Source organism: Lotus japonicus, chromosome 4 (genome assembly GCF_012489685.1).
Source record: "Lotus japonicus ecotype B-129 chromosome 4, LjGifu_v1.2".
Taxonomy (NCBI): domain Eukaryota; kingdom Viridiplantae; phylum Streptophyta; class Magnoliopsida; order Fabales; family Fabaceae; genus Lotus; species Lotus japonicus.
The window spans coordinates 74,352,957-74,491,804 of NC_080044.1; the positions used below are offsets into that span (position 1 = coordinate 74,352,957).

Consider the following 138,848-nt stretch of genomic DNA (forward strand, 5'->3'; position numbering starts at 1 on the left):
ACATTATTTTTGTTTCTTTCTAAACCAATAAAAAAATTTGGGAGATCAATTTATTTTTTACCACGCAAGACATTGGTAGATGGCGACTTTGCAGACAACTGAAACACAAATTTTTTTTCACTTAAAAATGTACTTTGTAAAAAGATAAGGTAATATTGCATAAAATAAACCAAGTTCAGACTGCATATGAGAGATTAGTTTAAAGCCAGGGGCGGGCCCACACTATAGTCAAGGGGTCCAGTCGAACCCCCTGGAAAAAAATTTCAACATACCACCTTGTATATAGGATTAGTTATTTTTTATGAACCCTCTGAAATTTCGATTTGGCATCTAGGCCCCCACATACTCTTCTCAGTCTTTATCTCTCACACGTACTCAAAGGTGTTCTCCCCCTCTTTATTCGCAGTCTGGAATGTACATACCTAGGTCAAGCGGCTAAGCACACATTGAACCCACGTACCACCATCCTTACCTATCCCGGTTTTGCAGTCAATGTCTCACTAACCTATTTCATACCAGTCTCTCTTATGCGATTCATGCCCTGGTTTTGAAATTCCCATGCTCTCTTATGTCCATAAAAACGGAATAATTTTCCAGAAAAAAGGAACCACGTCTGTATGATTCATTGATTTCTTACAGAATACAGAGCAATGATACATATACCCAAAATTTTGGGCCACCAAAAATCTACTTTTAGATTTAAATTGATAGTGATTGCAAATTGCTTTAAGTGTATGGATTAGAAAGTAACAATACAAGGTTTTTACCCATGATCCTACACGGTTTATAGCTAAGCGAAAGTAACAGGAAATCATACAAGAGATAGCAAATGGACTAACCGGATATGACGACCGAAGCGGAGGCGGAGCAAGCCGGAGAAGAGACGGTGATCGAATCAACACCAGACGTCGGACAGATCACAGAGCGGGTAGAACCAACGGATTCCATGATAGGAGCGACAGAAAATGGAATCTGGGTTTGAGAGTTAGAGAGAACGAGAGAAGAAGGTGATAGGAGAAGGTAAATCTGGGTGTGAGAGAAAGAGAGAGAAGTTGAAAAGATAATGGTTTGGATGAATGGATGAAGGGAGAAACATGGAGAATTGCGAATAATGAATACGGTTGGTGAGAATGGTGAATTCGGAAGGTTCTAGAGCAAAAAAATGAATAAATACGTGTGAGATACAAGGAATCGGTTTAGCCCAATATAAAAATAAAAAAATACAATCTTGACTTGTGAAGAGATGCTAGTGAATAATGTTCACAATTTTTTTTTGTAAATAATGAATACGGTGGGTGAATGGTGAATCTTATAAAATAAAAAACAATTCAAGCTTTATTTACACATTATTTAAATCCTGTCAATATATCAATTGTGTTAAGAAACTAGTGAAAATGAGAGGGGAGAACCGGAGAAGAGAGAATGATAGAGTGAGATAAGTAAAATGGTTTGGAATGAGGTGTGGCTGCTTGATGCAGCCTCCTTTATGTGTATGGTTAAAACTATGACAATTACATACTGAAGAGATACATAACTTAAGCCAATAAAAGAGATACATGACTCAAACCTATATGATAAACGTGGCTAAACATATATATATTTTTACATATAATCACGTTTTGATAAAAGTGTCCAATAATAAATAATAAATATTTTTACAAAGAACTCACGTTTAACACTCAGATACTGTATTTTTCATTTCCATTCTATTTGTTGTTTTAGCATTTGCACTAGTTTCAAAATGTATGTTGTTTCTCAAAACCAATGTATTTTTACTGTGGTTATTCCTTCTATACCTTTATTTAATATTAGGTCTCTCATTTATCATCTCTACTCTTCACCAAGCACAATTATCACTATCCACTAAGGCTATGTTTGACATGCATGTTTAGCAGATTAGCTTGGTTAAAGTTGAAAAACTAGCTAAAAGCTTATAAGATAGCTGAAAGCTGAAAGATACGTGATTTGAACAAAAGTTATGGTAAAACTAGTTGTTTAACAAGCTTAAATTGGAAAATGACTCAAAAGGACATACTTGTATAATTTTTTTTTTTTTTTTTTTTGATATTGTGGAGGGCTTAAAGCCCATGTATAATTATTTTTATATTTACCATTACTATATTTTCACATTAAAGTAAAATAAGATCTTAGAGTGAAATGTGCATGGAGACCTTATGAATGTCTTAAATTCTACGTGGCAGTCTGGGCCCACAAAAAGTGAGTTAAGTCCCAAAATAAGATCTCATCATTGGAGATGCTTTAAAGCTTGAAGGTATAAGCTATCTGAGGTAGCTTATAGCTAAAAGCTAATAGCTTATTCAATTTATTCTCATTTTTATCCTTAATATTTTATTCAAAGTCTACTATATATTTATATAATACAATTTCTACTCTTATATATTTATAAAAATATTAAACATATTTTCTCCTCCAACAACATGAAATATATTTGCTTTGGTTCGGAGTAATGATATATACCTATCTCATTTTCTAAACAATCAATTTTCACCTATTTTAATTCATATATCTTTCTTTTTATTAGCTATTTCATATAATACTTTTTTTCCCTTGCTTTTATTTTCTTGATAATTATCTCTTCCTTTCACCTCTCCACCTCATTTTTTAAATGCCAATCGAACATTATCCTCTGGTCCGTGCATTTCAAAATAGTATAATGGAAACAGGAAGTACACACAGGTTGATGGTGAGTTAAGAAGAGACATCAAGTAAAAGGTTTGATACGCAAGGAGCACGAATATGTCTTCGGATCAACTTTATGTCCCCTTTAAGTCACACATCAAAGGACTTCGCTCACGACCTCACGTCAACAGCTTTATGTCCCATAAGCTCCACTGACCCGTATACCTAGGTTTGTACTTAAAATTTTATCCTATTTGCCTTGCCAATATTAAATTCTTGGGAGAACCTAATATGCACTATTTTTAGGTGGTGTAATTTTACTGGGTATATAGCAGTTCAACACATTATTTTTTTAAAGAAAAAATGTCATTAAAAATTTGTCATATATTAAATTTATTTAAAAAAAGATGTGTTGACCTGTTAAAGCATGTTAAAAAAAGTGGTCTAGACCACTTTGCTATGTTTGGTTGGAGGGAGAGGAAAGGAAAGGGAAAGAAAACACGGAAATCGAGGAGTGAACATGAATTAAACATTAGTCCAAATTCATTCCTCGATTTCCGTGTTTTCTTTCCCTTTCTTTTCCCTTCCCTCCAACCAAAAAGTGGTCAACATTAGGGGTCACCTAAATTCTTATCAAATGTCTTTTCCTTTGGGAACGTCGGATTGTTTACTATTATTCTCGTTTTTAGACTATTTAGTTAGCGAATTTTTAATAACTTTTATTCTAATTGCAAATGTTGAACCAAATCTATTCGATCTCAATCTATTTGTAACACCCCGATTTCGGTGGCGTCACTTTAGTAACCAAAAGTAAACTTAATGCGGAAAAACGTGAAATATTTTTTTTTCGATAATAACTAAGACAAGACTGAATTAATTAAAACCCAAAAGCGAAAAGTAATAGAGCTAATATACAGTATATAAACAGCCCCCGTTGTAAGTAACAACCTCGTCACGAGTAACCTCCAGTGACGGAAAGAAAAGTGTAGCGCCCGAAGGCAAAATGTACAAACCAAATCTAAAGGTAAGTGTCCGCAACACTATCCCTCAAAACTGAGAATAAGCTGGCCCATCGGCCTGAAACAAGACCTCCTAAGTCCAACCAACTCTCTGTGATTCCCGTAAAGAAACCACACAAAAAGCTATAGGTGGGAAACTACCCTGTCCCGAATGAAACAAATAATGTTCAGAGCTAAGACTCTACTCCTACACTAATCCCATCTCGAGGAGCTCACACTAACACTCAATCCTGCATGCTGGCATGATCGTCGTCCGAATTCGAAATCCAGAACGACCTAGTCTATGTACACCATCCGTCCTCCGCTCGCTATCGCGATGCGCTCCTGTTCCAGCATCCCAACTCTAGTTTCCCCCGAAGGGTGAACCGTCGTGAACCAGTCCGCCAAAGACATCTGACAAAGGGCGTTTGTCCGCCAAAGCACACACAGAAGACGCGAGGGTCAACTCCAAAGAATTACATAAATAATAGCACCAATAGATATAGATAAGAGAATAGCCACTTAGGCTTATAGCTAGGGATAACATCCTAGGGTTGCATATTCCATAATGAACTTAACAGCAATAATAACAATTAACATGTTCCAAATAGGATTAACAAATAACAATCACACTCGACAACTAAATCAGTATGCATGAATGCAGGATGATTAGTCAAACAACGTCTCCGACTCTCACTCGACACGTCGCCACGTGTTCTAGATAAATTAAAGTCTCTAAAAGCTTACCCTAAGGTAAAGTCGATTTCTGCGACAAAAGACACTTCTTCACATCAACATAGTAACTCATGATGATCTCCGGATCATCCGACTCATCTCAATCCGACGGTCACAACTGCTCAACAAGCAAAGAGTATCACATACTCGGAAACTACCGGTTTCCCGGACTTATCCCCAGGATAGCCCAACAATTAGGCATGTCAAGTCGATCCAACCCCCTGGGTTGAACATACGGACTCGCACACGCAACTCCCACGATTAGGCATGTCGAGTCGATCCAACCCATCGGGATGAACATACGGACTCGCACACGCAACAAATGACAACGCCAAGTCGGTTCACTCAAAAGAGTCGAACATACGGACATTGCGCGTGTCCAATGACTATCGCTGAATCGATCCAATCCATCGGATTGAACATACGGATCCGCGCGAGTCGAAAGGTTATCGCTGAATCGATCCAATCCCTCGGATTGAACATACGGATTCACGCGAGGTAAAATGGCAATCGCTGAATCGATCCAATCCCTCGGATTGAACATACGGACTCACGCGTGCCTGAGTGACTACCGCTCACGATGACTCTTCGGGTCATCAATACTCTCACGAAGTCTCACGCTTCAGTGAAGTTTCATGCTCTCACAAGGTCTCACGCCTCAGTGGAGTTCCATGCTTTCCACAAGGTCTCACGCCTCAGTGGAGTATCCCGCATTCACAAGGTCTCACGCCTCAGTGAAGCTTCTCGGCTCATCCCTTGGATGACTAACAAACTGCTCAACGAGCGAAGGAGTACCAACATACTCAGAACTTACCAAACTCCTCAACACTTGGATCCGACGACACTCCTCGCTTTTCCAAAACTATGATTTGACTTCCAATGTCTTCCTTCGAGGTTATTACCATTACTTAAAGGTTTAGAGGTTGTTTAATGTCTTATGAGTTTTCTTTTCAAAATAATATCCTTTTTAGTCTTATCGAAATTCCTATAAGTTCTCGGGATCTCCTAATCCCCCAAATGACTCCAGAGAATGTCTCGATCCATAAATATCATAACAAGGCCCGAATCTCATTCGTCCTTTCAAGCTTCCTCAAAACTCTCAAAATAAAATCGGCATGACCTGCCCGCTTTTCTCACCGTTCAGAAACTCAGATTATAGTGCAAAAGCAGAATTAACTCATCATAATCAATCAACATGTCATATGCCAATATCTTAAGCCATAACCACATAGCACCTAGCATATAAGGCATGCACCACACATCCTAAATTACCCAATTAGCACTTAGCATGTCATTCACTCATCAAAAACATTCAGTAGATGCATCATCTACATTGTCAGCCGAAGCCTCAGAAAACATTTTCCATTCACACACAATTCCAGTGCATAAACAGTAAACAATGTCGAAACATCGACCCTAAGCATTAACTAGAGATTCAGTGAGAAGCCCTCACCTGCAGATTCTCCAGGATTATCTTCTAACTCTTCCTCACAAGCAAAGCGTTGCTCCTCAGGAAATTCCTCAAAAGTTCCTTTAAAGCAAAGTCACAGAAATATTATCAGAATCTATCGAAAACTAAGTTATCGATACTTACTAAGGTTACTCGAAGTAATCTATACTCTAAGGTACGATAATCTAGCGCGAAAGACAAGTTTTCGGAAAAGGAAATTTTCCTCCTCCTCCCCTATAGGGCTCGGCCACTTTTGGTAATTAGGAGACTCGATTTTTCTTCGATCAAACTTGGTTCCTATGCTTTCATAAGCCGTAACTAAGGGTATTCTGAACTCGGAAAAATTATCGGATCAAAAACTGTCGCAGGGGTATTTTGGTCATGATTTTTAACTTAGGATTTTCAAAACTGAAATCCCAAAAATAAAATTTTGCAGGGACGTCACCAACGACGTTTATGACAACTAATCCTACTAGCACTAAGCTAAGGCGATAGTTTTTAGCCTAAAGGTTGAAGCTTTACCTCAAAAACTCCAAAAATGGGTATTTTAGGTTCAAATTGATTCCGGCGGAATTCCGGCGACATAACGGAAAATCTAATCCGGCAGAAGTGATCTTGGGCACATATAGAAGAGGTTTAGAATCAGAAATGAAAGATTCAGGATAGTTTTGCAAAAACCCATAAACTATCCACTCAGAAAACTCTACAGAAAAGCTATGGAAAAAGCGATCAGAGGTAAGGATTAGCGACTATACCTCGAAGCCTTGAAGTAGCAACTGATTGATCAACGATCAAGCAAGAATTGAACAAAATCTTCTTCTCCTTCTTCCTTGATGAACTCGCGGCCTTGAGAGGGAAAATGGAGGAGTTTTGTGTTTTTTTCTCACTTGCTTGCTATATATAGAAAATGGTAATTCGCGGGAAAATGAAAGTTTCGCGAATCTGATTTTTCCGGCATCATTCTCCATGAATTCTAAGATAGGTTTTGGCAAAGGAATTCCTAAGCTAAGAAGATGTCTCCTTGTATTTTTGGCAACTAATGCAAAGTCGGTGCAAAGTCGGTGTAAAACTATTTTACCCGATAAGTTGCTTTTTGCATCGAATGTCGGAATGGAAAACTTCCTTCTGAAGAAAGATTGAAATCATCAAGAGAAATGGGTGTACGCGTGTAGAATATTCATTTGAAGCTCTGAATAGAAAAAGTCTTCATTGTTGAGAAATTCTAGGGTTTTCGAAATACCAAGGTTTCGGTTTCGGCAAACTTCCGATGATTGGAATCGGACGTTCGTTGATCCTAGAGTTTCGCCTCGAAACGATTGTGATATATGGAAGAAGAGAAGTTCTAACATTTCTCTGAATATTTTTGGAATTAACTTCCATCGTGCCTAAAAGTGAAAATTAGCTATATACTAGGGTTTCTGACCTAGGTTAAGCGTATAACGATCGTACTATAACTTTTATCGATCATGATGAAATCCTTTGACTTTTCCTGAACTTTCTCCTTCATAAATTTATTTCATTTGGTAAACTCTAGTTCAGGTTTCCCTTCTCAATACATCAACCCTAATCGTAAATGGAAATCTCTTCCACTGATCCTAAGCTTAAAATCTTGGGTCTTACATTATTGGTTCGTTTTAGTTCTGAAACAAAAATTTAGTAATTTCAATCCAGATCAATTGTTTGATTTGTTTAGACATTTAAGGACCTTAAATTCGACCAATCCGGTCTTATTACACCCATTAACTTAACTATAACGTGATCAACAATCATTTAATACAGTTGGATTTGTTTAGTGTTTACTAAGTCCATATTTGCACATTGAACATTAATACTATTTCACTGAATTAATGATAAATCAAAGTGCCTAATTTATCCCCAAGAATATTTTTCTGGACAAGTTTATCGAATACAAAAAATAAGAGACTATTATATGTTTTTGGCTCAATTATTTAATTTTAAATTAATTATATTTTTATTAAGTTTTCACCATAAGTAATCTATTATTTTTTCTATTAATATAAACCTAATTTTTTTAAGTCTGCCGCCTCAAAATCAAAATATATCTTCCTGGTAATGTATTTGGCCTCAATAAACTTAAACTATTGGAGATAACTCTAAACAATTTTTTTGGTAAAATAGATCTCAAAAATAACTCTATTATCACATTAAATTATTTTAATTTAATTTCACTTCATCATTGTTATTACTGTAATCACAGAAACAAAAATATCAAAACTACTTTAGTAATATTAGCAAAATTACATAAGAACTCCAGGTTAGTTGTCTGAAGGAAATAAACAAATAAATAATGACATTAATACATTATAGAGGCAAATTTGTGTGTTTTGTCGTCGTTATATATGACCATCAGCTTAAAGGCAGATTATATCTGTGATTAGCCTTCCTACTTCTTCCATTCGTATCCTCTCATAATCAAACCTCTGTCTCCTTGTTGCGAAATCGCAAAATGACTGCCTGGCAAGATGTGCTTTACCACGTGTTCCATAGATTACCTACATACATTGTATGTAGGTTTAAGTGCGTAGGAAAAAGAGTGGACTACACCAGGATCCCCAGATTTTGTGAGGAACAAGCAGACCATATGCTGTCAGTTGGCGATCTCCACATCTTCACTTCTCCGGTCTCTGACTATCACCAAGTTACAGGGTTGGGTCTACATAATTTATTAGAGGACGGGCCTGCGGCTGGTGTTCCGACAGACTTTTTCAATGCCGTTGCACGGTCGGGGAAGATTCTTTCGTCATGGAATGGCTTGATTGTTGTCCGTTTCAGGCGGAAAAAAGTGCTTCGTCTCTTGATTTGTAATCCTGTGACCAGTTCATGGGCTCCCCTCAGGACACGTTGTGGTGAGTTCGACGCGAATGCTAATGTCAATATCATCATCATCCCAGCTACAGCCCCGACCCGCAATGATTACCGATTGCTTTCGGTGACCCGACAAAATAAGATTTTCCCGCCTTATGTCTTAAAGGAGTACAACCAAATAGCGGACCAGTGGCAAGTTCTTAACCCAGACATGAATTTGGGTGACCGGAAATTGAATATTAGTAAACCTGCAATTGTGAATGAATGGATATATTTTATGTCTGACAATTATCATTACATGAACTTCATTGATGATGCTACCATCATGCCATACATAATGGCCTACTCTCTCACTGATCATACAAGCGTGCGGTTGGACCTTCCCAATAATGCTCTTGAATATCTCTTCCACGGGTCATATGGAGTTTTCACATGGGGCTGTAGATGGACATCTCAAGAGTCTCTTTGCCTAGTAAGGTTTATTAACTCTTCCTTCACTCTTTTCACTTGTGCAGCCCCTACTTCTCAAAATTCTTCGTGGGTTCAAATTCTTCATGTTACCATGGATGATCTAGTGCTTTCTGCAGCCTGTTCTTCACCCAACTCGATCTTTAGAGAGCCTATAAGATGGCCCTATACTGTTGTTAATGGAAACTGTTTAATCTTTGCAACCAGAGAAAAAATTTACGGGTACAACATAAATGGTCCACATCCCTGGAAATTGAGGCAGCTAGGGATCAATGATTCGAGGACAAATATTAACTTTATTCCTTACTCTAGTACGTTTCGACGATGTCGCTGTCCTCATCCATCTTCTTTTAAAAAGTTTCTTGCTAACAACTATTAAATGTTTAATGATTTAGTTACGTATCAATGTGTGACTTCAGGGTAGCAGTGTTGTTTTTTGTACCATATTTTTAATATCCGGATCCTAATGCGTTCAATTACGATTGAAATGTACAAAAGTTCAACCATGTCAATTCGGGGCCGTTTTGGTTTATATCAAATTTGTTCACAGTGGATGTTGTCCCGTTTTACTCTAATTTATTTTCCTGGTAGTGAACTTTTTTACTTGTCAATTTACTTTTCAGAATGCCATTGGCTTCTAATGTGGGCAAGAGGCAGCGATTTACGGTATGTTTTTTTTTAATTAATGTACGGTAGGTTATTTAACAGAAACTCATAGCTCTATGCGTGTATTGTTGTAACTTGTAACCCGGAAGATACATATTTCAAACTTTATACTTATTTTCTACGAAAAACCACAACCAAATAGTATCCGGGAAAAACTTGTAAACATAAATAAAGACTCCCTACCTCGTTCGCATTGAAGTAATGAAACATGGGTTTTCCTAAATTGCATATCTTGATATTTTCGAAGGTGCAAGATATCAGGTTACACCTTTTTCTATAGTCTTGCGTAACCAGATGATTTTTTTAAATTAACTCAAACTTCTAGAGAAGTTGGCTGATAATTTCTTTTTTAATATGAAACACACATTATCTCTCTCCTCACCCACTTCACTTTTTCATCATCATCTTCAGTTTATTAATTTTATTTTTAATCTGGAAAAACCCATCTCTTTATTATTCATTATAATCATTACTAAAATTATCTTATGTAAAAATGAAATATTCAAATTTTATTTATTCATTAAAAATTGAGTGATTTTTTTAAAATAATAATTATAATTGAAATTGACAATAATACATTGTTCATAACAATTAGTTTATATTATTTACTAATTTTGGATAATCATAAGTTGATAAATTTAGAACAAAAATAAAAAATAAAATTTATTAGTATTTTGACTTATTAAAAACATTTATCGATAAATAATATCAAATAAATAAATAGTTGAAAATTAAAAAATAATGTATAAGATACAATTATTTATAAAAAAAAGTCTCTTTAAATACAATTTTTGATCTATTATATAGAAGCAAAAATAACTTGAGGAAACATGACAGAAAAAATAATGACAACAAAAGTTGAATAAACTTAAATTTACTAAGGATCTAATTTTCAGATTTAAAGCATAAGGGACTATTTTTCCAAATGATTCAATCTTAGTAACATGAACATTCAATCTCAGCAAGAGGCACACATGTATTGATGCACAAAAAGATATTTAAACAACCTGTTATAGTGAAGCAAGGTGTGCAAGTGTAGTTGAAATCAAGTCAAAAATGAAACAACTTTCACAAAAATGCATGTCACAACACTGAAAAATATAAGCATTAAACCATAAAACCCAGATATGCAATTGGACACAACACATTGCATAAAATATATAAAAATAGTCAACATTGTCATCACAAATTAATCAAAGACCAGCAACACAGCAACACTGCAACACAGCAACAACTCCCCTAAGCTTCACCCCCAGCAACGTCCATTGATGCACCCTCATCCACCTGTTCACGAGCGATAAGGCCTTTCCACTGAAGGAACTCCTTTGTGATCACATCAGAATGCACTGGACAGAAATGGCTCCACCCTGGAAAGGGATGAGCCATCATGTCATTCAGGGCATGTGTGATAAGAAATCCATAAGGGATTGCATGAGTGTTGTTCCTGAACACGCGCTTGATATGATCAAAAACAAGGTGGACAAGATCTATACTCAGATCCTTGAGGGTGTGGTATATTATGAAGACATCCTTATCCAGGACGTAATCCTGGAACTTAAGCCTTGGGCAGTACACGTTGACAACCAGGGTGTGAATCATCCTTGCAGCAGGGGTCAGATTTTTCACTTCGGTGGCTTCTTCAGGGGAGATGTAATTTCTTCCATAAACAGCACGGTGGATGTCCCTGTTTCCGATCTCAAGGTTCCATGCCCGTTCATATTGTGCTCCTTGGCTTGGAGCACCCAGCAATTGAGCAATCCTAGCCATGTTCAAATTAACAGCAAAATCAAATATGTCTGCCACTATACCATCCTCTTCATTCAAAGTAGCAGAACCCCAAAACTCCTCAACAAGTTCAGGGTAAATTGGAGAAAATGATGCATTGTTGATGCACTGCAGTGGGGAGTTAAAAATTTGGTCTGCGCCAGGAACATTCCATTCAAATAAGTCCTCAGAATTGTAGGTCATGGGATTGCAGACAGTCCTAGAAGCCATTTCAGGTGTTCTTTGATTGGTCTACAAGAAACAATTCAGAAAATAAGTTAACAAAACTAAGAACATATGTAACTATATAGAGACAATAAAGGAGCAGTTACACAACATGGAGATAACTGATAATTAATGGGGGAAGTTAAACAACGTGTGAGTATGTGTAACTGATAGTTAAACAATTTGAAGAGTCTTACTTTTCTGTAACTACCTGAATTTACACGCTTCTTTTTGCAAGTTAGTGGCAAAGTGTAATCAAACAGAACAATCAAACACTTCTAAATCAGATAACGAAGGAAGTAAGAAGCGTATTTGAAATTGAAATTGAAAAAAACTGCCACGTTTCAATTAAGATAGGTAATGAACGAAAAAGCGCCAAAATCAAACAAACCCTAAATAGAAATTAAAATCCTAAATAGAAATTGAGGATAATCATGTTCAGATCAGACAAGTAATGAACGAAAAAAGCCCCAAACAAACCCTAAATTGAAATTAAGCAGGATATTGGTCAAATAAGAGAAGTAACGAACGAAAAAGCCCCAAAATCAAACAAACCCTAAATAGAAATAAAGCAGAATCACGGTCAAGTACTGAACGAAAAACCCCCAAAACAAACAAACCCAAAATAGAAATTAAGCAGAATCATGGTCAATTGAGAAGTACTGAGCGAAAAAGCCCAAAAACAAACAAACCCTAAATAGAAATTAAGCAGAAACATGGTCAGATAAGAGAAGTAATGAACGAAAAGCACCAAAATCAAGCAAACTCTAAATAGAAATGAAATTAAGCAGCGTGTAGGCGGAGATGAAGATTTTCTACAAAATCGAAAAGGGACTAACCTCTTGAGCTTCAGCGGATGGAAGTGTAAAGTTTTTGTAATGGGAACTGAGGGGTATTTAAATCGGGCTGAAGAGAGCACTCTTCCCATTGGCGATTCGATTTCTTGCACCGGTTGAGTGTCAGGAGTGGGTGTGTATTCAATGGTGATTGACGTTCGGATTCAATTCAATCAACTCAAATTTGTAGCATACCAAGGCCTACAATGATTATGCCTATGTCTCTCTTCCCTATATTGGGGCTTGATGAGACCGTATAGAGAAGAACTGAGAGTGGGTTCTCACAATGAAGATAGGTTGGGGAATAGTGTGCTACAGCTGGAAATATATTGCTTTATAATATTTGTATTAAAAGTTGAAAAAAATATACTAAATTGTCTCTTGGTTATTTGGGCAATAGCTCCATATCCTATCCCTCCATATACTCATATTTTTTTCCAACAATTTCTTAATTTTTAACATGTTTCTTGCGTTTTTTTTGTTATAAGCACATTCTTTATAATTATTTATGTTATTTAAATTATTTTCACAATTTATTAATTTTAAATATATGAATTTGAAATATTTTCCATATTTTACAACTAGTAATTAATATATTTTGGAGTTAAGGGATCTCGAGCCCTAGTATGATTGTAGTCACACGCGAGTTAGGTTCTCACACACGATTGACTAAAGTTCCTCTCGCTCCTCTCGTGTCAGAGTAAGTGATATCACGAACTTATATGATTGTAGTCACTCTTGAATTAGGGTTATCACGCACGATTGACTAAATACATACTTAAATTTAATAATTTATTTTCATAATTAGCATTGAATTATATTTTAATAACTCCTTTATTTTATAAATTAAATGCAAAAAACTCAAGTGTGATTTACATATATATAATATATATAGAAGATAGATAGATTTGATGAAACTATAATTAAATTTTTTTTCCATTTATATATATGCAGAGTGCTATGAATTACATCACCTTGACTTGTTCTAGTGGTTAAGAACTTGTCATTAAATTATTTTTTCGACCCGTTGTTACATTTATTTTTTTGATTAATTTCAGTGTTGCGTTTATTTTAAACATGATTAATGTATAAAAAACGGTGCAACTTTTGTTCAATATGACTCCTCATCGTAGTGGGATTTTATCTTGCTAAAGTACATGATGCAATGCCTTCAATCCCTTATTTTTCCATTTTTTTCTTACAATTTCTTAAATTTTAACATGCTTCTTACGTTTTTTTTTATAAGTACATTCTTTATAATTCTTTATGTTATTTAAAATACTTACACTATATATTATTAATATTTACATTTTAAGTATTAAATTTAACTTATAAATATATTTAAAATTGGACATGGTATTTAAAACAAAATTCAAACAAAATGCATTACATTATATGAATTAATTAAAAAAGTAATGACAATAAATTAAAAAATCATGGTACAAGAATGAATTTTTTTTTTCCTGGTATTGGGCCCAACGGTCACAAAAATGCCCAAAACGACAGCACCTCTATCTCACCCAAAGGCCAAAACGACAGCAGATTGCTATACGGTTCTCGAAGCTTCACTCCACCCTCTGAAATCCTCACCCTTTTCCTCTGAAACTCTCTCGAAGCCTTTTCCTCTGAAACCCTTTCCACCCTCTGAAACCCTTTTCCTCTGAAACTCTCTCAAAACCTCCTTTCCACCCTCTGAAACCTCCTTTCCTCTCGAAGCCACTCACAACCGCCCCGTCTCAGACCACAACCGCCGTCTCCACCCACTCTCTCCAAGCCTCCGCCTCTCTGAAACCCTCAAAACCCGCTTTCTTTCTTGCTCCCTCTCACTCAATCGAAGCCCAGATCACGCATGTGGCCATGTTATAGATCGGAGATCGGAGGACATGCAAGGTGGTTGTGTGAAAGAGAAGATTCCAGATCGGAGGACATGCAAGGTGGTTGTGTGAAAGAGAAGGTTCCAGATCGGAGATCAAAGGCTCAAAGGTTCAGAGCGAATGCAAAACTCCAGCCATTTTTGTGTAATTTTCTTGATTTGTTTCAAAAATGTGTATTTTAATTGTTTAATCTGTGTTCATCTCTGCTAATTACAAAATATCTCTCTGCTTGTTCATTGATCTGTTTATTTTATCTCTGTTTGTTGCTTCTGCTTCCATTGATCGGTTCTTCGGTTCTTCCCTCCCCTTTTAACGATTTTCTGTTGCTGAATGGAAAGAGAAAAATCAATTTTTAACTGCCTTCAGCAAGCTAAGGAGCGTTGCTTAGCTTTGAGCTCTAAGCAACGCCACCTCAGCAAGCTCCAATGGAGCAGAAAATTAAAGAACGTTCTTAATTTAACGCCAAGCTCTCCACAAGATAAGGAAACACAGCTCCAGAAAAGAGTACGCTAGTAAGCCACTTACACTGCTGGATCAACCAACAAAATGTACAAACCCCCCCCAAGGTACCTCATACAAAACCATCTCAAAAAATTTTTGTCTAAAGTAATCACACCATCCAGCAGCCAACTCACCTATAGACTCGGGCTTCTCTGAGTCTTCCGAGTCCGTAGAGGAAGTTGTACTGGCAACATTCTTGGAATACCAGGTTATACGCCATTGCGTAATATTCTCGTCAGGAAGGAGAACCTCTATCTCCGTAGGCAAGTGCTGGAAAGCTCTTTGTTGCACACTAATTGGAATGAGCTGCAAATAAAGATAACAAATCATTTAACATTTGAATTTAGTAAGATGAATATTAACATTGTGGCAATTTTTAAAGAAACATACGACCAACCATTGGTTGCTCGCCATAAATGTGTTTAATAGTTATATCAGCAGACCACATCAGATCACTGCCTCGGTACTGTTCCAGATAGTTGTAGTTCTTGTTCGGGGTGGAAGATTCCGCATCAACAGTAGATGAAATCATTTGATACCCAATCTTGTAGTCAACCTCTGAAGGCCATAACTTGTAAATGTTGATGGTAAATCTTGCTTGGCCACAGTAGACAAATTGAATATGCAGTGTTGATTCGATTTTGTGGAGAGATCGCAACTCCAAAATCCCATCGGATAGGCGAGCATCTCCTGGACCGTGAATATAACGAACTACGAAAATATTTCCAACGGGGTCTTTTAACTCAACCGTATCATTGATTTCATGGCCAAAACGGTGATCAAACCTTTCCGGGACAAAAACAAATGGCTGTATATTGAACAAATAGTAAAATGGAACAAATAGTTTAATTCAGTTGTGAAAAAATGGTTTACGAGCTTATGAAAAATCTGTAAAATTACCACTCCCGCGTATAGTGATTTAATGAAGACTCTTCCGTTGGAGTGAAGTGATCTCAACGAGATTGGATCCATTGCCACTGCACATTGGTAAAAAATACATAATAAGATGTTGCTAACATGTAAACTACCATTATATAGTTAATTAAGTTAAATTTTATGTTGGAAATAAAGGTACCTGTAAGTATAGCACTTGGAAGAACGAAAGAAAGCTTAAGTAAGAACTTGTTCAAATGTATTGAAAATGGAAAACAAATAAATGCATTGCTATAGGAAGTTTCAGAAAATAGTGGGTAGATAATTCAGAATGCAAAGATTTACAAGAGAATATGAAATAATGATAAAACGAGGGAGAAAAATGATATGCAAATGAACGCATGTGTGGTCAGAGTGACTCAAAAGTGTTAATGAAACCTGGCGAACGAAGAACAGCACCTATCCCTATTATGAAGGGGGAATGTCGTGCAAACCTGAGCTGGAGATATATAACTTGTTGACGGGATTAGTGGAGTCGGTACAGTCAGTGTTGTGGAGATGGATTTGTGAATGTGGGTGACAGAGTGAGAACGTTGAGGAGAGATGAGTGGCGGCTATTCTCCAAATCGGGAAAAAATTAGGTCAAGGAGTGAAAGATAAAAGGGGGGTAAATAAGGACGATGTCTTCGGTGGTACACTATGTTTAGTGACACACCGTGTACCTGTGGAAAAAAAATATGAAAGTCCAAAAATACCCTGTACTAATATTGATATTCCATATCTATCCTTTTGATTCCCTAACCTCTTCACCTTTCTCCTGGACGTTCTTGTTGAATTTTTTTCAGATTTTTTTTCTTCAGTTCCTCTTCTTCTACTTCATCTGGGTTCCTCGGTAACAATTGGGTTCCATTGAAGGTTTTTCTTCTAATTTTTGTTTAAAAATTTGAGTTTATGGAAAGTTGCTACTTCCTATCTGTCCTCAGACACAAAGTAAAGAATAACAGAACATAAATCATCAGTCCCATTTTGCTCCAAAAAACTAACAACACAAAAGTTAAAGTTCCAGTTCTTGTATTGGAGAACGGAAACATGTCCTCTTAGATCTCTCTATCTATGGTGTTTCTTGGTTCTTTTTCCGGAGCTATGAGGATCAGGACAGAGGGCTAGGGAGAGAAGAAGGAGGGGTCGGTCATGGTGGATAGAGAAGGCTGACGCGGTGGAGTGTGGTAACAGTAACACAGGGGAGAGCTGTTGAAGATAATGATGGATTGAAATTGGACAGAAAGATATTTTAGTATATTCAAATTTTAATCACAAATAATCTCAGCCATATAATTTTTAATTATTATATCTAACTGTTATGGTTAAACTGAACCACCGTGATACACTTTTCAAGTGTACCACGGAAGACAACATCGTAAATAAGAATTATTATATCTTAAGGTGTGGAGAGACTGAGAAAAAGAGATATAGGAAGAAAAAATATAGAAAGTAAAGATATGATAGACAATTTAATTGGTAGAGAATAGAGAAATAATTGAAAACGAAGATAGAAAAGAAGTATAGATGTATATATATGTCACAACTCAAGGAATAATTTTAGTAAACATCTCAAGGAAGTACATAGAGATCTCCCACAAAAAAAAAAATTTAAGATTAGATAGATATTCTTAATGATAAAAAATAAAGGAATATATAGAACATAAAAGTGATTTAAATGTGAAAAGGTGAGTATTGAAAAATATAAACATCTCGACGTTTTTCCACTCATTTTCTATCTATTTATATTTCTTTTATATATCAATTTATTTATTAAATCTTTATTTTCTCTATGACTTGTTCTTGTATATCTTATTCCATATCTAACTATTCGGTTTCGTGTTTGTGTGACAGAAAGCTTATGACATTAACTATGACATATGATGGCTGACATAAAGGAGACAGATGAAAATAGGGGATTTTAAGATTATTATAATTTAAAGACTGGAATTTTCAGGACAACTAGATTGATCTGACGGCCAAGAAAACTGCAGGAGGGGATTCTCTCCTTGGATGCACCATAAACAGTAGAGGAAAGGAAAAGAATTGGTGGGACCCATGCTCTGAAACTTTCGAAACGGGGTCGGGTTTGGATCCTCTCATGTGTAAAAAAACTTGAGAGTGTCAAGTTTCACCATCTCACCAAATGGGAAGAAAACTGATTGCGCTATCAAATTCTCTATATTGCCAGTGTACATACTAGAAAATGCATATTGTATTCACGTGTGTAGTTTTTAGTCCGTACGTTTCAATTTTCTTTTTTATTGATTTTTTATTTTTTATACGTTTAATATTAATAATAAATTTTCCAAATTTAAATATTACTATAGTTTTAGTATAAATGTAAATAATTATAATATTATTGAATATATAAATTTTATATTCTGTTACTCCTAAAAATTATAATAATTATAATATTTCATATATATATAAAAAATTATAATAATTATAATATTTCATATATATGAAATATATATATATATATATATTTCATATATATATATATATATTCTGTTACTCCTAAAAATTATAATAATTATAATATTTCATATATATATATATATATATATATATATTCATAAAGCATGCTCCTATCGAAAGGGTTAGTCAAGAATGCCCACGTGAACCGACTCAATGAGTCAAGTCAGGCACGTTATTTTGGTCGTAATGGCAAAGTCAGTAAATGGTCAAGTCAGTCGAAGAGAAAAGAAACATGTCATTTCAATTCATAAAGCTGCATAAAAAATAGCACGTGAACAGCAGGGGTAGCTTGCTCCTCTCTCTACTTGGTAACGTCAAACAGTAAGGCTATGTATCTTCTATTTTATCTTTATTGTTTTTTATCCAATGCATCGTGTAAGTTACATGTGTGGGTTGGTGATACCATATTAATCTTAATTTTTGTAGTATCTTGGGTCCAAATTTATTTTTGTACACTGAATGGGGCAGTGAGTTCCATTAAACGGCGCATTATTAGGCCTTTAGAGCGTTTGCAGGATTTAATGGACCATGTTACCAATCATAGTATTGGGCTTGCATTACCTTGGCCCATTCAAATTGTGGCAAGACTTGAAATGTTTTTGTTGTTTCCCATTAGCTTGTGCTTGTTAGTTTCAGCAATTACGAATGAGGTCGTGCATTTACCTGGCCCAATCTATGGTCCATAGAGCTAATATGTGGGCCATTATGCTGACCAAAAAAATAATGTGGTCCATTGTTCTCAGGCATGCACTCCGCCGTGGCCGCACAACTTCGTTTTCTCCGGCGTGGAAAATCTGGAAATTTTCCAGAGTTTTTCCATATTTTTAAAAATGTAACAAGAAATAGTTTGGGGGATCCCATCCTCTTATAGCCAAAACAACCGAAGGAATAGCACCTCTCCGCCCCGCTAAAACCGCTCCGATATGATATGCGTGGTTCCGTTTTCAAAGGCGGCCCAGATTCGTAGTGCACGAATCAGATCTGAGACGCTGACTGAACCCCAAAACGCGTCGCCTTGGTGCTAATACCTTTGACAAAGAAGTTTACTAGATCAAGATCTGCGGGGTAGTGATTTTAATGGAAGTTAAGTTTACCAGATCTACGAAACGGGGAGAAATATTGAACTCTGTAAGCTGAATTTACTGCCGGTTATATGTATGAGAACCAAAAACTAATCTTATAGAAGGGAAAAGAGCTATCCAAAGACTCAGAGAAGGCAAGCTTCCATGGTATCGTAGGAGAACGAGAGTATTGAAATTGCTTGGTTTTGGGTATATATAGTTAGGACTAGTTTCAAGATATTACAACTCAAAGGGTCTATACTGGAGTAGAGAAACCTTGCAGCCATTTACGTGGATAACGAAATGTAATAGGGCCAAAATTATACTTCGAATAGTCCATAGGGCCAAGCCATAATTATTTACCTCAACTGATCCGGACCATTCAATTAAAATATTATAAATCAATGGCTAAGACAGGGGAGGCACCCATGCCTCTTCAGAGAAGTGGCATATGGAAGCCTGTCCCTATAATAAAGGGATGCTTTATCCAAATTTTCTCAAGCTAAATTTTGTGCAAATTTTTGAGTGGCAGTGAAAATTTTCAATTTTTAGTCAAAATTCCTGAATTTTAAAGGTATTAGCCCTTGGAATAGGTGACGGAATTCAAAAAATTAAATTTTCCGTGTTTCATTATATGATAAAGGAGAGATTTAACTAAAATTTCTCCTCAAATTTTTTAGTATTGGTTGAAGTTTTCAAATTTTTGTCGAAATTCTTGTGTTTTAAAGATGTTAGCCCATCGATTTAGTTGCGAAGTCTAAAAAAATTAATTGTTTTGAGTTTCATGGTATATAGAAGAGAGGCTTTAACCAAGTGTTACTCAGGATTAATATTATGAATTTTTTGAGTATCACTGTTGTTTTTTTGTTTTTAGCCGTAATTCCTGCGTTTTAAATTTGTTAGCCCATGGAATGAGTGACGAAATTCGAAAAAAATTAAATTTCACACGTTTCAAAATATGATGAAGGAGAACTTTAACCAAAATTTCTCATGCTAAATTTGTGCAAATGTTAGAGTGTTGGTGGAAGTTTTCAATTCTTGTTCGAAATTCTTGAGTTTTAAAGCTAAATGCCCATGAAATAAGTGACTAATTCCAAAAAGATTGAATTTTACGAGTTTTATCATAAAATAAAGGGGTGCTTTAACCAAATTTTCTCAAGTTAAAATTTGTGCAAATTTCTGAGTGTCGGTGAAAATTTCTAATTTTTAGTTGAAATTCCTGAATTTTAAAGTATTAGCCCTTGTAATAGGTGACAGAATTCAAAAAAATTAATTTCTTTGTGTTTCATTATATGATGAAGGGTAGATTTAGCCAAAATTTCTCAAGCCAAAATTTATTCAAATTTTTGAGTGTTAGTTCAAATTATCAATTTTTATCGAAATTTTTGAATGTTAAATGTATTAACCCATGGAATGGGTGACAAAATTCAAAAGAATTAATTTTTCCGAGTTTCATTGTATGATTAAGGGGAGCTATAACCAAACTCTCTCAAAGTAAAATATGGGCAAGTTTTTTTGTGGTTGTGCAGATTTTCAATATTTTGTCAAAGTTCGTGACTTTTAAAGATGTTAGCCCATTGATTTAGTTGCAAAGTCTTAAAAAATTAATTTGTTTGATTTTCATGGTATATAGAAGGGAGGCTTTAACCAAGTTTTACTCAGGATTAATATTATGAATTTTTTGAGTATCGGTGTAGTTTTTTATTTTTAGCCGTAATTCCTGCGTTTTAAAGGTGTTAGCTTATGTAATGAGTGACGAAATTCGAAAAAAATTAAATTCCCCACATTTCAACATATGATGAAGGTGAACTTTAACCAAACTTTCTCATGCTAAATTTGTGCAAATGTTAGAGTGTTGGTGAAAATTTTCAATTTTTATTCGAAATTCTTGAGTTTTAAAGCTAAATGCCCATGGAATAAGTGACGAATCCCAAAAAAATTGAATTTAACGAGTTTCGTCATATAATAAAGGAGTGCTTTAACCAAATTTTCTCAAGCTAAAATTTTTGCAAATTTCTGAGTGTCGGTGAAAATTTCCAATTTTTAGTCGAAATTCCTGAATTTTAAAGGTATTAGCCCTTGGAATAGGTGGCAGAATTCAAAAAAAATAAAATTTTCCGTGTTTCATTATATGTTGAAGGGGAGATTTAACCAAAATTCTCTAGTCAAAAGTTGTTCAAAGTTTTGAGTGTTGGTTGAAATTTTTAATTTTTTGTCGAAACTCTTGAATTTTAAATGTATTAACCCTTGGAATGGGTGACAAAATTCAAAAAAAATTAATTTTCCGAGTTTCATCGTATGATTAAGGGGAGTCTTAACCAAACTTTGTCAACGTAAAATATGGTCAAGTTTTTTAGTGTTGTTGCATATTTTAAATTTTTTGTCGAAATTCGTGAGTTTTAAAGATGTTAGCCCAATTTAGTTTCGAAGTCTAAAAAAATTAATTTTTTTGAGTTTCATGGTATAAAGGAGGAGGCTTTAACCAAGTTTTACTTAGGATTAATATTATGAATTTTTTGAGTATCGGTGTAGTTTTTTTGTTTTTCGCTGTAATTCTTGCGTTTTAAATGTGTTAGCCCACGAAGAGAGTAACAAAATTCGAAAAAAATTAAATTGTCCACGTTTCATAATATGATGAAGGAGTACTTTAACCAAAATTTCTCAAGCTAAATTTGTGCAAATGTTAGAGTGTTGTTGGAAATTTTTAATTTTTGTTCGAAATTCTTGAGTTTTAAAGCTAAAATGCTCATGGAATAAGTGACAAATTCCAAAAAAAATTAAATTTTACGAGTTTTATTATATAATGAAGAAGTGTTTTAACCAAATTTTCTCAAGCTAAAATTTGTGCAAATTTCTGAGTGTCGGTGGAAATTTCCAATTTCTAATCGAAATGTCTGAATTTTTAAGGTATTACCTTTGTAAGTGATATATAGTTCCAGAGACATGCACTTTCCCGTAGTAGTGAGTAGAGTTGATCCCACTTAAACTTTCCTTCATGGGAAAAAAATTGTTAATGTTGGATGAGTTATTTTGAAAAGTGAGTCATATTGTACCATCAAATACTTTATAAAACTGCAAACTTGCTTTTTTGTCTTGTCACTCCTCCACCACGTGTGTCACCATCACCACCGCCTCGGGCACATCCTGATGCAATAATATAAATGCTTGAACATTATTGCTCCAATGCTGCTATGCTGGCATGCTGCCAATGCCATGCCAAGGTAATGCTAATGGAAGTGGGCAATAAGGTTGATGTTGATCCCATACAACAGGGGGCACCAGCTTCGGTTTTCATCCATCTCAACCAACGGCCCGTGTTTGACTTTATATGTCAGAAGGACCGCGACAGATCAGATGTGTCAATTAAGTGAGGCTACTCTTTTTGGTACAAGTTGGAACTCTGCTCCTAGTCACGCCTCATGGAGAAATAATGAAAGCTCATTTGAAGAGCCGTAAATGAAAAGATTTGCTAGGTGAAACGTTAGGGGTCAAAACTCTGACGAAAGAATTGATTTACTAATAACAACTAACATTTATTGGGTTCATTTAGTGTACACAAGTTTTTTCTTGTGTAAGGTTGCACAAACCTAGTTTTTACCTGCCCTTGTAGGTTCTCAGGTCATCTATATTTTTTATTTAAAAATTTATATGTTTATTTCCTCCTCCTCTCCACCACCTTCCTCCCCTCAGCCTCCATTCCATCCGCTGCCGCCACCATCAAATTTTTTTTTAGCAAACACCATCTTATATTTCTGTTTTGTTGTATCAGTAGAAAGTGATTTTCACGATACTCAAAAAAAAGAAAGTGATTTTCATTCCAAATTTTCTCACGTTTCTAGTTTACACCAAGCAAGTAGATTTCAAACTATCAAAACATGCATCTGAAAAACAGAAACAAAACAAAATAAGTATTGGTGATTAGGAACCATGTTGTGATCCATAACACTCTCTCAAGACCTGAATTACTGGACGAAACACAGCTGAGAGGAACAACAGAAGCAAGTCGTGTATTCTGCACATTGCCACTCACTGATTTGGAAAACGCCACAGTGAACATCTCTCCCTCCATAATCTAATTCACAGTGTTGGCAGAAAAAGGGTCTCCACCCTCCCCCACCACTAACCACCCCTTCCTTCCTCCACCACCGACCTCCCCCCCCCCCCTCTCTTCCTTGCCTTCATCCTTCCCCTATAATCCAACAACACCACCCCCACTCAACAGAACCACCACCACCCATAAACCCATCCTCCTCTGCCCATTCCTTTCCCCCAATTTCGCACCCAGCTACCACTATACCACCACAATTGAAAGGAACCCAATCTTGAAACAAACCTATCTCTGTCTACTTCATCCCCAAATTTAAACCTCTGAAATCCCCACCGCAAAACCATCTTGGGTAATTGCTATTTCACGGTGTTGTTGGAATGAAAGAAGGAAGAGGATCAAGATTGGATTCAGATTAAACCTGACAAACACCCATCTGATTTTGGCTGTGGAAACAACATAGGGTTGTCTCGGACCGCCGCAGATCTGATGCAGCACCACCACCACCGACCCATCCTCCACCTCTTCCTTCTTTTCTTTTTTAGCTCAAATCTATAGCACCGACCCATCCTCCACCTCTATGTGTGCGGCGCCTTGCATGTGGGCGGGATCGGCGACGGCGGAGAGTGTGCGTTTCTTAGCAGTTGGTGGTGGTTATTACAGTAGATGTCAGCGCGGCGGCGACGGCAGGATTCTGGGATGACGGCGGCGTTGGTAGAGGAGAACCAGAGGAAGAAAGTGACGAAGAGGAAGGAGGAGAACAACGAGGGTGGGAGGGTGGTGGAAGTTGTGGTTCTGATGGGTGGTTGTGGGAGGAGAATAAAAAAGATAAAATAAAAATAAAAAGTAAATAACCGGGAAAATAACCTGGAATAACAGGTAAAGCTAGGTTTGTGCAACCTTACACAAAGAAAAACTTGTGTACACTAAATAAACCCACATTTATTTATAAAAAAACACATGTAATATCTCATAAATTAGAATCATAATTTTCAATGCACATTCACTTAATGAAAGACAATTATTCAATTAATTAAGCGAACGTGAGCACATTCACACATCACAAATCCAAACAGAGTTCATTAAGGCAAATCCTTAAATATAAGCGGTGCAACGAATCTTTATTGCTCATCAAATATTCAGTCAGGGCTATCCTTAAATTTAAGCGGTTTCTGCCCATAAAATAGTTTATCCGACCAGACATAATTAATAAGCAACAAGTGACCATACCAAATTACCAATGCAATCTAAAGTCTAAACTGATCATATAGATATACTGTTGGGAATTCCACGACCAGTTACCCCTGGTCCAGACGTGGGAAGCAAAAGTTCATAGGGAGCCACACCTGCTCCACTTCTGTTTTTCAAGCGAGGGTCCTTATTTCTTGCCTTTATGATCTCCTCTATCTCCTCTAGTCTAGCAGAGAATTTACTAAACAGTTTCAATATTTCATGATCATGATGCAGAGGATTTACTTCACCCAAATACTCTTCATCAGGTGAATGAGTGGACAGTGTGTCCTGAACAGCCATTACTTTGGTTGCTTGAAGTTGTGTAGGCAGTGATGACAGGAAAACAAGCTCAGGATTCTCAATGAACTTTTCGTAATCATGATCATTCTCTTGAGGGATGAGTCTTCTCATGAGGGTAGGACGGTTTGGCACATACCCTCCAAAGGGGTATTGTCCAAAATTTATGGCAGCATGTTGGCCTGAAGCAACCCATATCATTGTGGTGAGTATGCCTGATAGGTCCTGTTTGGTTTCGAGTTTAGACCACCAGGGCTCATTGCTTTTGTCACGGTGACCTTTAAACTTGATCTCATTCCACCATGCTTGGAGCTCAACATCAGATGTGACTGAATTTGGATCGGAGTAGAAGTGTTCAACGTAGGATTCTACCCATTCTTTAATGGCAGACCAGATTAGTAGTCCATCCGCAGCATAAGGGTAGTCATCAATCACAAGTTTTAGGCCACAGGGCATTGAAGGGTCTTCCACTGCCATGCCCCTGAAAAGTGAAGAGTTTTAACAACAGACTACAAGTATATTATGTCCTTTTAAATGTTTGAATCAGTTTCTTTTTCCTCAAAATCGATTCTTACACCCAGAAGCTATTCAATGTGTGTTTGGATCAGGTTTGTCTTAATTCATTTTGGTAAAATTGATTGTAGTAAAAATGACTTGAAAGTTGAGTGATTTATCATTTATGTTTGGAACATTTATGTAAAAGTTATTTTTGCAAGGTAATGTTGTTATTATCTAGTTGTAAAATCTCACAATTGACTATGTTTTATACAGAAGCTACTCTATCTAGCTTATAGCAGAGTTAATTTCGGGTCTGAAATCAATCCTCCAAAATGACTCCCAAACATCAATATTTTCATTCAGAATTGATTTTACTCTACCAGAATTCATTATGAGGTCTTCCAACGGGAAACCAAACACATTTTATCTTCTAGCAGAATTGATTTAGATTGAAATCATTCTTCAAAGTCACTCTCAAACATGTATATTGTCATCTAGAATTGATTTTACTCTATCAAATTGATTCTGAGATTCCCCAACACAAAATATTCTCCTCAGAATTGATTCTGACTTTAGAACCAATTGTGAAAGAATTTCAAAATATGTACTACTAACTACTAAGGGCATAAAAAAGCAGCGATGGAAGATTTAAATGGGTTTTTGAAGCCTTAAATCAGTGTGTTACCTCCGAATAAGATCTGCAGGCAGTGACTCCATATCAAATCTCCACATGTTTTTGTAAGCTGCGGAACTCAGCTCCATGGCATACTTTCCTGGACTAAATGATGCCTCAATTATACCCCCTCCATTTATAAGATTTTGCCGAGCAATTGTATTAATCTCCAATGTATAGCGCATGTGAGGGTGTAGCAGCTTGTAAATGGGATGCATTGAGCTTAGTTGTCTATGACTAGCTATTATATACGGCTCCATGCACGCATGAGTCCTTAACCTGCGTAGTACATAATGCCAATGTGTCTTACTCAGCCTGGTCTAATAAATCAAGTGCACCCTTTCTTTCAAATAACATGTTTAGATCAGCTTCTCTTCCTAAGAATCAATTATGAGACTCATAATGTACCTAACAGAAGCTTCTCTCTTAATTGGATTTGCCTTTAAAATCATTTGTAAACCAGAATGCAGTTTGAATTTTCTCAAACTATGAAAATTGCCATTTTTGCTATAATTTGGAATTTGCATGATCAGTTTTTTTGTCTTACCAATGATTTACTAGTTGATGAACACCTGCATCATTTGAGCAAACATGAGCTTTTGCTAGCTTCCAAATCCAGTGTGTTGTGCCATCATGCCCATGTGTGTAAACTCTTTTACTTCGCGGGGAAGAAGGGCTTTCAGGAAGTGAAAGCTCAATAGCTATAGGACGCAGAATACCGGTCTTTGTATTGAAGAGAATTGTCCTGGAAGCGTAAGCTTTCCTCCCAGGTAAGGAGTTCATCTTCTTGATGAACGGCAGAAGCATGTCATGGTAATCAAGAATAAATAGTCTTTTTTCCTCTATGGCCTGCCAACATAAAAATAATTAGTGCATGTTTGGAAACCCTTCTATAATTGATTTAGAAGTCAAAATTAATTATGGGGAGAAAATTTTGTGAGCAGCTTCAGAGTTTCAAAATTGATTCCGATGAAAGAGAAGCTGATCCAAACATGATGTCAGTAGTAGTCAGATAAACAGGTCAAGCAACTAAAGAAAAATAGAGCAAACCTTTTCTAAGCTCATTCCACCAAGTTCTTGCTCTAGTAGTTCCTTTGTAATCGCTGATTCAGGAGGGCCATAGACAGCAGGATCTAGTTTGCTATTGATAGGAAATTCCTGTGAAAGACAGATAACTTGGTAAGGAGGCCAAAAATAAACTAATTGACACCTACATGCAACCGCCTAGTGCGTGTTTAGAGACTCAGTAAGTTTTCACGTTTAGGAAGGAAGTGTTCTTTGGAGAAGTTACTAGGAGTAGCGTTTGGGGATGCAAAAGTGATTCTGAAAGAATTAACTGAAATCCATTTTGTGCATGTTTTGTTTCACGTTGGGAAAAGTTAGAATTGATTCTACACTATCAGAATCAATTTTTGTATGTTTGGATGTTTCCTTTCACATTTGATTCCAAAATCAATTTTAGGATGAAGCTACAAATCCTAACTTCTGCAGTTGACAGAATCAATGGTGGGATTTTGCAAGTGGATTTCACAATATTACCCTCTATAGGAGTCATTTTTCAGATAAATGTATCAAAACAATGAATCATTTCACTTTCAACTAAATTTTACGATAATGAATTTTAACAAATCAATTCTGATAACATTAACCCAATCACGCACTAAAAATGGATCCAAACATGCTACTAAATTGATATGAAAACTACCTTCAACAGCTCAATATTCACTGGATTGAGCCCCGCTACGGTTTGCCTTGAAAATTCATTGTTCCTCAACCAAGAAAATCTATCTCCTGGGACAGTACAAAAGGAACTAGTGAAATGCATGTGGTTATGATCATCGAAATTCATAGAGTTGCATTAGCTTTACTAACTGTCTCAAGTCAATAAACTAAATAAAAGTAGAGCTAGAGCATACGTTTTATAATTGCAGGGATTTCATATTTCAACAATCGCTGTCCAGCACTGAGGACTTCTTTCATCATCCTGCCCACTAAGAGATTTTCCACTGCCCCTCTTTGCTCTTCACCTCTCAGACGAACACCATCAATGTAAAGCTTGTCAATCTCCGAGAAGCACTTGAAAGAAATGTCTGAACTCGACAAAGATGCTGCGAGTGAGGGTATAAGATTGTGGAACAGAGCTTTCAACCTTCCAGCAGAGAAAGTGTTCTGCTTTATTTCTTCAAAAGTTTCATCCCGGGGCACATAAATAGGATGAGGCTTCTCAATTCTACTCTCAGACAGTGGATCTAATTGCAACAATGCATTGCTCCATTAGACAATTTTGCTGTTTCATCCAAATCCCAAAATGGCACCAAAGTATATAATAAAATGAAGGAGAAAGATAGTGAACTCTACCGGAGCGGGTTGGGGGTCTGCCGGTTCTGCATCGGCGGGGATAAGGCCTCTCGTCACCCCCAAGGACTGGCCTAGCAAATCCTTCATCCTTATCAGGGTTTCCCAAGTCATTGTACATTGCATAATCATAGATTCTTTCATGTGGCTTTCTTAGGCTTTCTCTGTGGGGTTTGGTACCCCTTATGCTTAGCAAGTCCTCACGTCTAAGATCTTTGATACCAGCTGGTGTTTGTGATGGTAAGTATGCCTGTCCATGCATGCACAACACAAGTTAATAAGTCGGCTTGAAGAGGAAGAATACATAATGCTAGTAACTCAATGCTTTAATTTTGAAAGTTCTCTTTAGGTGTGTGTTTGGATTAGTATAGTGAGAATGGAATTGATAGTAAAAGTGACTCAACAGTGTAGTGATTTATGTGTATCAATGTCGTGAAATCCAGTTTTGAAATCTCACAATGAACTTTATTGCAAATTTTGAATTAGTAACTTCATCATATAGTTTATTTTGGAGTCAGAATCAGTTCTTAAACTACAAAATCAATTCTGATAGAATAAAAACAATCGTGGATAACAATATATAACATGTTTGGATTCACATTCAGATCTTCCAGAATCAATTCTATTACTACAAAAACAACTAGGAGTAGCTTCTTCCATAATCAATTCTCCGTCCAACATGCAAATCTACCGTGTATCCAAACATGCAGATAAATGTTGGAGAGTCATTTTACATACTTGATTTCAGTTCTAAAATTAATAATACAAGAAAATAAAGAGGCTAACTTCTGTGTTGAGCATAACCAATATTGGGATTTAACAACTGGATTTCGCAACATTAATTACAAAAATCACCATTTTCATAGATGTATCCAAACATAAATCACTTCACCTCAACTCACTTTTTTTTTCAATTTTACCAAAATCAAGTGTGCCAATGTTGATGCAAATGCAAGTTTCCACTCCAAATATAGATTTTAAAAGTGGTGAATGAATCAATGAATCAATTCTAATACTACCAATGTGAAAAGCAAAGATATTATTCTTGTGTAAGAGTGACTCACTTGATTCTTGAATATGATTCTACTTTCACGGTTAACATTCCTTGAATGGATCCATGTGTTTGCCGGGAAGAAAACGGGGCCGCCGGCGAAGCCATGAAGGATGATCTCCAGCAGGTAGAACTCCTTGCCATGGTGGTTGGTAATGAGAACAGCACCAGGGCTTCCAAAGTCACCTGGCACTGTGAAATCAGCAGTGTATTCCACAATGTATGGAACGTTTGAAGGCTTCGGTAGCCACCCTCTAACGTATGTTTGCGCGCTTTTTCCAGAATTTGTAACTGGGAAAGTTTAATAGAAAAAGAACAAAAATAAAGTAAGATTTACTCTAATAAAAAGTGGAGAATAATATAGTAATATATGAAATCAGCACAAATCACAACGACACAGCCTTTCTGGCTTCTACTAATGCAAATCAGAAAAAGACAAAGAAATGACTCCACAATATAAAATGTAGGAGTAAAATATTAAGCAGAAACAATTATCACTTTTTGTCTTGTATAAATAAAAAGTATGTACTCCTAATAAATTTCTTGCTTCGGTGGATATAAAAATGCTCTACCAAATCAGGAAAACTAGGCTATCATACCAAGCCTCATTACATTATTGGTCTCAATACATTGTACACCCTTCGGTCACTATTACAAGAAAAAAAACAAGTTTTTAAATGCATTTAATAAATGATGTATTTAGTCTATAATAATGACTAGATACATTTTTATTCAATGAATCTAAAATGTTGTTTTTTACTTATAATAGTGACCGGAGAGTGTATAACAGTAGTGACACATTTAATATTTTTTTTATTCTCTTCATATGTTTAGATATTTTTTAAAAAAAAGTGGAAGATCAATCTTTATTGTTAAATTATTGATGACCAAAAGTTGCTTCAGACCCAACAATTTTTTCCTCTAACAAACCTAGTTGCCTTTTCAAACAAAACAAAAACATGAGGCGTTAATAAGAAATAAAAAAATCACGTGTCTTAAATAAATAAAAATTATTTAAGATTACAATCGCATCAATTATTGATGTTTTGAAAGTTAAATTTTAACAATTAGTTTTTTAATTAACATTTACAAATCTACCTTCTTGCTTGAAATAATCCTATAGAATGATCAAAACAATTTTCATAAAAAAACCTTGTCAGAGGAAAATGTAATCACTGCATATTATTGCTAAATATAGTTAATACTCTTTTAAAATAGAAAAAAATTAAAAAATAAATAAAATGGAGTTATTAGCATCTCAAAAATCAATAAGTAAAATTTAGATGAGTTTGGCTTCGATCACCACCATGAGTTCGTGCAAGCCTTTGAGACTATCGGTGCTTATAGAGCTACTTGCAGATCATTCACCAATATAATTCTCATGTTGAGTGAGAATGGAACACACATATTCTCTCTAATCCTCATGCTAGCTAGGTTCTTTTAATTTTTCATAATCATAACCAAAATGGCTAAACTCCTCTTTAATTTTGAGCAAAGTGATGAAGAAAGAGAAAGAGAAGAGAGATCATAGTAGAAATATGAACAAGTTGGAACTAACCAGGGTCAATTTGGTCACTAACAAGTTGAATCTGAATCCCCTGACCAACTCCATTGAGCAAAGACTCCCACTGATCTTCAACCATTTCACCAAAATTCTCCTTCATCTTCTTCTTTATGGTCACCACCGCCCTCACTTCTATCACTCCACCTTCTTCTACCACTCGCAGTGAACCGTCGCTGTCCAACGACGTCGCAGCCTTGTCTCCGCTGCTGATCACAGCTCGAATCCGCCATCCAGATGTTGGGAAACAGATCCTCCGGCGACTGGCGTCTGTGCCTACGGCGGGGATCGGCGGCGATCGGCGGAGGGAGAAATTTGAGTTGAGAGGTTTCACAGCTAACATGGTGTTTTGGTGTTGACCATAAGTAGCAGCTAGAAGTGCGTGTGTGCTGTAACTGACCGGAGAGAAGAGTGATACACGGTCTTGTTTATACTTTCCAAACGGGAGTTGGGTTTGGCACCCCACCTACGGGGCTTGGCACCCCACTTTATCAAATACGGAATTTAAAGTTCCGTATTCTTCATATTGAATACGGAACTTAAAATTCCGTATTGTATTTAAACATGCGTGTCACATTTTCAACCACTCATTATATACTAAAATAGATACGGAATTTTATTTTCCGTATTGATACGGAACTTTAAATTCCGTATTTAATAAAGTGGGGTGCAAAGCGTAAGGGGTGGGGCTCCAAACCCAATTCCCTTTCCAAACTAGCCATCATCACGTAGAAGAAATAATAAATAAGTGGAGTCTTCATGATGAGTCGTCATTTTATAAAAAGATAAAACGCTTTGAAAAAGACACCTAATAGTATAAGCTACATTTAACATTGAGATCCGATTACATGTAATGTAAGGCATTAATGTTCTCACAACCATTTAAATATTCTATAGTATCATGCACTTTTAATTTACGGAATGTATTATTTGTGTTCTGCACTTATAAGTGTAGTGTATAATTGGTTCTTGCATGCGCATATGTACCGTAAATTTGGATGGTGAAAAAATATAAATGTGTGTTGACATTGAATTGAAACCAATTCCCTTATAGGTATATCATTCCATTAAGGGAGAAAAATACAACATATAAGTATACCATTACCATTCCATTAAGGGAAAAAATGTCTTGCAGTTAAGGGCTTAGTGGAACCCAATTTCTTCACTATTGTCTAGGGCTTTGCTTGGCATTGGGCTTTAGACCGCCCCAATTTGGAACCAAGTGGTTTCGTCCTTGAATACATAGGGCTCGTTTGGTACACCGTATTAGACATGATAGTATAAACTTATACAATACATTATGGGTTTATCCATTGTTTGGTGCTCACATTGTATTATATAAGCTTATATATCAATCTCCTCTTATACATCAAAATGATGGATTATTTAATCCACCCTATAGATGATGTATAAGGCATGATAAGAGTGCAATGTATAAACTACTTCAATATATTTAATCAACCGCCACCACAATCACCCTCCACCACCACCGCCTCCACCACTACCACCACCTCCACCACTACCACCACCACCACCGTCACTGCCGACACCACCGTCGCCGGCACCACCACCACCACCACCACCACTGTCTCTGCCACCACAACCACCCACCACCACCACCGTCGCCGCCACCACAACCACCCTCTACCACCACCGCCTGCACCACTATCACCGCCACCACCACGACCACCACTACAAAGGCTAAGATACAAAGTTTGCCTAAAAATCTTGACTGAATTATTACATCCTTGTACTTCTTACAGAATGTTTGGTTGGAGGATAATGGAGGGGAGGGGAGGGGAGGGGAGGGATTTTAAAAATCTGATTTTGTTTGGTTCAAATTTTAGGAGGGGAGGGGAGGGGAGGGAAATGGGGGGGAGCAAATTCCCTCCAACCTCAACTTTTTGTTCCCCCCAAAAGTGGGGGAATTTGGAGGGGAAATAAATTTCAGACAAAAATAACCCTGCACAAATTAAAAAATTCCAATTTATCCTATAGGGTTTCATGTGTATATCCCCTTCTTCATTTCACGTATAGGTCAGCTTCTTCATACCAACCACCTCTGGCCCCTTCTCTGGTCTCTCTCCACCGGTGCCCCCCACTCCGCCGCCGCCTCTTCTCGGCTGCGCCGGCCCCTGCATTCGCACCCCAACTGCAGCCCTTTCTTTGTCACCAATTGAATCAATCAGGTATGAGTTAGTAGCCCTCTTTCTGTTATGTTTATTCATGCTATCAATGTTATATTGTTTGGTTCAACATGTATATATTGTTTGGTTCATCATGGTGATGTTTATTCATGTTGTCATTGTTTGTACGACACTGTATCATCTGCAATTCCATTTCCAATTGCCCCAAATGTTCTTGCCCCAAATAATACATACTAATTAGGCACCATAAGATTTGGGAAGTAGAAAGAAAGAAACTGTGTCTTAGTGGAATTGCATAATGCATCAAAATGTTATGCAGCTAACACAGTAAGGACGGTTGAAGCACGCAAGGATGTGATCATGTATACGGTGTTTGGCTCCTCAAATCCACCTACCAATTGATGCCCTTGAGCATGTTTAGCATTTTTAATTCTCTGCACTTTTAATTCTATGCACTTGAGCATGTTTAGCTCTTTATGGCATTGTTTATGAAGTTTTTGAGACTTGAGTTTAATTAGTTCTTTGTGGTATTTTGGCATACAATATGTAGCTTTTTATGACATAGTTTATGGTGTTTGAGACTTGAGCTTGATTAGTATTTGTAATTATGTTGTTGGCTAGAGTTCTAATTTTATTACCCAATGTTGAAGAAAATTATAAAAGCTTTACTTTTCCAGGTTTTGCCTGTTTTGTATACATGTTACCTAACTTAGGGAAGCATGTGTGACTAATATTGAAACCATTTAGTATTAATTAGCATCAATGGTTCTGCAAATTTGGAGGCTATTTTAGAGCTGGTTAAGCGTGGTCATTGTGTGATGGTAATTTCTTTTCTAATGTTGAATGGGGTGCTGTTGCTGGATAATAGAATTGCAGTAAAGTTGGAGTTGGTTTGCTTTTGCCAGCTAATTCAATCCTTGCTTGTTTCGAGGCTTCTGTTGTGGGTGGGTGGCATGAAGGATTTTGCTTATAGTGCTACTGGAGAAGGGTCTTGAATGTTACTAGTGGTCTTGACTATTTTGCTGTTTTCCCTGGAAGTGTTCTCTAGTCTTTATAACTTGTGTATTAATTTTTGAGGCACTGTTTCAGGGATTTTTCCAGTTTTCTTTCTTATTTGTATTTTGCTTTTGCTCCGACTTGAATATTTTGTTGGAAGTGCAGATCCTGAAAAATTATGCAGAATATTTTGTTGTGGTGAAGGTTTAAAATTATGCAGAATAATTGTTGATGAAGAAGGATGTTATATTGTGTTGTTTAATTCAAGTAAATATATAAAAGGGTATAAAAGTAATTTTAATTATAAAATCACTCCACTCCCCTATTTAACCAGATAAAAATAAGTTATTTTCCCTCCCCTCCCCTCCTATGAACCAAACGTAATAAGTATTAAAATCCCTCCCCTCCCTTCCCCTCCCCTCCCCTCCCCTTCATTAAAATCCCTCCCCTCCCCTCCTTTGAACCAAACAGTATGTTAGTGAACATATCTTTTCACTTACTCCTTTTTTCACCACTCTTTTAGAGCTATTTCATCTCCTCTTAGCATGGTTTCTTTTTTCTTTTACTTATGCGTACGTCTTCATTGCGTCTTCCTTTTTCCTGTACGATTGCACCTTTTGTCCCAAGAATTCATGTTTCAAGTTACATACATGTTATGTAATATTAGGAATTTGTTCCTCTTTATTGTTTATCATCATTTATTGTCCCATGTGGCTCCCAACGACATTTACTTCATTGCTTCTTCCTTTCCCATTGGAAGATTTTGGGCTGCATAGGGAGGAAGTTTAAAAGTAGAAGCGAAAATGATAGAATTACGGAAAACACCTGGGAATTACTTTTGACTTTGAGACACACCTTCAACCTTGAAGACAACAATGGAAAAAGAAATAGCCTGAAGCAAACAATAGGGGGCATATCTATTTAAATACTTAAGTACAAAAGGCGCAATCGAACTGACTGCACAACACTATCACACAGGCAGGATTAAACTACACGTCTTGCCCAACCGGCGAGCATCACCATACAAAGAGACATGACCAAAGTTTGGGTGCCACCCTGCAATAGTGATCACCAATCAGCGATCAAAACGGCTGTTTTAAATGTTATTTTTCCCCCAAAAAGCTTAAATAGTGATTATAAAAATTAAAAATCAGTCATGTTGGGCTCTAAAGAAAATACGCAGGAATTAATAAGTGGTGTTTTTGTAACCACGATGGTTAATAACCATCCGTCAACAATGATTTTTTTAAGTGATATTTTGACTAGTATTCAACAGAAGCAACTCAAGCAAGGCAATTGCTTCGTGCCATTATCCAAAACATATATATTTGAACCTATAAAACTAATTAAACTTCTATTATCTAAATCTACCGCACAAGGTAAACTTTAAATAGGCTTCCTAGACCAGAATTTTTGAAAGGAGGTCATGCATTGAATATTGACCTACTACATCTAACCAACTGGCCAGACTATGCTTCATAAATCTCAACCCAATATATCTTCATCCCCAAGTTCCCAATCTTACCATTTTACTGGTTGGAACAGAAAGATCTTGTTAAGCAAAAATATTTGATTAAACATGATGAAAAATGCAAATTCTTAAGAAAGTTTGAAGTCTTACACACCAAAGGGAAGAATAGGTCATTGTTAGAAGGCGATCAGCATAGTCTTGAGGGGATTAGTCCCAATCATTTAATTGATCATCAGAGGCTGAACCAACACCTAATAGACAAAAGATTTGACTTGTTACACATAATATCTCAGCTTGGTAACTATGTCAATCTAAACAGGCACAATATCAAACAAAAATGAATTGAACTTCTAGGTGAAAGTGTCACTAAAAGGGCATTATCTCAATATTATTTCAGTAACCACAATTGCATTTCAAAACCCCTAAGGATTGTTTAACATTTACTCGTCAAGGGACTTGCTGATTAATCGCTCATTCTCATTTGTTCTATTTCCTTTGTCTTCTCTCTACACTACGAGTGCATTTCAATCACCAAGAGCATAAGCACAAAGTACATATACACTCACCAAAACCATAAGCATATAGTACATATACACTCAACAACTCAATCACCAACTCCACTCATTTAACTGTGCTCATTTATTGGCTTTTCGCGCAAGAAATCGCTCTCGAGCAGCTTGGATTCTACTTTCAGAGTCATTGACAGCACCAGCAACCTGGACATCTTTCTTGGGCAAATCTGGTAGACTCCTCTCAGATTCCTCCTCAGCATGATTAATACCACCACTGTTACAGACAAAATATACATCATTTGCAACACTAAATCACAAATTTTAAAGAGAAGTTTTCACAGATTATGATGCCAAGCAAGTTACCTTAATTTGTACACATCTAGGGTCTTAAGCTTGTTCATAACAGTTGTTGTCCACCTCATGTCAACACTACAGACGTTTCTCATAAACGGTTTTGGGGTAGCAACTAGCTCATGGTAGACAACATAGTCTGGGAACTTCCCCAGATCATCAGCAGTCAATACAGATGATGGATGCACCTAGCATAGAAAATTCAGGTATTTACAAACATAGCACTTACTTGAAAATTGAAATTGACAAATAGAAGCTACTTGCTTTTCACAATTTCCTAGAAGGCCTTCACTTTTCAGTACTAGCCCTTTTTATTACCTGAACTACTTGAGCTTGGAAATTTAGAGTTCGATAACCATTATGATGCATCTTTCTTTCAGCCAGCTGATTTGCATAGCCCACACATAAAGCCTTCCTCAAATTTCGATAATCCCGCCGGAACTCATCCCCATTCCCATGTGCCCTTATATCCAGTGGTCCTATTGCCAGTTTGAGAAAATATATGTGAATGGAATAGGAATTAGCATATGTAACATGATAAATAGCTAAAGGGTTCACTAATTTGAATGAAAAAATAAAAAAAGAAACAGAAAAGGAGAGAGTAATTATAATAGTGATTCAGCCTGCTATTCCATTTTTTTGGATACTGCTATCATAATTTCACCAGAAGATGTAAACTTGCAACTGCCTGATATAATTCAAATAATATAGCGGAAGCTAAAAGTTTTCCCACATCTTTATTAAAAAGTGGACAGCAATACTGGAAACAGCTAACTATGCTAGATTTTATTAAATAGTAAAATTTCTTTACCTTTTTACTAACATAGGCATGCACAATGAGTTGTAACCTTACAAGTTTTAACTCTATAACTGAAAATTATTTTATCAGTAGAGCTTGAAATTATAAAAGTCTACAACAAAAAAGAAATACAAGTTCTTCTCGTGGTGATGATGCTTTTATTTTCAAACCACATAATATGAATTGTATGATAATCTTCGCAAAATGACGTTGAGGCAAGTAAATTGACTATCATAACCCCCAAAAATAATCATCTATTAATAGTTAATAACAAATATACTTATCCAACCACAATTGATGAATATTATCAAACATAAAACAGATTACCCAAACAAGCTTTATATCAACACAAGAAAGATGAAGGGGTAGTAGAAGAACAGTACCAAATAAAATATGCCCCATTTTAATGTCACACTTAACTTATTCTACACAAGGATATTATGAATGCGTAGCCAAAATCAAGATGCTAGTTCTTTTAGCTAGCAACATTTACCACAGCATGAGAAAGAACACTGTTAAAACTTCAAAGTATAATATAAAATCATGCATGTCTGCTCTCAACAGCTTAAGTTTTGGAATGGTTGGTTTATGAGTTAACGACACAAATTATTCGCTTGATACATGTAAATTCTTAAAAAAATTGGAATACAAACCCTTTGCTATTTTCTGCATTATCTGAGATAACTGCTTACGGACATCTCTGACAAACAACATCCCCCGCACCTTCAATGAAAGCATGCATTCTCATCAGGAAATGACAGAATTCTTTGTCAATGACACATCAGATTTATTTATAAAGGATACAACTATCTGTTAGGATGTAAAGAGAAAGGAAAAATTGGTAAGGGGATTCTATAGTAATTAGGGCTGTTGTAGTAGTTAGTTAGTAGTTACTAGGAGGGGATTAGTTAGATTTGGGAAAACTGAGCATTGGCTCAGTTGTAAGGGAAAATCCTTGGAGGAGAGATCACTCTCCTAATCTTTTCATTCAATAATACTAGATTCTGTCAACTCTTACTTTTGGGTTACTAACACTATCTGAATCAAATGTGTGGAGACAAGTACTCCACAAGTTTATTACCAGCCTTCATTGCAGATTTCATAGAAAAATAAAAGTACCTGCAAGCCATTGTCTTTGCACCAACCAATGTCATAATCATTTCGATCCCAACACTCGTATATCTGCAGCAATTGAATGTGATCACCCAAGCCAGAACCATCAGGAAGGTTAGGCATTGGATGTTTCCTCTTTTTCTCAATCTTGCTGCACATCGAAAGAGGTAACAGCTCAGTGCTTGCCAATGTATAAACATCAAAAGACGAAAGATATATGGCATATGTCATCATATATTCCAGGTTAATTTTTTTATTTGGCTATATTCACTAGTATGGAAATAATGAAACATTTTATAAGAATGGAGTTTAACCAAAAATTCAATTCAGTATGGATAACGCATTTGATAAGAATGAGTGTTTTTATGATAAACTGGACAAGAAAGAATATATTTTTATTAAGAAAACTGAGCCTGCACCATTGTGGTCACAGCCATGAACAGGGCAGAATCCTCTGTACAAAAGAATAGCTGGATAATTCCAGAAGTCTAACACCTCTCCCAATTCCCTTACTTAGACAAGTAAATCCCAGCTCTACCACTCTCCCCTATTTGTTCACAATCACCCCAACTGATGACAATAATCTCCTATAGTTGGCAGCTATCTGTCACATCATAACAACTAATTAGTTGCACCTTTCAGGGGTTATGTTCCCCTACTGCATCTCTATTTTTCTTGACATAAACCCTCTTTATTGGGAGTCAATGCTTTCAGTTGACAGGGAATGCTAACCTCCGTCCCCTTGGCATGAAGGTTAGCATCAAAACTTTAATTGGACCCAGTAACAATACTCTTTCCTTTTAGGACTACAGAAGTTCTGTGGGTATTAAAGTCATTTCAAACAAAATCAATTGATATTAGATTTTTTTTTATTTCTTTTCTGATTCTTCCACATCAATAGAACATCCACACAAATACAAACGTCAGATGACCCAACCTCTGCCTCTGCCCTGGTAGCAATGCAGTTTCAGCTGATAACATGGCAGCAACAGTCAAAGCCTCAGTTATGCAACCATAATTGTTTGCCTCTATTAAAGTTCTTGATAGGGATGGTTCTAATGGAAGCTCTGCATAGAATAAAAAAACAACTCAGGTAATCTAGACAAGTACTCAACTCAAACATCAGATAGGATAACGAATGGGTAAAATATTGATGATGATAGAAAATATTATACTAGTCAAAAGCTTTTATCATGATCATGAAGATAACAAATGCGTAGTGCATTATTTTTACGTCCAAATATTTGACGTTCAACGCCAAAACATAAAGAAAATAAGTACCAGCCATTTTTCGTCCAATACTTGTAATTGCACCATTTTCATCAATAGCATCAATCAGATATAATTGCTTCAAGGCATCTTGTAAGGACTCAGCTGCAAAAGATGTGATTATTCAATCAGATTATAAATTAGAAGTCAAGGATTAACCCAGAATCTGACCAATGTAGAACAGATCTAGAAAGCAGAACAAGAAAGAAACAAGGGTTGCTAAGTAAGTACGAGAGTCTCATCCCTCTCCACAATTCCAAAAATACAAGGATATCCCAAAAAGTCTATCACTCTTTTTTTATTCGTCTACAATCTAACCCCTGTCCACAACTCCACCCGGATACCTAAACTAGTCTCTATCACTCTTTATTTATTCGTCTACAATCTAACTATTCGCTATAACTCCCTAACCAACTATTTTCAATTGGCTAGGTAGTTTTACAACAAAAATAACAGTTAGGGGCTGTGATCCCCTATAGCTCTCCTAAACCTCCTTTCAATTGACCTTCATGTCACAAGAATATTAAAAACCACAAGAACTAATCTACCAAAGAATCAATACTTCTGATATAACAAAAAATGCAACTTCCCAAGAACAACGAGAACTAGTTATTCCATACTGCTAGTCGAAAAAGTATACTGTAAACTGATCTTACATGAAGGAGGATCAAGAAAGTCAAATTTGAGAATGTCAATATCAGGGAGGTCCAATGACTTCAAGTAAAGCACACTGCCGGCGAGAGAAGATCTCTGAATTTCAGGTACTGTAACATCCAAAAACTCATCTTGGAAAAGTCGGGAAGGATATAGACGGTAGCATTTCCCTGGTCGTGTTCGTCCAGCTCGGCCTGCGCGCTGATTAGCTTGCACTCTGCAATGTCAGGAAATATCTTGAATCATCTTAAAGCTTATGAACTTGGTTACAAAAATTAAAACCGTCCTGATAATTTTTGATGCAACAAGAAACCTTTCAACCAATATATATTGTATCCTTTTTGTTCATTGTAATAAAGAAAAGACTAATGACGCATTTAGAGGCTGTTAGGTTTGTCTCCAAATGTACATTTGGAGCAAATCAAACATATGCTGCTGAAGGTATCCTCTCACATACTTTTCCACTTGGGAACTGGAAACTATAACCAAACAAATACTTAGTATGATCACTATAGTGAAGGGGCCCAAAAAAAACTTCATATATGATTTGCTTGTATGTATGTAAAACAGAAAACATTGCATCATGATCTAAGCTTCAAGACACAAAAAGATGTTAAAATATTAAATGCTTACTTGCTAATTTGAACAACATCAAGAGAATACATCCCACTGGATGGATTGTACTGCCTTTGCTTTACATACCCCGAGTCAATAACATATCTAAAATTCATAACATAAAAAAAAAAAATAGAAACTGTAAGTAGACAAGTTGGTGTGATTGATCAGAAGGAGAAAACCATTATCAAAATACCACAAATCGAACAAATAATGTAAACACTCCAATCACAATGGGCAAATTAAAATGGCAAGATGGACATGTTTGTTCTTGCATCTAAAAAAGTGCTACAAGAAATCAAGTCATTATATGTTCTAACTTAAAAGTTTGCTAAATTGCATAATGCATAGGAAAACTGCATATTTACATATCTTTAAACATATGCAATCTAAAGAATAAGCAACCACACATCCTGTGGCATGTAATTTTTTTAAATTACAGCAAAAATAAATAAAAAAGCATCGCCAGCTACAGTATATATGGAGAACTTATAGGTGCAACAGTTACGAATATCCACACTACTTTTACAGAAATGGTTTAATCATGCACTATCAGCTCATATTCAATAAATGGACTATAGAGGGTTTTGATTTTTCAAATATTATTAATCTTTTCTCTGGCTATTACAAAAATACATAGGCTATAGAAATAAGAAGCATTTAAATTATTATAATAAGTAACTGGATACAGTGTCCAATGTTACACATGGGTCTGTTTTAGAAAGAAAACATAAAAAAGGCAAAATCACAGTAAAAGGTTTGGGCAGGAAGCAATTCAACACAATATTGAAGTGTAATTAAACAGCAAAAATCTGGGAAAATTCTAATAGAAGTGTAGATACAGAAACAATAAATTTCGTCGTGAGGATATATAAATAGTAACTTGGGTAATGGGGATGCATATAGTAAGTGAAGTTATAATTGTAAAATAGTAAAATTTAACTTAGTATCAGTGCCCTTACACTACACCATCAACAGTCAGAGAAGTTTCAGCAATATTTGTTGCAACAATAATTCGTCTGCAATTTGGAGGTGGAGGACTAAAAACACGCACCTGTAAGAAGATTATAAAACATGCATGAGTTTCAAATATATAAAATAATATCATGCCTCAAACTTGGTTGTCGGATAGAATATATCAAACATCAATTGTTGTTTATTTACGATTTTTCTCCAAAAGAAAAGGTGCAACTATGCTCTTAAAAGTTCATTGCAAGCAAGGAAGTATGATTCTATGATATTACAAGATAAACCCACTCAAGGCAGTTTGACATTCTATAAGTTTGTGTGTAGACAAAACTAAAAAGAAGGGAATGTATCAAACATGCATCATTACATCCGTTTATAGAAGATTGATTGTATTTGGAAATTGGAACTCGGAGTGAGTAGCATTTACCAATGGTAAGCAGATTTCTTAATTACGAAGATTCTAGAAAAATGAAAAGTACTTGCCTGCAATTCAGGCGGCAACGAACCGTGTAGGGGGAAGATTATAGCATCCATGCAGGAACCTTCCTCGAGAGCCCGAACTTTATCTTCCAACTTAGATACCAACTTCTCTATGTCATCCTGGACAAAGGTCATGGAAACTTGTTCAACCATTACACCATATTTGAAACTATAGGATTAAAATTTACATTGCAAAATTAAGATTTACATCGTATTATAGTGCAAATACTATTTACAAAAATGCTCACCTGTCCAGTCATAAATATTAAAATATCCCCTTCTGGTTCGCGAGTATGTATATCTGCAAAACCAATTACCTCATCATCCACTGGATGTAAAAAAATAATATATATATAGAAGTGAATGTGACTTTATTAGCATCCACATGAATTCGTAGATTTCGCAGTTCATATTTCAAATGCATCACCCTTGTAGCAGCTTATTTACTTGTATGCATTTTTAGCAAGAACCACCCTTTTCATTGATACATGGCATATAGACATCTCATGCTCGAGTTTTGATCAAATTGTAATCGGATAGACAAACACTTACATTGTGACATAAATTTTTGTCTAACTAGATGATGGCAAGGCAAATTTCTTAACACACACATGCAAGCACATTATTTATCACAGCCTCACAGGTACTAATAAAACAAACTATCTAGCCATGAAGACGAGGTTAAAACTACAGGTCCTACCAAGAGCTGTTTTCAGACAAGACTCGAGATAGTTTGGGGGACGCTCCTTGCTATAAAGAATTTCAACCGGATACAATTTCCCCGGGATGCTCAACACAGGACAATCTGCAAAGAACTTTGATACCTTATCACCATCAAGAGTCGCCGACGTGATCAAAACTTTGAGATTGGAAGATCGAAGTTTAACCAAGCGCTTCATAAGGCCCATCAAAATATCCCTGGTGACAAATACCACAATCACACATTGCACATAAACGAACACACCAATAAATTTGGTCTTTTCTCATTTTCTTTATAACATATATAAAGCTCTGGTCGCGCATTTCTTACGTGTTCAAACTCCGTTCATGAGCTTCGTCTAATATGATCACATCATACTCATTAAGCTCCGGATTAGCTAGGCTTTCGCGAAGAAGAACCCCATCAGTGAGGTACCTAATCAAATCAAATCAAACACAATCAACACACCAAGCTGAGAAAATCAAGAGCAAAACAAAAAATCTAGAATCAATGGCAGCAGCATTACTTTATGCGCGTGGTGGGAGAAGTTCTATCCTCAAATCGAATGGCGTAACCTACTTCCTCACCGAGGCGAACATCAAGCTCTTGCGCAACTCGTCTGTGGAAGAAGATAAAACGACACCGTTAGTCATGAGGTGAGGAATTAAGAAAGCCCTAGTTGTAGTTGGTGTTTGATTTGGTTACCTGGCGACAGTGACGGCGGCGACTCGACGGGGTTGAGTGACGGCGATTTTGGAGAAACCGCGGCGGAGTAGCATCTGAGAGAGCTGGGTGCTCTTGCCGGAACCGGTTTCTCCGATGACGACGACGACGGGGTTCGCCTCAACGGTTTCGAGGATTTTTTCTTCGTATTGGACGATGGGAAGGGTCGCCATCGTCGCCGGAAACAAAACGACTACACGGTCACTTCACCTGACCACAGAACGCAGGGAAATGCTATTCTGGTGCTATTCTGCTCAAAGCCTCAAACATTGATCAACTTCACTTCCGCGGGTTCAAGTCAAATTGGTATGAATTCTTTGAAACTTTTGAATATTTTCACTCTCATTCTTGGGCCAATTTTATTTGTAAGTATAGGTATTCTCCCTATTGAAAAATCTTCTTGAGTTTTGGTGGATTAAAGGTCGAATGTCTCAACTCAAGAGTCAATACTACATTATTTGTTTATGATTCAAACGGTCATTTTTAACCACTACAACTACCGACATTCATTTAAGCAATTTTATCTTTATGTAGCATATACTTTAGGTTAAAAAATTGGATTACTGTGGCACCTTTTTGATAATAACGGGTTTTAAAGTCTTCGCTCCATTTTTAAGAATGTTAAGCTCCTAGCAGCTTCTTTTCAAGCTATAGATGTTGTGCGTGCTAAATGCAATGCGGACAATGTGGCTCACACTTTAACTTCACTAGTTGTTAGTTATCCCTCGAGGATTTGGTGGGATGGTTTTCCCCTGAATGTTGACCAGACTCTCATTGTAGACTCAGCTTTTGCTTCTTAATCAATATATGACGTATTGACCCTAAAAAATGACAAGGACTAATTTGTAAATATAAAAACTTATTATGAAGAATGTATTAATAAAATATGGCAAAAAAAATAGAAAAATATGTAACATTTGTCAAGGTGTGGCATCGGACTAGTTTATGAAATTAGAGACGATTTAAAGACCATGACTATAATATTCAGAGCTAGAAATCACATTTCTTGAAATTGTAATGATATGTACATGCTATATTTGATTAATAATACTAGTGGTCTGATATGGGCTTATTGATTAGTTGGGCTTATCAGCCTAATGTAAATATGGGTCACGCAACCCATGGTCCGGGCGGACCGAAACTGAATCTATAAATATCAGACACCACCCAAGCGGTGGGGGATCTAATTTTTCAGGCATTTTTCTAGTTTCGTTCATTCTCTATCGCTCTCAAACTGGTTAGCCCTTGCTTGATAGTTCCATACCGGAACATTGGCGCCCACCGTGGGGCAAGGTAAAACTTCCCCACTTCCCCAAATTCCATCCGTCACCGGATCATCATAAGCTTTTCTATAACCACCACTTTCATCCTTTTTCCACCGCCAATCCACTTCTCTGAATTTGCAATCGCCGACCATCATCCCATAGAAATCCTTCGTGTTCTTGTTGCTGTGTTGAGAAGGCACATCTAAAAATGAAGCAAAGAAATTGGAAAGGAAAGAGTGGGCGAGAGGAGTGAGTGAAGGGTAGAATCTGTTGATTATTACTCTCGTTGTCATTCAGGTCTCCGGGAAGCCACCTCTTTTTCGTCAGATGAGAAAGGGGGCGAGGGATCGAGAAAGAGAACCTTGGACGGAGAGATAGTTGAAGGAAGAAATTGCAAGTGCAGAGCAGTGTTGGTGCGTTTCGCAGACGAGAGGGTTTGCACACAATTCCGCATCCTATGACGGCAACATAGATGGCGAACGTGGTGTGGACTGTCAGCGAGGCTCCGTCGTCGAGACGTTGAAACTGCATAACCGCCACGTAGAAGATGAAGCCATCATTTTGGGTTGAAACGGCCCACTCAATTTCAACCGCCACGACCAGAATTTAAACGACCATTTTGTCTCAACTGCTACTTCGGAGTTTGCAACCGCTCATGCTTTCTCAACCGCCACTCTGGGTCGAAATCGTCCATGTTCGCCCATGAGTTCAATCAAACCAAATTGATTCAGGATCATTCAAACAGATCCTTGTTCCTTCGGAATTTTCTTCTACTTTCTGTTTCGGTTTTGTTTCCATTAGTTTTGTACTCTGATTACCAGTAGTTCGAAATTAATTTCGTTACTCTCTTTTGTGTCCATAAATCAGATGGAGAAACTGATCAGATCAAGAAGAAGTAGTGGAGAATCAGAATGGCACGCCAACTGTTCGATGAAATCGGTGAACGATTTCGGCACTTCAACTTTGCATATGAGGCAATCTCAACACGTTTCCTGCGGCGATGGAGTTATGGCGAACACGTTTGCTGCGGGGACGTTATTACGGCGAACAAGTTTTTGCTTTTGGCGGTTGAAGCTTGGCGAGCAAGGGTCGCCGACGTTGAAGTTCAGTGGCGAGCAAGTTGTCGCCGGTGTTCAAATTCGGCGAGCAAATGTCACCTATGGTTCAGATTGGCGAAAGGATCCTTTTGAACGTGAACCTAGTCCATGGCGGTGGCGAACAGGATGCGGGAAACCAAGAAAATTCAAGCATATTGTTCAGGATCGCCCAAAGAAGATTCTGGCTTTTTGGATTATTTCTTTGTGTTTTGTTTCCTACTCTCCTTTGATTGTTTTTGCTTTAAGACTGATATCTCCATTTTTCTCATGGCATATGGTGGACCATACTTGATGGAATGGAGGATGATGAAAATGCATCCTAGGAGAGGGTATGCCAACAAAAATGACTGGTCTTGAATAACACAGAATCTGGAACTGAGACAAAATCCTGGTTTGACAAATCTTTCTTTTAATTCTATTTAATATCCTATCTGCATAATCTGCATGCTGTCTGCACAAAGAATAGTGATTTTCTTTGATAATTATTCGAACTCCAGTGGAATATACCCTTGCATAGTTAATTCTTAATTTGTTTTGATGGTAAATCCTTAATTGATTATTTGAGAAACAGTCTCCTAGCTTTAATAAGAAGTACCTTTGGAAAGTGTCTAATTACAGTGGATGTTTTATATCACTATATGAATTTGAACTGTTTGAGCTATAAAATAATGAGCTTTAATTTTGATGAATGGATGCTCTTTACTTGAATTCAAAGTTGATTCTAAAGTTAATGCTTTCTATGTTATTAAGTATCAATTTGTCTTTGTTGTGAGTTGCTCTGCTATATTCTTGAATTGAACATGAAGAATTGGTCCTTCAAATTGAGATTTTGCCTGCTAATCCTGAAAGCTTGATTACTTGAACTTGTGATGCAAGAGATTGAAATTTATGTTGAAAATCAATCTATACTCGGTTACTTCCACATTGATGTTGGATCTGATTGCATTTTGGGGTCCATGAGTTTCAATTTGTACTTTGAAGAGATCTCCAAATGCCTACCATATATTTGATAAATTCTCTATGTGAGTTCAAAAGAAGTTCAAGAAAGTATAACGTTGCTGTTTGGAAAAAAGTTACCCTGAGTTCTTGACTTTGTGTTGGTTATCAAGTGTTTCTGATGCTATGCCTTATATTATTTGGCCAACTTTCATTTTAAACTGCCATTTTACTTAGAAAACCTTAGGTTTGGGTGTTGTGTGCTTGAGTTATCATAAGCTATAAAATTTCTCCTACAATTAAACGCTGTTTTGATGATAATTTGCTTGCTTACCAAACTATATGTATGTAATGATGTGGAACTTTAATCATACTATTTTCATAGAAAATAAGCATTTGGTTATTACATGATTCTTAAATGGAATTAAGGTTTTTCTTTTAAAGTCAGAGTGCAGTATGGTTAATAGGCTTGCATATACATTTTGGAAGAGTCTTCATCATATGTCTTGTGAAGTATCTATAACTATCAAATTTTATGTGCTTAATAGGTTCAAGGGTACCAGAAATTGAGTATTGGCTAACAAATATGATAAGATTTCACTTTTTTTTTTTGCCTCATTGTATCTATATAAGATTTCACTTTTTAGTTATCCTGTCATGATTTTTGCTTAAAGCAACATGGATTTTGGTTTTGGTTTTGTGAAGCTTGAAGCTTTGAACCTTGGATGAATGTTCATTGAATTGATGGTGGAATGATTCTGATTTAGATAAACTAGCTTAGGCTGATCATAAGAAGTGTTCCATTGTGTTTTTGCTGCTTAGTTTAGTAATTGAGAAGACTCATTCATAATACTGAGAAAACTCATTTCTTTAAGGTTTTGGATTTTGAATATTGTTCCTGTACAATTTGCATGTTTGTGCGCTTCTTACATATTTTGATATTGTCAATGTTATATTATATTTTATCTCATGCTAACAAGGTGATGAGTTAACAGGTGATGAGTTGACTAAAAACAGTCAAAGCATAAAACATTAAGTACAGAAAAAGAAAGGAGCAACAGGTATGCACTCTTTTCTCTACCCCAGGCGGGAGAGTTTTTAACGAGGCATAACCTTTTAAAAATGTTCAAGGGCGTATGCACTCTTTTCTCTACCCCAGGCGGGAGAGTTTTTAACGAGGCATAACCTTTTATAAAATGTTCAAGGGCGTAACATTTTATTTGTATGCACTGTTTTCTCTACCCCAGGCGGGAGAGTTTTTAACGAGGCATCAACTATAAATGAATAACATTTTATTTGTATGCACTCTTTTCTCTACCCCAGGCGGGAGAGTTTTTAACGAGGCATCAACTATAAATGAATAACAGGTATGCACTCTTTTCTCTACCCCAGGCGGGAGAGTTTTAACGAGGCATAACCTTTTTAAAGTGATCAAGGGCGTATCATTTTACTTATTTCTTTTACCCATAGCGGAAACTTATCAACTAAGGTCTATCAATTGGGCGACGTCAGACAATTGAGAAAAGAGTAAGTCTCTTAAAACAAGAGCATTCGACCACGAATTCATAAGCACAGTCTTAAATTGGATTTAAGCTTGTCCAAACTAAGCACAAGTCTCCACGCGAGCATACTAATGAAATCAAATATCGTGACTTTGATTTCCATTAATAACTATGTCAAAAATGAAAATTTGACTAAGTTATATACACGAAGGCCTTATGATTCCAAAGTAGTTGATTAAGTTTAAACTTTATAAAATTTTGAGATTCACTCAAGAGTATTTTACTATATACAGTAAAATAAGAAAGCGATGTGCTTGAATAATGATGAAGGCGGATCAATTCCGATGAAAAGTAAAGAAACACATAATGATTCTGATGGAAAGTTCATCTTACAAAGAATACACTACACTGAGCATAGATGAATGTGCAAGCGATATGAAGTAAGTGTGTTCCATGTTATTGATTTACATTTAAGTCTTCAACTTTTATTTTGTTCAAGTTTCAAATTATTGTGCATTATTACTTGTGGTATTATGAGAGCAGGTTGTAATCATGGTTTAGGGGAAGAGAAAATTATTCATGATAATGACAGTGAGGCTGTGATTGATGCGAAGAGGTGATTTTGGTCAACTTGCACACGCTACACAAAGATCAAGAAGTAACAGCAAAAGTTGAAATGACAAAGGAATGACTACTTAGCTTTTATGCCTTTTAAATTTTGATTTTGGAGCCTGTGTGCCCATTATTTCCTTTGCACATTTTGGGCGTGTCAATTACTTGTTAGTCTTTGTGTAGTGTTGGGTGAGTTAATTACTTGTGGGCTCGAAAAAAGACACACTTCGTCTTAAAGCTTTTAAGATACGGTGTCTTGTGGGCTTGTGGTCTGATATCGGCTTATTGATTAGTTGGGCTTATCAGCCTAATGTAAATATGGGTCACGCAACCCATGGTCTGGGCGGACCGAAACTGAATCTATAAATATCAGACACCACCCAAGCGGTGGGGGATCTAATTTTTCAGGCATTTTTCTAGTTTCGTTCATTCTCTATCGCTCTCAAACTGGTTAGCCCTTGCTTGATAGTTCCATACCGGAACAACTAGTAATTATGTTGTATATATAAATGCCATCTTTTAAATTTGATAATATTTTATGCGTAAATACAAATCTTGCGTTCTTCCTCCATTCTTAGCTGCCAGGAAATTGCCATCTGTTACGGGTCAAGTTGATTTTTTCGATGACACCTTTTATGTTGTTTGTTTTTCATATTTTTAGGTTGCAAGATCTATAAATTCTCTCAAGGGACAAGTTACCAGCATGCAGTTTTAATTTATGGACTCCTACCATCTTCACGAATAATATGCCACCCACCGTTTTCTTTTCCCAGGTAAGCTTGGAAATTTCATTTGATTTGATTTTTTTTTTCATCACTTCTTTTCTTGGAATGTCAATGTTTCTATCAGGAAATGCGATTTTAATAAATAGAATAAGTATCAGATTTCTCAGACAGACACCAATTAGGCCATGTACGTTTTTCTTCTATGATTCGTTAATCGTTAGGTAGATACATTTGATTGGATTGACCAATCCCTGCAAAACATGCACGAAAATATAACGTTAAATAGATGACATGCCACACAAATTGCAACCATACATGTAAAAAAGTACAAAACCAAGAATGATGAACTGGTAGATTGGTTACATATATAACAGAACAAGACAGCAGTAGTTACCCATATGAGATCTGCCATATGAATGAAATCTGTAATCAGAATCAGAAACATGCAAACTTGTTACCAAATAATGAAAATTTGATTTGTATTGTTCATTAGTAAGTTGTTCAAACTTTAATGTTCTCTATATAATACTAATGACCTTTGCAAATGTTTCTTTTGTTCTGAATTCTCAGGAACCAAAAGCAACCGTAAGAATGAGTTCAACTTCAAGGCAACGTCCTTTACACGCATGTGGAGTCTCCATCTTAGCAATTGCTGACCTTGCCTTAGTCAAAATCCAACATATCAATGGACCATTAGGCTCACCTTTAAGAAAGATTGTAAATCTGGCCAAATTTTTCACACCCCTTATCTACGCATTGCAATACCAATGGCTAGCAATCCTCAGTTTCATCGATAACCGCATTCTATCAGCTGAAAAAATTGCAGAGAAATTGTTCCCCCCTTCAACACATGCGTTCGATAAAGTCGATGAAGTTGTGTTAGTGATTGTGTCCCTGCCAGAAAAATTTGATTATGCAGTGACCAAGTTTCCTGCCATAATCCATGAAGTTCCTTTCGTAGAATGGACACTGAGCCGTGTCACATCAAGGTTGAATAGCTTGGCTTCTACATTGAACCATTGGGGACATGAAAGTTCAAGCATAGATGAGAAAACAATAGGTATTGATAGGAGTTGCAATGAGGAGGTGCAATCATCATCTGGGGGGTACCTTAATAATAACATTCCCATGGATTCTTCAGATGATGTTGTCATTGATAGTGATAGTGTGGAAAGCTTTCCTCCTATACCAGAGGCAGAACATAAAGGGATTCCAGAGGTGGCGGTGCCGAGTCAGGTGAAAGGGTCATACAAGGAAGCATTGTTAGAGAGAGGGAAAGAAGAGGAACCAAGTGATAGCAAGGTGGAGAAAGAGTGTGAGAATGAGAAGAAGATTAATGGAGATGTTGAATGCGAAGCTAGTGTAGGAACAGAGAAGAGTGCTGGAAATAATGATGAAGTGTGTCAGAGTTTTGGGAAATACCAAGTTGGAAGGAGTGAAAGTGTCAAGGATGATCCAATTCTGCAATTGTTTGAGTCGGCATGGCTCATGACATCTGGTCGTTAGAATCGGCTTCTTTTTCTCAGAATTTTATCATGAAACTCATAAACTGCTCACAGAAGCTTCTCCTCATAATTGATTCTGGCTCTAGAATCAATTGTAAAAGAATTTCCCAACATGCCCTTAGAGAGACAGAGGGAATGCATCTAGGATGTGTATCCTTTCCTTCTGTGCCTACTTATAAAATGAGTGTCTTTTTGTTATTGTTTTCATTTGTAGTTTGTTTTTCAATTATCACCCAAGTTTTGCAAGGAACAGATGCTCCATTCACTACTAATTAAAAATTGTAGACATATCATTGCTCAGTCTATGTTTAATCATTTGCAAAGAGCATCATTACTGATCGTGTTCTCTGTGTCAGCAGCAATGCTGCACAACATGCATGGTTTCTTCTGAGTATATATAACCAAATCAGGTGTTACCAGCTTGTTCTTACCACAGCAACGTCAATAGATGCTATATTTGTTCACAAATCAGAAATATGTAATTTATATTGTAAACTGCTATCAATGAGATAGTTAAGAATTAATAAGTTTTTGCAACCTAAGAACTAGGAAACATTTGATATCACAAACCAATGAACCATCCTTGATACAACCTATTATAAAAAACCATTGCTTGAAACCTTTGTAGAAGGAACCAGTGAGTGTAGCAGTTTTTTCTTCCTAATGCCATTCGACACAAACTATCTCATTGCTATATTTAACTTGAAAAGGTTTAAAAGAATAGCGCTATTGCGGGGTCAATACCCAACTCACGACAAAGAATCGAAAAAGCCTGGACAAAATCAAAACTATTAGGATGAAGTTTAGAGGTAGCAACATTTTGTATTCAGATGAAGGTCGAAGATCCTTAAACAGATGAAGGAACTTTCTTGACAGAGGGTTCAACCATATGCTTTATGGTCTGCAAATCAACAACATCAAACAGATGAGTATTGGAACCTACTTCGCAATCGAACAACTCAATACTCTTATGACCTACAGACGGGTGCGAAGTAGAGGAGAATATGTGATAGGAAAATTTTGAGTCAATTGATTCAAAAGAACGTGAGGCAATGCCTAGCTTCCCTGCAGTCATATTTTATTCTTTCACTGCAGTCACAGTTTCATTGACGTCTGATGTATGATTAGGCTCTTTAAATCTATCTAGGCCTGGTAATCTTGATTAAACAGTTATAGAGCAATGACGGCAGGGAAAATTCAACTGCAACATATCCAAATTCAGCAATGTCTGGAGGAGAAAGCAAGCTTACATAATATGGAATTCATTAAAGAGAGCTTGCTACAAATAAGAAAAGTCTAACTACACCTATGTTTGCATAGCCGGTGGGTTAAGGAGGAGGGTTGTGTTAGGCTTCCGCAGTCAACAAAAAACTAGTTGATATCTTCAATATGGATCAAACATTGCAATAAGAAAAGTCTAAGCTTAAGACTAAACAAGAGAACATCAAAAGTCTAGAGGAAAGGGCGACTCACCTCTTCTTCCAAAGAGCCAGGATCAAATTCTGGAATCACAGTGGTACTCGCGAGAGATGGTAGATAAAATACTTTGTGTAATCTGGAGTCCATTATTCACATAGGCATTGGGAAAAATGGACCAGAAGCGTCCATTCAAATAGTCCTCTCGTGCACCTTGAGCGGGGATCAAATTGAAGTTGAAAGTGGAACCTGCAAACAGATGAGCTTCAGGAATATCTTCAATTGTAGTAGCAGCAGAGAACTTCAGACTAGCATTGCGTGCAATATTCATTCACCATTTTATCATTTTAATACATTTAGTCATTTAGACCTCACTTTCACCCGGAAAAAAAAAAACTCACTTTCAAAATACTATTGGCAAAGAGAATAAATATAAATACTTATATTAAGAAATGCAATTTTTATTTTAAAAAAAATGAAATGCAATTTTTACTGTTAATTTTTTAAAATATATTTTTTAATTTATCATTTAAGATGTATATTTATCTTTCTTCATTTATTATTCTCGGAGAGCTTTATATGAAAAAAACATCAATTAATATTTCACTTGAATCCTAAGTTGACAATTATTATGAAACAAAATTATTTTTCTCTATGTGGACCGTTAAAAACCAACTTAGTGACCAATGTGATTACTTATAAATAAATAAATAAATTATTATGAAAATTTTACCCACTTGTCTTGAAATATATCGGTCCACCTACACTGAAATTAATTCGCTCTCATGGGGTTTGACTCCTCTAAAACCAGTGGATTTACTTTACAGAGTAAAATAAGCATCATAACCATCAATAATGATCGCATAATTTGAAAAGGTCAAGATCAATAATTGTAATGTTTACTTTACCCTCTAAAGTAATTTAACCCATTTTAGAGGAACTGAATCCACTCTTACGAGCAATGATAAAAATTAGATATAAACTACAAATTACCTAAAGTAGCTTATTGAAAAATTATGTTCCTGGTGAGATTCTAGTCCCGAAAATCATGATTTCTCAAGGTTCGCGTGACTAAGATCACTAGGATTAGTTTTTAGTTCCATTCCGAGGAACCCCGTGACTAGGATCACCAGAATGATAAGGGTAATTTTAGAAGTTTAACATCAACTTAGAATAAATTTATTACACATAACTACTTTAACTTCTTTTCTTAAACTGTATAAGGTAACTGTTTTTACTTTTATAAATAGGATGAGATGTAGTACTGAATTAAGTTTTTTATCCAATACTTTAAATAAATTAATCAAATAGGTTTTGAATAAGACAAATAACTGAAAAATCTATGGAATAAACTCTAACTTGGTTTGGGGTCAACATAGAGGCCCAGTTTGGAAGAGCTTATTTGAGCTTATCTGACAGCATAAGCTCTTATGCCAGTGTTTGGGAGAGCTTATGCAAACAGCTTATGGTCTGCCATAAGCTATTTTCAGCTTATTTTCATAAGCTACTCAGGATAGCTTATGAAAAACAGCTTATGCTTATACACAGCTTATTTTTAATTTATTTCAATAAATTTTTAAAAATAACTTATGAATAAGCGCTTATGTCATAAGCGCAAGCGCTTAATTAAGCTGTTTATCCAAACGGGGCCAGAATCCAACTCCTAACCAACAACTTCGTCCAAAAAGTCTCTTAACCAACAAAAAGAAAGATTGATGAACCAATTATGCCTTTTTTGGTAAAAATGAACACGTCTAAAATACAACCAAATCAGAAAACAAACGTCGGCCCAATCAAAAACAAGTGAGAAGCACAGTACACAAAGTAATTGTCAAAAAAAGGAAAACAGTCCAAGTCCCTAGAACGAGAAGGCTAGAAGACAGAATCTAACACTAGATATCTACTGTTTGACCAAAAAGACAATAAAACTAGATCTACTGACATCAACACTATCCAGACAAATGCATAAAAGTCACGTTAAGCTGCTTTCAATCAGAAAATCGCAAACATAAACACGCCCTTCACGCAACGTGGCATTATGCAATATGGCCACGAATTGTGGTGGTAACCAAGTCAACACACTCATCAGGAAAAAAATAATATCTGTGAATTTTGAGTGCCATGTTAAAATCATTTGTGACTGTGTGAGCAATAGGCTCCTGAGTTTTTTTCCTATTTTTTAAAAAAGAAAATGTATTTATTTAAGTGATCAGCAAGAGGCTTCGGTTGGCATGTCATTTTCATAATCAGAAAACGATCAATGTTGAGAGACAAATATCAAAATCTACATCACCAACCAAGTAACGCGGGCCATAAACTCCGCTAATAAAAAAGTAGAAACCTTTTTTGGTGAATGCGACTTGTGCTAGCTTCTTAACAGCTTGACTCGCCACTAAGGATGAGACAGGTTCGGGTAAATTCATAAAAAGTATGATAATATTATCTCATAAGGATTAAAAAACCTTGCTGGAATTCATCTCCAGTCCACTTTCTTTTTTATTTAATTATAAAAAAAGATACAGAAAAATGTAATAAAAGTGAAAAACTTAACAAAACAAGTCTTTTCTTCCCATACATTTTTTACAAAATAAAATTGAGTATAATTTTCCCCAAACCTCATACAAACTTGCATATTCAGGTTAGATTGTGTTTGAATATCAGTTGGTAGCTGCGGTATAAACAAACAACAAACACTTCAAATCAAAAAATGATTAGAACTCTTGTGATCAGTTGTGAGAAAGTCTTTTTATGTTACACCTTACTTACATCCAAACACAATTTGCCTTGCCTCATTCACCAAAGGAACACCCGAATGAACATAATTCACATTTACTATAACCTCAAAAATCCTCACTCTTTCCGTGAAAAAGAAAGGAAAAGATAACACTTTGGAGAGATTGATATTACAAGGAGGAAAGCGAAAGAAGAAAAACAAAATCCATAAATTACAAAGGCCTGTACATTTCTTCTTCGCTTTGTAAACCAAAAAAGGTAAGTAGCACCCACGGGAAAAGAGAGAGGAGGAGGACAAAAGCATGGTCATAAATGTAAAGATGCTGAGAGAGAGGGAGAGAGAGATTTACAACCATGAGACTTAACACTGGTAAACAGAATAGCTCTTGGTTTTCCAGAAAAAGCCAAAACCTTTCATTGTCTTTCTTCTAGACATGGACTTGCATAACGGTTTCATCTCAGCAGGCGGCACAGACAAATCACCAGTTTCAGGTGGGGACTGATGAGTCTCGACTGGCGAATGGTCTCGTTGTCGCTGCTCCCGGAAAAGCATCAAGAGTTTCTGAGCTTTCTCCCTTCCTCTTGGGGTCCCATTCACTGATATTGACACCAGTGCAGGGATAACCCCTTCTTGCAGGACCATCTCGCAACATTTCTCGCTTCTGTTGCACAAAATAAGAAGACAAGAGGCTGCTTGCTCCTGCACTATGAGCTCACCAATGTCCAATATGGAAGCCAATGCGCTGATGAGTCCAGGAGCTGATACCATTTCCTCCCTTCCAGCTTGAGAAGTAGCTAAGTTTATCAGAACAGCTATGCATTTTTCTGTCCACACGCAATCACCCTGATCTACAAGAAGGGATTGCAGGCCATTGATAATGCCGGATGAAAGGAGGTATGGGATATTGGTAGACACGGTAGAAAGGTTATAGAGAGCATGGAGAGAATCTTGCTTGCATTGAATATCAGAGTCAGATTGAAGAAGCTGGGTGAGGAACTGTACAGCCTGACTCGTACCAATCATAGGCTTGGCTTCTTCAAGGCAAGAGAGATTCAGATATAGAGCGGTTGCAGAACCATAAGAACTAGTGTTAGAAATCATTTCCTCCAACACTGGCAATACTCCAGCTGATAACATCATTTCCTTATTCCTGTTGAAAAGTATAAGAGATCAAATTCAAGTTAATGATGTGCACAAACGTTAAAAATTATTAAGATCATGTCAACTCAGAAAGAGTTGATGAACCAACTATATTACATCTTGGGGAACTTCAGCCACATCTATTATTGAAAAACACAGTAACTGAACAAACAAAATTTTCTCTGTTTAAATATTCCAATGAAGAACCAGGGCCTCAATACTGAATAAAGTTGTGCGAATACATTCAATGTATTAGTGATCAGCTTTGGTGTGTGTGTGTGGGGGGGGGGCACTATTGGATCATCAGATGCGTCAGTAAAACCATAGAGGCATAGACACATTGTGTAATCTATTTTGAATGTAGGCTATAAACGAATTTTCAGGAAATAGGCTGCTGTCTTTTTTTTGTGAAATGAAGAAGGCCAAACAAAAAAACACAAAGGCATAAGATATGCCAATGATCTTGAAGAGCTAGAGCATTACCACTGACCAGATCTTTGAGATAATGATGAATTTTTAATTAAAGATGATTATCTTAATAAGAGATCATGAAGATAAGACTTCGGCTAAAACGCAAGGTGTCAATTTTTAAACATCAAGAACTGTTTTGATTTTTCAATCATATGATTATCAGTTTCAATTCATGATTCAGCACCTAAAAAGCTAGAAAATATAACACAGTGCATACCCGTTGTTATTCACAGCAAGGTTGAAGAGAGCCATTGCTCCAATTTCCTGAGCCATCAAGTTTCCTTCATGCACAGCTGATTGTAAGAACTGCAAAAGGGCTTCAACAAACCCATTAGCTCCCATAAAAATCCTGGCTTCCTCATCATCCCTCAGCAACAACCTTAACTGTTCCACCACTTCACATTTCCTCTTCCAATTGTTCCCCCGAGTCAAGACTTTTAGAAAACTAAAATACTGCTGCTCAGTATCTTCCTCTTGTGCAGACACAATTTCAGTTCCATTTCCCCCAGATTCCTCTAAGATACCACTCTCTTCTAGAGGAACCACTTTGACACCTTTCGACTTGTAAGAGTTGACACTATTTACAGATCTTGAATTTGTAGATTCAGACCCGGATAATACTAATCTCCAGTAGTTAAGATCAAGAGATTCAGGAGGCCCTTCAGGAATAGGAACACCATTTTGTTCACACCAACTAGCAACAAGACCCTTAACACAGTAATTAGGAGTCAAACAAAGATGTTGAAGTTTTTGTTGGGTCTTTGGGCACGTGTTATGCCCATCACTGAACCATTTCTCTATGCAAACCCTTTCATAAGTTTGCCCAGAAGCAATGATAACAGGATCATACATGAGTTGCAGAGATATTGGACACCTTAACTCTTCAGGTGGAAAAGGCATCTGCCCTGATTCCCTATTATTATCTGCCTTGAAGTTAAAGGAACTAAGTTTTGAAAATTGTCTGTCAAAAGCCTGGCCATGACCACCAGGAACACCGTCCTCAATAGATCCTTGAACAGTGGGAGAACAAGGTGCAGAACCTTGAGAATCATTGTCATCTGAGAACTCGTTTCTAAATAACTTCGAGTATTTCCTCATAAGATGAAAAAGATATGCAACAATTGATTCCTTCCGCTTGTCTTCCTCAGACCGAGCCTTTTCTAGAAGTTTCTTGAGAGCCCTTCTTTCGGTAAGAGCTGCTCTTGAAGATGTGATTCCAAGTCTTGTAGCAGCCTGGTGAAAAGATTCAAGCTCATTACTTTCATTAGAGTCATTAAACTTTCTCCCCTGCTGGAGCAATGCAATCAAATCATCGCCAACTTGCTTCTCTGATGGATCAAGTGCAAATTCCACACACTCAAATTCATTCACAATCTCCTGAACCTGAACACGTAATGAGTCAAACCTCAGACAAGGTCAAACATTGACAATGAACTACAGAGCCATAACATTGAAGTTTATTACCTGACACCCAATAGATTGTGGAACAATATCTTCGACCCGTCTAAGACTATCTTCAAGCGCACATTTAGCCTTCTCAAATTTTAGAAGAACAGAATCCCCAGTTATAGCCTGCATGATAAATTGATGTTATAAATCTAATCCAAGATTCTACAAAATGTATTTCAGGTCGAATAACTTCACCATCCAACAAGGCAACAACAAGTAGCTGTTCAATGAGCCAAGCTAAAATAAAATTAAAAACCTTCTACACTGCATAACCAGAAAATAAAACAAAAGAAGAAATTAATCATACCAAATAAAGTTTACTGCATTCTGAGCAGTGTTGAAGAACAGTCTTAGCTTTCTCTAAAGCTACGTGTAACGAACACAGTGCCTGAATTCCAGTTTTACTCCGAGGCCTCGCCGCTTCTACGGAAGGAAATATCGACAACACTTTGCAATATATTATAGAAAGAGCCTTGCACATTTGTCCATGTAACTGCAAAACAAAACACATACATATTGGTTAGATTACATAACAGAGAATTGAACATGTAATAAAATTAAACATATATATTAATCAATTACCTTGGCATCACTAGCAGCAAACAGATTTTCTTCAACTTCAGCTGCATCCATCATTCTCATTCACCGCGTATAAACTAATCTCAACTATTTTACGCACAACCTACAGAATCAAACAGAGAAAATAAACAAAACTAGCAAAGGGGAAAATCAAGCAAAATTCAGTGAGCTTGAAATAATTTTTACATGCCAATCAACAAATCTCATGTCATCTAATGAGTAAAATTTTCCATTTATGCATTGAATTTAATTTCAAAAAAAATGAACAGATGCAACACGGTTCTAAATCTTCAATACAGGCTGTGTAAGCGAAAAATATTCCAAAAATAGAAGACAACACCATCGAATAATCCATTGAAGGTGGAAAATCGATTTAAAAGATACATCAATTGAATCAAATCAAACACGTTTTTCAGCATAACAGTTCGTGATTCAAGCAAAATACAGGAGAGGTTGAAACGCGTTGAAGGATTAGGGTTTGAAGCAAAGAAGACATACCAAGAAAAATGGAAAATCACAACCAGGGAGGCTTCATGAAGAGAGAAAATGAGAGAGTTGCAGAGTTAGGGTTAGGAAGATAGATCTATAGTTTTGTTTTGTGAGGAGGAAGAGAGAAGAGAAGATGCAGATTTGTTCCTTGGTTTATTCTTCTTCTCTAGTTCTAGTTCTAGAGCTGAAAATTTTGTAAGAAAGAAAAAGAAATAATAATAATAATAGTTATAATGAAGATGGGAAATTGGTTAAATAATAACTAGGTTCAGTTAAATGATGAAGTGTCAGTTATTTTTATTTTTGGGATGGAGAGGGGTTTGTGGAGGAGGAGGAAGAGCAATTATTAATTATTGTTGTTGTGATGTGGGATTTTAACGTTTTATAGTTTGAAAAAATAATAATGGGAAAAAGGGGTTGAAAGGGAATTTTCGAATTTGCGCCGGTTTTCTCTCCCCCGGTTCACCGGCCGACACTTGCCGACCTCCACGTTTGTCGACTACTACACCTGTCATTAAATATCTGATTATTTACAATTTTGTCCTCCTATGTTCTTTCATCATTGCAGCCTATGAATTTAATTTCAAGGATAGTTACATCAACTCACTGTGTAAGGTCACTATGTGTCTATCCTCTGAACCACACTTACATCTAGCAAGCTGTGACAGATTAATTGAAATATGGGAAAAATCATCAATATTGTAATATTTTAGAATAAATGGCATACAATGATAAAAGAAATATAAATAAAAAAAACTTCATCACAAACAAATTTGATTTAAGTAAATCACTGCCTTGTTTTTTTTTATATAAGTAAAAGCCATAATTTTATTCAATTGAAGAAACACGAATACCATATAATAGAATATTCTCTGATTTTGGAGGGTATAGTCTTCAATCTAAATAAGAAATGACATATTTAGTCATAATGTCAGCAACTAAATTAATAGTTACTATATGTACATGCAACAACTGAAAAGAAGCAAAAGGGCGAAAGAAAGAAAGAAAAAAAACACTAAACAATCAGCAAGATCGACGCCAAGTACAAGTGATTCCCCCCAAGATTGCACCAAGTGTGATAACCATAACAAGGGTGTGGGTTTCAAACACAACACGTTGAAAGTCAAGATCTAAAGCCATCTGCATTGCCTACCTTAAGCCCAGCGACTCGTTGTCTCTTTAATTATACCTCATTCTTCATTTTTTTTCTTTGCTACCCCTCTTTTTAGAGCCATGTCAACTCTAGGGTAATAGTTGTCGCATGATAGATAGAGGTGTCAATACGGGCCAGCCCGACCCATATGGGTCAGCCCGTATGGGTTGGGTTGAAAACGGGTTGGGTTGTGTCAACCTGGGGTCTTAACGGATCAGGAAAATATGAACCCAACCCGGCTCGCTACGAGCTCGCGGGTTGACGGGCTGGCTCGCGGGTTGAATGAAAAAAAACATAGAGAAATTAGATTAGAAAATGTTTTAAATGTTATAAAAAAAAATTCAAAAAAATAATTACAGAAATTGGTATCAACTCATAAGAAAGAGGTTTATCAACTCATTAATTTGTATGTCACATTTGAAATATAGTAAAATAATTTTTTGGTTACAAAATATAGTAAAATAATTTAGTTGATAGGATTTAAGAACACAATTATTTTACCGTCGCATTCAAAATAAGATAAATAATAGAATAACCATAAATAAAACACAAAAAATTGTCTCAAATTTAAAGAAATGAAAATTTCCATTTTTCTATCTAAAAATAATCCATAAAACTAACCTTAAATTAAAGACAAATAAAATAATTATTTTAATAAAAAATAACTCTAACCCGACGGGTTGGCTCGCTTGACCCGCGGGTTGGCCCGTCTAACCCGCGGGTTAAATGAGTCGGGTTGCACTAACCCAAGTTCTTTTCGAGCTGGAATTTAACCAACCCAACCCGGCTCATTTAGCCAACCTGTCGAGCTGGCCCGTGGGTTGGAACTCATATTGACAGATCTGATGATAGACCAATCAAAATAAAGCGGCCCAAACACACCACCAAGAGTTATAGAGTTAATGTAAGGTCGGTTTTCAATAAAAATGGGAAAGGATGAGAGATGAAGAAATAAAAGGAATTATGGAAAAATCATTAGAGTTATTTGAAACATTATGTAAATAGGTCCTCACTATATAAATAGGTCCTACTAAAGTTTGTGATCTGCATTTAGTATATATATTCCAACCTGCATTCATATGTATTTGGAAATGTATTATTGCTAGGGATCCAAACTTTGGTTTTGACTAATAATGCAGATCAAGGAAAAGTTCCCTCATGACAAGAGTTCATACTTCTGTTATTACATGTTTCAAATATTTGTATCTTATCGCACAAGGAAATATCCTTAATTGAAAAAAGGAAGCAATGTATGCATGTATATATAAATAATGTAAATTTAGTTGGCAACATAACTACCTAACGACAAGTGCAGAAAAATACCAAATTGCAGAACAGATTCATGCGCAACTAATAATGCATCTCTTTGACATTTAATATGTGCATATAATGCATGTCTCCTACTATGTGGAGCACTTTGAGATCTTGCTATAGGAAGAAAGCAAAACTAAATAAATACCTAATCACTACGCATTTTGTCCTTAGTATGTCACAAATGTTGAAAATGACCCTCAACCATCCTACTTTTTAGAATGATTATTAAAATCATCGTTAAATCAAAGAAGAAAGCCACTTGTAACGTATGTTATATGGATAAGGCTAATGCAGCACGCCCTAACATTTTTGGAACAACTTAATACTTAATATTAGTACTAAAATATTAATTTTATAAGTATTAAGTTAGAGATTAAATATTATATTTTGAAGGATAAAGACCCTATAATTGTAAAAAAACTTGGTCACCATTGACTTAATTTCCTTTCATTTCTTTAATCACTAAACACACTGGTTAGATATAGGCGCACCAATATAATGTACTTATGGCCTGACCAATATAATGTAATATATGGGTCAAGCAACCCATGGCCCAGTCGGACCAAAATCCAAGCAATAAATATCAGACACCACCAAACGGTAGGAGATCTAACATTTTCACGCATTTTTCATATCTTGTTCGTTCTTTATCGCTTTCAACTGCTTAGCTCGTGTTTGATAGTTCCATACCATAACACACACAAAATATTTAATGAAATGGATACACAATTGAGAAGATTGTTTTGGGTGTAAAAAGGTACAGTTCGGCCTGCGAACTTGATAAAACCAACCCAAACCAAATACATGCATTTTGGTGAATTGAGGGGTTATTTGAACAATTTGAACTTTTTTAACTGCAAACAATCACAACAGTTTAGGTATATATTAGGTGTGAGAGGATTGGAAACCCGAACAATCCTTACCAACCCAATGCTACATTAGTGGCAACATTTTACTATTTACCTTAAAAGTGTGGAGTCCAGCCTTTGGGTGTTTAGGGTTTACAATTACACATCTTACTTTAAAACTTTCGTTCTTTCTTTCTTTTTAAATGTACTCCAACAAGGATGAGTCATTACTATCGAACACTCCCCTATTGGGCCTTTGTTCCTCAAATCAACCAACGACTTCTTGGATTTTTCTTCACCCCACTTTCAATCATTTTCTCCTACATTCTTGAGTTTCTGCCCTCCACATATACCTCTCTTTTCATGTGTTTTTAAAATAAGATTTGTTTAAATTCCGAAATAATATTATTTAATTCAATACCCAACTTGAACCAACCTATTCAACACCGGGTTGGTTGATTCAGGCCCAAAAGTAAATAAAAAACCGAATCAACCCAACCCAAGCGATATGATTGTTTAGGAGTTCGGACTTCTAAGGTCAAATTACACCCTAGAACTCTCATATATTTGTAGTTTAAATAAATTTTACATAGAAATGTGAGTACAATTTATTATTTATTGCATCATAAATAAATTACAATAACAAAAATTAATTGTATAAAATCCTTACAGTTGTTAATGTATATTAATTAAATTATCATTTAAAATGACTCAACACTCAACAGGATGAGTTTGCGTAGTTTAATGATGGATGGGTAGACCTACATAGATTTGACGTGAATTGTTAGTCAAGTTAAGTCCGAAAAGTAAACTAGTTAAGTAGATGCCAGTTAAATATTCAATATCGACCTTAGACCACTACATACCACACATGCACACACACATACCCACAAACCTCATAAATATTTAATATTCAATGTCAACCTTAGACCACTAAATATTTGTCAATTAATCTGTCAATTTCCTTGTGTCATTAGAATGGAATATAGACTTCTATTCTTGTTCTTCCAACTCTCCCTTTAGAGCATGAGTCTCCATGAAGAGGATAGGCCGTCATCGACTGGAACTGGACCTTCCTACTAAGATCCTTCAATTCTATAATATTTGTTCCAGTAAAATCTATTTCATGGCAATTCTAACTAAGAATACTCATAGAGCTGTTAGGGGCGCGTCGGCGTGATAAGACCCTCCTCAGCCATTCAAAACTCAATTTGTTATAACATAACACTTGGTGGCTAGTCATGGTTATAACTCTCTGCTTCATGATTAGGACTCTGCTTTATTGTTGGGAAATTTGAGAACTAGTTCACCTAGTTCTTCTTCCGTGGGGAAAGTCTTTTATATATGTTTGAGGAATAGTGTTTGACCAAAGCCATCAGTAGCAAGTTGTGATTCATTTTCCTTATCCAAGGACTTCCCTAAGCCAGAGTTAATGTGATCCTCATCTTGAAATCTACAATATCTTATAAGTTGTCATATGTGACGCTTGATGGCTTGAAAGAGGAAAATATGGTTGATAAGTAGTTAAAATGATTTTTTTACAAATTAATTTTAACACATAAGAAACATATTGTAAATAATATGTACTGAATGTCAGTTGTAAAAACATGATTAATAAATAAATCGATTTTAACTTGATCCACCATAAAAGTTCCTTTTTAATTTTTATGATATATTACATGAGAAAACCATGTTCGAGTAAAAACATGCACTAGTAAAACAAGCTTTCGTTCGTAACAATTTTTTTATTCGTTCACAATATTCGAATCTAAAACCTTAGTTGAAGAGAATTAGCCATATATAACACATCAAACGCTCGTTAATTTAGAACTTACATTGCTGAGTGCTTAGTAATAATAATTATTTGATGAATATATATAGTTGTTGTTTATTACCTTTTTTAAAGCCAATTAGTTTATTTATTTGACCAAAACCGATAAAAGAAATAGCAGCATGACCTACTTTGTAAAACCGACCTAATAATGGGTCATAGATTGCACGTGATTGCCTGTTCTAACATCTTGGAACAGAGGTGGTAGAGACCGCGTTCCTTGCACAAGAAGAACTATTGTTTTTAGATAAATAAAAGTTTAGGTAATTTCACTTCGGTCACCACCAAAGGTCAGAGCATGTCATTAAAATCATAAGTTACTTACTTATGTACTTACGGATCACTCATTATAACACAAATCTTACATTGATAGGGAATCAATTCACACAATTTATGAGGAAAAGTAGTTCGCCGTTACTAATTGAGATACCATTTTTCTGCACCTGAGAGCTATTATACCATTAGAGAAAAAAATGCAACTAGTAAGTACGTACAAACCATAGAAAACCACGATGTTCAGTTGTTTACACTCTACATTCCAAAAACCTACAATCATATTTTTTTTCTGATCCACCTGGTGAGCCCAAACTCCTAAAAAACCAACCAAATTGGGCCTCTGTTTAGTCCGGCCTGGTAAGCCCAAACTGATAATTTCCACGGCCATGTCTAACCAAAAAAAAAAAAGACACCATGTGTTCGTGAACTGCTGCTACTGGTAAACGTTTCACTGCAGAACACTCGCTCACTCACTCACTCCCTTCATTCCTATGTGACACCGTTAATCGCCGATCTTCCAGAAATGACCGGAAGCGGAAGAACAACCGCTCGGAGCAGACTCCGATCCTCCTCCTCCTCCGACGCCGCCGATCCTCTCCGCGAACGGAGGCCCCGCCTTAACCGCCACGCCAGGAGCAAATACGGCAGCTCCATCCCGTTATTCAACAATACCAATCTCAAAGTGGTTCTCGCTTTCAGCTTCCTCGCATTCTTCCTCATCTGGTTTCTGATCCACCACCTCGTGAACTCCGTCGCCCAGCCTGGTCTTCCTCGCGAAGTCACGCCGTTTCCCGCGCCTAAGATCATGGACCTTCCTCAGGTCAATTTTCAACTTCCTCCATCATTCTTCACTGTATTTCTATGAATTGTGTGTGATTTGAGTGATTTAATTGGTGTTTGTTCGCAGTTTCAAGGTCAGCACAAGGAGAGTTTGTATTGGGGAACTTATCGTCCTCATGTCTATCTCGGAATTCGTGCCAGGTTTGATTCATTATCTGTTTCTCTGAAACAGAACTGGATTTTCTTTTTGGAATTGTTATATGCATGAGGTGCATGTTGTTTTGATTTTATTTTTTGGTAATTGAAAACATGAGGTCTCTATGCACCATTTGCTTTATTTTGTTTGATTGCGATGAAATGGAAGCAGAGACCATTTTAGTGGTTAAATCTTTTTTTTTTTGTAGTTTTGATGCTGCACTGCAATGAGCAATCTGAATATATTCTGATTTTTATGAAATTTTGATTGATTAAGCCTGCAAATTGCGCTATATGCAGTGTTGTTAATTGTGGATGGCGGGTCATGGTGGAAAGCCTAAATCCCGCCATACATGACAAATAATGTTGGAAATGGTGGCTATATGACGGGATATTGGCCGTGGCGGAAAGCCAAAACCGCCATGAGAAATTGCCATGGCGGATATTTTGATAACACTAGCTATATGTGGTTTAAGTTGTGTGTTTAGGATGTCAATGTTGAGTTGTGAACAGCATTTTACTCCGGGAGGGTTCTTACTTTTGTCTGTGTATGTTTATATCAGGACTCCACAATCATTGATTGCTGGATTGATGTGGATTGGCGTGAAGGACGGAAGATATCACTTACGGCATGTTTGCAAACAAGAAGATGAGCTGAGTACTTATGGTTGGATAAAGCATGATGGACGTGATTTTGGGCATCAGGTACTGGCTGACCACGGCATGACCTTGACTACTGAGTTTTTAAAGTCAAAGGGGGACGGAAGTGGTTATGGAGGGGACTGGGCAGTTCGAATTGGTGTGCAAGTTGATAAGTAAGTGATGTTGTCAACTTCAATTCACTTTCATGTAGAAGTATTGAGGCAGATTTTTTTTTAATTTGGTCAAAGTTTGATTCCTTGTATGAGTCTGTGCATATCTTAGTATTGCTCTATTGAGTGATTTTAATGTAAAGAGTGATTGGCTTTTTTACTGTGGTCCAACCTCAGGTCTAAGTGGAATGAGGAATTTGGGAGAGGCGCCCAGCTCTTTTTCTATTTGGCTGATGAAGGTGGTAATGCTCTGGATGTAAGTAGAGAAAACTTGAACATTCACGAGAATTCTTTACTTGCATCTGGCTCTCGAGCAGACATTGGAGATTGGCAGCTACATTTAAAATCAATGGTAATGCTAGGAAATGGTGTTATGGTTAAATATGTTTAAGGATCAGTTATACATTGGCATTTTTTGGAGTTAATGGTCAATTGCTTGTAATTGGTTAACATTTCCGTAAAGAAACATCCATGATTTCCATTTAGTTTTAAGAATATGGTGAGCCTGTGAATTTCCACATGTTAAAGCTAACATGTTATGCATGCCTTAATTTAGGTTTCTAACTAGCTAGATGAAAATTTATAGTCCTTACTGTTTTTTTTTTGCCTTTAATTAACCCATTCACTTTTTTTTCCTTTTCAGGATAATCTGGAAATGCATTATTCTGGATTTCGCACACCTCACTATCACAATTTGTCTGATCTTGTTGAGGAAAATCTTGCATCGCAAGTATGTTAGGGTACTTCAATTCTGTTTATCCGATGATAAAATTTTCATGTAATGCAAGAGTACGTGGCTATGGAATAATTTTTTTGGTTTGTCTTGACATCTCTACTTTTGTATATGTCTTAGTAGATAAGAAAGCATACCAAACTGCAGCTATCCGACTCATCAGATGATTCTCCCAATGTGTTAGTTTTTCAGGTAACAGACCATATACACTTCCTGAGACCCATTTAACACTCAATCTCTATTTATGAGTTTCCTTCCATCTCCCTCTCTCTCTAGTCTACTACTACCACTACACTTGAAAGCATATTTCCTTGTGGTTTTGCTCTCTCATGTGCTTTTTATGTGTTATTTTTTTCAATTCACACTGCAGATTATTGGTGGCTTTCCTTTCACGACAGATATTGTACTTATCTCTGGAACTGATTCCGAAAGTTCAAGAGTAGAAGAGCGTGTCAGCAGTCTTACAGGTTTTTTCGACTTCTCCATAGTGTTTGTCCAACATGGCATGTATACTTATGTGCTTTCATGAGAAAGAACAAGCTTCGTTCTTTACTTTGTTGTAAGAGTTGGTCATTCCTCTGAAAACCTGCTTCTCATGTTGATGGACAATATCGGGGCTTATGCGTTTTTGTTGCTAATCTGTGTTATTAATGTAATTGCTGAAATTTGGAAGATATGCCTACCATGCGTTCAAATTCATTTCTTTTGGGTTTTGGCATTTTGGTTTGTCTCTTATGGTGCCTTCGTACTTCAATATTATATACTACCTCCATTCCTTATTGACTGTCCAGAAAGAGTACACACATTAAGAAATGCGATTAATTTTGTTAATTTTCAGAAAAGTATTATTGGTTTCCTCGCAAGGGCATGATTTGGAAAAACATCAATTAATGCTCTCTTGAAATTCTAAGTGGACAAATTAACAATTAATAAGGAACGGAGGTAGTATTTTAAAGAGAACTGGTGCATCCTTTACTGAATATGTAGAATTTTTATTTTAATTGACATTCATATGGTAAGTCAGTGTGAAATTGTTTGTTTGTTTGATTGTTCTTCTGCTCAATGTTAGGCACCTCACTCTCTAATCAACTGAAATACAAAGAACAAGCATTTGATGAAAAGTTCGAGAAAATTTTTAATTTGGCTGAGAAGGTACTTAGATTGTTGTCCTTTGACTTATTTATTCTTCCATTTTACTTCTCATACTTAACAATTTATCCTCCTTGTTTGGTCTTTAAATTGTTCTTAAACTTAGGTTCCATTTGATTGAGTAAATTCACGCATACGCATACGTTTATACGATAGAAATAAATTCTTTAACATAGTAGTGGATTTCCAGGTGGATTCAGAATTTATATCTGTTGGTAAGGCTGCTGTCGGAAACCTTTTAGGAGGCATTGGCTACTTCTATGGCCAGTCAAAAATTGCTCTGCCAAGAATCCTTAATGTAAGTTACTTCAGTTTGTTATTTATAGTCCTTATTGAAGTGTTTGCCACCCCTTAATATCACATAACTTGACCTGTGATTATCATAATTATGAAATGTATCTTTTGTGTGTTCTATTTTTCTGTTGGTTAAGAATAAATTTTAGAGACCAGAGAGAAAGAAGTAGGAGAACAGAGGAAGTGCAATATAGTTACACACCCGTTGCCTTGCATAGAAGCATGTTTTGTATAATTTCTGATTTTCTTCTGATAGGTGGCTATTATGTGGTTCGTCGTTGAAGTGAATTAGATGTGATGTGAAACACTTATCCATCATTTAATTAATCTTTTTCTGTTAAAACAAGATTTTTCTTTGTCAGAATGATTATAGACTGTAAAATAGATCTGGTTTTAGTTGCTGTATATTCATGTGCAGTTGTTTTGCCTCATTACTGATAAACTTCTCATGCTAACAGTGTGGCTTTGCTATTTAAGTACTTCCTGCCAGTGGCTTTACTTTTCCTCTTTCTACCATCATATAACTATCCTTTGAGCTTTAAATTTGCCGTCCGCAATTTGAGATTCATCCAAATATGCAGTGGGTTGTTTTCCTTTGCAGCTTAGAGAACATGTTAATTATATATCATATTGGCCGGCTGAGCTATACACAGCTGTACCAAGTCGATCTTTCTTTCCAAGAGGATTTTTATGGGATGAAGGTTTCCATCAACTTCTAATCTGGTTAGTTCCTGTGCAAATAATATTCTTCATGACCATGGCCACCGTGATTGTTATTATTAGTCTTGTTTGAAATTCTCATTAAGTGCAGATAAGTGCTGTATTTTCTTGACTGTGTAAGACATATTGGTGTTATTTAACTAACAAATCATCTGTGATCTGTAAATATGCTTTATTTGTACATGCACATTAACCAGGCGTTGGGATATTCATATTTCATTGGATATCATTGGACACTGGTTAGATTTGATGAACGTTGATGGATGGATACCACGTGAGCAAATTCTGGGTGCTGAAGCACTGAGGTGTTGTACTAAATATTCTGTTCAAATGTAATTATTGCAGTGGCTTATTGTCTTTAGCTTTCCAAGTGACATAGATTCTTCTGAACTTGCAGTAGGGTCCCTGAGAAATTTGTTCCTCAGCATCCAACTAATGGAAATCCTCCAACTCTATTTTTGGCATTAAATGGTATATGTTAATGTTCCTTTTCTAGTTTTCCCTTTTGCATGATCCTTTTTTTGTAGTTATGACTTATAAAATACATCATTTAAAAAGAGGTAATAAAATATGTTGATTAGAGTTCATGCAAGCCCTAGGCTGTAAGATAGTTTTCACTCTCATATGTTTTGATGCTAATTTCATTACTTGTACGGTTTCAAAAAGATATTTCCTGCTAAAATAACTGCAAATATATCCTTCAGAATAATGAAGGTAGATTTATATGATCATATGGGACATGAAGATTCTATAAAGCATATCAAAGTTACCAAGCTATGCAGTCACATAGCTCTTATTCCTTGCTCCCCCTACCCCCAAATTCCCTTATATATTATGTCCTGACCAAAGTAGTTAAAATTCTGTTTTTCTAGATATAATTAACGGCTTGAAGAAAAATGAATTTGCTGCAATTGATAGAAATGAGATCTCCCTGTTCCTGGAGCGTGCCTTTGTTCGATTAGAAGCATGGTTTGAATGGTTCAATACAACTCAGTCAGGTATATGCTATAATGTATGTGTGGTCTGCTTGAGCACTGGAAATAGGTTGTTAGCTTCGAACCTTTTTTTCTCTAATTATCATCTCTTTTGAACACAGGGAAACAGATGAGCAGCTACTATTGGCATGGACGGGACAATAGGACAATGCTTGAATTAAATCCCCAGGTTTTAATATGCATTCATTCTTAATGTACTTGTCTACAATTTCAATCTTATATGCATGGCTTAGCAGATTAACTTGACCAAAACAATTATTGGCATGCTTGAAACTGATAGCAATGTTAAGGCAAGTAGGCAATCATGGATGAGATTTATTGTTAAATTGCTTTTACCACATGCCAGAAACCTACTGAAGCATAGAGATGGAAACACCGTAGCTATAGACTTGTCACTTTTGGCTATTGGTTGCCAATTTATTTTATGGTGGTATAAACAGAATACAATAGGACTTATTTTCCAGCAAAATTGAGCCTATTGGATGGCCTTATCTGTTGTTACTTAAAACTAAAAAGTCTTAAAAACAGGAACTAGACGAGTCTGAAACCTGAATTCTCACTCACTTGCAGTTATATTGCTCTTTGAACCACCACATCTGAGGATCATGTAACAACCATTGGTGTTTATGTTGGTCAATTATGACAAAGCTTTCTATTCCTGAATGAAGATGTATGCCCTAATTAACATTACCTCTGTCATTTTCAGACACTGTCCTCTGGATTCGATGATTATCCTCGTGCTTCACACCCAAGTTCAGATGAACGCCACTTAGATCTTAGATGTTGGATGTTACTTGCAGCAGAATGTATGCATTCCATTAAAGAGTTGTTGGATAAGGAAACCAAACCTGGCAAGGTATAATTTGAAAATAATAAATGTTGGCAGAAAAGAGTTAAATCATCTAATTTAATTGACATAATGAGTGAATTATGCAGGATTATGGTTCTACTGCAAAATTGCTATCTGATCATGAGTTACTGAACCAGGTATTTTCCTTTGCTCCCTTCTCCCTTTCTTTGGAGCTGTTGCACACCTTGATATTTCATTATGCATCTCTGCTGTTGGTGATGATACACTGGAGCAGGACCAAAAGAGAGTGAAGATTAAGAGGATAGAGAATTAAAGGGAGGAAGTAAGAGAGAAGAAACCTTGACACATCGTTATAGAATAATTAGAATCAGAAAAAACAGAGATAACAAATTAGTATTTTATGGGAAATGTTTTTTTATGTTCTTATTTAAATCAGGTTTCTAATTTGGAAAACAAGGTTCTCCCTGACTTTTTCTCTTACAATCTAGATATTGCAAAGTAGTCTCATTTGAGGGATCCTTAGGTTCTTCATCTAGTCCGTCTCCAAGTTCATTGTCTAATGTGAACTTCTCAAGAACCCCCTGAGATGGATGTATGAGACCTTTGACTGTGAAAACACTGCTTATACATGGAATATTTTTCGCTTGTTTTCTCTTGGCAATTGAAATCTCCAAACGATCTTCCTGAATCTAGTAGTATAAGTAAGATTCTGTGTATCTATCATGTATATTTGATGTGGAGAAAATAAGTTGATTTTCCTTTCCTTTTAAACGGTTTTTGAGAAAAAGAAAGTTCAAACGAAACCATGCTTTCATCAAATGTTTGCTTGGGTGACACTAGAAAGTTAATTTGTTGTTGCTACTATAGTTTTGTCCATTTCTAATTTGTGTTTGATGTCCATACAGATGCATTTTGACGATACATTTGGTGCTTACTTTGACTTTGGAAATCATACAGAAAAGGTATACTGTGAAGTTATTTATGTTTAGTATCATCACACACAATGTTGCTAGATTAACAACAATGCGCAGCCCCTCCATTCAAGTCTAAGAATGAGATTTTCCTTACATGTTAAATGATGTTAGGTTCAACTTAAATGGAAAGAAGTGGAGACAGGACAGAATTATGCTGGACGCCAGCTTGTCCGTGATGTTTTGGAGAGGCCTGTGCTGAGATTCGTTCCTCACATTGGTTATGTTAGTTTGTTCCCATTCATGGGGAGGATCATTCCATCTGTAAGACATTCACATTAATTCTGAATAACATGATTTTTTATGCTAAGAATTAAAAAGGTGCATTTTTAATACTGCTGTCTCATTCAGGGATCATGGGTTCTGGAAAAGCAGCTTGAACTCATCTCAAATCACAGCCACTTATGGACGGACTTTGGTCTTCTTTCTCTTGCCAAATCAAGGTCTACAACCTATGCTCTAATGCACTTGAGTTCTGACTGATTTGAGTGACCTTATTCAGCAAATTGATTATTGTGAACCAAAACAATATTTTATACTCTGCAGTTCCATGTACATGAAACGCAACACAGAGCATGACCTTCCATATTGGAGAGGTACAATTTGGATAAACATGAATTACAGAATTCTTTCAGCTCTCCACCATTACTCCAAAGGTAATAGGGACAGGCCTGGGCAAAAATATCTCTAAACATTCCTCTTCGTATATGTTCCTAGAACTAATCTTTAGGTTTAATCTTGCAGAGGATGGACCATATCAAGACAGAGCAAAAGCTATCTACAAAGAATTGAGAAGCAATTTAATTAGGTATTGTCTTTGTCTGGTACTGCTGGAAGCTTGTTTAAAGCTATTTGTTGTTTTTTAATATAATGTTTCTCCACCTTACTGCAGAAATATAGCTCGCAATTATCAACAGACTGGATTTTTTTGGGAACAGTACGAGCAGGTTAAGGGCAAGGGAAAAGGGGCACATCCATTTACGGGTTGGACATCACTTGTAGTATTAATCATGGCGGAGACTTATGGCACAATTTAGAATAAAACTCGGCGCGGTGACACACGATGCTCCCTTCTCATTGTTTCATCCATGAGTACCACTGAGGCAGTAAGTGGGGTACAACTTTATAGTTGAAATATGATTCCATATTTCCATAGAACATTTTAATGTCTAAAGCCTCTCAAATATCATTATGATGGATGTGAATTAGATTCTATGTGCTTGGTAAGAAATCCTCATATATTCCATCCGGTTAGAATACAGGGAAAGTTGAATGGGGAACGCTTGCGCAAGCGCTACAAATTCATACGGCTGTTGCTTTATAATTTGTATTATAGGCAATTTCTTTGGTACCCCTCAAAATGGAAGGGTTTTATACTTTTTGCTTTGATTTGTCATAATTTCTTTTGTAACATTTTTTATAAATTTGCAACTCAGTGTCTACCGGGTTAAATATCCCACTCTACATTTGCGATTTCAATTTTTTATGATAAATAAAAACATATTTCTTTTGGAAATTACTGAAACAACAAACTCTGCAATACAGCACACAACAACAAATCACATGCATTCATTGATAGCACGTATCCCACAGCCAAGAAAAAAGATCGACAAATATACAAGCAGTTGGTGAAATTCTATACAATATTGAACAGAAAGAAAAATAGAATAGACTGAGGAAAATACCTGGAAAGCGTACATATAGAAATAGGGTTGTTTTTAATTAAACGAGCCCCAATTGATGGCGCCAACCAACATAGACCACAATTGTATTTAGTTTAATCCATTATAAAACCTCTAAATTCACATGTGACAACTTCAGCACTAGTAGTACTTTCTGGACTTTAATATCTCTCGAGAACAACACATATCTTTGTAAAGGTGAGATTTGCTTTTATAAGTGATTGTGGTGAGATTGATCTCTCGCCTTACTATTAGCACACGCACTAAGCGCTAAGAAATTTACGAGTAATTGTTTTTAAATTTGCAAGAATTAGAAATTAAACCCCTAACTATTTAATTAAGGGACATAGTGCTAAAATCCTATATAAACCTACTTCTTTATTACTACTTTTGTGATTATCAGGAACTATGATAGTAATTTTATGTTTTTAGAGACAGATATGTCTATTATCAATTTCTTCAAAATCTCAAGTATGGAGGTTTATTTTAAAAACAAAACAAAAAGACTCACAGTTGGAGGCCATATGTACCTCCATCCAGCATGTTTGAAGGAATTGTAATTTTTTTTAATTGGCCACCGAAATTCCTAAATCGATAAAACTTGAAATTGACATATTGATGCAAGAATATTATAAAGTGAAGTGGTAATTTCTGAGTACCATAGCAATTTTTTTTTTTTAAATTAAGTACCATAGCAAGTTGTATCTCCCAAATATAACACTGAGTTTTTTTTTCAGTTTATATAAAAACTGGTACAACTTCGAATTAAAATATTATATTAACAAGTAATACATGTTAAATACAACCTACCCTTACCTTTGATATTTGGCTTTTATAACAAAATAAAAGAAAAATGTAAGTCGTACTTATAAGGTACAGCCTGCATAAGCATTGTACATGACTAGCAAAGGATTCTATTTTAGATGTATGATTTATGATTTATTTGTCACATTCAGGCAAAAAAAAAAAAGAAAGGATAGGTTTGATAAGTACGGCTAGTTAATATAATATTTTAATTTTTAATACTAAATCAAATATATCATACGTGACTTGTGTGTACCTTATAAAAAAAAACTAACAAGTTGTATTAGGCTATTAGCAAAATACAAGTTACTGTATTTTTAAATCGGATGCTCACAAATTATGACTTCACTTAAAATTCAAAATTCCAAAGTTATGAATTATTATGGGAGAGATCTAAGGTACTTTGATAATTGGTACTCCTATTGAAACAATGACACATGTATTAAGATTGGTTAGCTTTTCCTTGTCTTTAATTTTTTTAATGTGAAATAGAAGTAAATTGAATGTTTGAAAGAGAAAGAACAATCTCTTCAATTCTAGTACCGAAATTTCGCTCCAATTTATGACTTTCTTTTCAAGTTGTGTCTATATATGGAAATTTCACTACCAAGCAACACCATGGTAGGTAAAAAAAGCTTAATTCCTTGTCTAAGGGTAGTTGCTCTAGCATTTTCTTTTGGAAACTAGTTGCCAGACAGTTAAACTGAAGTTCAATTTATCTTTTGTTCCGATTTGTTTATCTTTATACTATCTAATATTAAAGTAAATAAGCAATATATATGGACCGTCATTGTTGGTTTTGGTCCGTCATCGTTCGTTTCATCGCCATAGTAAGTTATAGTCGCAATTGAGAGTAGTGCTAGCCGATTGAAATTTAGGCAACTTGAATAATTATAGGCTTCTTTGTCACTTCTTAACTTCAAGGCTTGGGGGTTGTGAATCGTCATGAATTACCTGACCAGCTGAATTTCACGAGGATTTCCTAAGAGGCCCAACCCAATCGAAGTTGGAAACACACGTTAATTGAGTCAGGTACTTGTAGAAAGAGCGTCCAGATTCATCCCCTGCACATTCATAAATACTTATTAAAATGGATTGCTCAATTCCCTCTCCCCGACTAATGGTAATTAAGATTCTCCTCCCCACATAATTGAAATCGATCTCACTTTAATCACCATTTAAAGGGCTAATGACTACATAAAGGAAGTCTCCTACATTGTATTGGCATGTTCATTAGGGCACAACAATACCTCTCTTTACTTTGTTCTTGAGGATTTATTCGTGATACATATCCTTTTTAATGGAATTAAGGTTCTCCAATGTAAATTCATACATACTAGATCACCATTACTTCAGAACAATAAGTTAAACGACCATAATTTGAAATATTGCTGCTGAAAGTCAATGACGACTATAAATGAATGTAAATAGTCCGCCAGAAACATAAGGGCATGACATGATAACAGTAACAAGCAAAAAACACTTAATTATTGAAGCTTATCTACTAGAAAACGCACTAAATAAGCTCCAATTATTTTACATCCAAACGAGTACTAAATTAAAATCTGACAAGCATATCATCATAGAGACGTGCTCATCACTGCAATCATAAATCCTAGTAAAAACAACAAAAGTCCTCTGCTATATTCTCAACTCTGAAGTTCCTTCAGTTCTTTCAGGCCTTGATAGTAACACTGCACAAGCACAAACCAGATGGTTTTATCTCAGAAGTTCTCCATTCTTTCCCCGGGGCTGCATTTGGATCATACAACAAAGTCTTGTATGCAGGTTCATCCTCTAGTGAGAACAACAAAAGCTTACCATCAAGTATCCCAAATCTGAATCCAATACTAGTACTCCCTGTCAAAGGGACAGGTACCATTTTCCATGAATTGTCTTCAGGATTGAATATTGCTAACTTCCTCTGGTTCTTCCACTCCATGCAAAACAGCTTCTTCTCAAGGACTGCGTGAGCAGTGACCATGACACAGCCGTTTTTCATCTCGCACCACCCCTGCTTCTCCGGGTTGTAGACATCAACAAACTTGGAGTTTCCAATTGTGAAGCTTGACCTTCCACCCATGACATAAAGCTTCCCCTCGATTCCACAGGCGAAACAGCCCCATCTTGGGCGCCGGAGGCTCTCAATCAGCGTCCATTTGTCGGTATCAGGGTCATACACCTCAGCACTGGAGAGACTGTCTCCATGTTCCCCGTAGCCTCCTACTGCGTAAACCAAGCCGTTGACTTCAGCACAAGCAAAGTCGTACCGAGCCACGTTCATGTTTGGCAATCTGGTCCAGCTGCAATTGCAATTACAAACTTTTCATATACCAGTGTAATGATAGTTCCATTCCCAAAAGCAATATAATAGAGTAGCTATAGGAGAGGATCATGGTATAAGAGAAACTATATCTCTACCAGATTAAGAAATACATCTGATATGTAATCAGGAAACTATATAATTAAGATTAAATTTGATAGTCTAATCTTAATTACATAGTTTCCTAATTACATATCAGATATATATCGTAATCTCAGTAGAGATATAGTTTCTCTTGTACCCAAATCCACCTATGGTAACAATAGAATATATATCTAAATTAGAATAGTGGTGAGTGGTGACCATTGACAAAGTCCTACAACTTTATCCATTTACACAGATTATTTATCTAATAACAATGAAATAAAGTTTCATAAATTATGAATAGGTCTTCCATTAAATCAATAACATAGCCATATGTGTAATAAGTTACCAATGGTTTCAGGTAAATTGCAGCAGAAAAGCATACCTGTTGAGGCAAGAATTATATTGGTAAACCTCAGCTGAGACAGACACAATTCCATCAATTGATGCATAGCCAGCCATAACAAGAAGCTTTCCATTAAGAACAACAACCCCGAATCCAGTCTTGTCTGGACCAGGCATTGGTGGAAGAGATCGGCGATTATGACCCAGACAATCCATAACCTCCCAGTGACTTCCTTTTCCTTCACTACCAGCTATTAAGATATACAGCCATTCCTCAACCTGCCCGGCTAATTTTCGCACGGTTAGGAACTCTTTACTTTGAATAAAGCGCCTCCATTTCTTACAGACACCGCCCATAGTTGGGAAGTTAGAACGCGGCACAAGTGCGAGGCAATGTTTTGAAACATCATCAGGCAGCCCTGGAAGAATGGGGTTACCATCGTCGTCATCCGGATCCACCTCAGACCTTAAACAATGATTGCTTTTTGAAAAAGTGGATTTATCCTTATTGGCGAAATTGGAAAAACACATGTTTGGATCTGTAAACCTCTTTTTGCCAGCAACAAAACCAGGCATTTCTCAAATCAGCAATCACACAATATCACTAAGATTAGAGAACTTTTGCCTGAGACCAATCAATCAAACAATGAGAAAAATGTCTTTTCGAGTATCAACTAACTAGAGAAATTCATGATATCCTTCACCAATTGGGATTCTGCAAGACCAAGGCATAATAGAAGTAGCGGCGCGAATGATATGAGCAGTGTAAGCAGACGACGTTTTATTCTTTATCCAGTCTGACTCAAATTCCATAACAGGTGTTCTGCTCCTACAATTATCCCTCTTACTTGTTTGCTGCCAATGATCGAAGTTGTTGTTCGTTCCCTCACACATTGCCCGGGTAACTATAAAATTATGGAAAAAGAAGTTATTACTTTCCAATGTTACAAAGGAAAATAACCAACAGTACTCTGTAACAAAATTAGAGTCATACCAGTGTAGGCCATAGAACTTGCCAAACCTTAGCCTCCCGTAACTTCCATTCTCTTCAAAATCCGCATCAGCTGAATGAATCAAATAACTGGAGAGAAAAAAAGAAGAGCAGCAAAAGATTTAGAAAAATAACTTGAATGATCATAATGTTCAATGTTGAAAGATGCATCTACAGGTTCAACTGAAAACAAATCACTGTTCATAATTAGTTAATTACAGATTCTCAACTTAACATCTAACAAAGTCTACCTTCAAGCGTTTCCAGAAAAAGTGCATAAACTAAATATAAATTTTCGCCACTATAGAATCAAGTTCAGGGATGAAAAAAAAAGTAATAACAAAACAAAACCACAATTATAGATGAAAAAAATGAAGATCACTTTGAAGCAGATAGAATTCAGATCCGTTTTACACAAAATGAAGTCAACGAGATAATTTTTTGAATAAAAAACGGAAAAACACATCTAAATCTACCAAAGCAGAGAACCCTTATTCAACTTGATTTATCAATAAGAGATTCCAGAAACACATTCAACAGCATACTACTAAGTAATAAATTTGCATTTGTACATGAATCTCAGCTATTGAGAACAAAGACATGAATCAAATCTAAAAAAAGAAAAAAAAACAAACATCCAAACCGAATCTGAGGTATCAGAAAACATGAACACACGTCTTCAACAGGAATCTTGAAGAACAAACAATTTTCAGACAGCAAGATTACTTGACAATGAATATAGGGAAGGGAACAATAATCATATAATAAACCAATCCAATTATCCAAGGAACAAGAGTGTGTGAAAAAAAACCAAATGAAAATAACATTAACAAGCAATCAATAGATCTGTAACAAGAGAAACATGAATCTGAAGAATAAGAAAACAATATAGAAGAATGCAAGAGAAGCAAAAACAGAGAAACTTACAAGAAAAATGATGTATGAATGGAAATGAGAGAAAGTGTGTGTGTGTGAGTTTGCAGGAGATAGATGTTTGAGGAACACGCGGTGTTGGTGTTGGTGTAAGAAGCGAAAGGGGGAATGAATTTATAGGATTAATATTATTGTTACCAAAACGGTCGGAGACCGGATAACACTGACACAATCCAAACACGTCATAACTTGCTGTTTTTCTTTTCTTTTTTCACCCATGTGTATGTGTATGTGTATGTGTATGTGTATGTGTATGTGTTGTTGATAATCTTAAACAACTTAACATTGATGAGATAATAACCCATTTTGGAATGGATAAAACTTACTGACAGCAATTTATGTACTATAATTTGGGCTGGTCAATCAAAAACTCACATACATGCCCACTGTAATTTTCTCAATTTTCCTATTTCATCTCTTTTTGTGTTATATTTTAATTGGATAACGGTAAAAACTGCATCTAAATTTTATCCATTTGAAATAGAGTGCATCAGTTGGATGAAATTATAGATTAACCAACCTAAATCAATCAAATAATCAACTATTGTCTAGATTAAAGTGAGAAATAAATTTATCCTTCAATTTGTAAGATACTTAAAAACTATGGTGAAAATGGCATCTGATAAAATAAGAAAAACATATTTGATCAAGTTATGTTCACTAATTTGACTCTTGTGTTCACTTTTGTTTTTGATAGCTCTTTGGTGGGAGGGTAATGGTGGAGGCAAAGAATTACAACAACTTGCAATGTTGAGTATCACTTGTAAGAAACTAGAGCATATTTGATTAAGTTCATATCGAGATAAGAAACTGGTTAGAGTAACAAAGATTAAATACTCTTGTCCATGTTAAGTATAATTTTTAACTTGATATGAGACAGAAGTCTCTAGAGAGGAAAAGGGAGATACTTATATCATATATGCTTATTGAATATTTGAATCTAATGACGGGTGATTACTTCTAAAGGGATCCTTACTTGCCAATTGATGCTTCATTGAGGGACATACATGAAGCCTTTACTAAGAGGAAGGAGCTCCAAGCAAGCAAATAAAGAGAGGTAATTGTTTGAAAACTTGGAGTTAGATCAAAACACTTAAGTTTCACGACTTGTAAGAGAAAATCTATTATAGGATACGTTCCGGTATAGAACTAAAGAAGCAGGGCTAAGCAAATCAGAAAGCCAAGAGAGAAAGAGAGAAAGTCAGAAATTGTGTAAAGAATTGGATCCCCCACCGCTTGGGTGGTGTCTGATATTTATAGATTGAGTTTCGGTCCACCCGGACCATGGGTTACCCGACCCATATTTACATTAGGCTGATAAGCCCAACTAATCAATAAGCCCATATCGAACCACAAGCCCACAAGACACCAAGTCTTAAAAGCTTTAAGATGAAGTGTGTCTTCTTTTCGAGCCCACAAGTAATCAACTCACCCAACACTACACAAAGACTAACAAGTAATTAACACGCCCAAAATGTGCAAAGGAAATAATGGGCACACAGGCTCCAAAATCAAAATTTAAAAGACATAAAAGCTAAGTAGTCATTCCTTTGTCATTTCAACTTTTGTTGTTACTTCTTGATCTTGGTGTAGCGTGTGCAAGTTGACCGAAATCGTCTCTTCGCATCAATCACAGCCTCACTGTCATTATCATGAATAATTTTCTCTTCCCCTAAACCATGATTACAGCTTCATATCGCTTGCACATTCATCTATGCTCAGTGTAGTGTATCCTTTGTAAGATGAACTTTCCATCAGAATCATTCTATGTTTCTTTACTTTTCACCAGAATTGATCCGCCTTCATCATTATTCAAGCACATCGCTTTCTTATTTTACTGTATATAGTAAAATACTCTTGAGTGAATCTCAAAATTTTTGTAAAATTTAAACTTAATCAACTACTTTGGAATCATAAGGCCTTCGTGTATATAACTTAGTCAAATTTTTCATTTTTTGACATAGTTACTCATGGAAATCAAAGTCACGATATTTGATTTCATTAATATGCTCGCGTGGAGACTTGTGCTTAGTTTGGACAAGCTTAAATCCAATTTAAGGCTGTGCTTATGAATTCGTGGCCAAATGCTCTTGTTTTAAGAGACTTACTCTTTTCTCAATTGTCTGACGTCGCCCAATTGATAGACCTTAGTTGATAAGTTTCCGCTATGGGAAAAAATAAAATGTTGCACACTTGAACATTTTTTTTGAAAGGTTATGCCTCATTAAAAACTCTCCCGCCTGGGGTAGAGAAAAGAGTGCATAATGCTGAGAAAAGAGTTGCTTGTTCTGCTTTTTCTATTACAAGGAAAACAGATGTTTAATTCTTCTTAATCCGCCATGCTTCTCGCTCCATTGTCAAACCATTCCATCTCGGAAACAACTACTGTCTCCGCAAGCTAGTCACTTCTGATTCAGAAACACAGTAGAGAAAATTACACCAATAACAATATATCAAAGTTACCCATTCAAACTCATTCTGCACCAAAAATTAAAGACATTTGATCTTCTCAGCATGTAATAATGAGGCAAACAATATTTCCACTTCTTACATCACAATGCGCACACATACTTATGACAATTCCATCTCACAACTCACTAACCAATACAAAATCAAAACCTGCAGCAGGTAATTTCTAAAGCAACTTGTAGTTAATCGGGAGTAACAGCACATGGAAGGAGCATCCATTAGCTAAGTCTTAAAGAAACAATGGAATATTTCCCTTTAAACACTTTTAAAAACTGTTCAGCAAGCATAAAGCATAAGAAATATGCAGTGTTTAGGAAAGAAGGTTAACATTTTTCTTCAATTACCAAAATCAACTAATCACTCATTCTATTTAATAGCTTCACAATATAGATAAGATTAATTTCACTATATTTTTCACATAATGAACTCAAATATGTCAACATACATTCAGACTCATATTCAATTACTGATTAACACAACCACATAAACATTTCATCCAGATTTAAAGACATAACAATTTGCTGCTACTACATTCACTATACCCCACTGGAAGATATAACAATTTGCTGCTACTACATGCCATATTCATATCTAAATGACAAATTAAGTTTCCTTTTGAATCATTTCACCAAGCACCTTGAGCGCAAACTATTTTCACAAGTCCATGGCACAGCATATATATATATCCAGAAGCAAACAATTTATCAAGAATAAATTCAGTCCAAACGACATATCTATCACGTTTTCAAAAAACCAGCATGATAGAAGAAGTTTCAGTCATTTGCATATGAGTCATGCACATGTTATAAGCTCATTTTGATATTGACCATTCAAACATATCATGATAGCAAAAGGGTAACAAATTCAGAAATTATTGCAAACCCAATGCGCTACATCTCATGTTGTGATTGGAGCCTGCCAAGGTAATTTAAGGAAGCTCCTCCTTATCCTGCTTTTTCTTCAAGTCTTTCCCTCATGGTTGCATTTTGTCATAGAAATATGAAACAAGTAACAATTGTAAGGAAACACAATACATGGCAAGGGGACATTTGTATAGTTCATGATTTCATTACAAAATAAGTCCACAATAAGGTGCATGTCCACGTCTTACATAAGACATAGCAAATCAAAGGATCACCTAAGGTCAAAAGCATACTACACTTTGAAAATCATGCATGATTCACATGCTTATTTTTTACAGAAGTAGTGTAATTACAGTTCCAAAGAATTGCATGTTAAAGAGCCAAGTATATGCAATTTGGATCCAAGTAAGCATAGAACCATCTAAACAATACTTATTAATGCTTCAAGCAAAACTAACAATCAATGAAGCCTTTACACCTTGTTATATGCATTGCAGGTCATAATACTAATTATAAGCAGTTAGCTACGAAACAATTCTTTTATTCCAATCATCGCCAAAGTTATATAACACATCATACTGTCATCTAACATAAACATCTTCAGAACGGGAAACAGAATGCGAAACCATCAACACATAAAAATTCAAATAAAGATAAGTTAGATTGTGCAAACCCAGCGTGTCATTTCGACTCCAGTTTCTTAGCCTTGTTCGAACACTAATATCATTCAGTTCGACTAGCCACCATTGCCTCAGTTTGCTTAACCAAAATCAGTAATCTGCCATTTTGCTCTGCAATCACTTGCTGCAACGCCTATACTGGATGTGCCACCACCAGCAGAAGGGAAGAAGTCATCCTCCTTGTGCCGATTCTAAAACTGTGGCGTTCAAAGAAACAACGTTTCTCTGAAGCATTTCGTCGAACAGTTGGCGTGCCACTCCGATTCTCCACTACTTCTTCTTGATCTGATCCAATTTCTCCATCTTGAATCAACACAGAAGAGAATAACGAAATTAATTTCGAACTACTGGTAATCAAAGTGCAAAACTATTAGAATCAAAACCGAACAGAAGGTAGAAGAAAATTTCAAGGAAAGAGGATCAGTTTCTCTGGTCCTGAATTAATTTGGTTTGATGTAACTCATAGTCGAGCATGGAAGAATTCGATTCTGAGGTGGCGGTTGAGACAGCATGAGCGGTTGTAACTCCGAAGTAGTAGTTGAGACAAAATGGTAGTTTAAATTCTGGGCGTGGCGGTTGAAATTGAGTGGGCGTTTTAACCCAAAAGTAGTGGCTTCATCTCTTTAAGTGGCGGTTGTGCAGTTCCAAAATCGAATGAATTGGGATTTGTTGACGGTTTTGAATCAGGTCCGGACACAGGGGCGATTCTCCATCTTGATTTTCAAGCCCAAATTGTGATCCTCCAACCTTCAATCCACTTGACCTCTGTCCTTTGTGAAGTTTGGGAACTGCAACATTGAAAAAGGATTGAAAGAAAAGGAGCATGGATGATGACAAAGGCGAGCCACTGCGTTCAACCCTTCCACCGCCCACAAAACGCACCGCCCCGAGCACCATGGGGTTCCACGACCTCCGTTCACGTCCTGGCGTCCATGGCTCAACTGGCAACATGCGCCTCTTCCCCATAGTCACGGGTCATGAGGTCGAATCCGAAACTTTTCTCCCTTGTCGTCGTTTTCTCTTCTCTGCTCATTCACGTTTCCTCAATCTATTTCCTGATGTTCTATGCAACCATCTTTTGAAACTGACATTTTGACATAAATTGATTGCATGGCTTCCCCTTCAATTTCGTTCGCCCTCCTCTCTCAGAAGTAGAAATCACATAGCCTCTTGTTCGTGGTAGTGGGGATTTATTTTACAGAAGCCCCACGATGGGCGCCAATGTTCCGGTATAGAACTAAAGAAGCAGGGCTAAGCAAATCAGAAAGCCAAGAGAGAAAGAGAGAAAGTCAGAAATTGTGTAAAGAGTTGGATCCCCCACCGCTTGGGTGGTGTCTGATATTTATAGATTGAGTTTCGGTCCACCCGGACCATGAGTTACCCGACCCATATTTACATTAGGCTGATAAGCCCAACTAATCAATAAGCCCATATCGGACCAGGATAATAGGAGATGAGAGTGAAGTTGAAGAGATCATTGAAGCTGCAAAGGAAGTTGAAGAGATTTTAGAGGATGGAGATGATGAACCCAATGACTATGACATTGACCTTGGAAATGATGATGAATGATTCAATTAATTATATTATGAATGTTCTAGGATCAATCAAAGCATAGAAAGTAGGAAGGTAATTTGCACTTTGCCATCTTGGGTGTTGGCTTCGGTGGTTCAGTTCAAAAGTGAACCACCGTGGCACAGTTTAATTTCCACCGTTAGATTTAATATTTAAATATTAGGTGGTCTGGATTTAATATTAAAAATAACTGGAATAACCAAAATACCCTTTTACCCACTTCTCCATCCTTGTAGAAACCCCAACAATTCTGCCGGAGATGACAATCGTCCCTCTCTTAGTAACAATAGCCACCGCACCCCAAGAGACAGTGGTGCAACCGCCTCAAGCTGCAACTTCAACACCCATATTTGGATGCTCGGTGAGAATAGAGAGGATTGTGGAAAAATGAACAAATGAAAAACAAACCCAGAAATTCCTTTCAAAAAAAAAAAAGAAAAACAAACCCAGAAATTCAATGAGAGATCTCGGCAATGGGGAGGAGGAGCTGGTGCTGTTGCAGAACGCGGTTGCGGCGTGGAAGCTGTCGTCTTCGTTGTCCTTCAAACCGAGATCGGAGGTCAGGGGAGGCCGGTTGTTCCTCCAAATCAAAGTTGCGACGAATTCATTGATATTGAATTGGATTTGGTTTGATTCAGATGATGAAAAAATCCATAAAATTCTAAAGAAAACGATTTGGGATTGGGATTGCGAAATCGAGTAGAAATTTGAGGCTTTGGTTTTGTTTTAGAAGAAGGAATAGGAAATAATTATTATTATTAATAAATAAAGGGAATTATTCAATGCTTGTGGTTAGAATATTTGGTTGGTGTTTGATTGCAATTTTCAACCCTAACGTGAATTTGGAAAAGGGAGGAGGAAAGGTGGGTGTGGGTGTGGCTCGGCCACAGATTGGGAAAGGAGGGACAAGGATGGAAAAAATGAGGAACTAATGGTATTTTTGTCATTTCAATGAAATTATTGGAGTGCACCATGGTAGTTCACTTTTAAACTGACTCATGGAAGACGTCGTCGCCATCTTGTCGATGTTTATAGAAGAGGGTTCAACACCATCACTTTATCATCTTAGATTATTTTAAAGTTTATTATATGATATATCACCTTATCTTTTCATTCATGATTTGATTTTTTTATATGTATCTTCAATACACAAAAATATATGATATAAGTCTTCCAATTCATAATTTGAATCCTAATTCGACCACCATGTGGTTGACTACCATGTAAAAATGTTTTACACTATTAGTAGATATAAATAATTTTCTAAATATTTTTGCTAGAGTTATTGCTTGCAACTATTATTTGTTAGCCTCATTTAAAAAAAAAAAACTGTTAGCCTCAATAAATGAGCCCGCCCTGGGTGGATATGGATATTTTCCTTCCCCACACATTGCTATTGCCATTTTAGCCCCATTATAGGGAGATTTTTATAAATAATTTTTTTGAAAGGGTTTATTCTATCTCTTTTAACGCCAATTTTCCTGTTTATTGTTTTATTATAATGTCAAGTAAATGATTCTGTTTCGTATCAAATAAATGAATAATACCTCTCCGTTGAAAATTGACTAATACCATAAAAGATATCTATTCGTATATGCCAAAGCAAATTGATAGTTGGCCTAATAATTGATACTAGCTATCCAAACTCACATGATTCCAAATCTTCAACTCCCCCGATAATTAGGCACAAATGAATAGTATATATAGAGGAAGAATTAAAAGTAGCTGATGAAATAAAATAAATAAAAACAGAACATAATCGACAAATTAGTTTTTCAGATATTTAATGATAGATGACAGAAAAATAATGCAATTGAACGAAGTGAATTGACGTAATATTAATTTTTGTGAATGAAAAAAATTTATTACTCAACTTTTGAACAAGAGATTAATTTTTTATTTTTCAGTTATCAACTAGTACTAACAACTGTAGGGATATTTTGGTCAAACAAAACACTCCAATAGGAATTGGATCGCTGTCACAGCTAGCTCAGCTAAACGTGTTTAGCGTTCTCATTAAAATTAAACAGCTTTTGACTCTGATTAAAGAATTCATTTATCTAACCGTCCCTTCCTCCACCATTATATTATTAGCATGTAGACACATATGTAATGTCTAAACATACATAACATATTTTTGATGTACCAGAAAATACATAAACACGTAGAATTTAAATATAAATTTGAATGGGACCAATTAATACATTATTATTTATGATTATGAAAACATAAAACCTCTGTAGGACTAATTATTGTCCCTAAAATCTTAGGGTTGTGCTAAAGAGAAACATTGATTCAACTGCGAATTTTTCTATATAAAATGAAATACTAAAAACTATACAATTTTTCTTCTGAAAATTTGCAGAATATTTTTTAAGAAAACCTATCGCACTCTTTATTTTTATTGCATCGGAAAATGAAACAAAAGAAAACCAAAATTACAAACTTGTAGAAGAGTCTTTCAAAGGAAGAATTTCTAACTCAAGTAGAGAACATCTAAGAGAAATGAGCTCAACATTGTTATGCGATTTCAATCTTCCACACTCTATTTTCTTTTAATATAATTATATACTTTCTCATAGGAAAGTCTCCATGAAAAAATCTTTAAGAATTTTTTCTTAAAAAATCATATATTTTTTCAATTTGTGGCAATTTTAGCAGCCACAAATTGGTCTTCACACATAAACGGAATTATTTTATCAATGTAACAAATTGTATATTTCTAGAATAAAATGACCACCAATGTGCATGTTGATGATCTGATTAGTGAGAAGGAGTTTAGTTTTTCTTGCATGATATCTTGTGCATCAATATTGTTTGGAATTTAGTGTAATTTTCACATACCAAGTGAGCAAAAAAATTGAAAGAATATGATTATTTTTTCCAAATATGGAAAATATAATTCTGATCTGTCACGTTAATGTCCCACTAGAGGAATCTATGATTTTTTTGGTTCTCTTGCTATTATGACTCGCCACTTCATTAGGACCAATCGCTTCGAGAATCAGAATAATGTCCCCATTTTTTTTGGAATTGAAGGTCTAAATTTTGTGTGGAAACCTAGGTTAGTCACTGATTCTATTGCTAGCTGAGAGTAAATGAGTAATGACCACAAATTTCATATTCCAATTGATGTGTTAATTGAATTTGGATGAAGCATACGCTGATAGCCTTATCATATTTGTCATCTAGATTTTAGAGTGCATGTGGTTCAACTTTGATGAAGTTCAGCATATGTACATGTGTATGGTGAACAATGGTTCCCAGTTTATTAGATGTTGAACGCTTGTGTTGTTTTCAATTACCATCAACTACCTCTCTCTTTCAGTAGGCAATCTTTTTTGTTGTTAACTTGTTATACATCGAGCAGTCTAAATCTCTCGAATTTTGGGTGTATTATCAAGTATTTTTGTGTATTTTAACAAAAGTTTTTTAAAATAAGAGTAAATACAAGTATTTAAGAGAAATTGATGTGAATAACTTATAACATATTTATAAACTTATATTCATAAATTATTCTAATTAGTATTTACGAATAACTTATTTCAATAAACTTCTCAAATTAGTTTATGAATGAACGCTTAATTAAGTTGTTTACGCAAATCACCTAACTCCCTAAGTGTGTTTGTTAAGTTAGCTTCGCAAAAGCCGACACTACACGCTTGATAAGATGACCAACAATTTAGCCATTCCGTTAGTACTGATCATATAAGTCGACTCTAATTATGATGAGATGGTTGACACTAATGTTGGCTATCAATGCAAATTTGATGATGAGTAACATTCGTTTTTTCACTTAGGCTTTAAATTGGTCGCTTTCGTCCAAGCCAAACAATACTCCTAATTTAGAGATGTTATGTATCTTAAATCAGAAGTATTGCTTGACTAGAAGAGGGGTGGCTTCAGGTGCGACGAAAAATGCGACTATGAGGAATGATGTAGGCAGAGGGGTTGCGGCAGGGGTTGGGCTAAGGACTTCTTAGTGGGAATTGGACTTCGTACTTCTAGGGAGGCAATCGACAGGGTGGGAGGTGGGTTGGGGGCAAGTGGAGAAGTGGGTGGGGCGGGCATAGGTGGCGGAGGGTGAGGTGGGGGTTGGGTGAGGTGGGTTAGGGGCGGGCTGAGAGGTGTGGCAAGGCAAAGGTGACAAGGGACAAATAAGGGCGACAAAGAGAGAGGGGGTGGGAGAATTTATGTGATTTTATAAGGACGATTGTGCAAAGAAACAACTAATTATCTCAAAATATATATAAAAAAAAAAACACCATCTGCACCTAATATATTATTAACATATGAAAGAGAACAAAACTAGAAAGCAGGTAAAGAGTTGAATGGCTAGTAAAGACAGGCCGTGTGCAAAATGATACTCCCTCCGTTCCTTATTAACTGTCCATTTTGAAGAAACAAATTTGTTCCTATATATCTGTCCACTTAGAGTTTCAAGAGAGCATTAAATTATGTTTTTCCAAGAAATTCTCTTGCAGAAACAATAAATGAGGAAACATAATATACATTTTAAAGGCTGAAATAGGAAATCAAGTAATACTTTTATGAAAAGTAACAAAATTAACTGCACTCCTTAATATGTGTGTTTCTTCTCTTCCTAGACAGTTAAATATGAACGGAGGGAGTACATACATATGGTTCCAGATTAAGAAATCGAGCACCCTGTATTGTGCAATAGCCATACCACCAAGGGGAAGAAAATATATTTGTTTTCGCGTTGATGCAAATGTGCGATTTCACGTATCTCAATGTATTAACGAATAAACTATCATTTGTCACATTGAGTTCAACATGAGCTGAAAAGCAAAATTTTGACACATTGAGTTCAACAAAATCCAAACACGCACCAAGAAGTGCACGTTTTTTGTTTTATATTATGTTATTTGTTAATGCAATGAATCATGTTCGAATCGATAACATTTATATTCTAGTGATACTTTTATCTCAACAGAAATTTTTCATATTCAAGATTTGAACTCGAGACATTGCTTAAGAAAAATTAAGCATTTACCAAATTAAACTCTACCTCATTTTAATTTTATTTTATTTCCTTTATCACATTTTATGACCTACTTCATTTTTTACTTACTTTTCTCTTTCCTTTCATTTGAAATATGTACTCTATGACTATAAGCCATAAGGGATATCTACCAAGATTCTCCCTTTTCTCAATTACAAAACTCAATTTAATGGAGAAATATGTAAAAGGGAGGGCCCGGTGGTGATGGAAAGTGGCAACTCCCGGGCACACAATCTATAAAAAGCCCACTTGATCATGTGTTGTGTAGCATAATGACACTGCAAGTGCAACCCTCAAAAGACGTTGAAAATTCATCACATTATTTGACTTTTCTGCCTTTACCATCTTCATCGGTAGAGAATTAAAGGAGCTTTTGATAGAAATAAACTAAGGTAACGGTAGGGTTCAGTTTGAGTTGCATCTTCTGAGTCATGAATTGCATCTAATTAAAAACACATTTCATCAAACTTAAGAATTTTTCATTAGAAAAAAATTTAGATCATTCCACATTAAATCAAACATACTATAAGTCAATAAATGAGAGCCATATGGTCTATGGAATCAAAGCAAAGCACCCTTTTATTATGCATAATGGTCTAAGAATTACAACTGCTCAAGGGGACTTTGATAACTGGATCATACATTTGATAATTGCACTAACCAAAGCGTGTTAGCTCAATAGTTGAAAAAGACTGGATAAGAATCTACACTTGTCATCTTGATCAGTTGATGGTAATGGGTGTTACATATCAGTCATATTTTTCAAAAAGAAATTAAAGTAGCGTTATGAAACCGTCACAATTTTTCAATGCTCTATTCGGTCGGATCTTCTGGTTTATTTATTTCAATGAAATATTCTATTGACTGGAAAAATAAAACTCTAAAAAAATTCACCACAATTTTTTGAACAAATTTATAGTAGTTAAAGATAAAAAAAAAGTGATATGTTTTTCTGTCTCTTTCCTTTTCATTCCAACAATCTAACTTCTTCACGAGCACATCATTATCCTAATTCCTAACAACGGCCATTTCCCAATATCTCATCTATCTTTAATATATTTTTCTCCTTCCCTCATGCAATATACAAGTGCTGAATAATCCATAACAGTCAGCAGATATAGATGGATGGGCAGAGATTAACATTCTTTTTTCGATCAAGCATACCCAAGCATTAATGTACGTAGTCAGCAGATATAGATAAGGTGGGCAGATTCCTTTGCCTAATTGGCTTTTGAAGATTTCTTAAGGATCAATAAATTAGTCAACCACACTGTTTAAGAGCCAATTAAGCACCCAATCTGGCCTTTTTAAACATAGCCCCCGTTTACCTCTTCTTAAGTGGCTTCGACAAAAATATACTTATTAAATGGCCTCGATCTGTTTAACCTTCAAGAAAACCTGGCGCAACTCCAAGGGAGCTTGATGAATTGCAAAATATGGAGCTGCCGATTAAAAAAAGAAAGAAAAAAACTATTTCTGCTCATACAATCAGTTTGTTTCATTGTTCACAGGAACTTAGGGTCTTTGTATGGCTTTTTTAGTAGAGCATGCTGTGTTCTTAATGCTTTATCTGATTGCATTGTAGTATCACTCCATAGAATTTCAGACACATTAATGTAATTGCAGCTGGTAACCCTTTAAGTGTTTAATCCTAGTACTGTTGGGAAAGGAAGTAAAAAAAAAACCATCATAGCCTGACAAGCGAGCACAGACACAAAACAAAACTAACGAACGATCTTTTTTTTCTTTTCATCAGAGTTATAGAAACTTCAAAGATTAATGACAAATGGAAGAGATACCTAAATACGAAAAGAAAGGCTTCCAAAGTCCAAAGTCCAAAGTCCAAAGCCATCAAATCTAAACTTAAGAACAAAAAAACATTTGAGTAATAATATGAAAATAATTTAAGCAGTTAAAAAATTTATGAATATTTTTTTAAGACTTGACAATTGTTAAATAACCATTAACACTATTTGCTTCTTCAAAAAAAAAAAAATTAACACTATCTGCGGACTATCCCATTTTACTAACAAGCTAAATGAGTCAAGTAGGAAATATAGAAGTTTAATTTTTTTTTTTGGTTAAAAGAGGAAGCTATAAAAGTTTAAAATTTAACTCCTTTGAAGTGAATAATGAAATTTAAAAAAAAAAATGAGGGAGAAGATTAACGATCAGAGAATTCCATTAACATCCCCTGAACCATGTACTAGGTCTGTTAATCATCAAAAGTCTAACAAGCAACAAACTAATTCATGAAATCCTTTTGCTCAATGTCAATTACACCAACACAAACACAACAGTCAGATGGCAAATGTTCATCTGCACCTAATATATTATTAACATATGAAAGAGAGCAAAACTAGAAAGCAGGTAAAGAGTTAAATGGCTAATAAAGACAGGCTGTGTGCAAAATGATACCATATGGTTCCAGATTAAGAAATCAAGCACCCTGTATTGTGCAATAGCCATACCACCAAGGGGAAGAAAATATATTTGTTTTCGTGTTGATGCAAATGTGCGATTTCACGTATCTCAATGTATTAACAAATAAACTATAATTTGTCATGTTGAGTTCAACATGAACCGGAAAGCAAAATTTTGACACATGAGTTCAACAAAATCCAAACAAGCACCAAGAAGTGCATGCTTTTGACAACATCAATTTGAACTTCAAAGAAATACTAGTACCAAGGAAAGCTTAAACTAACACCCTGAAAGACAAACAAAAAGATCTGTGTACATATAACTAAAGCAACGAAAATTCTTTAGCTTATGATATAAAACCAATTTCTTTGAGAAATGCATCGACAATAACAGAAATATGGTGGCACTCCAAAATCAAGGGTAGATAAGGGACATGTAACCAATTGGAGAGGTAACAATAGATTGTCTTGGAAAACTACTTTACTTTATTTACAGAGAGGTTTACATGCTTCTTTAGGGTTTGGGTTTTGTGTGGATCACTAGGATTTTGCTTTGGGTTTTGTGTGGATCACTACGATGTTGCTGACTGAGCATCAACAATGTAAGCAGGTCTGTTAACTACCAAAAGCCTAACAAGCAACATATTAATTCATGACTCCAGATTGAAGATTATATTTGAATAGCTTATGAAATACTTTGGCTATAATGTCATGCGAATGATTAACACCGTGCAGGCGTGCACTAACACCAAGTCAGAAGCCATGTTCTACCCCCACTATATAATATAATCAAATATACGAAAGAGATCAAAACTAGAAAAGAGGTAAGAATTTAAATGGCTAGCCTAGACAAGCAATATCCAAAAGAAAACAAATATATAATTGCAGTCTAAGAAACTAGGCACCCTGTATTGTGTAATACCACTACCCCTGAAGGGGAAGAGAATAAGAAATCCAAGTTTCTGTCAAAACATCAATTTAAACCTTGAAGAAATACCAGTACCAACAAAAGTTTAAGCCCCAAAAATGAGACAAATACCCTACTTCTTAGTTGGCTTCTTCTTTGGAGCTACATTCACAGATGGCTGTGGCTTGGGATGCTTCTCAACCTCACTTGGGTCCAGCCACTTTAGAGGATGGCGATTGAAAAGAGGCCAATTGGGGACGGTGACCAGTGTGGTGAAAACCACACCACCAGCATATGTGAGCATCATCGTTTGGAAAGAAGCCATGAAGTACCCACCTGCAAACGCAACCACAGCAAACGCAAGCAACAAAATCTGCATCAGCTGCTCCGCGAGCTTCTGCCCTTGCCAATCCATCTAACAAAGCAACAAAAAAAATTGAAAGAAAACACTCAGCAATCCTCAATTCGACACGAAACAAAACAATTGCAATTAACAACATGCTCATACAGTAGAATGCTAAAAAACAAAAATTTCACAATGAAAATTCAAAGCTTTTTAAAAAGGGTTATCAAGGTTTCTCTGCAACAGCAAAAATTTCTGGTGTCATTACAGCTACTGTTAAATGTTGCATTCGCTAACGATATCTATCATAAAATGAAACATACAGAATTACCCAGAAGCTGAAATTAACTCACAAAGAATGAGGTAGTTAATCCCAATTAAACACGATCCTAATTGATCAAACCCTAATTACTCCACAGATCTAGGTCAACTACTGGTTTCAGCAAATGAAAATCGAAAATTAACCCCAAAATTCGCCCTATGAGTGCATCGAAAGGGGAATTGAAAGTGAAAATGGATGAATGGATTGACAAAAATGACAAATTGTTATAAGCATCGCGATATTTGATTTGATGAATTGAAACCCGAAACAGTGCCTACTGAGTGAATGCATTGCATAGCAGGAATGAAAAGAAAACAGAAGAGAAGAATACCTTTGTGAAGCGAGAAGAGAAGCACGGTGGTGGAGGTGGTGGCGGTGTGGATTGAACGCCGAGAAGGAAGACGCTAACAGTGGCTCAGGGAGGAGTTGATGTCTACAATTTAACCCCAAGTTTCTCTCGATTTTTATTTTTTTTGCTTTTGGTAGTAAACTTGGGGTTTAATGGTATGATGTAGTGACATCCAATTGTATTATGCCATGTAGGATAGTTATTACTTACATTCATTTTTATTTTTAATTAAAATAAAAATTATTTTCCAGTGAAAATTAATTGGACAACTTTGTAAATGAAATTTATACCCATAGTGTACAGAACTTTAACCCATAAAATTTTCATTTGCCTTTTGGCAGTAAACTTTGGTCTAAAATATCATGTCCCTTCAAGAAAAAAGAAATTCATGTGCTTTAAAATTTCTTGAATTAAAACACATTATTTTGTATCAAACTCTCATTAAGCAAGGTCTCGGGTTTGAGTCTTATGGATGAAAAAACCTCCGCTGTAAGAGTTAGCCTCACCATGATGTAGGTGTTTCCGATTCGAATAAGATTGACTCAAAAGAGGACACTTGTCTCAAACAAAAAACATTTCCATCTGATGTCTCTTTTCTAGAGTCATTAGTCAAATTGTTGTGTTATGTTGTTTAAAAGTCACTCGTGTAAATAGAGGTGATAATAGGTCGGACCAAAGTAGATTTTATGTAAATAAATTATTTATAACCAGCTTACAACATGTAACTTACCATGGGCTTTTTTCGAGTATGATTTGATCATTCTGAAAGTTTGGTTTTTTCAAGTAACCTATTTAAAAGCAGGTTTCGTAGCCAGACTTTTTACGTCTTTCAACAAGCTTATAGGTGGAGAGACTATCAAACTTATAGGCTAATGAGTTAAATTAACAGAAATCGCTCTAGAAAACACACTAATAAAATTATAAGCTAATAGTTATGAGTGAAAGTAAATCATTATATTGGGTTTTAAGGACTAGATAGTCTATTTAAAATCATACTTCGTATTAAAATATTTAAACAGATCATAAATCTATTTCTAAGGTTATAGGTGTCTACAAACGCTCAAACTTATTCTTCACATGTAAGATTATAATTGATATACTCATGCATACTTACATGACACAATTTGATTTGTGAGACCTGAATTAACACATTAAATGAAAACATAAAATTTTAATGATAGTGTGTGAAGCCTCAAACTCAAAGTATTAGGCGTGAGGGGGTGTTAGAAGATCAACATAGATATCATATATAAGAGGTAAAGCCGCTTTTAACTTTTGAGTTAACTTTGTTGGCCTCCAAATTATAATAGGAGCTTGCTTAAAAAAAAAAAAAAAGAGGTCAAGCTCAAAAAATGAAAGTCTACTAAAAGAAAATGAAACAAAAAATTTGAAGAGCAGAAGACAGTGAAACACTACGTTCCTTCTTCCCCACGAATCAAAACCACAATCTTGTTCCTATTCAGTTTGCTTCGTAACAGAGGGAGAGAGAATGGGGAAAAGACACATCCCCGACCCTCCGCAGTTGAAGAAATACCGTGTTCCTTTATACTCTGTTGCTTGGCTTCCCCAACACCGATCACGATTCCGAGCCGGAGCCGGACACTCCCGGCGGCAGCTACCTTGTCTTCGCCGGTGGCGGCGGACAAGGCCGCAGCGGCATCCGCAATGCTGTCTTGCTCGCGCACTTTGATGCCGCATCCAATTCCCTCTCTGACCAACCGGTACATAGATGACTTACTCTTCTTCCTCGATTCAAGAATTCATGTGGATTTGATTTCTGTGGTCTCTTGTTTGAATAACCTTATTCTCTTGTTTTATTTTCTTTTGCACTGTTGCTTGCATCTAACTATGGAGTATTGATCAATATTAAGCCTTGTTCATGCAGATGGTTTGACTGGGATCTAAACAAGAATTCTGAAATTCATCAATTGGGTCTCAAGTCATCAGAGAAAGTGCTAACCCAGTTGGAGGATGTTGGACTGCAATTAGCATTGGCATTCAACAATGATGGTACTGCACTAGCTGCTGGTGGGGAGGTATAAGCTTCCTTCACACTTACATAAATGAAAAATAAAAAACTGTTTGTAACACTAATGATAATTTGAAGTGTCATAAAAGGAAAAAGATGATGTAGGGAAAATATCTCCTTTTGTTAATTATCACTGTACTTCGTGTTCAATTAAAGAATATACAATGAGATTGAGCTACATGCTCTTGTTTCTGTCCTTCATAAAAGCCGATGCCACTTTAGAAGAAAAATTTGACGTGAATAGATTTAGATGGTATCACTTGGTTGCTTGAGCCCATGCACTTAATAAGAGGAAAAATCTTTGAGTGTTACCTTAATATATAAAAGTTAACTCATGTTATATATGCTAAAGAATGTAATATATGATAATGGTAGACTGAAAGAATGAGTTCCTTTGTCACAGATGTGATATTTGTTTGTCCATAATAGAAACATTATTTCCTTTTATCTATGAACATGAACCTGAGCTGCTCTGTTTTGATTCAAATTTAATTGTGTTATGTGATGTATGGTCTTGCTTTTTTGTTTATACTGGTGAGGAATTTGTGTTTTATGGGATAGGGCTTACGATTCCTTAAATTTTCCACCATAGTATTACAATGTTTTCTTTATTTTCACAAAATAGCATTAAATTGTGGAGGATCATATTTTTGATGTTATGACATGCCATATGATTTCGGTGCAGTACAGGATGGAAAGCTAAAGGTTTTCAAGTGGCCTAGCATGGAAATTATTCTCAACGAGCCTAATGCTCATTCTACTGTCAAGGACTTGCATTTTAGGTTTAATGTGCATAGCAGCATAAGCATTTCTCAGAGACGTTACTCTTTGGATTTATACTTCAAAAGAAGTAAAAGTTGTTAGAGGATAGTGTCTTAGTAAACCCCGTTATTTTTGGTGGATTGTGCCTCATAGTCTTGTTTTGTTTGTCTTGCAGCTCCGATGGTAAGTGGATTGTATCTTTGGGTTCTGGTGGCCCATGCAGGGTTTGGGATGTTTCTTCATCAATAGTTTTAGCTTCTCTATCAAATGAAAATGTAAGCAATTGATTAAAACCTTTTACTTTAAACTTTGAACTGGCATGATAGTTTTTTTTAATGATAGCAGACGGTTAAAAACTGCAGCAACAAGCAAAAAACAAACTAAAGACACCTAGAGACCCCTCCTATAAACAGTGGAGGGATTATCAAATGAAAAAAGACATAAGGCAAAAGTCTGGAATAACATCAAATAATCTAAAACCCACTCCTAAGGATAGGCCATACTTAGCAAGCGCCTAAGCCACCGAATTCCCTTCACGGAATATATGACCCTTGACAAACTGACCAACTTGCATGATAGTTTTGTATACATTGTTTGAAATTTCTCTTCCTTCACGGTAATTTGGTTAAGATTTTGCTATGTCATGAATTGCCTCAACACTGTCTTAATGTACGGCAATAAAATGAAAAATATTGAACTAAATAAAATAATTAACCAGTACAGCTCATATACAGATTTATTTGGTCTGTACTCTAGATTGTATATTCTTATTTATAATAAATTTGTTTGAATTTTTTTTATTCCATATAATGATATAAAGCATGCTGGCTAAGTGGTCAGAGGGCATTGGCTGAATATAGGAATATATGGTGCCTCAATATTATTCCATGTTAGCCGACATGGTGATTGCTTGGTCATTAATTACACTAATAAAACTTTGTTGAATTTCATACAGCGTGAAATCTTTAGCGCTTGCAGATTCTCCCAAACAAATGATAGCACTCGAGTACTATATATTGCTGCCATGGCAGGTAAATAGTTTGCAGAAAAATAAAGTCTCTTTGAAATTGAATCTTAATGAACTGACACAAGTATCTTATTGTTTATAGATAATCGTGGAAGCATCCTGACCTGGAATACACCAACATGGGAAAGGATGGGCTCAAAGTATATTACTCGAGATGCAATCTCTGCTTTGAATGTCTCAGCTGATGGAAAGTTTCTTGCATGGTGCATATTTTAATCTGTATTTTTCTAATGCTTACAATGGCACCCTAATCTTTATATTAAGCTACCTGGAAGCAAAGTGGTGATTTAACTTTCGTGGTTTACCTCCAGAAATCAACGTTGCACTTTAACATGAACTTTTTTTTTTCTTCTGTTTTGGTGGTTTGACATGCAGTGGAACACCTTCAGGAGACATTGTAATCGTAAGTTCAACAAATATGCAGATTCAGACCATGGTTAAAAAGGCTCACATTGGCATAGTAACTGCTTTGGCATTTTCCCCTGATTCAAGGTTGAGGTCAATGTATATATACATTTTTTCCTGATGGTAGAAATTTACTGTCTTATGTCCTGTTTAAAAATAGTCATACTTGTGGCTTCTGATTCAGGGCCTTGGCTTCTGTATCCTGGGATTCAAGTGCTAGGGTAACAATAATTGAAGAGAAGAACAAAAGTGGTATGTGCATATTTCATGATTTGTTGACATCGTAACACCAAACATATGTTCTCAATTGGTTAACAGGTCTAATATTGTTTTGTGGAACTCAAATTTTGATTTAGTTTTTCAGCCTATCAGTATCTTGATTCATTTTAAAAAAAACTTGAACAGTAACATTACCTGTACAATAAAATTATTAGGTTTTTTAAGGTAGCAACTTCCAATTCTACCCCACACCAAGAAGCTATCATTGATTAGTTCATTAAGTTATGTAATTTTATAAATGTATGTTGTGTTTGTCATGCATCAAGTGGAGTGGTTCATTTAACATGACTCATAGTTCTGTTTTCTATTTTCTTATTTTCTTTCTTGTTTTAAGGAGGGGTGAGCTTGTGGATTTCCCTATTTATCATCCTACTTGCAGCAGCTGCTTACTTCCTGAAGGTTGAACGAATTGATAAGTGAAGGTTCAAATATTTAGCTTTTTTTGATGAAAAACTGTACTTAAATAGTATATACAACATGTAGTGCTAGCTATACAGCTTTATGAATGCCACAAAATTAGTTCTGACGCACTTTAATTTTTGGGTGGTTTACAAATACACTTTCATATATCCATTATTCTGAAAGGTTCAAATAAAGCTATAATGCTATGTCATGTATTAAATATGAAGATAGATCATTTGCTTTTACTTATCTTTTGTAGTGATTTATTCTTATGTACAAAAAGAAAAACCTCTTCTCAATGATTGGATTATATTTTTTTGTCTCGTTATATGTAGTATTCATAGTGATTGCGTTGTTGCAATTACTCACAAATACAAATTATTTAAAAATTTTAATAATTTATGAGGACTAAAAACTTATTTTACTCATCTTCATCTTCAATTTCTTCATCCATACTCTTCATCACCAAGAACACTCATCGAATGGACAAGTACAAATCCAAAAAACAAAAATAAATAACCAGAAGCAAATTAAAAATAGATGCTTGGGTCAGGAAGGGTTAAATAGATTTGGGCCACCCCTACACTAAAACACAGTCTTATTTTTGTCTCTTGACGGAAAAAATAACAAAATTTGATAACCGATGTGGGACTTTATGAGAAATGAGACATTTAGATTTAGTTATATCTTTCTCAGCTAGCGTTCCCTTCCTTGAATTAGGCATAAGAAATGGAAGCAATAAAATGATGGTGGAGTGAATGGAAGAACTAAAAACTTTTTCATACACAAAAGAAAGAGGTTTCTACTAGAATATTGATCAAGACAGGAAGAGGTTTCTACTAGTAAATGATGGTAGAAAAAGAAAAAGGTGAACGAACAGCACAAGAGAAAACAGACGCTGATAGCCGATTATGCCCCACGATTACTCACCACATATAGGTTGTTAACATCTAGCTATTTTTGTTTTTTTTCAACCATCCACCAGTTTCTCCCAATCCTACAACATATGGGTTGCTTCTTGCTAACAGAGATCAAGGACGGGGTTGCTATCAGAGTCCCACAATCACCAAAACCCTTCAACTTGGATTACTTACTAAGGGAGCCCTTCCAGAATCATGTATATAAAGGGTAACTGTACAGTGAAAATCTCAAAATTGTATATCGTGTATTACATCTCTTGCTTTGCCAGTTACTTGTCTTTAGATTTTGATTTTTAAATATTCATCATTTAAGTTTTTCCGGAAAAAAAATGTTATCATTTGATGTAGGTGACTTTTAACTTATTTTGTCCTTGCAGTCGTACACATGTTAAGTAATAACTTTATAATTCTTTACATGCCAATAAATTGAGTGTTTATGATAAGCAGAGTTTAACTAAGTATTGCTCCTGAAGTCTTAAGTGTGTGATAATGAAGACTAGGGGAAAACTCTATTTCATCTCGGTATTTGCTGGAGAAATTCTGAGGATAAATTTTACATGCAAGAATGCCACATATGGAGATAATTGAATAACTATTCTCACATGATCATATGTACATTTCTTTTTTGTGAATGGGAAAGAAATATGTATATAGTTCTGATTAGAAAATATAAGAAAGCGGTTTCTAAACTTAAGATTTGAAGACTTTGAAAGGTTCGATTTAGTAGGAGTAAGACCGATAGAGTTTATGAATTACAATTTTAGTAAAACTAATGTGTGAAATAATTTAGAAGTAAGAATTGAAAATGATATCATGCTATAGGTTTCACAGTTCAAGTACTTAAATCTATAATACAAAATAATGGAAAAATGATAGATGCTACATCTAAAAATTCAAGCTGAGTGTTTGAAGGGTAGAAAAACAGGAAATTATAGTGTCATTCATTGAGGTTATAATATAGAAAATTTCGGAATATCATGTAGATGATACAAATCCACCCACCTAGTACCATGTAGATGATACAAATCCACCCACCTAGTACTTACGAGCCCAGGATTTGGGATCACTGGATGGTAAAAATATGGTCAAACAAGATCTAAGGTAATCAAGAAACAATGGTGCCTAATAATCCTCGTTTAAGTTTTAACCAAATTAGATTATTAGGCCAACTATTTCTAAATTACATTGGACCTTAAAATTGTTAAGGTTTTAGAAACTACTATAAATGCTTCACACAGCTTTGGTTTTATAAGAAAGTTTTGTGACACATTATTATAGTCTTGGCGATGTGGGACTCATTTTGCCTTGTTCATGCAGATGGTTTGACTGGGATCTAAACAAGAAATCTGAAATTCATAAGTTGGGTCTCAAGTCGTCAGACAAAGTGCTAACTCAGCTGGAGGATGTTGGACTGCAATTGGCATAGACATTCAACAATGATGGTACTGCACTAGCTGCTGGTGGGTAGGTAATAACATCAACAATAACTTATTTTACTCATCTTCATATTCGTCTTTCATTTTCTTCTTCATTACATCAAACCAATAAATACACACCCGGAAACCAAAAATAAATAACCAAAAGCAATTTTAAAATAAACAATTTAAGCCTAAATAACAGTAAAAGAACAAGTGCAATAAGCCCAAATGAATTAAAAAATTTAAACTCTGATTGTAGGGCTTTACCCCGAAGGGAGCCCTTCCAGAAATTCTCGAAGGCCTGAGCAAAACCCAGGCCCAAGAGGGGGTTTGGAAATAGTTTTCAACCAGCAATAGACGCGCCTCGGTTAATACCTCATAAGCTGCGTCATTGCCCCAAGCGCAAAGATTCTTTTATCGTTGAAGTGGCTCTTGTTATATAGTAAAGCTTCGCTTACCTACTTCATTTCACCACCGATGTGGGACTTAAAACTCCTTTCTACTATGTCACTTGGTAAGAACCCACCGATGAAATTTTGATATTGCCATTGGAACCCAACAACTTTCTTGCACCTCCTTCAAGTGCACCTACTGATGGGTTCTCAATGCCTCTCTGCTTCTTGCTTGCATTGCCGGAGGAGTCAACCGAGATTCGATCCGATTGGTGGATCTTTTGAAGAAGAGAAAATGCATCCAGAGTTGTGCAATGATGGGTCTACTACTGACTCAAATGCAGTTGTTAAGACATCTACCTGCTAGTCTGCTACCAACCACAAAAAACATACAAAGTAATAAGCAAAGAGAATCTGTGTGTACTCTACAATGTGTCTTTAGTTTGGATCCAGGCTTCTTAACTATACATATACATTTGATTTGCTTTCAAATTTAACTGACTGCAATTAGTTAATACCTTCTTATCAGTGATGAGTTACAAGATTCTCTGTTCTGCCATGTGCAATTCAACCCACGACTAATTGATAAGATGTGCTAATTGTGAACAATGAGGATTATACTATACTGTATTGTAATCATTGTTCAACTTTAAAATGAACGAATTGTCCCACATCGCTACTCAAGTGACAGTGTCCACCAGTGATAGTTTCTCAAAGCAATACATCATATCTTCAAAATCTCCACACCCTATGATTATAAATCACTATCAGAGTTATTTTTTCTTGTTCACTTCTTTAATTGTTATCTACTTAGCTTGTTTGTTAATTTTGTGGAAGATTAATTACTTATTGTGTGTGTTTATGTGAAATGAAATAACATGTCTGTGCCTTTCAAGTGATCGAGACAGTGAAAGTGAAAGGCAAAAAGTTGGAGCTGAATTGAAGTTACGATGTTTGGAAGGACTTGTGGTATCATTCACTCGAGGAAAGAAAAGCCAAAACCATATCAGGGATGATGATGTGGTTCTCATTAGCCGTATCGTCACTTACACTCTGTTTGTTTGGAGTTGATTGATGAAAAGAAAGTAGTTGGAAAAGGAGTTTTGGTAACTTTGTTTTGGTCATCCATTGAGTTTTGAAGAGAGTCCCACATCTCTTAGAAAAACATCTTCCAATATACCGACAAAGTGTGAAGAATTGAAGAGGAATTATATTTTATTTTCACTTTTCCATCCTTAATTATATTACCCCTAACAAGTTTATTTATATAGCATATATTCATATAATAAATATTCTAAAATATATAAGTATATACACATAGATATATACACTAAATATTTACATAAAAATATATTTATAATAGTTTTTAATAGTTTTATATACCCGTAAATATCTCATTTTACAGAGCAACATTTTCTTTCTTGCATTTCTATTGAACCAAACTAGATCGATTAAGGGGAGCTGAAATCACAAACTATATGTAAGGTAGCATTATTACAACCATTTTTTAATCATCATATCATATTATAGTTATAACTACATGCATTGAGAGCAATATAATTGACCTTCAAGCTAGTATGGCAAATCACAGCCCAAATGGTATTTAATTTTCTCGACTACAGAGACCCCTGTTTTGGTAAGCTATATGCAAAATACAAGGGTCTAATTATTTAGCTAAATTAACAATTATGACCGAAATTAGTTTTGACATTTGAGTTTATTTGGTTGGCGCTGAAAGAAGCTGGATATTTTTTGTTCAGAGAATCAACAGTTATTACCGAAAATAAACTCAAATGTCAAACTAATTTGATAATATTAGTATATAAAAAAACATGTTATGCAAATTAGATTCATAAGTTATAAGTTTTCCGATGGAGAAAAGAAAAAATTCATAAGTTATTAAAACTTATAGCCAATTACTTGTTTCAGAAAAAAAAAATCAAGAGTAATAAGTGAAACGATTGTGTTACTAAAAGAAACGGGCTGACTCAACGAAATAAGATACTGATCAAAAAATTATTTTACTTTAATAAAAGAAAAGAAAACAGGTTCTTGGAAGCAAAAGGCAAGGAAAAAATTAAAACATATTTTCAGCATAGTTTATTGGGTATTTGTATGCTATTAATTTCCGCAATGTATTTACTATTTATCCAGCTAGGGAATTGAGATCGAGATTAGAGCACCTATTTCCTGTTCGTAATTTAAATTTAAATTCGTGAATATCAGTTGTAATACTCTACAACTAGATAACATATGTAAGTGTAATAAATCAGCTTGTTAAATAAGCAATACAATATGTCAACACTTCAACAGAGAAGATATATGAAACGAGTTTTTTTGTTACTTGTGGAAAAAATATTTGGACTGAGTTTGTATCACTTCAGCAATTATTCAAGATTTTAAAATATGACGTATAAAAGTTTCTCATCACTCAGAAAAAGATGAGATGAGATTACATATATTTGTCTAAGTATACACATTAAGATTACGAAAACTAAGAAAATATCGCAAGTTAAAATGATATAATGGGTCGTCTAAAATATTTGCCATAAATCCGATTAACATGTACGTTCAAATGAATAAAATCATTAGGAATCAAATATCTAGTCGGCCATGGCTAATTTAAATATCCACGTCAAGCCATAAAAAAGCCATAAAAAAACTAAGAGGTTTCCCAATTAATTCAAAGTATTTAAACACAGTATGAGACAAAACATAGCGTTAAAGATTTTTCTAGGAATAGCTCAACAAATGACAGAAAAAGTAAAACAACCAACAAAATTGTCCTCTTGACACGATAAGGGCCTCAACAATTTAGCTAATAGATGAAGCACGCTTAGGACTTCTTGCTTGCTGCAAGCTGCGTCTCAGGCTACATAAAAGAAACAAAGAATAAGAATCAAAACAAAAAACAATAGCAAGAATGCAAACAAAACAACTAACAGATGAATGCAATACCTCCTTCTTGACAGGCTCTTCCTTTTCAGACAAAATCAATTCTATGTGGCAAGGAGATGACATGTAAGCTGCAAAAATTACATAAACACTAGATCAATAAACTGTAAGAGTAACACTAACAAAACAAAAAATAACCATCTTTCAAAACATACGGTTGATTCTCCCGTGGGCTCGGTATGTTCTGCGCCTTTGCTTCTGTGCCTGATTGACTTGGACATGAGTGATGTAAAGAGCATCAACATCCAAACCTTTGACCTGAAAGGAAGTAAATACCAGATTAAGTTTAGAAACAGTTGACATGGCAAAGCAAATAAAGATGAAGCCATATAGGGCATACTTCAGCATTGCTCTCGGCATTCTTAAGCAAGTCTAGGATGAATTTAGCTGACTTGGCAGGCCAGCGTCCTTGTCCATTGGAGTGCCTGTTCTTGGCTTGGGCTGTCCTCCCAACACCACGACAGAAACGTCTGAATGGAATGGCCTGTTTGTGAGCAAGCACATCCTCTAAATACCTTTTGGCCTTTGCCAAAGGCAACCTGCGGATGGCATGCGCTGTTTCCCTAGTGTTCTGCAAGTACAATAAAGAAGGAAATATCAATATTAATAAATAAAATTGTAAATTAAATAAGATTAATACTTAAACATGTTACATCACTAATGTCCACATGTCACCAATAATCACAAGGTAACTATCAGAAACACATCAGACCCTAGACACTAAACAAAGCAGATCCAATCCCTCTTTAGACAAAAATAACTAGCCAATGCCATTTTCAAAGCAGTTTTTTAATTTCTAAATGAGATCTGCTGAGCCCTATGCTAGATGATAATTGTGATATTCTAAACAGCAGAAATGCAGCAATGGAAGTCCTCAACTTTACATGCAAATGGAAAACATGTTCCATCATTTACTGAACCTTCTGTTGCAAACAAGGAGCAGACAAATATTGAATGTTGAATGGTAACAAAACAAACTAGTTATCAATTAAGTGCAACAAATGCACTACATGTTCCATCATTTACTGAACCTTCAGTCACAGAGAATAAACAAAGGTTCACCCAATAACAGTGGTTACTATATCCCTGAAGGTTACGAGAGGACTGCTCACATAGGCAACAGACCACTGCTTTTTTTCATCAGGTTATTCAAGACTTACTTATACCAAGTTCTCTCTACATCTTGATTGAATCACAAATCAATTCATCTTCACATATCAGACAACTATGCCACTTGAACAGAAGGAACCTAAATCACTTTACCCATAAAGCTACAGAAAATAGGTCATCCTCAATAATAATATTGAATGTCGAATGGTAACTAAACAAACAAGTTAACAATTGAGGGCAACAAATGCCCTACATGTTCCATCATTTACTGAACCTTCAGTCACAGAATAAACAGAGGTTCACCCAATAACAGTGGTTATTATATCCCTGAAGGTTACGAGAGGACTGCTCACACAGGTAACAGACCCCTGCTTTTTTCATCAGGTTTTTTAAGACTCTTTTAGTGAGCTATCTTTCAAACTTAAATGAAAATCAATCACAACCAACTTAATAATACCAAGTACTGAGGTCTGCCAGGCAACTGTGCCACTTGAATAGAGTGGAACATAAATCACTTCCCCCTAAAAAGCTAAAGAAAAATAGGTCTCTCATATTATAATATTAGATGCAAAAATATAACACAAACAAGTTCTCAATTAGGTGCAACAAATGCACCACATGTTCCATCGTTTACTGAACCTTCAGCCACAAACAAAAAACAGAGGTTCACCCAATAACATTGGTTATTATATCCCTGAAGTTTACGAGAGGACTGCTCACAAAGGCAACAGACCACTGCTTTTATCATCAGGTTATTCATGACTGAACCTATCATACTAAGATCTCTTTATATCTTAACCAAAACACAAATCCAATAATCTTCACAAATATTGTTCAGCCATAAGTTCTAGCAGACAGGGCAACTATGCCACTTGAAAAACATGGCACCTAAATTGCTTTATCCTTAAAGCTACAGAAAACAAGTCATCCTGAATACAAAATCATAACACAAACAAGTTCTCAATCAGGTGCAACAAATGCACCACATGTTCCATCATTTACTGAACCTTCAGTCACAAATAAAAAACAGAGGTTCACCCAATAACATTGGTTATTATATCCCTGAAGGTTACGAGAGACCAGTTCACAAAGGCAACAGGTCACTGCTTTTATCATCAGGTTTTCTCAAGCGACATTTTACATAAACAATGTTCACCATAAATCCATCACAGATCAAATAAAACCTTTACAGAAAAGGCTCAAATACAAGCAAAATCAATTCAATTAGACAATTAAATTCAACTTCAATTTGAACCAACAACTTGGCTACGCACATAAGTGCAATACGAATCACAAATCAGAAATGTACAGTCAATGCCATCATACACAAACAGTTAACCTCACATTCAATTTCAAAATTCCAAAACTAATTCGACGAGAAAATTATCAAAGTATCAGGATTCAGTACCTTGAAATGAACTCTAAGGTCAGAGCCTCTGGCCTTGCAAGCTGCAAATTGGGAAAAAAATGAGGAAAAAAACTCAGATTAAGATGCACAAGGTAAAAACGAACAGTGATGAAAACGCGAAATGGAACTTGACTTACACTTGGTGGGATTATCAGGCTCTTGTGAGTACTTCACCTGAAATGAATTCACAAATCGAAGAAAGAAATGGTGAAGAAGATCAGAGATCTGATACCGGAGCAACGAAACCCTAATTACGAAACATAGAAGCAGAGATTCGAGGATTTACCATGACGACGGCTTCAGGTTACGCAGAAACAGAGACAGTGGAGGATCGAACCTCTGAAGGGTTAACAGAGTTTATATAGCTAGTTCGGGTTTAAACCCTAGTCCACTCAGCCCTAATTTTTGCAGCCCAAGCCCAATTATTAAGTATGACTTGGGCTTTAACCTACGTAGTCCATTGAAAATTTTTGGATGCCAATCGACATTCTAATATTTTAAATCATAATTCATGAATTGACAAAACATAGTTATTTCCACTCGGGTGTGATAAAGGTTAACGGTTTTCCTAAGTTAATGACTCGTAAGATCGGGAAAAAATGAATATAATAAATAAAGTTTGAATGATATTGAAAATGAATAACATTTTACAAGAAAAAAATGTTTTTAAGAAGTCTCTTCATCTTTGTGAGTGCGAGATTAATCTTGTTTGAAAAACTACGATTATAAAATTGTGTCATCTTATCTTTATAGTGGTTTGGTTTGCCTACTATAATAGCCTAACACATTGTTTATAAAAAACTAATATATTATTTTTTATCTTTGACGGATGTCACCACTCACCACCCGTTAAGAAAACGGTTGCATGTCTCTCCCAATTTTTATTTGAATTTGTATTCTGATCCTTACGAGGATCCAATTTACTTAGCACTAGATCAACAAATTGTTGGTTCTAACACATTTATTTTAGCATAGTATTAGTGACACACCTTTCGCATAAATTGAATTAACTTCGCTTGAATGAGTATATTTCATTACTAACTAGCGGAATCACCCGTGCAATGCACGGGTTACTTTACTATATATATATAATATTTACAATTTGTGTAATATTATATTTATGCAATTTTGTACAATTTTTAATTACATAAAAATATAAATGTGTGGTATATATATATAATAGATTATTTAATGAATTTTATACATTGATTTAAAAAAAGATATATTAATGTCAATTGAGACAAATAGAAATTTTACAAAAGATGTTTTATTTTAAAACCATAATACCAAAAAATGTGACGCTTATAAAAAAAAATGTGACATCAAGCCAACATGGGTCGACACAACTGGTTTCGAGTTTAACTTTCACCTCCTCATAGGTCCTAGTTGGCTGTAACCCTCCTAAGGGAGATCCTTCAGCGCTCCTTCTAGGAGTGAGCCTCTGCTGGCCTCCTCAGCATGCAACTGGCGCCTTACCCGATAGTCTGGAGGTACTTTATCTTCCTTCTACCATTTTTATAACCAAAAAAATTGTGACATCAATGGTTTAGAATGATCAATTTGTTGTTATTGTTTTCATAATTATCAATTTATAAAATATTTAATATTATTTTTAAAAAGTACTCTTAAATAATGAAGCAAACGAATTATATAAAATGCTTGTAACAAAAAAATTATATAAAATGCATTTAATATTTATATTAAGATCACTAATATCTTTAAAATTCATTTTCCATTAGGGACAAAAAGTATACATTAATTTTTTTTTTAAATATATATATATATATATACCCATAAAATTATTAAAATGGTGATCTAAAAATTAAATAAATAATATTTGTTTGTTCTAAATGCAACGACCGCTGCATATTTTACTTTTATTAAGTTATTTTTTCACGCCTTCCGCATACAAAAGATAAGAATCAAACTGTGCATCAAAGCATATTGCTTAGAAAACATTTGTAAATCTAGCAGGTTAATGCTTTGAGCAAACTAAGAAGATGATCGTCTGACTTACTAAATCTTCTTTCTTGTAAAAAGGAAATTATTAAAATTACAAAGTGATTGATCTTTAAACGTGTAAAAGTATGGATCAAAGTTAAACCTTTATGTGAAAAATATAAAATATAAAATGAAAATTTATTTTAATTCACAAAAACTTGGATCACATTTCAAATTCATTTTGTGTATGTCTTTCTATCGTGGAGCTCTTGAATATTATCCTTTGATAGGTTTGTCATTGGCCTAACTCATAATTCCTTTGTTGAAATAAAACATCCTCATGTCTTCCTTTGAACTTGTCTCAATACATGCTCATCCTCAATGTCTCAATACATGCTCTTCCTTTGAACTAAATGACTACTTTCAAGTAAATTCAAAATTCAAATACAAATTTAATATTGTTTTTGCCTCCAAATTGTTATGAAAAGAATTAATCAAATTTAATATTACAAAAGAATATTATTATTTTATTCTAAAAACAATTAATACAAAAATATGTATTTTCGTACTTTTCTTCAATTATTATTTAAGAAAACACATCTGTATTTCAATATTTAAAAAAATAATAATCTTTATTTATTATTTTTAAAGTTTTGTATGTAAAATATTAATTAATTTTAAATTTTAAATTATTTATGATATATTTTCGTTTTTACCAATAAATAGAAATGATTTAAGTATTTACCAATAAATAAAACAGAATTTTTTTGGTAACATGTTAGTACATTTGTACATTTTCGTTTTAGTCAACTGCATAATAAGAACCACTGGACCATCGTGTCCTTTAGCAACATATTGTAAAAATTGTAGAGCGAAATTTTCCCACAGTGTACACTTCAAGATTTTACTTCCGCTGGAATTTAATTGCTAAAGTAATTAGGTAGTTTTTAAAGTTTAAAAATTGAAAGACAATTAAATTATATTTCTTAATTCCGCATACAAATACGTTTGAAACATACCGATCAATTTCTCATCCTCTGTAGAATTTTTAAATATTGAAGGATATGGTGCGAAATTAAACCCGTAAAAGGAAATTTTTCCAGCTTCTATAGGTTTTACTTCAGTTTGCAATTTGAAAATTGATAGGGACGTTGAGTATGACAATTTCGTTGCACAACCTCTCTTTTAAGACTGACTCAAATTTTACAACGGGGCTACTCCAAACTATACACTCTGGAAAATGTAGGAGTTTCATTAAAACATTTTATGGATGCAAGATTTTTTTTTTGGGAAAAAACATCAACATACTCAGATCTTGGAAAAAGCGTTTATCTCTAAAAAAACGCTTGATATGATTTTTTTTAACAAACCTTAGCATTCATGAAGATCATGTCAATGAAGTTCCGCTTTGTCAGATTGCTTTGTGTTGAGGACTCTCCATAGTCATAGCACTCTGACAACTATCTTTCAAGCTTTATTGTTCGCAATCCTGATTTTGGAGATATAATTATTAGTTTTAAATGTTGCCTGGACTTTAGGCAGTGTTTGGAGAAATTTTATTTTTGTTTTATATGAAAACATTGGAGAAATACTATTTTAATTGACAAAATTTGAATGTAGTACTATTTTAATTGACAACCATTAGAATTAGTATTTAATTGTTAATGACCACTGTTTCAAACTATGCGTTTTAAAATTTAAAAAAAAATCAATATATTAATTTAAATATGGTTGTTCAATAATATAAGTGCTAAACTGAAAATTATAATTTTAATTAAATAAGACAATAATAAATAGGATGAGTCATGAATTTGTATGTTGTGACAAAAAAGTAGAATATTTTTTTTTCTTGGAGGGAATGGATAAATTTGGGGTGCCATGTTGAAAAATTGAAAACCATTAGAATTAGTATTCAATTGTTTTTTTTTTTCTTTTTTGAAAGATTAGTATTCAATTGTTAATAACCACTGTATTCAATTGGGTGAGCCCTTTCATATATATAGTTTTATAGCTTTTGTAAACTCATGTTTTATTCTTAAAAAAATAATTCACTTCTAAGTGTGACCATAAAAAAAAATGGTTCTTGGTCTCATCTTAAAAATTTACACGTTGAGATAATAATACTGTTATAGATGAGTTCAAAAACTAATACTGTTATAGATGAGTTCAAAAACTAATACTGTCATAGATTTAGAAAAAATAGTTTTATATTCCTTTTTCGTAAATTATTCTTTTATTTATTGTGTATTTGGTCATAACTCATAAGTATTATTAAACACCACAATTAATGTGCCAAAAAGATAGTGAAAATAAGTTTTTTGTTTTGGAGGGAAAATGAATTACTTAGGGGGGACATGTGGCATAAGGCTTCTAGAAGAAAACCTTATTTTCATATATATATATAGATATATAGATATATAGATTTCATTTTAAATGAGATCATTATATTTTGAGCCCATTTGGATGCAAACAAAAAAACACTTATTATAGCTTATTTATTTAATGTTTTTTTAGTAGAGAAGCTCAAATAAGCTCTAACAAGTTGGTATCCAAACAGACTCTTTATTGAACATATACGAGATATACAATTGAAAGATTTCTTTTATGAATGTAAATTCGTTAGAGAAATTGTGATAGTCTCATCCAACAAATGATTTTTACAGGATGTAAACTTGTCTTATCACCATTACGAGAATTTAGCTACCACTAGCTAAATAGTGTTGATTATAAGATAGTGATGTTATACTACTCTCATTAAAGTTTGAAGACCCTTAGACACATCTGAAGTTCCCTTATGAATAATGTTGCTATGTGATTTAGAGCAAGCTTGAATTATATTGAATATATGTGCTGGCGTGCTGCTATGTTATATTCTCGTATTAAAGTTTGCTTACTCTTTCGATTGACTTTAGCCATTGATCTGATGTTTAATCTTTGTTCACAAAAAAAAAAAAAAACAATCTCATCAATATTTTAACTAGCCTATCATTAGCATTTCGTGTAACTTTCGGTATTATTTGGCCCGATATAGGATAGCTTCTTATGCACCTTTTGAATACTATAAAGATATAATAACTCAGCAGAGTTTATGGCAGTTTAAAATCTGGTTTTGCATTTTCCGTAGTAGCACAAAAAAAGAATCTGGTTTTGCATCTATAAATACGAAGTTACTTTTTTCAGCTAAAGTCGAGTACATAAACATTGAATTCCTGTTGTGGAAACAGGTTGAGACATTAAATTATTGTATCAATTCCTATGGCTACCCTATGCAACTTTAATCCTAGAAAAATATTTGCTAATTAAAAGGTATAGGTGGACATAAAACTAGAATAGGCAATGACATCAACCCAGTTAGGGAAAAGATCCTTCAATCTCTTTGCTGGATCAACCAACTTTTGGTCTAAAACTGTGAGATCCACTCTCAAAGCTTCAGAGCTATTAGCCTGAGACATTATCAAACAAAATGAAAGTTCAGCTCTTGTTATTGTAAAAAAAAAAGGTAGTGGCAGTTTCAAACTTTACCTCTAACCAGAATGTCCAATTCCTATCACTGGGTCCGCTAAACCGGCATATATATGATGGTGGACCACCTCCATAAGTTTCAGTTCCTGTGCATATACAAGCCACATTATGCAATGAAAATAATTGATTCTAAAAGCTTCTCTGAGTAGCTTCCATGTGTCAGAATTCATGGAAGGGAAGCTGATAAAAGGATTTTCATACCTGGAAGCACATTATCTGCAAAAGACCAACTGGATAAAGGACCAGTGATGTTAAGAACGGCAACCCAGACCTCTTCTAAGGAACTGAAAGGAGGATCAATCCAGTTATGCATGAAAACAAGGCAAAACAAATTGCAGCAGAAAAAAAGTGACAGAAGATGTTGAGTTTTTATAGACAAATTCACATGATGTTGCAAAATTAGGAAATAATTTATGTAACTCAAATATCAGTATGTTGTCACAGCATATTTCCCTATTAATACATGTTGAGGAGACAGGCACCTGCACTATAGCATGTTTGGAAATTCTTCTACAATTGATTCTAAAGAGTAATAATTATGGGGAGAAGCTTATGAGATTAATGAAAAACAAGTTGATCCAAACATGCTATTAATAAGAATCAACCGCTTGAACAAAATGAGACCACTAGTCCAACCTTATATTGTAATTTTCATGCATGATACCAACATGAAGGAATTTCTTATGAAACTTACAATTGGTATAATCAAGATTTCCATGCTAGTTCATCACCACCATGAAAACCAAGAAACCAAATAGAACATAAAATCGTATTTTGGACTTTGTAGATTGATTATGCCGATAGCAAGCACAATGATCCACTCACCCTAAGTAAAGCTCCAAGTGAACTCTTCTCGGTCCCTTTTCAGAGTTTAGAGATGTATTTTGAACAGACAATTTGGGAAAGAACTCATACTGCTTCAAAATATCATCCCCTTTTGCAGGGAACTTCAGACTATTTGAGAAGAGAAAAGAAACTGGAAAAATTGCCTGCAAATATAAATTATGCCTTCAAATGAATTTCTTAAATTCACAAGCCCTAGAAATATAGTCATCATACAATAAAAAATTAGCAGTCGTCCAATTAACTTAAACAATTAGATGTATGACAACTATTGGACAAATCAACCAGTTAGTGAAAAGAGATTTTCTGAATTTCATCATTAATTTGAGTCATCAAATATTTATTAACATATACTTACAATACCAATAATGGTTGGTTCAAGTTATACATGATTGATTCCCTTAAGTAAGAAATTGAGTTCGAGTCTAGGGTATGGCAAACTACCACTGAGAGAGCTAGCTCCACTGTGATGTAGATTTCTCAGCTTGAACAAGATTGACTCCAGTGGGAGATACTTGTATCAAACCAAGAAAATACTAAAATGTAAGCTAACACGTGCACTTTCAGGACTGCAGTCCAAACCAAGACCTCACAACTATATTTAATTTTTGGTCAAACAACCAGAGATGGTAATTAGATCAACATCTAATGGGCAATGAGTATCCAAAAAGTTACCCACCATAGATAGGTTCAGGCCCAAGTAATTATCCAAAAAAAAGTGCAGGTGCAGGTGTGGGCTCGGTTACTATAGCACCTAACTAGCATTGGGACTTTAATTTCACCTCCTTTGACAAAAAAAAGTATAGTTATTATGTTTTACAATTCAATTTGAAAGATTTTTAAAAAATTTGGATGTCACACTTTTAGTCAATGTTCTTTATTTTACTGATTTTTTTATAGTTCATTTTAGTATTTTTTTGGTGCATTATATTGCGCTCGCAATTCCAACTCGGTGTGGTGAAGACCAAAACTCTCCCAAGGGTGGCTCTTAAGAATCAAACTTTCGACCTAGGAAATGAAATAACCACTTTTAAACACTGCGACCAGTATTAAATTAGATTTTGTCCCCCTTAAATGCAAGTGTGAGGTGTAGTTATGGATACTCAAATACCCTACCTAAACCCTACCAAATGTTATTCCTATTCACTAGTACTAAGAGGGTGAGAGACAGACACAACCTTGAATTTCATTATTTAAAGGACAACCAGTTAAGCATTGAAATAAATGTAGTAATCTTCTTTCACTTAATATTGACGTGACACTTACCATCCAATCCTGACGTTTAGACAGCGATGCAGATTCAAATGAAAACTCTGAAGTAATATTCAATTTCTCTGCCACTTCAGGTGAGTGTTTGAAGAGGAATAGTAAAGAATTGGAGTCAGTTACAGAAAAATCGTAGGTGGATTCCACAATCTCACTTGAGCCTGCAAAACCACAAGAAAATTGTGAAAAATAAAAAATATGAAAATGACCCAAAAAATGGATATTTGAGCACTAAACTGACAATGGAAATGAAAACAAATTGAATAACAATAACTCATATAAGCAGTAGACTAAGTGTTGTGTACATACCAATTAAGGGTAACATAAATGAAATTTTATCCCAATTCATAAGAGTTCCGGCCATTTTTTATCTCGAAGTAAGTGCTAACATCCGTTTGCACTGATGTCGATGCCCGATGGGTATCCAAACACAATTTAAGTCCCATTATTAAAATCAAAATTATAACCCACCACACTGCCATTTTTTATAAACATTGCTGGGAACCAATACCTGAAGTACGGAAAGCATGTTGAAAAACGATCCTCTTAGGTGCAGACATGGTGTAAGGAAAAAACTGAGAAGATATGGCCAAGCCCAGGACACTAAGATGCAGCAGAGAACTCAACATGGAGGACCTAGCTAACCAATGACCACAAATGGGCATTAGAGGGCCCGTGCACCAACCAGTTACTAATCCAATTAATGCAGCCACGATAACGTCAGGAACATAGTGCCCTGCAATAAATTATATTCAGCAACTAGCAGGCATTTTGAAAATTGAAATTTTCAACTTTATGTTAGTAGTATTAGATGAATCAGGTTTATCTTATAATGTTTGGTTTCTCGGTTGGGAAACCTTAGAATCAATTCTGATAGAGTAAAATCAATTATAGATGACAATATAGATGTATGGGAGTCATTTTGGAGAATTGATTTCATTCCCAAAATCAAATCTGCTAGGAGCTAAATAGAGTAGCTTCTACATTGAACATAATCAATTGTGGATTTCACAACAATACCCGACAAAAGTCACTTTTTTCATAAATGTATCCAAACATAAATCACTCCATTTTCAACTCACTTTTACTTTAGTCAATTTTATCAAAATTAATTTATCCAAAATCAATTGACACCAAACACGCACTTAGATGATTTTTAAGCGACAGAGTTATAATAAAGGAAGGCATAGACAAGATAATACCATAGGTGTATATCATTTTATTTTAAACAAAAGTAATGATACATGTAATAGAATTTTAAGTGCATGATGTGCGGATATTGGAGCATGGAGTCAATTGATTATATCACATTGCTTTAATTATCCTCCCAGGCCTTAAAAAAGCAATGTACCATACATTGATTTAATTACTAAAGTCATAATTTTCTTTTTTTCTGGATGATAAACTCTCTAAGATATGTAACTGAATTTCATTATTGAAAAGCTAAAGATTACAATGAGTGATCTCAGTATTTATAGAGGATACAAGACTTGTTAAGCAAGCTATCAACTCTAACAGAATCAGTTATGTGACAGCTGTAATGACAGCTCACATGACAGCTGTAATAACAGCTCATTCTAACAGAATGTAACTAACTCAGAAATACTAACTACACGACTAACTCTTTAATCAGAGTAATGTGTACTCTACTCTAATACTGGATAAAAGAAAACACTAACCATATGGTAGAGGAAGAGAACCCATCATGCCCATCTTCTCTATCAGAAATTGGGCAAGAAAGCCACCAAAATAAACAGCATATGCAAGGAATGGGACTAGAGGTAATATGTAAAACATTGTTGACCTGGAGAGGAGAAAATAAGTTAAGAAAATATTATTATACCAAATATGAATAACGCATGTCAAAAGAAATAAGATCACATAAATAGCATGCATATCAATGCAGTGAACACACAAGTCAAATCTATTGTAAACTTGTAATGTGAAGGGAGCCAAAGGACACTTGTAAAACCAAATCAGAACAGACACACGAATTTGTTTGAGCAAAAACAAAAAAAGTCACAACCAACCTGAGTGACCGCTGTCCAAAGAATTTGACCGATAAGCAGAAGGATATCCATGCCGGAAGCATGGAAGCAGACACAAAAAAAGTAATGAAACCTCCACTCAATCCAGATACAAGATAACCCTGAATTTACTAAATTTGTTAAAGCCTCAAAAAAAATCATGAGTCCACTATAACGTGAAGCAAAAAGATTGACTTGTCTGACTATAAAGTAAATTTGCATACCAAAGTTAGTACGGCATAGAACCCAAATGCACCCCAGAACCTTGCTTCATCAGATAGTGCCTGCAATTTGTGTCAAATCAAAAGTTAGGCATATTGGACTCGAACCATCAACAAAACTGAAATAACTCATCAAGAATATGCTCAAACTCAGAACACCTCACAGAGTAATATTTATAAAGACCACGAATGAAGGTAGAACAAGTCAAAGAAGACTAAATAAACATGTTCCAATATACTGGAATACCTCTTTTGATGTCTTGACAATAGAAACATCTTGAGAAAGAGGAAAAGATCTCCAGATAACTCTTGGAATTAAAAGACCAGCAAGTGAGCAAGGTACAAACATATTGAAAGCCAAGTATGGATGAGCAAACCTGTATTTCATCCACTATGTTAACAGAAGAGAAGAGCTCAAAAAATACAATAAGGTATTTGATTATTACACCTTAGATATTGATTTATACTCCATGGAAAAATACAAATGATTAGAAATACCGCAATGGTAACATACACCTAAAACTTCAGATTCTACAATGCTATTATCAAATTATTGGACTTTATCATAAACAAGAAGAGGTCACTTCTTCTCCCATCATATAATTTGACTAATAATTTAAAATACTAGTACTAACTACAAGAAGCCAAAAGTTATACAACCTATCCCCGATCTCACTTTAATTTACAGTTAATTTTAAATGAACTCACCAATTCATTGTCTGAGAAGAGAACAGTAATCTCAGCAAAGAAAATGAAACAGGCACAATAATAGCCAATATAATCCCAACAGCATGGAACAAAATTCCTGCAAATCCAACAAATTTCAAAATGCTCTTCATAGTGTCAACATGTAATCATTTACTTTCTTCTAGAATAGAGATAAAAATTTCAAAGCTATCAACAAGGAGACCAATCATAATGCATCTTACAAAGAATTAAGCAATCATTTACTGATTTACCTTTCACAAAATCACACAAAGTTGCCAACGGAGAATGCGACCTACCATGCACAAAGGACATAAGAAGGAAGAAGAAGATAGGAATACTGTGAAGAATTTTAGCAACCCTTCTGGAATAAAATATCTGAAAATCCATAACATAAATATAAGAAAAGAACAAGATGGGCTGATTCTGAAGATCATATTGCTAGGAGTATCAGCACATCATATGCAAGTGCTGGAAGCCTGGGATCTACAAACTTCGGTGCATACCATAAACCATGAGAGATAATCAAAGAAAATAGCACGCTCATCCTGGACTAAGCTGGGAGTAACTTCACTATAATTTGTTTGATAGGTGTTTTGTAACTTAGGAGAATTAGTAAAAGCCTTGATTATGCTGAACAAATTCTCTCCACGTGCTTGGATGCTTCCAGGTCTGGAGACATAGTAATACATCAAGTACTTGCTTAAGCAAAAAATATATAAAAGTCCAATCATAGTAAGTATGGTAAAAATACATGAGTCGCTCTACAGTATCATAGGAGGTATGGTAAAAATAACCACCAAGGAGAAAGATAATGTCAAGCCCAGGAATATTTCCATAGTCTTCGGAAAATATTCGGTAATCTGTATCTCCAGGAATAACAGGAAAAACATCCTGCACGTTAAAATAAAAAATTCATGTTTGAGTTAGTAAATAAAAAAAAGAGGAAAACAGTTGCTAAAGAGAAAAAAAAAATATTCGATAATGTGTATCTCAGAAATAACAGGAAAAACATCCTGCACGTTAAAATAAAAAAATTATGTTGGAATTAGTAAATAAAAAAGAGGAAAACAGTTGCTAAAGAGGGAAAAAAGGCAAAACCTGAGCTGCACTATTAGCCATGGGGTATATTGCTGCTTCTGCATAGATATTAGAAGGCCAGGAACTAGGTCCAGATTGGCAAACTAAATCTGTTAATTTTAACAGAATTACTTAGTAAAAAGTCCCAGATCACACATATATCGCAAATTGAAGAGACGTTAAAAATGTAGCTTATTATCTCCTAACAATAACAGAAATTTTACATCACATTTACCAGGCCCTCCAGTTCCAGATGCCTCCACATTTACAAAAGCTCCTATAGTGTCATGCCATCTATGTGTCTTCATGAACCCATGTGAACCCTTAAGCATCAAAAGCAAATAATACCTCATTAGCTTCCAATTGATAGAATACAATAATTAAAAACATTTGTTCTTTCTTTTCTTTAGAGTAAATATAAAAGCGGTAGAGTATGGGGAAGGACCAATGAGGATTGCTAATTAAAGTAAACCCAATCATTTGGAAGTGAATACAAAGTAAACCAGATAAAAAATAATCTGAGATAGTTATAGAAGATCGGCAACCTTCTTTTATAAAACATCTTTGATAATTGACACACAAATCAGTTTCCATTCAGTAGCCAAAATAATTTTATGAAACATTTTAAAATTTCCAATTAGCGAATACCCCAATACATTTAAGTTAACTGATCATAATATCATCATTTTTATAGGCTGAAGCGTTAATGTGAAAGTCACGTGAAAAAATCAATGGCATTTACAAGGCTCCACACCTCTAGAGCACAAGACAAAAATCAAACATTGTAATAAAATCTCAAAGCATAAAAAGAATGATGGCCAAATGTAATTTCAGCTCAAAACATTTATCAGTAACACATCCTACCAACATGAAAAGTTCCTCGGCACCATTGAAGAGGAAAATAACTGGGCGGTGGGGAGCCCAACCAGAGTCCACAGTTAGTCTAGCAATTTCCAGCATTGATGCTGAAAAGGTGGAAAAAAGAATTAGAATGATCATTGCTGACAAGGTATGAATTCTAGGAAGAATTCAAATATAGCTACCCACCAACACATGAACCACAATCACCAGCACCAGGAGAACCAAGGGGGCTATCAAAGTGCCCATTCACTAAAACTGATGGATCAGTATCTTTGGAATCTATAGATGATATCCTGAAGTGAAATAGAAAAAAAATCAAATTCCTAAACTAAGACAGAAATGAGAACATTGCTTGAAGTACAGGAGAAAATTGAGTCCTCCCATTAGTCCCATAGCACTAAGCATCCAATCCTCCCTCTGACAATAGCCATTTCAGATGTGATAGTTTTCTTTTATTTTTTCATGAAAAATATTTTTAAAACAGATACTTGCCAAAGTTGTGTTGATTTTAAGGAAGGAAGTATGATGAAAATATTAAAATTACAAGAAGTAATAAACTAAGCAAGATTAACCCAGGCTAAGTACTATCTTCTCATGAATTCAATTCTAATACTTATTTATAACCAAGTCCAGTAAAAATAACTATTTTCAACTGCAACTTACTTACCTCATAACAATATTAGTATGATTTCTGTATACCAGAGCCAAATTGAAACCCAAAAAGTGCATATTGAAGGAGCCACTGACAGTGGTCTCCTCAATCTCAATTCTGCAAAAAAATAAAAAAATAAAAAAAAAACAATGTAAAGGAAATGAAGTGTATCTAAAAGTGTGTGCATATTAAATACAAATAAAAAATAGATTAAAGAAATAAAAAGGGAAAAACAAGATAGAGACAAATAATATTTAAAAAATTAAGCAAAATCTAACCCAGAAAAAAAAATAAAAAAAAATAAAACTTGACTACTAGTATTAGTTTCTACCTGACATTGGAGCTAGCTCGTTCCTTCAGTACTTCCAATTGGCCCTTAATGTATTGAGCTGCCATTTTCAATCCAGGTCGCCCTTCCTATCAATAAATGCACCAAATTCGAAAGCGATGTATCACATCACATAGCAATAACAATAATAAAAATTCACAATGTAGTTGAAATGAGATGATAATGCTAGAATGAGCACTCACTTGACGACCATCGATCTCTTGAGACAAGATTCGAACATGTTCGACGGTTCTGGCTTCGGAGAATCGATCGAGAGGCGCGTCGTGTGGGAGCGGGGCGATGAACTCCATGTGGAGGATGGAGTAGGTCAGCATGGACATGATGTAGTACATGACGGCGAGGAAGAACAGGAATTTCCAGGCGGTGGCGTCGCCGGGGGTACGGACTCCGTAAACCGCAGCGAGGTTCATCTTTCGTGACGGAGGTTGGATTGGAGGTGAGAGTCTCGAGTGTCGTTGAACGATGTTTTGATTGTTTTTGTTTTGTTGCTCACAAGTGAAGTGTGTGTGTGACAAAACCAAAAGCACTCGTTGAGTAAGTTGATGCCTAGGATGCAAGTGCTGCTGAAATGGAACATGCCAATTTTGTTCTGCATTTTAAGGAGTGGGGACCGGGTAGTTTGGTTGGTGACATTGGGGATGTTCAAGTCTTGAAGGTTTTTGCATTCAATTTTTGACAATTCGGGCTTGGAAATAAAAACATGTAATTGGGCCAAAAAGGCAACATTAGAATGGATGGTCTTCTATAGATAGCTCACGTGTTAAAAGAGTTCGAAGCTTGGAAACGGAGTTTAAGGGAAAAATCAACCATTTTTCCCATCGTCGGGCAAGAAGAGTGTGTTTCTCTTTGTACCATGCACCGCCAAGAGTAACTTATGCAAACTACTTTTGGGAAATGACTCAAATGAGAGTGTCAATAGTAACATTTCGCTAGAAGACATTGGAGATTACAATTCGCTATTTGTGCACACCATCGTTACACCACTCTGCCCCACCTTGATTGCCTCCCGACACCATTTTGTTTTTGCCTTCAATGTTTTTCCCGCTTGACAACCTCCAACATTGTCACCCAAAGCTCTGATTCCTACTAAACACTCTTTATCATTAGTTATTGTCTCGAACACCTCCTGCCACCCATAAACATTTACCACCACTGCCTCTCGACATATTCCTTGCAACCTCCACCACGTCTCGACACCCTCCTTGCCATCAACTAACTTTTTTGTCTTTGCCACCATTCAATCAAACTCCATCATCACAACTGCTCGCCACTCGCAATTGTTACTATAGTTAGGTATCCTCCTCCACCTACACTCATTACTACTACCACAACCACATAATTTTTTTAAGTACTCTTATATTGCATACACCCATATTTTAAAGCATACACCTTATTTTCGGTAAGTTATTCTTAATTTAAATTTTTTTAAAGGATTGAAAATAAAAAATAATAACTCAAAATGTGAGAGAAATGCACTAGGTAACAACTGTTGACTTTTATTGCTGAGTATTCTTTTTCCACACGGCTGCTTTTAAAAGTATAAAAAATTCAATACTTTTGGATTTAATCATCAAAATAATCAGATACGAAATTAAGAGCTCTTTATTTCTACATATTTGTAAATTATTTATAACTCTAATCTTTATTCTCTTTTAGCCTCCCTAACTTGAGTGTTAAAGTGACTTTACAAGTATGGATTTCTGAAGTGCATTTCGGACTACCTTACAGTGAAGGAGACCATAGAGATCGACGAGAAAAAAGTCAATGTCACCACATTGGTTCAACCAATATATCTAAAAAAAATGCAAGAGGGCAAGCATCAATTCATCTTTCATAGGAGCAATAAACAATGGAAGTGTTTTCCGCCATCAATACATATTAATTTCTCATCCTCTTCTTATTCTTCCCCTTTCTAATCACAACCAATGTACGATACTATTTGATTTGGTCTCTTGAAATATCAAGGGAGGAAAGGAAAAAACCATTCACACAAAAAATGATTTGGATAGAAGAAGAATAAAGAAAAAGAAGCGCAATAATCTCATAAACAACCCTGAGAGGACGAATTAGTTCAAACCGAAAGCGGATAAAGACACCCTCTCTCTTCTAAATGTTAAAAAATTATAAATTTAAAATATTGAAAGTATAAATATTTTTTATTTATCATAAAAAATATTTATTGTGTTAACAAACATCCTATTTTCATGAATCAACAATATATTTAAGGTAATTTCAAAGAAAAAAAAATATTTAAGGTAAGTTGTTATGATTCTTTATTATCATTTAATTAAGGCTTAAATATGTTAGAAGTCCCTCTAAAATAGGGGTCCTTTGGTTAAGGCCCCTACAATTTTTTTGGGGTGGAATAAGCCCCTAATGTGAAAATAATATATGGTGTTAAGCCCCTGCCATGATGTTCCGTTATATTTTTGATGATTCTGCAAACGGCACTAACGCAGATTATATTTTGTGAAAATTATTCAATTAAAGAGGGTGTCACGTAAGTAAATGAGGGTTGAAAAAAATAAAAACCCAAAGTAAAAAACCCAAGTATGTTTGAGGATTTTACTTGGGTTTTTTGCTTTTGGTTTTTATTTCTTTTATTTTTTTAACTCTAATTTACTTACGTGATATCCTCTTTAATTGAATAATTTTCAAAAAATATAATCAACGTCAACGCTGTTTGCAGAATCATTAGAAATTAAACAGAACCTCACGACAAGGGCTTATCACTATATATTATTTTCACATTAGGGGCTTATTCCACCCAAAAAATCTTGTAGGGGCTTTAACCAAAGGACCCCTATTTTAAGAGGACCTCCAACATATATTTAAGCCTTTAATTAAACTCACTCATAATTTACATGTTGATGCCGTGCAGTGCACCCATCCATCGCCTTCGGCACCGTTTAACAGATAGATAGATCAGATGTAGCAAAGTAGGTAGATTCATCCACACACACGCTACACGGTGGTCGATAATGCAAACGCCACCGCATTCCGCCACTCATTGCAGCACTTCACACAGAAAACAAACCAACTCCTCCTCCTAACTGAAGAAGAAGAAAAATTCAACAATCAACAATGTATGGCAAAGTGGTTCTCTCATTCATCTTCGTCTTCTTGCTCATCCTCTCTTACTCAATCTTCATCGGCACACTCGACATTCGATCTTATTTCTCCCCAATCTTAATCCCACCTTCAACTGGACCCGAATCCAAACCCGTTCAGTGCGAACCCGACCCGCAGCCACTTCGCGTCTTCATGTACGATCTCCCTCGCCGATTCAACGTCGGGATGATGACTCGCCGGAACGATACGCCGGAATCCGCTGTCACCGTCCGGGACTGGCCGCCGTGGCCTGAGAATTGGGGGCTGAAGATGCAGCATAGTGTTGAGTACTGGATGATGGGCTCGCTTCTGTACGAAGACGGTCAGCGCGGAGAGGCGGTTAGGGTTTTGGATCCGGAGCTTGCTGATGCGTTCTTTGTACCGTTTTTCTCTTCGTTGAGCTTCAATACGCATGGCCACACTATGAAGGATCCCGCCACGCTGATTGATCGCCAATTGCAGGTGCGTTGTGGTCTCATTGATTCAATGTCTTTTGCTCTTCAATTGTAATTTATGGTTTGAAATTGAGCTGTGAATTGTTGACTTGTGCAATGGAGTTAGTTTTATTGCTATGTTTTGCTATTTAGTTATGCTATGCTAATTGTTAGGAAGAAATTGTTGGGTAGTGAGTAAAAATGGTCATCATATTGATTGTTTGCAAGTTCTAGTTGTCGCAGCCGAAGTTGCACAAAATTGGGTGTTGACACTAGTGATAAGAGGATTGGAACCATGTATGATATGTAGGTTATTCCTCAAGCAGCTTCACATATTGAAAATCATAAGGATTTGCTAAATGCTAGTCTTCCATTATGTTTGCAATTAATTACTACTCCAGAATGTAAATTTGTGTTCTCCAAGAAGAATTCTAAATCTTGTCTTCCTAGTAATCCTCCTTACTAGTAATCACTAAACGAAAAAATATATTGAATTTCTTTTTGATGTTTTTGAGATATTAAATGCACATACCTTTTTAACTCACTACATTATTAGGAGGATTATAAGGAAGGTGTTCTTGGAGGATACAGTGTTGACATTACTCTATTTTATACCTTCCCCTTAATCATGAGGTCCCAAGTATATCCTTTACTTTATGAGTTATGATGTGATATAATGATTGTTTGTTTTAAAATGTTTCATAAGTTGATGCATACCAATTGTTTTTTTATAATGTTATGTAGTATCCTGCCATACCGGTATCCAGTTTTTTTTTGTAACAAATGAAGCATTGTAACTTGTACCTGTATTAGTGCATCATAGCTCTTGTTTTTCAGATCTCTGTTGTTAATGTTAAACAAGGATTGTTTCTGGTGTCAGGTTGACTTAATGGAACTCTTAAAGAAATCTGTACACTGGCAGAGGTCTAGAGGTAGAGATCACGTATTTCCTATGACACACCCAAATGCCTTTAGGTTCCTAAGAAATCAATTGAATGAGTCTATTCAGGTTGTTGTGGATTTTGGCCGCTACCCCAAAGGCATGTCTAATTTGAACAAAGATGTGGTGTCCCCATATGTGCATGTTGTGGATTCTTTTACGGATGACGAGCCTCAAGATCCGTACGAGTCACGCCCCACGCTGCTTTTCTTCCGAGGGAGGACTTTTAGGAAGGATGTATGTCTTGCTTAGAGTGAATTTGAAAAATAACACGTGTTTCTTAAAGAAGGACAAGGCTCTTCTAAAGTAGGTGTCTTTAAAAGTTAGCAAGTAAGGGAGAATCCACCTTTCATTTGATTTAAAGTGCATTGAGATCTTGACTCACTGCTGTTCAAGGGTGGATACATACTTGCTCATTTTAGAGACTATCTTTGGAGGAGCTTTTTCCCCTCTTAAAATTTCTGAACATTGACTTTGTGAGGTTTGTGATGTTTGCAGGAAGGCATTGTCCGTGCTAAACTAGCAAAGATATTGACTGGTTTTGATGATGTTCACTACGAGCGAAGTTTTGCTACAGGAGAAAACATAAAATTGGTATGCACTATGCAGTATAGCTATGTAATTAGTCTTTCACTAATGCTGTTAATTTCCTTACCTGTAGTCAGATTCTTTGTGGTAACCATTTCGTAAAAGTTAAAATGTCGATTTTACTATTTTTTTTCTTCTTCTTCATTGTTGGTCAAAGGAAATGATCTCTTTAAAAAAGGAAAAGGTATTTTGGATAACTTACAAAATATTGTGGCTATTCTCTAGTTTTGGTATTATATTTTCTTATGCAATCTGACTGAGAAGTTGAATGTTGAGATACAATTAGCCTTTTTTTGTACAAAATGATTTTTTCCCAAAATGGCATTTATTTTCCATTTTCCACTGGTAAGATACATAATACATTCACTAATGCTAAGAAAGTCTCTTTGGTGAAAGAGTAATAGTTTTAGATTTTCCTCCCTCACGAGAAACATTGGTATATGCCCTTTGTAATTACGGCTGTATTTTGAGGGTGCACAGACCCTGAAACTTCCTGTTGTCGTATAAGTCACTATCTTTCCTTGTAAAGTGATTTGTTTTTCTTACCTTTTTTCCCCTTTCGTGCTAAGATCACTGACTATTGCATTGCTTTATCCACTGCTGATACAACAGTCATCACAAGGGATGCGTTCATCGAAGTTTTGTTTGCATCCAGCCGGAGATACACCATCATCTTGTCGTCTTTTTGATGCCATTGTTAGTCACTGTGTTCCTGTCATTGTGAGTGACCAGATTGAACTCCCGTTTGAGGATGAGATTGACTACTCCCAGTTCTCGTTGTTCTTCTCTTTCAAAGAGGCATTACAGCCTGGCTACATGATCGACCAGCTTCGTAAATTTCCAAAGGATAAATGGTCTGAAATGTGGAGGCAGCTTAAAAATATCTCCCATCATTATGAATTCCAGTACCCTCCGAAAAAGGAAGATGCTGTTAATATGCTGTGGAGACAGGTTAAGCACAAGCTTCCAGGGGTAAGACTCTCTGTTCACAGAAGCCGAAGGTTAAAAATCCCAGATTGGTGGAAGAAAAAATGATTTTTGGTGCTTCATTCATTGATCTTGTACATCTGCTCAGTTACTGTGACAATTCTTGAATGGGAAGAATGATATATCCTCTTATCCCAGCATTTTAAATAGAGAATTTTATAGAAGTTTTAATCTGTGATTTGTTTTGGTCTCTGGTCTCTGATTTGGTTGAGTTGAGACACCTTACTTCGGGAGCATGAATGCGTATCTGATGAACAATGTTATTTCTTATTTATAATGTCGTGTTGTTAGTCACATTCGAGTGTTGGTATCACCCCTTTTGGGTGCTTATAAAAAAATCACCCCTTTTGGTTTTGGGGCGTATAGCGTCGAGCGCAGAATAATAATAAAACAAGAGAAATTTATCTTGATAAGCAAGCAACCTGTTATTAGTCCATCCTCGATCGTAGGGTCATAATAGAGTTATTTCTTAATTTGGCTTTGTTGGGTGGTAAATGTGATTCGACCTTTGATTTTCTTAACCAAACTGAATCTAGCAAATTTTATGGAAATATCCCTATTGTAAGAAAGTCCTAAGTCTTGGAACATTTTACCATTTCATTTTCTACTGTTCAAAAGAAAGAAATAAATGTGAATAGATCGAATTATTTCTTGGTGAGCTCTAGTAATCAAATTACGGAGGAACATGGGGTTTTATGCCAAGAATTCACTATTTCACAAGGCCATCACTAGATATTACATTTATGGTAAAAAAAAAATCAATAATTATAGAGTAACAAGCTTTATTAAATAATGTCTACTGATATTTTTTTATATATCTGGTAAGTTTGTTTTAAAACACATTTTGTAGTTTCATTTTTTTTATTGTGATTGTAACCAATATTCCTTTCAAAAAAAAATATAACTAATATTTATCTTAAAAAAATTAATTCTGATATTTAATTTTTTATAGATGTGTAAGAAATTATATAATTAATAGTTTAAATAGTTATTTTTGAAATTTTTTTTTTGGTAAAGAAATGTTTAAATAGTTTTTTTTTGAAAGAATGTTTAAATAGTTAATAACATAAGATCATTAATAACTACATCCCATTTCAAAAAATAAATAATATTGTCATGAATATATATTAGATCTCTTATTTCCTCTTTTTACTAGAGATCATATGGGTGTTATTTATGGTTCTTAGAACTTACTTTTGTTTTTGTTTTTTTTTCTATTTTCTCTTACTTAATTTTAAAAAACATGATTTTAATTGAATTGATTTATTCTGAATTATTAGGTGAAAAAAATTAAAATCATTATTTCGTTCAAATTGATTTATTTTAATAAATTTTTTTTTTGTGTGCGGAAATATTGCTGCAATAAAAGAGACAAACATTTGGTCATAAAACGACAAACCGCGTCGCGTGAAAAGTTAAACTACTCATAGTACTATAAATACCCCTGTTGTTTCTTTCCTACCAAATTCTCTTCCTCTTAACTAAACCCCTGACTCACTCACTCACTGCTTCTCCGACGATCAACATCGCCGTCGCCCGTCGAGATTGCGGCACGGTGAAGACGACGGTGGCACTTCTTGGTCCGCAACATTCACTGATGGGTTTCTTGATTTCAGTACCAAATGCCGGGTTTTGTGGAGAAGGTTTTCTTTCATCTTCTTGGAGCAGGGCACACGGGTATGAAGATGGGTTTCTTGGTTCTTTCTTGTGCTTAGCTTATACCCTTTTCTTGTGCTGTATAGGGATGCCTATATGCGAAGCATTAACTCAGATAGAGCAGCAGCTTATCATGTACGACGTGGTGCATGTGAAGTACTATGCTGAGGTATTATGACTTCATTTGTTATCTCTTCTTTCGTCTATGCTCGTTAACTCTCAAACACCGCTAGCTGTTTGTTCTATATAATTCTTGAGTTTACTGTCTATTTTGTTTATTGGAAAATTGATTTATATTTACTTTAATTTCCTATAGCTTGTGCGATTTCAAGAACCCCTGAAGTTGGATATTAGCTTTTCAGATCACAACTCCGCTTTCATCTTCGTTTTGACCTGTTATCAGGTGTCGTGTCTTTTATTCTCCCCTCATTTTGCTGCCAGTAGTGATATATTCTATAGTTTTTATGTGTTTGTGTAGAGTACAAAGCAAGACAACATGAGATTTTTATTGTGTCTTAGATAGGAGGAAGTCTGGGTTTGAAAATACAAGCTTTAGATCTGGGTACCATATCTTGTGTAGGCTGAATGTCAGACAAAGAAGGATAAGCAAAAAGTCTAGGTAAAAAAAAAATAGAAAGTGAATAGATTAGATTAGATGGGGAGGAAGAAAGAGAAGTTGGTGTAAGACAATGAGAAGAAAGTAAAATATGGAAAAGAGGAGGAAACGGTGAAGATTCAAGTGAACCATTAGGAATTAAAGGAGCAGGGATGATGCGTTGCAAAAGGAAATTTGGACTCATAAAATTTAACGTTAAGAAGTTGGTGAATGTTAAAGGAGAAAAAAGTGGAACATGGGAATGAGAAGAAGATGGTGAAAGATAAATATAAGGATGGGTAGTAGAAGGAAAGGAGGAATCACACCAAATTGAGTGGTAGTTGGTGAATAAGTGATTTTTTAAGGAGGTAATGTGGTGAAAGAAGGAAATTTGGATTGACGAAATTTCACATCTCTAGAGAATTAGAAAGTGGAGTAAGAGATGTTGATGTAGATGAATGAGACAATGAGTAGAAGGAAGTGAAACATGGGAAGGAGGAGGAAAAGGTGATGATTTAAGTGACCATTTAAGATTTGATGAATGACTTCAAGGTGTGTATTAGTTGGAGAAGAAGTGGGGAAATAATGAAATTTGGACTCATGAAAATTAACATCTCTAGAGAACTTGAAAGTGGAATTGGAGATGAAATAGATTGGGGAGGAATGAGAAGTTGGTGAAAGTGAAAGAGGAAAATGAAGTGAAACATGGGAAGGAGGAGGAGGAGATGGTGAAGGTTCAAGTGAACCATTACAAATTGAAGGAGCAATTTAAGGATGAGCGTAGGAGGAGAGAAGGAATCACTCCATGGTCATTAATGGTAGAAGAAGTGTATTTTGAAAGACGTGAAGTGGTGAAAGAAGGATATTTGGACTTAAGAATTTTTAGATCTCTAGAGAATTCGAAAGTGATATAAGATATGAATTAGAGATATGGAGGAAGAAGACGGAGAAGTTGATGAATGTGAATGAAGAGAAAGAAGTGAAACATGAGAATGAGGAGGAGATGGTGGGGATTCAAGTGAACCATTAAGAAATCAAGGAGCAGTAAGGATGGGCTGTAGGAGTATAGGAGGGGTCACTCTAAGGGGAGTAATAGTTGGGGAAGAAGAATGATTTTTGGCTGAGGTGAAGTGGTGAAAGAAAATAATTTGGACTCATAAAATTTATTATTCTCTATGGATGGAATATGGGACAAATTAGATGGGGTCAAAGAAAAAGGAGAAGTTGTGAAAGTGATTGGGTAGAAGGAAGTGAAACATGAGAAAGAGGAGGAGAGGGTGAATATTCAAATGAACAATTAAGAATTGTAGGAGAAGTATAAGGATGAGCAATAGGAGGAGAGGATTAACTCCAAGGTGATTAATAGTTGGAGAATAATCGATTCTTGAAGGAGGTGTAGTGGTTAAAGAAGGAAATTTGGACTCATGAAATTTTACATCTCTAGAGAATTAGGAAGTGGAATTGGAGATCGATTAGATTAGGAGGGTAGGAAGAAGGAGAAGTTGGTGAAGGTGGATGAGGAGAAGAAAGAGAAACATGGGAACAAGGAGGAGAGGTTAAATGTTAAGGTCCACTATTATGAATTTCATGGAGCATGACAAGGCTGAGTAGTAGGACGAGAGGAAGAATCACTTCACGGTGAGTTATTGCTGAAGAAGAAAATGTGATTTTTAAAGGAGGTGAAGTGGTGAATGAAGGATATTTGGACTGATGAAATTTTACATCTGTAGAGAATTGGAAAGCTGAATAAGAGATGAATTAGATTAGATAGGGAGGAAGAAGAAGAAGAAGAAGAAGTTGGTGTATGTGAATGAGAAGAGGGAAGTGAAACATAGGAATGAGAACGAAAGAGTGAAGTTTCAAGTGAATCATTAAAGAATTGAAGGAGAAGTATAAGTATGAGTAGTAGAAGGAGAGAAGAAATCCCTCCGAAGTGTGTAACAGATTGAGAAGTAGAAGTGATTATTGAAGGAGGTGATGTGGTGAAAATAAGATATTTGGAATCATGAAGTTCATTATCTCTACATATGGAATACGAGACAAATTAAAGGGAGACGAAGAAAAGTGAAACACGGGAAAGAGGAGGATTGGTTGACAATTCAAGTGGACTATATAAGGATGAAAAGTAGGAGAAGAGGAGGAATCACTACAAGGTGTGTAATAGTGAAAAAGAAGAAGTAATTTTTTAGGAGATGAAGTGTTGAAATGATGAAATTTGGACTCATGAAATTTTGACATCTCTAGAGAGTCAGAAAGTGGAATAGGAGATGAATTACATGGGAGGAGGAATAAGAAGAAAAAGAAGTTGGTGAAGGTGAATGAGGAGAATGAAGTGATACTTGGGAAGGAGGAGGAGAGGGTGAAGATTCAAGTGAACCATGTGAATTAAAGGAGCAGTTGGAGGAGAGGAGGATCCAAAATGAGTCATATTTGGAGAAGGAAAAATGCTTTTTGAAGGTGTAAGGGTGAAGAAAGGAAATCTGGACTCATTGAACTCGACATCTCTAGAGAATTAGTTGGAGGAATAGGAGATGGATTAGATTAGATGACGAGGAAGAAGAGGATGGAGAAGTTGGTGTAGGTGAATGAGGGGAAGGAAGTGAAACATGAGAATGAGGAGGAATCAATGAATATTTAATTGAACTATTATGAGTTGAATGGGAAGTTTAAGGATGAATAGTAGGAGAAGAGGCGTCGCTTTGAATTATAGTAGAAGAAGTGACTTTTGAAAGAGGTGAAGTGATGAAAGAAGGAAATTTGGACTCATGAAGTTTATGATCTCTACAGATGGAATAGATGAGGACAAAGAAGAAGAAAGTAAAGATGTGAAGGTGAATGGGGAGAAGTAGTTTAGGTGAATGGGTAAAAAGATGTTAAACATGAGAAAGAAGAGGAGTTGGTGAAGATTCAAGTGAACCATTAAGAATTGTAGGAGCAGTATAAGGATGAGCAGAGAGAGGAGAGCAAGAATCTCTCCAAGGTGAGTGATAATGGGAGAAGAAGCAATATTTTAAGGAGGTGAAGAGGTGAAAGAAGAAATTAGGACTCGTGAAATTTAACATCTCTAGAGAAATAGGATGTGAAATAGGAGATGTATTAGATTAAATGGGGAGGGAGAAGAAGAATGAGAAGTTGGTGTAGGTAAATGAGGAGAAGGAAGTGAAACATGGGAAGCAGGACGAAAGGGTGAAGATTCAAGTGAACCATTAAGAATTGAAGGAGCAGTATAAGGATGATAAGTATGAGTAGAGGAGGAATTAATACAAAGTGAGTAATTGTTGGAGAAGAAGTGACTTTTTAAGGAGGTCAAGTGATGAAAGAAGAAAATTTGGAATTATGAAATTTAAAATCTCTGGATAATTTGAAAATGGAATTTTAGATGGATTAGACGAGGAGAAAGAAAAAAAAAGGAGAAGTTAGTGACGGTGGATGAGTAGAATGAAGGGAAACATGGGAAGGAGTAGGAGAAGGTTAAGACTCAAGTGATCCATTAAGAATTGAAGAAGCATTATAAGGATGAGTAGAAGGAGTTGAGGAATTACTCCAAGGTGAGTAATAGTTAGCAAAGAAGTGATATCTGAAGGGGGTGATATGGTGAAAGGTGTAAATTTAGACTCACGAAATTTAGCATATCTATAGAATTAGAAAGTGGAAAAAGGGATTGATTAGATCATATGGGGAGGAAGAAAAAGAAATAAAAGTTGGTGTAGATGAATGAGGAGAATGAAGTGGAATATGAGAAGGAGGAGGAGAGGGTGAAGATTCAAGTGATCTATATTAAGGAATTGATGGAGCAGTGTAAGGATGAGCAGTAGGAGGAAAGGAGGAATCAATCTAAGGTGAGTAATTGTTGGAGAAGAAGAAGTGGTCTTTAAGTACGTGAAGTGGTGAAAGAAAAAACAGTAGGACTCATGAAATTTAACATCTCTAAAGAATTAGAAAGTGGAATTAGAGATAGATTAAATGGGGAGTAAGAAGAAGAATGAGAAGTTGGTGAAGGTGAATGTGGAGTAGAAAGTGAAACATGGGAAGGAGGAGGAGAAGGTGAATGTTAAGCTCCACTATTACGAATTAAAGAGCTTTATATGACTGAGTAGTAGTAGAGGAGGTATCACTCCCCGGTGAGTTATGTCGGTAGAAGAAACTGTGATTTTTAAAGGAGGTGAAGTGGCGAATAAAGGATATTTTGACTTATGAAATTTTACATTTCTAGAGAATTTGAAAGCTGAATAGGAGTGGAATTAGATTAGATAGGGAGGAAGAAGGAGAAGTTGGTGTATGTGAATGAGAAGAGTGAAGTGGGACATGAGAATGAAAAGAAAAGAGTGAAGATTCAAGTGAATCATTAAGAATTGAAGGAGCGGTATAAGTATGTGCAGTAGGAGGAGAGAAGGAATCACTCTGAAGTTAGTAATAATTGGAGAAGAAGTGATTAAATAAGGAGTTGATGTGGTGAAAATAAAAAATTTAGACTCATGAAGTTTATAATATCTAGAGTGTTATGGAATATGAGTTAACATATGCTGGAAATTTCATTAATGATGGAGGCATTTACACTCTGTTCTACTGACTGCTGTGAAGATAGGGTAGGTATATCATATTGAAATTGAAAGTTGTTAAGTTTTCTATGATAACTTTGTAACTTTTCATTATGAAAGTGAACTTGCCATTGGAGTGTCTTGATGAAGATCACACCAGTTTCGTGTCATATTTCTACGTCTGAAAGTTCCTCTGGTATGAAGGTTGGTGTGTGGGCATCACTACTTTAAGCTTCATCGCTTGTTTCTTGTCCCTAACAGGGAATTGGAAAGTTGCAGAGGAGCAAGTGCCACGGTTGGAGCTCATAGTCATAGGCAAACTAATTCGTGGGCCTTTGGTTGATGTGTTGCATCAATTTGGCAAATAGGTATTGTGTTTTTGATCTTTGCTTTGCTTTGTTTGCCTTGCCTTCATTTCTGCTTGATTTTATGAGACATAGTAGATGTTGGACCAAGAGTAAGATTTTAAAGTTGGCAGCAATTTCTTTCCAGTACTTGTCTCTTTCTTTCTCTTACTAAGACTTAAGCGTCTCCATCATTTGTATTCTTTCAAATGCAATTTCCAATACACTCTCTTGTTTAAAATTGACTTCTTCAGCCTGTGCTTATCTGTTAACCAAGAAAAAATGTGAAGCTAATGCAATTTCCAACACACTCTCTTGTTTAAAATTGACTCTCTTGTCTGTTTGCCATTTCACTAATCTTATTGGATAATTCTCTGTTTATCGAAGTACTGTAGTATCATTAAGTTTTGATTGTATATTTTTTTCGCAGGATCTTCTGAATGAGGCGGCGGACAACCCTTTCGGGCTAGCCAAAGATAAGACTGGATGTTGTGTGCTGCAGCAGTGCATTATCTATTCTATGGTAGAAACCAAAATGCGGTTGATGTTGGGGAGAGTCACGGCGAGGACCCATGGGGCAAGGCTGAGGGGAGACACCAAGGAGATCCTGGACACCACATCTTAACCCAAAACCTTAAGGCATTAGGTTTATGGGTCCAACTCCTTATAAACTCTCCCTCATGCCTTGACTTCTCCGATGTGGGACTTGACTCCAACACTTGATTCCAACAATCTCCCCCTCAAGTGTGAGTCCTTCAACCACATCACCCATGGTCCTCCCGTCTGCAGAAGCTATCCTCCTTGCACCGCCGTTCGCTGCCAACGGAACCCGCCACCTAGCCACACTGCTAGGAAGACTTTCGACACAAGGAGCCGTCATGGTCCCACGAACCATTGGCTTTGATACCACTTGTTGGGGAGAGTCACGGCGAGGACCCATGGGGCAAGGCTGAGGGGAGACACCAAGGAGATCCTGGACACCACATCTTAACCCAAAACCTTAAGGCTCTTGATACCAGTTGTTGGGAGCAATAATAGAAATGAGAGAAGAGAGAAAGAAATATAACACATGAGTTTTTAACGTGGTTCGGAACACAATGTGTGTACCTACGTCCACGGCTACACTAGGTAGTAATATTTCTTTGGTGTGTATAATGCTTACAATGAGGTGCTTATATATAGTAGGAGTAAGTCAACCTCCTCCTTATTCTAAGCGATGTGGGACTTACAAATAGACTACATAAGCGATGTGGGACTACAAATAGACTACATAACATAACAATTCTCCCACTTGGAGTCTAATTGTAGTAACTTCTTGTAAGCAATAAGCTAATCTGCTCTCCACCTAGTGTAGCGCCTTCGTCTTCAATTATCCTCGAAGGCCAGCTGAGGCAATGCAAAGCCTCAGCTTATCAGCTGTAACAGTCTTGGTCAACATATCAGCTGGATTCTCTGATCCTAAGATCTTCAACAGAGATAATTCTTCATCATTGATAAGTTCTCTGATGAAATGATACTTCATCTGTATGTGCTTGCATCTGGAGTGAAAGACAGGATTTTTTGCAAGGAAAATAGCACTTTGACTGTCACTAAACAATGGAGGAACATCTTGTTCTTTTCCCAATTCTTTGAGAAAATTCTTCAGCCATATCATCTTCTTGGCTGCTTCTGAAATGGCAACATATTCTGATTCAGTGGTTGAGAGAGCAACTCTATTTTGAAGTTTAGACTTCCAACTCACAGCAGTTCCTCCTAAGGTGAAAATATAACCTGTGGTGCTTTTTCCACCATCTGAGTCTCCTCCTAGATCTGCATCAGAAAACCCCTGTAAAGTGAGATCATTTCTTCTAAAGCATAGACACATTCTTGAAGAACCCTTCAGATATCTCAGTATCCACTTTACACCTTCCCAATGCTCCTTCCCAGGATTTGACATGAATCTGCTGACAACTCCCACAGCATGTGCTATATCAGGTCTTGTACAAACCATAGCATACATCAAGCTCCCTACTGCAGATGCATAAGGAACTGTTGACATGTAACTTTCTTCTTCATCTGTTTGTGGGGACTGCTTCTTTGAAAACTTTAAGTGATTTCCCAAAGGGGTGCTTCTGGTATTGGCATCTCCAACATTGAATCTGTCCAGTAATTTTTCAACATATTTCTCTTGGGACAACTTCAGAACACCTTCTGATCTATTTCTGGAAATCCTCATACCAAGGATTTGTTTGGCTGGACCAAGATCCTTCATCTCAAAGTTTTCTGACATCTGTTGCTTCAACCTGTTAATTTCAGTCATATTTGATCCTGCTATCAACATGTCATCAACATACAAAGCAAGAATAATATAACTGTCGGCAAATTTCTTAACATAGCAACAATGATCCATGTCACATCTATTAAAACCTGAGTTGCTCATAAACTCATTAAACTTCTTGTACCACTGTCTCGGTGCCTGTTTCAGACCGTACAAGCTTTTGTGAAGCTTGCATACAAGATTCTTCGTGCCTGGAACTTCAAAACCTTCAGGTTGTGTCATATAAATCTCTTCTTCCAAATCACCATGTAGGAATGCAGTTTTAACATCTAACTGCTCCAAGTGAAGATTCTCTGCAGCTATAATACTCAGGATAACTCTTATAGTGGTCATTTTGACAACTGGAGAAAAAATATCTGTGAAGTCAATTCCTTGCTTCTGCTGAAACCCTTTCACTACAAGTCTTGCCTTGTACCTTCTGCTGCCATCAGATTCTTCCTTCAGTCTATAGACCCATCTGTTCTGTAGAGCTTTCTTTCCTTCTGGTAACTTGGTCAAAGACCATGTTCCATTCTTCTGAAGGGACGTCATCTCGTCTTTCATTGCTAGCTCCCACTTGATAGAGTCATTCCCCTGCATGGCTTCACCAAAATATTCTGGCTCTCCAGCATCAGTTAACAACAGATAATTCAACGAAGGAGAATACCTTTGTGGTGCTTTCGGCGTTCTTGTAGATCTCCTCACTTGAGTTATAGGAGTTTCAATTACTGCTGTTGGCTCTTGTTCCAGCTCAACTTCTACCTCATCATCCTCGTTCTCGGGATTAATCTGGTTTCTTTTGGCTACATCACTTTCTGAAATTTCTTCCAATGCCACTCTTTCAGAAAGTTCCAACTGTTTACTTGAACTCATAGATTCTGCAGAAGACCTGTCTTTATAAAGCACACTTTCATTAAAAGTAACATTTCTGCTTCTAACGATTTTCCTGTTTTGTTCATCCCAAAACCTGTAGCCATACATATCAGACCCATAACCAATAAAGAAACATTTTATGGCCTTGGGGTCCAATTTGTCTCTCCTATCGGAGTCTATAAGAACATAAGAGACACAACCGAAGACTTTCAAATGTGAAAGACTTACCTCCTTTCCAGACCATACCTCTTCAGGCAACTGATAATCCAAGGGAACAGATGGTCCCCGATTTATCAGGTAAGCTGCTGTATTAATGGCATCTGCCCAAAACATTTTTGGCAACCCGGACTGGATTCGCATACATCTAGCCCTTTCGTTCAAGGTCCTGTTCATTCTTTCCGCGACACCATTTTGCTCAGGTGTACCTGGTATTGTCTTGATCATTCTGATCCCATTTTCTGAACAAAACTTTTTGAACTCCTGGCTGTCATACTCCCCGCCATTATCAGATTTCAGACTCTTAATCTTCAAGCCTGTCTGATTTTCAACTTCTGTTTTCCACCCTTTAAACACAGAAAACACATCAGATTTATTTTTGAGAAAATAAACCCATACCTTTCTTGTTGAGTCATCTATGAAGGTGACATAATAGCGTGAACCTCCAAGAGATTTCACTGGGGCTGGACCCCACACATCTGTATGCACCAATTCGAGCTTTTCTGATTTTGATTTCCTGCCTGCTTTTGAGAAGCTAACCTTTCTCTGTTTCCCCAAAATGCAATGCTCACAAACACCAAGATCAACATGCTTCAAATTTGACACCTTACCCTTTGATGCCATGATCTTCATTCCTTTTTCACTCATGTGTCCAAGTCTTTGATGCCATATAGATGAGCTATTGACAGCTTCAGTTACTGCTATCATGTCCTCCTCTGCAACCATATAAAGGGAGCCTCGTTTCTTTCCTCGAGCTACAACCAGATTGCCTTTCGTCACCTTCCAAGCTCCACCCCCAAAAGTGGTGTGATAACCCTCATCATCCAAC

General features: G+C 35.7%; 12 protein-coding genes, 1 long non-coding RNA gene and 5 other non-coding genes across 22 annotated transcripts; 6 read left to right on the forward strand and 12 right to left on the reverse strand.

Annotated features, from left to right (window-relative positions):
• The first annotated feature begins 8,290 nt into the window (after positions 1-8,290).
• On the forward strand, positions 8,291-9,496 carry LOC130713352 (uncharacterized). Its single transcript, XM_057563123.1, has one exon. The coding sequence runs from the start codon at positions 8,291-8,293 to the stop codon at positions 9,494-9,496; it is 1,206 nt and encodes a 401-aa protein (XP_057419106.1).
• A 15,081-nt stretch (positions 9,497-24,577) lies between these two features.
• On the reverse strand, positions 24,578-31,565 carry LOC130710558 (lipoxygenase 6, chloroplastic). The gene is made up of 9 exons (XM_057559867.1): positions 31,148-31,565; positions 29,603-29,880; positions 28,542-28,788; positions 28,100-28,432; positions 27,889-27,974; positions 27,234-27,341; positions 26,731-27,032; positions 26,196-26,462; positions 24,578-25,493 (listed from the first exon to the last, which is right to left on the reverse strand). Exons 1-9 carry the CDS (start codon positions 31,491-31,493, stop codon positions 24,746-24,748), a joined length of 2,715 nt encoding a protein of 904 aa, XP_057415850.1. The 5' UTR covers positions 31,494-31,565; the 3' UTR covers positions 24,578-24,745.
• A 3,540-nt stretch (positions 31,566-35,105) lies between these two features.
• LOC130716032 (probable pre-mRNA-splicing factor ATP-dependent RNA helicase DEAH4) lies at positions 35,106-44,658 on the reverse strand. Of its 5 annotated transcripts, none has more exons than XR_009011844.1 (18): positions 43,932-44,657; positions 43,753-43,845; positions 43,557-43,661; positions 43,227-43,444; positions 42,775-42,827; positions 42,530-42,646; positions 42,040-42,131; positions 41,096-41,182; positions 40,465-40,679; positions 39,821-39,913; positions 39,477-39,606; positions 38,546-38,690; positions 38,080-38,149; positions 36,946-37,106; positions 36,640-36,815; positions 36,331-36,550; positions 35,919-36,015; positions 35,106-35,349 (listed from the first exon to the last, which is right to left on the reverse strand). XR_009011844.1 is itself a non-coding variant. In XM_057566203.1 (16 exons), exons 1-16 carry the CDS (start codon positions 44,120-44,122, stop codon positions 36,400-36,402), a joined length of 2,097 nt encoding a protein of 698 aa, XP_057422186.1. In that variant the 5' UTR covers positions 44,123-44,658; the 3' UTR covers positions 36,092-36,399. The 5 variants fall into 5 exon arrangements, 1 of the variants encoding a protein (XP_057422186.1); XR_009011847.1 differs by having other exon boundaries at positions 35,106-35,384; XR_009011845.1 differs by having other exon boundaries at positions 35,915-36,015.
• A 5,337-nt stretch (positions 44,659-49,995) lies between these two features.
• Positions 49,996-51,789, forward strand: LOC130716033 (uncharacterized). Its single transcript, XM_057566205.1, has 2 exons — positions 49,996-50,134; positions 50,657-51,789. The coding sequence occupies exons 1-2, from the start codon at positions 50,108-50,110 to the stop codon at positions 51,590-51,592; spliced, it is 963 nt and encodes a 320-aa protein (XP_057422188.1). The 5' UTR covers positions 49,996-50,107; the 3' UTR covers positions 51,593-51,789.
• Positions 51,790-55,820: 4,031 nt separating this feature from the next.
• LOC130710729 (U-box domain-containing protein 45-like) lies at positions 55,821-60,205 on the reverse strand. The gene is made up of 6 exons (XM_057560079.1): positions 59,879-60,205; positions 59,384-59,483; positions 59,109-59,294; positions 58,817-58,924; positions 57,570-58,735; positions 55,821-56,891 (listed from the first exon to the last, which is right to left on the reverse strand). Exons 2-6 carry the CDS (start codon positions 59,441-59,443, stop codon positions 56,102-56,104), a joined length of 2,310 nt encoding a protein of 769 aa, XP_057416062.1. The 5' UTR covers positions 59,444-59,483; positions 59,879-60,205; the 3' UTR covers positions 55,821-56,101.
• Positions 60,206-65,718: 5,513 nt separating this feature from the next.
• On the forward strand, positions 65,719-74,267 carry LOC130711264 (mannosyl-oligosaccharide glucosidase GCS1). Its single transcript, XM_057560808.1, has 22 exons — positions 65,719-66,111; positions 66,199-66,272; positions 66,830-67,081; positions 67,256-67,430; positions 67,722-67,808; positions 67,935-68,003; positions 68,182-68,278; positions 68,881-68,963; positions 69,151-69,258; positions 69,856-69,977; positions 70,172-70,279; positions 70,372-70,445; positions 70,847-70,972; positions 71,071-71,138; positions 71,676-71,825; positions 71,906-71,956; positions 72,686-72,742; positions 72,866-73,015; positions 73,103-73,194; positions 73,298-73,407; positions 73,496-73,559; positions 73,644-74,267. The coding sequence occupies exons 1-22, from the start codon at positions 65,815-65,817 to the stop codon at positions 73,786-73,788; spliced, it is 2,559 nt and encodes an 852-aa protein (XP_057416791.1). The 5' UTR covers positions 65,719-65,814; the 3' UTR covers positions 73,789-74,267.
• Positions 74,268-76,697: 2,430 nt separating this feature from the next.
• On the reverse strand, positions 76,698-80,059 carry LOC130711195 (F-box/kelch-repeat protein At1g67480). The gene is made up of 4 exons (XM_057560705.1): positions 79,908-80,059; positions 78,984-79,070; positions 78,030-78,894; positions 76,698-77,540 (listed from the first exon to the last, which is right to left on the reverse strand). The coding sequence occupies exons 3-4, from the start codon at positions 78,563-78,565 to the stop codon at positions 76,913-76,915; spliced, it is 1,164 nt and encodes a 387-aa protein (XP_057416688.1). The 5' UTR covers positions 78,566-78,894; positions 78,984-79,070; positions 79,908-80,059; the 3' UTR covers positions 76,698-76,912.
• A 13,746-nt stretch (positions 80,060-93,805) lies between these two features.
• LOC130715707 (signal peptidase complex subunit 1-like) lies at positions 93,806-95,009 on the reverse strand. The gene is made up of 2 exons (XM_057565826.1): positions 94,850-95,009; positions 93,806-94,268 (listed from the first exon to the last, which is right to left on the reverse strand). Exon 2 carries the CDS (start codon positions 94,266-94,268, stop codon positions 93,987-93,989), a length of 282 nt encoding a protein of 93 aa, XP_057421809.1. The 5' UTR covers positions 94,850-95,009; the 3' UTR covers positions 93,806-93,986.
• A 1,245-nt stretch (positions 95,010-96,254) lies between these two features.
• LOC130716107 (SEC12-like protein 2) lies at positions 96,255-100,074 on the forward strand. Its single transcript, XM_057566298.1, has 9 exons — positions 96,255-96,588; positions 96,753-96,903; positions 97,587-97,678; positions 97,834-97,933; positions 98,614-98,689; positions 98,768-98,888; positions 99,061-99,177; positions 99,275-99,342; positions 99,704-100,074. The coding sequence occupies exons 1-9, from the start codon at positions 96,533-96,535 to the stop codon at positions 99,787-99,789; spliced, it is 867 nt and encodes a 288-aa protein (XP_057422281.1). The 5' UTR covers positions 96,255-96,532; the 3' UTR covers positions 99,790-100,074.
• A 2,294-nt stretch (positions 100,075-102,368) lies between these two features.
• On the reverse strand, positions 102,369-102,519 carry LOC130716467 (U4 spliceosomal RNA). Its single transcript, XR_009012079.1, has one exon. It is a non-coding gene; the product is annotated as a U4 spliceosomal RNA (small nuclear RNA).
• A 2,636-nt stretch (positions 102,520-105,155) lies between these two features.
• LOC130714479 (60S ribosomal protein L17-2) lies at positions 105,156-108,371 on the reverse strand. Its single transcript, XM_057564374.1, has 7 exons — positions 108,261-108,371; positions 108,112-108,148; positions 107,975-108,015; positions 105,797-106,027; positions 105,612-105,714; positions 105,460-105,527; positions 105,156-105,373 (listed from the first exon to the last, which is right to left on the reverse strand). Exons 1-7 carry the CDS (start codon positions 108,261-108,263, stop codon positions 105,338-105,340), a joined length of 519 nt encoding a protein of 172 aa, XP_057420357.1. The 5' UTR covers positions 108,264-108,371; the 3' UTR covers positions 105,156-105,337.
• On the reverse strand, positions 106,465-106,593 carry LOC130716413 (small nucleolar RNA snoR74). The gene has a single exon (XR_009012027.1). It is a non-coding gene; the product is annotated as a small nucleolar RNA snoR74 (small nucleolar RNA).
• Positions 106,818-106,944, reverse strand: LOC130716412 (small nucleolar RNA snoR74). Its single transcript, XR_009012026.1, has one exon. It is a non-coding gene; the product is annotated as a small nucleolar RNA snoR74 (small nucleolar RNA).
• LOC130716416 (small nucleolar RNA snoR74) lies at positions 107,183-107,311 on the reverse strand. The gene has a single exon (XR_009012029.1). It is a non-coding gene; the product is annotated as a small nucleolar RNA snoR74 (small nucleolar RNA).
• Positions 107,551-107,679, reverse strand: LOC130716417 (small nucleolar RNA snoR74). Its single transcript, XR_009012030.1, has one exon. It is a non-coding gene; the product is annotated as a small nucleolar RNA snoR74 (small nucleolar RNA).
• A 4,689-nt stretch (positions 108,372-113,060) lies between the features above and the next one.
• Positions 113,061-122,046, reverse strand: LOC130713574 (uncharacterized). Its single transcript, XM_057563346.1, has 21 exons — positions 121,624-122,046; positions 121,424-121,509; positions 121,108-121,209; positions 120,627-120,733; positions 120,444-120,544; positions 119,815-119,902; positions 119,601-119,689; positions 119,254-119,393; positions 119,006-119,171; positions 118,754-118,877; positions 118,503-118,599; positions 118,042-118,171; positions 117,798-117,857; positions 117,577-117,695; positions 117,226-117,350; positions 116,058-116,282; positions 115,547-115,707; positions 114,263-114,426; positions 113,639-113,721; positions 113,438-113,523; positions 113,061-113,358 (listed from the first exon to the last, which is right to left on the reverse strand). Exons 1-21 carry the CDS (start codon positions 121,849-121,851, stop codon positions 113,215-113,217), a joined length of 2,625 nt encoding a protein of 874 aa, XP_057419329.1. The 5' UTR covers positions 121,852-122,046; the 3' UTR covers positions 113,061-113,214.
• Positions 122,047-124,298: 2,252 nt separating this feature from the next.
• On the forward strand, positions 124,299-127,778 carry LOC130714017 (probable arabinosyltransferase ARAD1). Its single transcript, XM_057563868.1, has 4 exons — positions 124,299-125,014; positions 125,867-126,163; positions 126,425-126,520; positions 127,127-127,778. Exons 1-4 carry the CDS (start codon positions 124,526-124,528, stop codon positions 127,547-127,549), a joined length of 1,305 nt encoding a protein of 434 aa, XP_057419851.1. The 5' UTR covers positions 124,299-124,525; the 3' UTR covers positions 127,550-127,778.
• Positions 127,779-128,923: 1,145 nt separating this feature from the next.
• LOC130711062 (uncharacterized) lies at positions 128,924-134,544 on the forward strand. Its single transcript, XR_009010556.1, has 3 exons — positions 128,924-129,178; positions 129,244-129,326; positions 129,474-134,544. It is a non-coding gene; the product is annotated as an uncharacterized LOC130711062 (long non-coding RNA).
• Positions 134,545-138,848: the final 4,304 nt, after the last annotated feature.

Bases quoted from the DNA above. Each gene is read 5' to 3' on its own strand.
- LOC130713352 (XM_057563123.1), top strand. From the start codon at position 8,291: ATGACTGCCTGGCAAGATGTGCTTTACCACGTGTTCCATAGATTACCT.
- LOC130710558 (XM_057559867.1), bottom strand. From the start codon at position 31,493: ATGTTAGCTGTGAAACCTCTCAACTCAAATTTCTCCCTCCGCCGATCG. The intron at 29,881-31,147 runs GTTAGTTCCAAC...AAACTTTCCCAG, and splicing joins TAGTGACCAAATTGACCCTG to TTACAAATTCTGGAAAAAGC. The intron at 25,494-26,195 runs GTAACACACTGA...TTCACTTTTCAG, and splicing joins CCTGCAGATCTTATTCGGAG to GGGCATGGCAGTGGAAGACC.
- LOC130716032 (XM_057566203.1), bottom strand. From the start codon at position 44,122: ATGGCGACCCTTCCCATCGTCCAATACGAAGAAAAAATCCTCGAAACC. The intron at 42,647-42,774 runs GTGAGCATTTTT...ACCTTTGTCCAG, and splicing joins TAATATTTATGACTGGACAG to GATGACATAGAGAAGTTGGT. The intron at 38,150-38,545 runs GTACTTTTATTT...CTTTCATTGAAG, and splicing joins GCAAAGACAATGGCTTGCAG to GTGCGGGGGATGTTGTTTGT.
- LOC130716033 (XM_057566205.1), top strand. From the start codon at position 50,108: ATGCCACCCACCGTTTTCTTTTCCCAG. The intron at 50,135-50,656 runs GTAAGCTTGGAA...CTGAATTCTCAG, and splicing joins CCACCGTTTTCTTTTCCCAG to GAACCAAAAGCAACCGTAAG.
- LOC130710729 (XM_057560079.1), bottom strand. From the start codon at position 59,443: ATGAGAATGATGGATGCAGCTGAAGTTGAAGAAAATCTGTTTGCTGCT. The intron at 58,925-59,108 runs GTATGATTAATT...TTTATCATGCAG, and splicing joins AATGCAGTAAACTTTATTTG to GCTATAACTGGGGATTCTGT. The intron at 58,736-58,816 runs GTAATAAACTTC...TTACGTGTTCAG, and splicing joins CACAATCTATTGGGTGTCAG to GTTCAGGAGATTGTGAATGA.
- LOC130711264 (XM_057560808.1), top strand. From the start codon at position 65,815: ATGACCGGAAGCGGAAGAACAACCGCTCGGAGCAGACTCCGATCCTCC. The intron at 66,273-66,829 runs GTTTGATTCATT...TGTTTATATCAG, and splicing joins TATCTCGGAATTCGTGCCAG to GACTCCACAATCATTGATTG. The intron at 73,560-73,643 runs GTATTGTCTTTG...ACCTTACTGCAG, and splicing joins TTGAGAAGCAATTTAATTAG to AAATATAGCTCGCAATTATC.
- LOC130711195 (XM_057560705.1), bottom strand. From the start codon at position 78,565: ATGCCTGGTTTTGTTGCTGGCAAAAAGAGGTTTACAGATCCAAACATG. The intron at 77,541-78,029 runs GTATGCTTTTCT...TTGCAATTGCAG, and splicing joins TATAATTCTTGCCTCAACAG to CTGGACCAGATTGCCAAACA.
- LOC130715707 (XM_057565826.1), bottom strand. From the start codon at position 94,268: ATGGATTGGCAAGGGCAGAAGCTCGCGGAGCAGCTGATGCAGATTTTG.
- LOC130716107 (XM_057566298.1), top strand. From the start codon at position 96,533: ATGCTGTCTTGCTCGCGCACTTTGATGCCGCATCCAATTCCCTCTCTG. The intron at 97,679-97,833 runs GTTTAATGTGCA...TTTGTCTTGCAG, and splicing joins GTCAAGGACTTGCATTTTAG to CTCCGATGGTAAGTGGATTG. The intron at 98,690-98,767 runs GTAAATAGTTTG...TATTGTTTATAG, and splicing joins ATATATTGCTGCCATGGCAG to ATAATCGTGGAAGCATCCTG.
- LOC130714479 (XM_057564374.1), bottom strand. The intron at 108,016-108,111 runs GTAAGTCAAGTT...CCCAATTTGCAG, and splicing joins GCCTGATAATCCCACCAAGT to CTTGCAAGGCCAGAGGCTCT. The intron at 105,715-105,796 runs GTATGCCCTATA...ACTTCCTTTCAG, and splicing joins ATGCCGAGAGCAATGCTGAA to GTCAAAGGTTTGGATGTTGA.
- LOC130713574 (XM_057563346.1), bottom strand. From the start codon at position 121,851: ATGAACCTCGCTGCGGTTTACGGAGTCCGTACCCCCGGCGACGCCACC. The intron at 120,734-121,107 runs GTAAGTAAGTTG...ATTTCACTTCAG, and splicing joins CATACTAATATTGTTATGAG to GATATCATCTATAGATTCCA. The intron at 119,903-120,443 runs GTAGGATGTGTT...TTGATGCTTAAG, and splicing joins CCGAGGAACTTTTCATGTTG to GGTTCACATGGGTTCATGAA.
- LOC130714017 (XM_057563868.1), top strand. From the start codon at position 124,526: ATGTATGGCAAAGTGGTTCTCTCATTCATCTTCGTCTTCTTGCTCATC. The intron at 125,015-125,866 runs GTGCGTTGTGGT...TTCTGGTGTCAG, and splicing joins TGATTGATCGCCAATTGCAG to GTTGACTTAATGGAACTCTT. The intron at 126,521-127,126 runs GTATGCACTATG...CTGATACAACAG, and splicing joins CAGGAGAAAACATAAAATTG to TCATCACAAGGGATGCGTTC.